Genomic DNA, 144,179 nt, shown 5'->3' on the forward strand with positions numbered 1-144,179 from the left:
ATGCAATTGTAAATGAGATTGTTTTCTTAATTTCTCTGCTACTTCACTATTAGTATATAGAAATGCAACATTTCTGTATGTTGATTTTGTATCCTACAATTTTATTGAATTCATTTATCAGTTCTAGTAGTTTTTCAAAAGAGTCTTTAGGTTTTTCTGTATATAGTATTGTGCCATCGACAAAAAGTGGAAGTTTTACATCTTTCCAATTTGGATGTCTTTTGTTTTTCTTATTGCTGTGGCTAGGGTTCCAGTACTGTGCTGGACACTAAAAAGACTTGATGTCCTTGTCTTGTTCTTGATCTTAAAGGAAAAGCTCTTGAGTTCTTCATCATTAAGTATGTTAGCTGTAGGTTCTTTCATAAATTGCTTTTATTATGTTGAGGTATGTTCCCTCTAAACCTTCATTGAGATTTTGTTGTGAATGGATGTCGTACTTTGTCATATGCTTCTTCTACATCTATTAAGATGATTGTATCTTTTTTATCTTTTCTCTTATTGTGATATAGTATATTGATTTGCAAATTTTGGACCACCTTTGCCTCCGTGGAATAAATCCTACCTGATTGGGGTGATTTTTTTTTTTAATGCATTATATGATTTGGTGTGCTAATATTTTGTTGAGGAATTTTGCATCTATATTCATCAGGAAGATTGGTCTGTCAACTTTTGCCTCATATCTGAAAAGCAGCCTTTTGGTCTGGTGAGTATACCATGATCACATATATTTTACATCACAACTGCCCCAGTTCTTGATTTAACCTCCACACTGTGGCCTAGGTGTACATTCGTTGCCTAAACCACCTTTAGTCAAAATTTAAGAGCAGGGGAAGACATGCTGTACTTTGAGATATTCAAAAGAATTCCTTTAAACTGTAAGTTACCTTGTGCACAATAGCCAAAGGAGTGTGTGTTAGTTTCCTATCACTCCTGTAACAAAACTGCTACAGATTTAGTGACTTAAAACAACAGATTCTTATTGTCTTAGAGTACTGGAGATCAGAAGTCCGAAATCAGTTTCACTGGGCTGAAATCACTGTTGGCAGGGCCAAACTCCGCTCTAAGGCAGAATCTCTTTATTGCTTTCCGTTTCTGGTGGCTGCCAGAATTCCTTGGCTTGTGGCCACATCACTCCAATCTCTCCCGCTGATCACATTCTCTTCTATGATTTCTCTCTTACAAGCACACTTGGGATTACATTTGGGGCTTACTCAGATAATTCAGCATAATCTTCCTATGTCAAAATCATTAATTGAATCAAATCTGCAGAGTTCACTTTTGCCATGTAAATTAACATTCACAGGTTCCAGGGGTCAAGATGTGGATATCTTTCAGGGCACCATTATTATTCTATCACAGTGTGTTAAGGCTTGAAAATAGATCAAGTTCCATCACTTTATTCACAATTTTACAGAGGACTGAGGTTAGGATTAATTACTCCCCCCTTCTGTGTTATTTCCTCATAAAAACAGCAAAGAACTCAGTGCACCCAGGACAGTCGTAATTAACTATTAGTTTTAAACTCAAAAGTTTCCTGGTTTGGTTAAATTATATGCCCTCTTGTACGTACACAGCCTTAAGATGATGACAGTTAGCTGATATGTACTGGGACAGTTTAAACTACAATTTGATCTTCCAGAGGCCTGAAAGTCTATCTGAACTGTTTTAAAACCAAAGCTGCTGCTTGTTTTGGGATGTATTCCCTATTTATACCTCAATTAATAAAGGGTAGATAACTTCAGGCATCCCTTCTGAAAGACTACAGAGTGGTTGCAAACTGATTAAAACTCACTGGTGAAACCAGTTTGAAGATCACATCAGTCACAAAGCTCAGGTCTGGTTGGCAAAATTCTAGGCTGCCATGCAAGCACAGGTAAGGCAGTATAGGTAGGAATAAAGGAAACTGGCTCCGCTAGCTCCTCTTAGAGCTTTGTTTCACCAGTAAAAAGGACAAGTGTTCTCAGGGAACTCCACCATTCACACCAAAAACTTAGTTTGAAAAGTCCATAAGAGAATGATTATGCTTTTACTCTATACTATGATAAATGAATAAACTACCTATCTTTTTATTTAAAGAACAGATAGAAAAGCTTCAATGTAATATTTATTTGGTGAATTTACATGTGAGGTCATTTACAAAAGAAAAGATACAGACAGATGCAGCTTTCAGTGCAGTTTCAAATATTTTTCAGAACAAGCAATAGTCCATGAGGATTTGGAATGATAGTACTGAATGGCACATGCTTCAGTTTCCTTCGTGTGGTTTTTCTACCCAGCCCCAAAGGGTAGGAAGGGAGAACAGTAGAAGAAAATACCAGTGTTAATGTAAATACAGCCATGCAAATAAAAACTTTAAGTCAGAGGTTATTCAAAGATGTAGAACATTTCTGTATTCAGGGGTTATGATAGTTGGTACATAATTTAAGAACTAAAATGCAGAGTTCTCAAACTTTCCATTATCCAGACCATCTTAAATTATGTTAAACTGTCCCCACTAGAGACCTCCTCAATATTTTCTAAACTCTGACTTTGGAAGGGGTCATTTCTTACAGTTTCTAGGAAGACAGCATTTGTAGACAAAACCTTTTTGACTTCACTAGGATAAAGCACCCTCTTACAGAGGGGTACAATGCACCTTTACTCTCAAAAATGTAAACTCTAATTAGATTTCATTTCCTGAAGTGTAACTGAAGGCCTGCTTGCTCTTTTATTATACCCAGACTTAAATAAACCTCTCCCAAACCCAAGTATCTCAAAACAAGAGATACCTTAAGAACACAACCTCTCTCCCACCAGAAAAATCCAGCATATAAACAAAAGGATGGTCTATAAAAGTGACAATTGGAAAAATAAAACCCAAAGTGATTTTTAAGTAAAAAGGTAAAGTAAGGAAAAAAAATCTGTTAGTATTCCTAAGTAAAGACCTGGACATGCACAGTCAGGCCCTAGAGACCAAGGTTAGTTAGCTCAAAACTAAAAAGCCTTCCACATTTCCTCAGCACCTTTGAAAATACTGGTTTAATATTCTTTAAGCATATGTAGCCATAGTTAAAGCACTAAACTTACCACCTCAGGAAATACTATGCTTCTGGCTCCAAGATTTACATTCTTTTGGAACCTTTAATCAACATTTTCTTCACTACAAATTTTAAGCTAATTAAACACTCCCACACATCACACTTCATCTTTATACACACAACCAACCTGAATTTTCTTTCAAAAATACACTATTAAATAGTGTACCTTATATAGAAAATAGCCACGGGGAATTTACAAACCCATTCCTATTTCATCTTACCTCTTGCCTGGTTCACTCTCCTATTAATTTTCAGTCTTCCAGCATATATACCGGAGTATTTTGCTTCTGTGTGATTTACTGTATGAAAGCCAGCTGCTGTGGACTCTTAACAACAATGTACATTATCCACTGGAGTTGAATGGGGTCAAAAGGCTTAAGTTGCCACTGAATCTAACCTTCTGCAGAATCGGAGGCATTGTGCATGCTGACAGTGGTTTAAAGGGTCTGTTTTGCTGCCTTCAAAACAAAATCCCCATTTGTTTTGTTACAAAACAAAACTAAAAGGGATTAATTGAATCCAAAAGAAACCTATTTTACAGCACTTACTATGTTCATTTAAAAACCAACATGCTGTAAAATACTTATATTGCACGCATACACACACACACACACACACAAAATCATCCAGAACATAACCCCCCAACATCCAAAAAAAAAAAGTCAAATCAACAAATCAAAGTTTTTATTTGCATGGCCGATTATCATCTGTACTCTCTGCAACTTTAATATCCCTTTAACAGGTTCTAAGCTTTTGTTGCACAAGGAATAAAAGCTGCAACACTGCAAACTTCCTTCAGCAGCCACTCCCACAACACCTAAACATGAAACATGTAACGAATGACAACAGCACAAACAGAAATACTAAGTTCCACCATTCAGCACAGTTCATGACAGTGTCTTTAGGGTTCAGTTGAAAAGGGAGTAAACTTCTAAAAAGAGGGTCGTTCTCCTTTCCCCCTATTTTATAACGTTGGTGGTTTTAATCCGTATTTCTTTGCAACTTCTGTCTGGGCATGGGCAGCATCACAGAGCGAGTACAGATGAGCCATCTCCATTTCCGATTTGGCCAGGTTAATAGCTTTGTTGAACATGTCAATGGCTTTCTCCATGTTTCCTCTAAAAGAACAATTTTAAATGTTTCACATACAACAAGCATTTCACAGAATACAATGAAGTTTCTGACCACCCAGTTTTAGGATTCTAAAAAAATGCTTCTGTATAAGAAACAAAATAGTGCCTAGCACATAGAAAGCACTCAATGAATATTAGCTACTATTATAAATACTGTGTACTTACATTATACCTTTCATAGTCTTTGTTTTCAGATAAGAACAGTGAGACTAGAGAAATTAAATGACTTATTTAAAATTAGAATCCGGTCTGGTTCCTAAATTCTGTGTTTCTGTACTACACCGTAAGACTCCTTTAGAAAGCAGTCACATAACCTCAGAGAACATTAATGGTATTCAGGGGCTTTACCTTCACATCCATGTGAACTCTTCTTTCCCCTCATCTCTTACCACCATACTCCGCCCCATGCACCTCCACTCCAGTTACACAGGTTCCCTGGAGGCCCCTGGCTCTCCTACCTATACATAATGCTCAAATGATTTATGGCATCTCTGCCTGACTCTAATCAAATCCTCACTGTTCTAAGGCCCAGTTCAAATACAATATCCTCATGAAAAACATACTGTCATTCTGTGCAAGTCAGATGAATGTATATTCATATTCTTACTACATCCTTAATAAACACTTCTCCGTTCCCAAAACCTAGTACAATGCCTGGTAATTAGTATCTGTTTTTTCAGTAAATGGATGAATATGCTTGGTCAAAAAAAATGTAATTTGCCTCTTACTAAAGTCTAGATGTGGTTAGGCTTTACATACTTGCCAAGAACCGAGAGCTGTTTTAAGTTGTCTTACCCACGTATATATGCATACATGCTTGAAATCTTAGAACATTTATAAAGTCCCTACTAAACTGCATATAAAGGACCTCTGGGGTAACTACTTAACTTCCTACCACAATATATGGCTACATGAAAGGCTTGTTTTTTAAAAAATAACTTTAAGAGTTCATGTTTGGTTATTAGGTAGATTGGCTAAATCCTAGGATAATGAGCAATTTCATACATTCATTTACTTTTATTTCTTTCTTTATTTGTAAGGTAGGATTTAGAATGGATTCCTAAAACTATAACACACCACGAAAACCCATCAAGTGCGTATCAGGGGTTCTTAACCCAGGCTCTACAAATAACCTTATAGCTTTCCTCAAAAAAGATTACGAACCAGTATCCCATCCTATCTTAGTGCAAGAATATCCACATTAACAAACTGGCAACTAAGAAATAATATTTACATGAACCGTCACAAATTTCATCAGCCTATATATATTCCGCTCACTGTGGAGCAAAGAGAGGACGTAGGAGGGGCCGAATGACAGGGAGTTAAAACAATCCCTAGTGATTCCTAACAAGATCAGTTAATTTGGCATCAGTGAAATACAGAGGCTAATATCCTATTCCTACTACTGGATCATCATGTAACCTTGTTAACCAGTTTGGACATCAGTTTCTACCCTCTTCGGTTAAACTGAAGATCACATAATCCCTACCTTTATAAGGACTGGGGTAAAGATCATTTGAAATAAAATTTGGAAAACCACCCAAGGTTCAGTACCTGGCCTAGAGTAGACACTCAAATGGACAGCAATGCCAGTACTAAGACGGTATACGACACTAAATTCTATGGTATAAACAGTTGTCACCTGTTAATGGTGACTCCCAAGTGCAACTCTGGATAAATATTTTCACAAAACAAGAAGTTATGAGCAGTTAAGAGTTACAAAAAGTCTCTAGCTCCGTGATTTTTAAGAAAACTCATGGGCTCAGGGATGATGTTTCAACGTGTCCAGTTGCTTGGCTGGTTGCTTATTTGTAGCAGGATCTGGATCTTCCTGCATTCTGGCAGGAATCCTTACGCTGCACTACCCTACCTAAGCACACTACAGGCATTTTTCCCCTCCAATAGAAATAATATAGGTGAACAGAGCAAAGAACACACAAGAGGTATTAGAGAAAGATCAAATTTTCCTAATACATATGCTTTTAAACAAAACATTTTAAGTGTAACTTTTAAAGGAAGAAAATGAAACAAGGCAAATCAAAGTTGTATAGTTTTGAGAGAAGCTTCCTTCCAAAGGCATGACATATTAAGAATTTAATGGATATTGACAATAACATATTTGTAATGAGAAGAATGAGAAGATAAATATCTATGGAACTGCCTTAAATTTTCTTAGACTATAGAAGTTACCTTTGCACTTCAATAGTTCCCATGGTTTCATATGCAAAATCACATTTATTGTCAATTTCAATAGCCTTGCTGATCAGTTCCAAACCTCTATCCAGATCTTGCTTCCACTGAAGCTGAAGTAAACTGCAAATGCAACAAGGCAGTCAGATGTAGCTATGGCGTAGTATCAATAGCAATATAAGCACACGACTCAATTTCTACCCTCAATGAATTTACAGGGAAAAACAATCTAAAATAGTATATAATCATTAATTTTTTCCCTCAATTTTATATTGGTTTTATAGTCCAAATTCCTTATTATGAAAAAAGTGTCCAAAGGTCTAGGCTCTGTTACTAACTTACCTTGCAAAGCTGACTTTTTTACTTTGTATAAAGTTTTTTAAATGATAAGTACATAAGGACTGGAAAAACTTATTTTCATACAGGTAACATCTGACAGGACTTTCAGTACTGAAATCTTTATAGAGTGTAAATAGTATATTTACCAACTGCTGTATAAGAATGAAACATACAAATTTAAAAATTAACAGTGGAGCATCTACAGCATTAAGAAATTTGTCAGTTAACTTACCGATACTCTTTACCACAGTCCCCCCGCCTTCCTTTCTTAATGACCAGAGAAATCCATCTTATTACACGCAAGATATAGTTTCTTACAGAAACAAAGAGAACGACAAATATACATACCCTTTATGAACATATGTTGTGGCATTATCTGGTTCCAAATCAATACATTTATCATACATATCATCAGCTTTCCCGAACTGTTGTTGATCTGTTAATGCCTATGTGAGGAGAAACTTCAGTTATATTAAGGTAACTGTCAACCTAAGCAATTAAAAGTATATTGTTTACTAATTAAAATTTACTTATCCATTCATTACTAAGTTAAATGTTATACCTTAATTTTTTATTGTTGTAAATATGAAATCTTAATTGTTCTTTCTTTTTGTCAGATGGTTACATGAAATAGCAGATGATCTGGTACAGTGTAGACCAGAGAAAGTCCTGCTCTTGGTGCTAGTTCTAATATCAGTTTTGCACAGGTGTACTCATGTCACTCATAATTTATCATAATATATCATAAGGGACTTATTTTAAAGACAATACTCTTTGGAAGAATAAATTCAGTTATGTGTTATCAGTCATTCCTTAAAAATGTTGATTAAAAAAAAAAAAGCAGCTACAGTCAACTATTTTAGGGCAAATCCCATGGCAGAAATGGAACGCTTGGTTATATGGATACCAAATCATGCTGAACCTAACTTTGAGACTTAGCCAGCATCTAAGCTCAAGCTTGAGAGTTAAAAAATATTACACTGTATCTACGTGTGTATATAAAGTAATATATATTATTTCATGAAGTAAAAATCAAAAGACGGGTCAAAGGATAGAAATTTTAGACTAGTAATGTTAGCTGATAAGAAGACAGTGCAAGTAAGCCACAGCTATTCTGAAGGGAGCACAGTGACAGGAAAAAATGCAATCAGAAAAGCTCTCAAGAGGTTGTACCTAGTATTAAAAACCCCTCTGAATTTCATTTCAGTGATGAGGTTAGTGCTGTCACTTTCTGGTTTGTTTCTAATCAAACATAAGGCATAAACCCAAGTGTACTTACTCAATAAAAATGTCCTACAATTATAATGTGTTTGTCCTATTTTAATTTTGATACATTCTATAAAATTTTATATCATACATTTTAAATCGTGTGTAGTCAGCAGTGTTTCATTTTTTTATTATCACCATCCTGTCTAGAAATTTTAAAACAAATAGATAATTTCAAACGCAATTTTAAGAATTTCTGGGTTGTACGTCATACCCTAGAATCTCAATTCTTAACAATGCAGTGATATTAGGACTTTTTTTTTTTTTTTTTTTTTAGAGATTTTACTTTTTATTTTAGAGAGAGAAAGCATGAGCAGGGAGAGGGGCAGAGAGAATCTCTAGACTCCACGCTGAGTGTACAGCCCAACACAGGCCCAAGTCTCATGACTGGAGCCAAAATCAAGAGTCAGATGCTCAACTGACTGAGCCACCCAGGTGCCCTGATATTATGACTTCTAAAGAACAGATCCAACATAAGTCAATCTTATCATAATCCCTCTCAAAAAAAAGTTATAACCTGTGGTACTTATATAACTTGACTAAAGAATGCATGGAAGAAATTAAAAACAAAACAACCTTCAGAAAAGGTTTGGAGGTAGGAGTCTACCACAGATGGTCATTTTTAAATGTTTCTATTTCTGTGATGTTTGGGGTAGGAAGAAAATATTTCTTTGGAATAAAAAAGAATAAGAGAAGATATTATATAGCATACTGAGATATCTGGTTTATGAATATACCAAAAGCAACTTTCAACTTAAAGACTAAGAGAGAAAACAGTCATTCTGAGATCATTTACTTACAGAAAAAAGTCTTAACTGTGGCTGTAAGAAGCTAACCATTTTCATTTATTGGAGGACTTAAAATTAATAAATTTTCAAAGACTTCAGACTACAATTAAAAAGTGAAAATAATTCAAGTGTACATTCTACTTTCCATACCTTCAATCCTAAAGCAAGGAAAGGTTCAGGATTTGGCAAACCACAGAGAAATTAAAATGAACTGTTACAGCCTACCTAACCACTTAAAAGGACAGTGATCTAAATAGGAAGAAAAACCTTTCCATGACATTCTTCCCACCAATTGCACAGAGTAAATTTTCCTAAGGTAATTAACTAACTTTTTTGCAAATCCAATCCAAATGAACAATTAAGGGAAATGCTTGACTTAAGCTTCCCCACGTTGAGTTTAGGGCCAGGGCTTTCAAACTATCAACACAGGAGTCACTCCTAAGGTGACTGAAGACCATTCTGGAAGCCAGGAGAATCATAACAGAACAAAGCCATTCGTGTTCACAGAAGCTGCAACCAGGGAAGCACTGTTTCTAATTTCCATACTGAAATTCAGCATACGAATGCAGTTCTTCAAAAGGACTGGAAACTGGGGGCCCTGGCTGGCTGATTCAGTGGAACATGCAACTCTTGATCTTGGGGTTTTGAGTCTGAGCCCCATGTTGGGTGTAGAGATGATTACTTCAAAATGGAATCTTTAAGGGGCGCCTGGATGGCTCAGATGGCTAAGCGTCCACTCTTGACTTTGGCTCAGGTCATGATCTCAGGGTTGTGAGATCAAGCCCTGCATGGGCTCTTCTGAGCATAGAGCCTGCTTGAGATTCTCTCTCTCCCCCTCTCCCTCTGTTCTTCTCCCACCTCTAAAAAATAAAATTAAAAAAAAAAAAATGCCGACTGAAAAAATATGAAAAATCACATTTACCTGAGCATATAGTGCATAGCCTTCAGCACACCTTGGAAATTTCTTTATGACCTCTTCAAAACCTTTCATAGCTGCTTGGATTTGTGAAGAATTGTTTCCCGTATATGCCTGGCGATACTGTTTTAAAAAAATCAAAACAGGCCTGTCAAATCAAGAACTCAAAAACTCATGGAATTTAACATATTACAAAAGTCACACAAAATCACATGAATATTTCCAGAAAAGCAGGTGATTTGCTAACCTAATCTGCTGCATCTAAAAGGGTTCCAAGGAAATATCTCCGGAGCAGGGATCCATAGGCTATGTACCACTATGACTTCATTGCCATTATACAATTGCAAGATGTTCAATAATCTAGAAGAAGGCATACTAACTTGTAAGAAGTTAACTTTACATATAAATGGGGGAGTTTTAAATCTAATTTATTACCACTTTACCAAAGTTACTATTAAAGCTTCACCTACCAACATTTTTCATCCATAATATAAATGTGCTTATGACCAATTTCTTTAAAAAGTCTTTTAGGACTCAGGCTATAGGGTTAATTGGAAGTACCTCATTTCACTAAAAATGAACTTTTGTCTGATTTTCAGCTTTGTGTTTCTGAATATTAATAAGGTGAGATGAGAGAGCAGTTATGTGATACGACGGAAGAGTATTTCCTCAAAATGCTTTTGTTTTTTTGTGTAGCTTATGGCAGAAAGGCAGGAAGAACAGTGCTGTTTAGGGGAGCATGAAATCAGGGACAAACATCGAGATGAACTCAAATAAAACATCCAGAGGTACACAGGAACAATACCTCAATTAGCAAGTACACTCTATTTCCCTAAACACATTTCTCCCTTGTAGTCATCCTTTGGGGGAAAAAGAGATGATGGTTTTGTAGACAATGAGATACTTATTTTTGTTAACAATGGGAAATAAAAATGATGTTTAGGAAAACACAAAATAAAGTAGAACCTACCAATGCAAAACATTTCTGAGCTTGTGCCAGAGCTGACTCAGGTCTTAATCTAATACATTCATCAAAATCTGCCACTGCTTCTTCAACTTGATCAAGCAGTATTTTCAGCTAAGAAAACAAACACACACATATATACACAATTCAAAATAACAGGTGCACCAGTTGAGTACAAATGTCTCTTATCACAATTTAGCATCATGCTATGCATGTAGTAGTTATTCAATATAGAAATCCTTTCTAAGTGAACTAGAAAATCCTATCATTTAAAGGAATGATTCTAAAAACTATTAACCGATTTTTTCTAAAGCACCATTACAAGACAAACTTCTCGGGTCCCCTCCCTCCTCGGGAGCTTTATACAATCACTTTGCTATCGTTTAATAAACTCTGCTTTGCTGCCCACAAAAACAAAAACAAAAAAAAACCCAACCAACCAACCAAAAAAAAGCACCATTAGAAACCCACCATTTTTGTACTGCAGTTTTGGTCACTCTTACGAAATCTGTTCTAGAAAACTGAATATCTCTGTACTTTAAAATTTCAAAGCGGATCAGACACCAGTAATTATTTTTTTTTTTTAAGATTTATTTATTTATTTGAGAGAGAGAGGGAGCATGAGTAGGGGGAGGGGCAGAGGGAGAAGCAAACTCCCTGCTCAGCAGGGAGCCCCATATGGGACTCGATCCGAGGACCCTGGGATCATGACCTACGCCAAAGGCAGCTGCTTAACTGGCTGAGCCACCCAGGCGTCCCAGTAATTACCTAAATGTCAAGAATTTTAAGAGGTTATCTCACACTTCTTAATAGCCTCCAGATAGAAATATTAGGTAAAATTCTCCATTAGAAAGAACTTCTGCTTTTCTGTTATTATATCAATAGCCTGTACATTCCACCCTAATGCATATCACGAAGCTATCCATGTTAAACAGGTAATAAAGCCGTGTGTTCCCCAGAAGAGGCTGAAACTGGGAATGGTTTTCATCACTACATATCTTTACCAAAAATCAAGTATGCATATTATAAAACTCCATTCAGAAGAGTTTTTTTGGTACTATCTGGATAGTCTAGGACAAAATTTCCTTACAGCAAGAAGCCCACAGAAATCACCCTGTTGATTCTAGCATTAACTCAAAATGTTCAATAAATGTTTCAATGTCATTGAAAACCTAGGAGCCAGAAACACCTGAAAACCAAACTTGAACCGGCAGGCCAACATTTGTAGCCTTCTTTCTTTCTTTCTTTTTTTATAAGCAAATACCAAAATTCAAAGGACAAATATTTAAGATGGGACTAATAAATGCCAACCCAAACTATAAAACTATACCTTGTTCACAGCTATCAGAAGTGGCACAAGGAAACTTGTGACAACATTCTCAAAAATGGTGTAAAATTCCTCAATCCAAAGGTCAGAACTCTGGATAAGAAAATAAATTTACCTGTCCTCGGTGGTGATAAACATCTGCATTCTGAGGATCAATGTCAGCAGCCATGTTAAAATCCTGAGTGGACAGCAAAGGCTGCTGCTGTTGCATGTGCATGCTGCCTCTCTTGATGAGAGCATTTGCTCGGAGCTACATAACCAAAATAAGAAAAGGGTTGTCATTACCAGAATTTAGTTTTTTAACAATAACAGCTTTACTGAAGTCTAATTTACACACCAAAGCTCATCCTTTAAAAGTGTACAAGTCATTTTTAATATATTCACAGAGCTGTGCAACCATCACGAGTAATTCCAAACATTTCCATCACCTTCAAAAGAAACCTCATACACATTAGCAGTCATTCCCCATTTCCTTCCTAATCCTCAGTCCCTGGAAACCATCAATCTACTTTCTATTTCTACAGATTTGTATGTTCTGAACATTTCACATAAATGGAACTGTACATTATGTGGCCTTTTTGTATCTAGCTTCCTTCACGTAACGTCAGGTGTTCAAGGTTCATCTACGTTATAGCATGTGTCAATACTTATTCTTCTCTATGGCTGAATAATATTCTATTGTACAGATATACCACAATTTATCTGTTCATCAGCTGATGAACATCTAAGCTGCTTCCACTTTTTGGCTATTATGAATAATACTGCTATGAACATTCGTATAAGTTTTTGTGTTGATATATATATATATTCAGTTCTCTTGGGTATCTACTTTAGAGGGGAACTGCTGTGTCATATGGTAACTCAATAATTACTTAACTTTTTGAGGAACTCCCAAACTAATTTCCAAAGGGACTTTAACATTTTACATTTCTACCAGCAATATGTGAGAGTTCCAATTTCTCCATATCCTCACCAATACTTTTAATTGTCCATTTTTATGATTATAGCCATCTTGGTGGGCATAAAGTGGTCACTGTGGTTTTGGTTTTCACTTCCCTATAGCTAATGATGCAGAACATCTTTTCATATTCTTATTGGCCATTTGTATATATTCTCTGGAGAAAGTCTATTCAGATCTTTGACCTATTTTTAAATTGGGTTCTATTGTTGAGTTCTGTATATATTCTAGATAAAAGCACCTTATCGGATACATGATTATGAATATCTTCTCCCATTCTGTGGAGTGTGTTTTCTCTTTCTTGATGGTCCTTTTAATTACAAACGTTTTTAGTTTTGATGATTTTCGTATTGTTGCCATATCTAAGGAATCATTGCCTAATCCAAGGTAAGATTTCCTCCTATGTTTTCTTCCAAGAGTTTTATAGTTTGAAATCTTACATTTAGGCTTCTCATCCATTTTGAGCTAATTTTTGTACAGGGCACATGACAGTCATCATTATTACTTGCCATTAAAACAAAAAGTCATGGTCATGAAAGCAAGAAATAGGTTTCTTCTGCAAAAAAATTTTTTGAGGCATTAAGTACATGTAAATTTTCTTTCAATGAAACAAATAAGAATGCCCCCACAATTATAACAAAAACAGGAACATATTTGTAATCAGTAGGAAATAAAATTAAAAATCATATTAGTAGGGTATCCTCAATTTGAACACCTCATTTTGAAAGGAACTTTTAACAAATACTTAGTTGTAATGCCTTTTGTTTACAAGAGGTGAAGACAGTTTATTAACAAATACTTAGGCCTTGAAAACAACTTTTATATTCCACAAAATACATGAATAATTCATTTGGAGGTGAAAAAAGCCAGAATTCACTTAAATCAGTCAGGAAACAAGCCACAGAGATGTTAACAAACTAGTAAGGAATTTAGTTAATTGGTAGATAAGCTCTGTCTTGTTAAAACACTGGGAAGGCTCATATAATTCAACAGATCCCCCTAAATATTAATTATGAAAATAGTTATGAACACATAAAAAGCTGTTCCAACCACACAACTATAGAACTTTTGGTGTATTTTAGTATATCTCTGTATCGTATTTTCAGAACCTGTTTTTTAATTCATGTTTACAAAATGTTTCAGATTATTAAATGTGTTTATTTTATTAAATGCATTTTATAATCTTGTACTACCTATTGCATGTTATTTACAGTACTATCTACAGCACTGCTGTATCACCCTTACCCCTATCTAAATATAGTCTAATACAGCAGGCAGTAGCTATAAAAGGAAGCTGAAGTTACCAGATGCCATAGAAAAAAGAAAAAAATTCCTTTTCTGGCTAAAGATAAATATCACTGATATTTACGTTTCAGTTTCACTGCACCAAATCATCATTAGGTGTAATTGCTTCCAAAATAAAAACAGCCTTTTGGAGAATGGCAACCACAATGTGAAAAATTTGGCAAAACCCGTAAAAGCCCCATTTTAAAATTCTTTTCTCTCTCTCCCTCACACACACACACACACACACACACACACACACACACACTTTAAAAGGTACCTTCACATTAGCTTCTTTCAAACTGATGACCTTATCTAAATCTGGTTTGGCCGCATTGGCATTGCCAATGAGCAGGTAGAAGGTGGCTCGTAGTAATAATGCTTCTGCCATGTATTTGCCTTGGGCATCTATTTCTTTTGAGCATTCACTTATTATTTTATCATAGTTTTCTTCTTCCATATACTGTTTGGCCCTTAAATATCCAGAACTGAAAATAAAAATGAACATTCAGAGATTATTAAGAAAGGATCAAATGCTGAAACTTGCCACACTTAGTATTACTAGAGTTACTAGAGTTAAGCAACTGTCCATTTCTTAACATTCCAGTGTAGGACTGAATGGGGCAGTGGTGAGAGGGGTAAGAGATTAGGATTTCTGATGTGGACTGCGACTCTTCTCGATGTCTTGGAAAGTTTAAAAAAAGGTTAACAGCAGAGTCAACAGCAGAAACAGGGTTACCGCCCAGGCTTCAGCATTTATGTACGTTAAAGGATGAGCTAATGACTGATGGATCTGCAACGTGGACAAAGATCTGGTCTTATTCACCTTCAGACATATGCATACTGATGTCACTCAACAGTTATTTTATGACCAACAGAAAGAAAAGAGAAGTAAGATATCATTAAGTAGGGTCACAGAAACCAAGGGAAGACACATGACCCAATCTGTGCTTGGTAAAGAACACTCTATGTTGTGGAAAATTCACTGTAAAAGAGCAGGACTGGAGGCAGAAAATTATCTGAAGGGCTCTCATCCAGAAGTTGTGTTGTTTCACCTAAATAAATAGACCTAGAATGAATAGGTGGAAATATCGAAGAAGCAAATTTAAAGGAAGATTCTTCTATTAAGTAGGATGTTAAAAAAAAAACACATACACACACCCTTTCCTATGTTTAAAATACAGTGGCCACAACATCATTATTCTTCTAAGATGGTAACTTTTATTGAGGATGCTTGTAAAAGGGATTTTTTTTTACCTGAAAAGGAAATTTATACTAGCTAACCTCTAAGGGGTCTTACAAATACGAGGCTCCAATAGTTAGAGTACATTTTCTCATTTCATTTGTTACATAACCTGAGTAGAGAAAACTGGCCAGTAACTTAAGCTACATCAGTCAAATTCTTACAAACTCTTTTATATTTATCCTATAATTACATCCTAATATTCCCTGCATTTTAACTTCATTGTAGTTTTTCTAACAAGGATTATTCCCTAACATGAAGAGGAAATTATTGGCATTATCTTAAACATTTACTTCTCAACTACAATTTTCTGAAAAGACTGTGTATTAACTAACTAAAATTTGAATATCTTGGTACAAGTATGCATAGTATCTTCCCTTAAAAGGTAGCCAACAATGGTTGAAAATTAGGAGATACAAATCAAAAGCAATGTCTCCTCAAACTTTCCAGTATGCTACAGATGCAAAACTATGCTTTGTTACAGAAACAATACTCCCTTTTTTCCAAAACTCATTAAAAAATGTCATGTTGGTAGTAATATTGTACCTTCTCCTAGAAAGGAGAGCTGCCTTTAACACCAAAACACAATACTGATAAATACAAATGGATCAGCAGACTAGGTGACTTATACACTCCATCACATTGCTTGACCTCCAGTTGTAAACACAGCGTCTTGTACTTTGGTTTCAATTCTCTACAGGAGCAAACACAAGAAGCCCAAAACACAGAAAAAACTCTAAAGAAAGTCACTCTTCAGGGCACTCCTAAGCACCTCATAGTTTATAAACTTCCCTGCGCGAAAACACTTGGATGTTGAGCTACATGGTTAATTTTCAAGTTAGTGCCCCTTTTCCAAGACAGTCAACCACTTGACTCACTGGGAATCCTCTTGAGAATATCGTGTAGGACTATGTAGATAGACTATGCTTGCTATACTTACTTTTCTTTTACTTCTGAAGCCTCCCCTTCTTTGTCTTTGTCTTCATCAGACTTCTCTCCTTTAAGCATGGGCTGAGAAATTATATCATCCGTGAAAGAACTGAAGTAAGATTTGATGAACTGTGGAGATGGCATCAGAGGTTCACGATTCTGAAATTTAATCATGTTTAAATATATCAAAATGAGAAAACATTGACCAAAGAAGCAGGTACATTTGTGTAACACTGAGAATGACTCCTGTAAAAACTGGAATCTCGTTCTCAAATAACTGAAGAATATTAGGCTCCAAACCACAGGACAAGAGACAGTGGAAAAGGTAAAGTTACTCACCCCAGCTGTTCAAAGCAGGTTTTAAATGATGCCTCCCTGGGTCATGAGATCGAGCCCCACGTCGGGCTCTGAGCTGAGCATGGAGCCCGCTTAAGACTCTTCTCACTCCGCCCCTCCCCTGAGACACACACACACACACACACACACACACACACACACACGTGCACTTGAGTTCTCTCAAACAAACAAATAAATATTAAATGACACTTCCCTTCTCCAAAGATGTAAAACATCAAGAACTCCTAGGACTACACACTTAAAGTTAAAAAGGTGAAATGTGGAACACAGGAGGCAAATAACTGCTGAGTTAAAAATTACCTCCTACTGCACCTGGCTGGCTCAGTCAGTAGAGTGTGCAACTCTTGGTCTTGGGGTTTTAAGTTCAAGTCCCACACTGGGTAGACAGACTGCTTAAAAATCAAATCTTAAAAATAAAAATGTAATAAAAAAATAAAAATTATCTCCCTCTGGTCTCTGTCCTAGAAGATCAGCATCTTAACTAATCATTCAAGACCACATCTTACACAGGTGCTGTAATGTTAAGTCCATTTACTGTGGGCTTTCATCTGTCCTCTAGTTGTATCGCATCTGAAGATCCCCATTACAGTAAGTGCCATTGAAAGTCTGAAGGAAATCACATTTCTTATTTAAATTACCACTTTTTGGCATGGCAACCTGATTCATAATTATAGAAGTATTTTAGTTCTCCTTTTAGTCTGATTAGGGTAAAGTTTTAGAGACGGTAAAGGGAATAACATGGCCATAAGGCTCTTAACATATATTTTGGATCCTTTAGCTTAAAAATTCAACCCAAAGATTTTTAAATTGAAATATGATATTTTAGATTGTATGCACAACAAATACCATTTCTGTTATTTTGGTGGATTTAATGTCTTTGTATTTGAAGAAGGAAAAAAAAGGGAATTTGGCTTTATAAGTAAATGACCTAATCTAGGATAGATGAGATTGGGAAAGAAAAACAACAGGAAATCTAAGGGAAAAATCCCTATTTTTGTGGAAGAGATACAATGTCTTAATTTGGGATTATACAAGTTAATATTTTAAATCAAATGGTCACCCATCAAGTGAAAAGTATGCTTAACTTCGGTATTTCACTAAAGACTCATGTGCATAGGAATGTACATTGGTAATTATTTGCCACTTTAAATAGCAGTTACTGACGGCTGAGTAAACCATTAATGTCTTTTAGTTTACTATTTCAGCTTGGAAAAGGGACCTCCCAGGCTTCCACAGAGAATTACAAATTTAAAATGAAAACAATGTAAGTAATGCACTTAAGTATCAAGGGAACAAGACACAAGTTCTAGCTCTGCCACTTACTAGCCATGTGAACCTTGTACATGTCATTTTCAGTTTTCTTATCTCTGAAATGGCAGTAAAAATATTTGCTTTATTTATCTTACAGGGTTGTTGTAAAAATAAAAACAATAATGTGAAACGTATTTTGTTATTCTGTGCCACAAAGGTGGCATACAAACAGATTAGAAAATGTAAGTGAAGGGGGACCTGGCTGGCTCAGTTGGCAGTGTGCGCGACTCTTGATCTTGGGGTTGTGAGTTCGAGCCCCATGCTGGGTGTAGAGATTACTTAAATAAATAAAAACTTAAGAAAAGAAAGAAAATATAAGTGGGAACTGATTTGGAACCTATGTAAATGTAGGTTATCTTATATTTTCTTACTACCCTGAAGTCCACCCAGCATAAATACTCAGCAATAACATTATATACACAAGGAAACTAGGCTCCTTCGAGGTTGTGAGACTTTTACATGGTACTTACAGTGTTTTGAGGAACCCCTGTTCTAGGAAATGATCAAGGGAAAAAAGCGTTCCAGAGTTTAAAGAGACTGAGAACAACTACAGCTACATTCCTCTCGGAGATTCACAATATATCCTAGCACATGAAAGTCCTGCAGTGAAGAAACCCATTTTAACTGTTTAACTCAGTGAATATTCATAAGTGCAAAATTAAAAAAACACACAGCTTATTAAAATCAATTTAAGAGAAAAGTTATTCTTAAAGATAAAGGAACAATTGCCTCAATATTACTGAAGTTTAGCAGAAAATCTCCAGTGATATTTAGTAATGCCTGTGGTAGTCTCATGGTACTCTACTGATATCCCTCCATGATGCTTCACCATATCATGCCTTTTACACTTATTAATGGTCTCTCTCACTAATAATTCTGTAAGGGCAAGGACCATATCTAACCACCCTTCTAAAATTGCTTTGTTCAATAATGTCTCTTGAATTAAGATCAAGAGACTGCCTAAAACCAGTGCCAATTTATATATTAAATACACCTTTAAAAACTTTAATGATATAGACAGGAGTTGGCAAATTTTTCCTGTAAAAGACCAAATAATGTTTAGGCTTTGCAGTGCCACAACCACTCCACTCTGCTGTTTTAGCTTAAAAGCAGCCACAAACGATGTGTGAGTGCTGTGTTCCAGTAAAAGATTATTTATACAATCAGGTGGCCGACTGGCTGTGGCCCACAGGCCTTGTTCGGTGACCCCTAATATAGATGAAGTCTTTCAGTGTCCATCCTCCAGATACAATATTGGATATAGCCTACATTCTTATTTTGAAAAGATAAGCTACAAAAGCCCAAGATTACAGAAAAAGAAATACAATGCAGATCTAATTTCAGCTGTTGCCATTACTATCACATCCAAGTTTAAGCAGTGTAAATTAAAAATGACCCTTCGTAATGTATATTCCCTCTACTGACCAACTCAGACTTACCTTGTATTTTTCTTTGGCTTTCTCTTTTCCAAGAAGTTTAAGAACTTTATCAGCTAACAGCATGCTTTGTTGATTTTGGAACCCTTCTAGTATACACACAGCAGTGACATCTAGAAATGATGGAAAAAATAGAAGTATAAAATTATTGCATAGATCATCAGCAGCATCAGATGGGCACAATGTTACCACACAAAGCCATACCAAATCGACAGCCTGGTGTAGCTATCAATTTCATTTCCAGTAAATTGATTCTGTTCAACAATTTAGCTTTATATACTCTATAACCAAACTCAAAGCTCAGAAATTCATTCCACTTCTCTGGTTATTCACTTTCCTCACCTGTGAAATCCAAGGGACTATACTGCATGGTTTGTGATGTTCCTCACCACTCTCACATTCTACATAGTAAATAAACAAGGAATCCAGGAAGATTCTCTTCTGTCCAGTACCTAAAGGCCAAATCAGTGAAATGTGGCTCTCTCATGGCTGATTCTTTTTATAGGCCTCAGAATTATTCCTTGTGTCCAAAGCCATCTGGCCACAGAGTTCTCAATTAAATCTGCTGCAAAATACCATTTTCATCTGGTTATGCCACAGCTCAAGATAAAGTGGTTTCAAATTTAAAAGATCAGTGGTTCCTTAAACTCTCAACCTTTCAGAACACTCAAACACTGGCTGTTCCCACTCTTTCTGAATTCAGTTTCTCAAAATTTCAAATCCTCAAACAAGTCAATCTGCTGTTATGTTCCCCTGACAACCTGGCTAAAACCAGTGTTAATGTCTTTTTCCCATCCCATTCCTCCTATCTAAAATCCACTTATCCTCCTTTCTACCAATTATTAACTATTAGTAACTTGGACGGCTGGCTGAAAACTCAGAATTCTCTTTTCCAAACCAACTGTCCTTCTACCCACCAGCAAAGTATACGACACCACAAACCCTCAAATTTTTCTAAAACGTTCTCTAAACCACCCTCACTTGGAAATCCAGACCTTAAAAATAAAATGGCTTTTTCCTTTTAAATAATGTTATTTAAAAAAATTATGGCAAAATCTGGTTATTGATGCTTTTAAAGCAGATTTAGCCTGTAGAAATCACATTTTGGTTTAGCTCCATGTCACCTACAAAAATGTACTTTAAAAGCCAGTGGCCTATATATTCTAATTGAAGTTCTGGAAGCAAATATGGCCAATTAGAGGCCGCAGAATATTTATAGTATTTACGGAGAATGGCAAATTCACTTGATGCTTTGTACCAACTACATAATTTCCAATCGGGTATAAAATCACGTTTGAAAATACCAGAGCAAAAACCAAATGTTAATGATTCATCTCAAAATTATTTCATATTTATATAGGATAATCACTGAAAATATGCAGAATCTTAGCAGCACTATCACTGACTAAAACCTATTTTCTGATTTCTTATTTATGGAATTACACTGAGGCTCATTAATTGCCAAGTTAAAAATGTATGGGATGTAAACTTCAAATGTTAATACTAATGTAATTCCATAACTGAGAATAGAGACAACACTCCAGTGTCAACAATCTCAATTTAAACTAGAAAACAAACTCTCAGTTGGGGAAGAAACTAACTTTTAAATACAAATGATTTCTCTACTCACAAGCTGAGTTTCATATAAATTTACCAATGACTACAAAGCCTTTAGTAATTTTCATATGTAAACACAAAAATACCCTCACCTTCTAAACATTCCTTCTTATTGTCTAGCTTCTCGTGGGCTTTTGCACGTCTAAAGAGAGCTTTCACATATTTGGGATTAAGTTCAACAGCCTTTGTACAATCTTGTGCCACCTCTTTCCATTTTTGCTGTAATTAAAAGTATTAAAAAAAGTCACACTAAAGGAAGCACTGTTCAAGAGAAATCAGTTTTGGAAACTTAACAGGCTGAGTATTAAGAGTCCCACAACACACAAAAATATTCCCAATACATAAAAAGTGTTAATATCCACAATATATTGTAACAGCTCATATAAATACCTGTAATAAGAAAAGCAACCTGATTTTCAAGAACAGGCAAAAGACCTACTTAGGCCATCTTTCTACCACCAAATCTACAAACCTACCTGCATCTCTGTGCTCATATCATCTCCTTCCCTGCTGTTAAAAGTGAGGAAGTGCCCCTCTTCATCAGAGGCCACCCCTCCACTTGTGATCTGGATCCACACTGTCCCCACTTCAAGGACTTCACTCTGTTAACTATTTCTCCTCTGCATCAAACTACATCTCTACTGAAGCATTCCCATGAGCATAAAAACACTCACTCTAGTATTTTCTATCTTTCAAAAATCCCCATTCCCTGCAGCTACTACCCCATTTCTTAGCTCTTTATTGCCAAACCTCCAAAGAACAGCCACTCTACTTGACTTCTGCCTACCTCAACGTGTGCTCCTTCTCAATTTCCTTTGCTAAATTCTCCCCCCTCCACCTGAGTTCTACAAGTGGAACCCTCACGGCCTCATCTCTTCTCTCTCTAGGTGATTACATCCATTGTCCTGGCATTACATAAAATCTAAAATTAGGCGGCTCTCGGATTTGAATCTTTAGCCCAAACCACTTCCTTAAAATAAAGACATTTCTTAATTCAACTTCTACTTAGCTGTCTCACTCCTTCCCCATTCTANNNCGTTATTAACATTCCTGCTTTTCTTTACTGGTCACATCCAATACAACAGCAAGGTGTTGTTCTCAGCTTTCTTTCATGTTTCACCTAGACTACTACAACAGCACCCTTATGTGGTCTCCTTGTCTCCACGCCTTCCTCCCTATATTCTTGACAGAACACTGAAAGCAAGTTTAGAGGATGTTCCTGCTCTACTTAATATCCTTAAATATTTTCCACTAGACCCAGAATCAAATCCAATCTCCCTACCTATGCAATATGCAAGGCTTTGTCTCATCTGCCCTCTACTACTTCTCCAGTTGCATATCTCTATACTCTAGGATCCTTTATAATTCTTTAATCACACCAAACTCTTTCCTGCCTCAGAGCAATTACACATATGGTTTCCTCTATTTGTAACACTGTCTTCTCTGTTTTATGTACCAACCCCACCCCCAGTCATTCCTCTATTACAGATCAGGTTAATTCTTTAAAACATTTATGAAAATGTCATTTACTAGTTTGTTGTTTAGCTATCCTTGAGCTCTATGCATAACTGTTTGCTTTTATAAACCCAACTCGTACCACAGTAACCTTCCATATAGGAGACAGTCCATAAAATTTGGTTGAACAATAAATGGCGAGAATAAAATTGCCCAATAACAACAGAAAAGGATGGTCAACTTTAGTAACATCTTAAAAAGTGCAAATTAAAACAATGAGAGACAGCATTTTTCTCCTACCAGAATGGCAAATATTATTAAGACTGATGATATAAGTCAGTGACAATGATAGCAAACAAGCATGTTCATATTATTATTGTTGAGCATAGGTATTGATGCTGTTTCTTTATATTTTCATTTCTAGAATTTTATTCTTGAATTTTATCCTCCCAAAAGTATACAAAAAAATACTTACGAAAATATTTACTCAAACACTGAATGCAATAGGTAAAATAGGAAACAATCCAAATGTTCATCAATAAGAAGATGTTCCCAGTATGCAACTATACAACAGCTACTATATACAGCATTTCAGGAAGAATGACAAATCTTCATGTGCTAAGAAAAACTGCACAAGATATAGTGGCAACTGAAAGAATATGTTACAACAATAAATAAAATAAAATAAAATAAAATAAAATAAAATAAAATAAAATAAAATAGGTCTCCCCCCAACCCCACATATGGAGAAAAAAAGTTGAAATAATAGCCTCAAACTGTTGAGAAGGATGGGGTCACCAGAAACTGTAGCTTCCTGTATTATCTAATTTTATAAAATCTGATATAAATATAACTTTGGGTTATATTTGTAACCAGCAAAACTAAAATCTGTTCTTAAAAAAGTTATGTAATTAAAGGATATGAAAACAAAAACCCTGTAATTTCAAAACAATTGTAAATGTTCAGAAAATTTATTAGATTTGGGTAGTATTAACTGAAACACTATACAAATAAAGAAAACAAAAAGAAGAAAAAAACCACCTAAGATACATACCAACTGTTCAAAGGCAGCAGCTCTGTTTTGATAAAACGTGGAAAGGTCAGCGTTCTTCTCTATAGGGCACAAACTGATCGCCTCAGTATAGCACTGAATAGCTTGTTCATATTTTCCTGCTTTAAAATATTTGTTGCCTTTGTTCTTGGCTGCTTGGGCTCTATCAAGAGAGTTCTAAAATGAAAGGAAATAACACTTACCAATACTCAGGAATAGATTCAGATCAGTGATTAAACAGTGATAAACTACATGAACAGACACTTCTCCAAAGAAGACACAGAAATGGCTAACAGGGGGCGCCTGGGTGGCACAGCGGTTAAGCGTCTGCCTCCGGCTCAGGGCGTGATCCCGGCGTTACGGGATCGAGCCCCACGTCAGGCTCCTCCGCTATGAGCCTGCTTCTTCCTCTCCCACTCCCCCTTCTTGTGTTCCCTCTCTCGCTGGCTGTCTCTATCTCTGTCAAATAAATAAATAAAATCTTTAAAAAAAAAAAAAAGAAAAGAAATGGCTAACAGACACATGAAAAAATGTTCATCATTAGCCATCAGGGAAATTCAAATCAAAACCACACTGAGATACCACCTTACACCAGTTAGAATGGCTAAAATTAACAAGGCAGGAAACAACAAATGTTGGAGAGGATGTGGAGAAAGGGGAACCCTCTTACACTGGTGGTGGGAATGCAAGCTGGTGCAGCCACTTGGGAAAACAGTGTGGAGGTTCCTCAAGAAGTTAAAAATAGAGCTACCCTATGACCCAGCAACTGCACTACTGGGTATTTACCCCAAAGATACAGATGTTGTGAAAAGAAGGGGCACATGCACCCCAATGTTCATAGCAGCAATGTCCACAATAGTAAACTGTGGAAGGAGCCGAGATGCCCTTCAACAGATGAATGGATAGAGAAGATGTGGTCCATATATACAATGGAATATTTCTCAGCCATCAGAAAGGATGAATACCCACCATTTGCATCGACATGGATGGAACAGGAGGGGATTATGCTAAGTGAAATAAATCAAGCAGAGAAAGACAATTATCACATGGTTTCACTCATATGTGGAACATAAGGACTAGCACGGAGGACATTAGGGGAAGGAAGGGAAAACTGAAGGGGGGCGGGAATTGAGGGGGAGATGAACCATGAGAGACTATGGACTCTGGGAAATAATCTGAGCGTTTCAGAGGGGAGGACGTTGAGGGATGGGTTAGCCCAGTGATGGGTATTAAGGAGGGCACGTACCGCAATGAACATTAGGTGTTACACACAAGCAATGAATCATGGAACACTACATCAAAACCTAATGAAGTACTGTATGGTGGCTAACATAATAAAAATAAATAAATAAATAAATGAAAATAAACGGTGAAAAACTGACAGAAGAAAAATGGGGAGGCAGAGTGGCTGTTTACAGTGTAAGTCACTTCATATAAATATCTTCATGGGATAAAGAGTCAGTAGTAGGATTGTTAAGCCAAAGGTTACTTATTTTTTTCATATTACAAGTTTTTATTTTATTTAAAATTTTAGGTAGTTAACATACAGTGCAATTACTTTTTGGAGTAGAATTCAGTGATTCACCAATTACAAGTGCCTTTCTTAATACTCATGACCCATTTAGCCCATCATCCCCCCAACATCCCTCCATCAACCCTCAGTTTGTTCTCTATTGTTAAGAGTCTCTTATGGCTTGTTTCCCTCTCCTTTTTTTCTTTTTCCTCTTCCCATTTGTTCATCTGTATTCTTAAATTCCACAAGGTTTATGTATTTTTAATTTCAAAAAAATTGCTGTAGTACTTTAAATGTAAAGATCCACTTTCCTGTCATTCCTGCCAGCAAGAGTTGTGACAGCTAATTTTTGCCAGTCTAATGGGTTCTCCATCAGGAGTGATTTTACTGGTTAGGACACATTTCACAATGTCTGGAGACATTTCTGATTGTCACAACCAAAGCCGCAGGAGGTAGGGGTGATTAGCTGCTATTGTTACCTGGTGGGTACCAGGGATGCTGGTAAACATTCTGCAATGCACAGCACAGCCCCCCAGCACAAAGAATTATCAGATCCAAAATGTCAACAGTGCCAAGTTCATTGAAAAATCATGATATAAAGTAATATTCCAATATTATTTTGATTTTCATTTTACTCATTATTAATAAATCTGAAAATCTTTTCATGTTTATTGACCATGTGGCTTTCTTATTCTGAAAACCATTTTATTCATGTGTGCTGCTATTTTTCTTTTAGGCTGTTTGACAACAGTGTAGAACAGATACTAGAAACACTTTGCCATCTTCATTATAATTGTTACTCCAAATCTGTTGTTTGTTCATCAATAAATTTTTTGTACTCCCATCTTTGTCTCAGAATTTTTCTGGGGGACCCAACTTACATTCTTCATGTGTACAATACAGAAGAGTTGGTAGTTACCACCCACTGAGGATAGCTGTGAATACTTCAGTCAACATTTGGGAAGCATTCTGGAGACAATTCCAGTTATCCAGGTTCTAACTACTAAATCGAAGAGCTTTGTGGCACGTCTTTACCCAAAACTTTGTTTGTCAGCACCATCCAACTTTAACAAATATGTGACTATGAAAGAATGAATCTATAGATCTTCAACAAGTAAGCACTGTTGAAAAAAGCAAAAGCAGCTGCCCTTATAAATAACTTAACTGTGAAAGCCAAGTTGCTTAGGGCCCAGGGCATCTCACTCACAAAGAGAAAATGAAACAGCAACCCTTTTTTGTATCTGCTCTTTCTTCCCTTACTCTTGCTTCATTTTTCTTTGAGGCTTCCCCCGCATTTACCTTTCACTCCCCTTCTCCTTTAGCCTGAGTACAACTATAGTTATTTTTTAAAAGTATAGTGTGCAAAGATATTAGAAACTGCATTTATCTAAGTTCAGATATATTAATACATTTTTTTAAGTAGGCTCCACACCCAACATGGGGCTTGAACTCATGACTCCTGAGATCAAGAGCCACATGCTCTACTGACTGAGCCAGCCAGGCACCCCCTAAGTTCAGAATATTAAACACTTAGTTTAAGCCAGCTGGTGTCAATAAGGAATATAGTTTAAAACCAGGATGTAGGAGGATGAAAAGAACCAAATAAACCATAAATAAAAGATGAATATAAAATCTTCCATTTGTCAAAAGCCTTATCATCTTCCAAAAACTCTGACAGTGAAAATCCTTGGCACAAAACATCCATAATAGACAACCTGGAATCTCTTATGTGGCCATGGACTACAGGAGGGCAACTATCAAGTTGATTGCTGGAAAACTGCATTTGAAGCAACTTCAACAGTCCTCCCACTCCACTGAGAGAAACAGAAGTCAGACTGGAGTAGGGCTCTGTCATCCACAAGGAGCGAGGATCCTCTACACCCAAAAGACAAGTGACAGGCATACCTGGGCAGTCTTCTAAGGGACCACATTGCCGAGTACTGCTAACATTAGAGAGATAGTATTTGAGAAAAGCAGGATAAACCAAGCAAACAGAAACTTGAACATCAGAGGAGTAAGAGGCTATCATAGTCATTTAAAAAAACAGGCTGCTTTTGGGGTGCATGGGTGGCTCAGTCAGTTAAGTGTCGGACTCTTGATTTCAGCTCAGGTCATGATCTCAGGGTAGTGAGACCGAGCCCTGTGTCAGGCTCTGTGCTGGGTGTGGAGCCTGCTTAAGATTCTCTTTCTCCCTCTCCCTCTAAAAATTAAAAAAAGAGGCTGCTTTTACAGAGCACCAATTAGACATCGTGAAAATCAAAAAGGATTATTACAGTCAACTCAATAGATGGTCTGGGACTGCATATTAGAATGGGCATAACTGAGAAACAAATTAACAAGTAGAAGGTAGAGCCAAGGATATCTGCCAGAATGCAGTGAAAACAGAGGATCGGGAGGTGAAAAGTTTGGAGGAAAAGTTAAACGACATGGAGTATAAATCCAGATGTTCCAACATCTATCTATCTGGAGTTTAGAAAGAGAGGCACAGAAAGGTGTGTTTAAGGAATTATTAGAAAAATTTCTGGAGCTGAAATGACACATTTTCAGACACATCACAGTGAAATCTCCCAACAAAAATCCTGAAAGTTTTTAGGTTGAAAAAATAGGATGTCCACAAAGGAAAAAGAACCAAACTGGTGTTAGAATGTCACAAACATGAGGTACTAAAAAAAAACAATGAAGTAACAACTTAAAGTTCCGAACAATCTTATACCTCGCCAAACTAGCTTTTAAGGTTGAACACAAGAACAGAAATAGAAGTGGTACAACTTCCTTACCACTAAAAATAAACCCCAAAGAGGGGCAAATGATCAATACAAGCAGGAAGGAGAGGATAAGGAAACAAAAAAGCAGCTTACATATAGCAGGATTAAACATGTTAAGAATCACAATAAATGTGAAAAGGTTAAATCTCCATATTAAAAAAACTATGCTGCCTATTAGGCATGACCTAAAACAAAGTGACAGGTCAAAAAGAATGTAAAAAAAAGTTACAGAAGGCATATACTAAGAAAAAGGCAGTATCAGACAAATAACCATTAAAAAGCCTCAGATGGAACACAGAAGGACAGTTATATTGATAAAAGGCACAATCTGCCAAGAACACATCATAATCACAAATCTTTATGTGCCTAATAAAACTTCAAAATAATGAAACTCAGTTACTTCCGACATTATATATCAAGAAAAACATTCTTCCAATTTCTGGCAAAAAGTTTACAATGTTTCTAAGTCATTTAGAACATGGCTAATACACACCCTTAAACACTGGGGACTGTTTATGTAGAAAATAATGTGGCATATTAAAAGCATGTGAGAAGTATATCTGACTACAGACCTACTGAAGATTTATTTAGTATTTTTAAGAAAGATTAGCAGATTAGATAAAATACATTTTCTGGACAGAGTAATGACCTTGTTTCATTAGCAGAAATAGCAGTGAACTCTTTCTTGTCTACTAGAAGTTTAAGACTAAATAATATCATACAGAATACCAGAAAAAGCAGTCATAGCAAGGGCTGATAAAAGAACAGAGAAATGAGTACACAAGGCTTCCTTCTTCTACTTAGGATAGACAGTTCCTACTTTTATTCAGCAAAGTCTAAATCAACTTAAAACCAATCAAGTGAATCTTTCAATTAGCTATTTTCCCCCACTTTTAGTAAAGTTTTATAACAGCTCCTTTTAAAATTATTAAAAATTCTTTTACTCCAAGATTCTTGGCTGGCTCAGTCAGTACAGCATGTGACTCTTCATGTCGGGGTTCTGAGTTCGAGCCCCATAGTAGGTGTAGAGATTACTTAAAAATAAAAATAAAAAAAAATCTGTAACTCCTAAGGCCAAAATCAGAGTCTGGTTAATTTCCTTTCCTTATTATACTGTTAAAAAAAATAAAACACACACACAACACCCCCCCAAACAACAAAAACCCACAAAAACAGAAACACAACCCAACACCCACAATGGTCAGAATGATACTATGGAAAAGGATCAAATTTCATAGGCAAATCACCAAGTTGCAAATTTTCCTCCACTGCTACTCCAGAAAGCAACCAAACTACATTTTCATAGAGCATAATCTTGGTTAATAAACCTACCACCCTAAGCTCACTGCCTGCCCAATTACTTTCTGTCCAACTATTTCCATTCATTAATAAAAATGCAGAGAAATAATGGAATTACAACAGGGACAGTACAGAAAAACTAATTATTTTGGCCTACTGATCAAATTTAGGGCAAAAAGCTGGTTAACACAATCCCAGCCTTCTCCTGTGTCAGGAACTAAACCCTATTTTCATAAGCTTTGAGGCAAAAGCCAGGCAGAAATGAAAATATATGCACTGGACAAAAAAGTTTATATAGAAAACACACAACTAACAATTCTTTATGAGGGATTTTCATTCCATCCTACAGGAACCCTTTGTACTACTATTCAGTCACTCCCCACCTGCTGCCGGCAGTCTACATTCCCAAGTTATAGTAACTTTCAGAATTAAAGATTAAAGTTAGAAAATAAGCCCAGAGACAATTTTGAAAGCATATTTTATAAATGAGAAATGAAGATATACAGATCTAAAACATAATGGGAACATCTCGAAATGCTAGTATCTTTCATATGGTCTATTTGCATATCTAAAAGCTACTAGGGAGACTTAAAAGACTATAAAGCCATTTATCTTATTGGAAATCACTTTTGGTTTGGACAGTCTTTTTAAGGTTCTGAACATTCCATAATATTTTACACTAAAATTCTGTGAAAATGCAATTTCTGCATTAATTACAACAAATTATTTTCTAATTGACCTGAAAATTTTTTTTAACAAGTGAATTGTATCATGCCATTCCCTGTTCAAAACCCTCCAATAACTTCCCACTACTATTACCTACACACAAGACTATAAACTTCCATTACTTTACTTCAGCCATATACTAAATTTCCAAACATGGGCATAAATTCAAACTCTGTGAATACGGTCACAATACAGATGAATTGTGAAAAAGATATTTACATCTGCCTAGTATGTCACATAAAGTATGATTTAAAATGGTCTACTAGAAAACTTAGTTTTTTTCCATCCACACTTTAAGTTTCATCTCTTCATAATAACTGTCCAGCAGAGTCAACTCCATGACTTGATGTGATTCTGCTAAATGAATTCAACAAATATTTGGCGCCAAATCTTACAGGGAATCCTGAAGTTAATGCATTAAGAAAAAATCAACTGTCAAAATTACTTCTGAAGAATCTCAAAGAGAGTACTCCAGGTACTCCAGTGGGGATGCACGGTAGGTGCTATTACTATCCTCAGTTTACATATAAAGCAACTGAAGGCCAGGGAGACTAATTTGCCTAAGGCAGGATTCAAATTCAAGCAATCTGACTCCAGGTTGCCTAAACTACTGTACTGCATGGATCGTCATCCACGTTCTATGAAGAATATCGTTAGAATCACACCCAGATTCACATTCTGGAACTAAAACAAAGAGATTCAGATATCCTATCTTGCTCAGTACTGACTCTAGGGCAAAAGGTCTTTATATGAAAAGACAAAGAATCATCAGCACAATTAGATCTTTTTCTTTATGCCAAGCAATTATAACTGAATTCATTTTAGTTAAAAGCACGTCTGACGTAACTCCACTGTACAACAACCAACAGGATAGTCTTTATCCTGAAGGAATACTAGGGGCAGTGTAAGAAACAAACAAGTAGACTGGCAGCTTCTCTGCAGAACTACTACTGATTAAAAAAAATTGAAACCGCAATTCACATCAGGAAAATGTACATTAGGTGATTAGTATATTGTGTAATAACCAGAAAATTATTAGGCCCAAAGTAGCAACTGCATATATATATATATACACACATACATCCAAAACTATCTGAGTAAGACACAAGAATTAAAAACAAATAACTCAGGTAATAAATCTAAAACGAAACAATGAGAAAAGTAAGTATGTATGTCTCTTCAACAACACTGTGCTAGAACTTGTCAAACAAGATGCAAACCTAGGAATCTGCCCCACACCTTTTGGAGAGACGTATCTACTCTGGAGAACAATTAACATTTAAAGACCAAAGTGACAGATACTAAAGTATAATAACAGTAAATTGAGTGGAATACAAAGTTTAAAAAAAAAAAAAGCAAGGTTTGACAATCAATGAAGTTTACTCACAGGAATTGCTCTGGAACCAAAAATGACTGACAAAGGAGAGTTGGGAAAATACTCCAAGAAGGAAAAACAACCCCAACAGAGTTATTTGCGCACATATACACACGAGAAATTCGGGAAACCAAAAAGAGTCCTTCAAAATAAGTCCTGCAATGGTAACACTGACTACATTACAGAAAGCTTTCAATGATATACATTTGGCAATAAGAACTCACTGTAAATTTTTAGCAAGTATTTATAAAATATTATTCTGATGATCACATATAGTCACTGTGAAAGGAAATGAACTGGAATCTATGTATAAGAAAATAAAATGGTTATCACCATAATTACACATTTATATCAAGTTAAAATATACACGAGGTGGTTTGATAGTATTTCTTTTCAATGGTTTCATTCCCTTATATTTACCAAATTCCAAAAGCATATTTTAAAATTTGAATTCCAGCTTAAAAGAAGTAGCAATCAACTGGGGAAAACTGACAGCATGTGAAACAATCTTTTAAAATACTTTATCGACCAACTGTTACTTTTATATGAATAAAAGCTAGGATAACAAGAAAATACTGAGATAATAATAAAGTCCTTTCCCATATTATATTTTAAAAATCTACATGTATGTGTATACATACACACACACACACACACACACGTTTACACACAAACACACATACCTACAAAAAATGAAGCTTCATTGGTACATTTACTTAACCTCTGCTTTGTACCAAGCATTGTATTGGGTTCTGAGAATACAAGAGTAAGACAGAGCCAGTCCTAGCCTTCACATATTCCAGAGTTATAGCAGGAAAGACACGAATAAGCAACTCTACTAGTAACATGTGGTAAGTGGAAGGGAAAAGTTCAGTGTTACATAATCACATAGTGGTATGCCCAGGTAAAGAAAGGGTTTCAGAAAAGGTTAAAATACTTACATGTTGTGATTTGAAGGATGAGAAGGTAGGGGTACTGGGCACAGAATATTCAAAGACGGAAAACATGAGGAAGTGTCAAGATATAAAGTTGAAGAAGCAAGCAGGATCAAGATCATGGAGGGTCTTACATGACAGTGAGTTTGAACTTTATGTTGTGGGGAATGAACAGAACACGACTTAATGATTTTAAGCGTGGGGCTGTCAAGATTTATTCTGGCAGTGACAAAATGGATTAGAGGAAGACAAGTGAGAGAAGCAGGTATTTAGTTGAGAAATAATGGCAATGCGAATGTAGTAGTCAGACTTGAGAATTTTCTAGGTGTTTTCCTGGATTGGATGTGGAAAACACGCAAGGAGCAGAAAGTTAAGATGATATCCAAGTCTCTGGCTTGGGAAACTAGTTAGATGAGGCACATTGATAAGGGGTACTCTCAGGAAAAACAGGAGTCTGGATGTGAAATATCTGTGAAGTAGTGAAGTGAAAATTCCCCTTAAATTTGGGCCTCTTGAGAGGTCTAGGCTAGAGGCAAGAAATTAGGGAGCTATCAGTACATGAGATAAATAAAGCTCCTGTAGAGCAAACAAGCATCGAGTGAAGGTGTGAAAGGTAAGAATGCTTATGACAGAACCATGAAGATCACCAAAAAGAGGAGGCAGAGGAAAGAGCCTGGAAAGGAGACCGAGAACAATCAGCAAGGGAGGTATCAAGAAATTTTTAAAAAGCAAAGAAAATCAGAATATAGTATGTCAGAAGCCACAGGAAAAGTTATGAAATTAAGAGCAGACAATGTGAGTGAGCTAAAGATCGAGTGAGATAAAGACTGAAAGGTGTTCACTAGACTTAGTTATACAGGAATGTCATTGGTGGCCCTGATTTTTAAAATGACAAGAAGCTCATTTAAGGGGAGAGAATTACTTTACTTCAAAAATGACTGAAAACAGCAGGTTACTCAGTCTGTGACCCCCTAATTAAAATATTTAAGTACATTTCTCCCTTCCCATTCTAGAGTGCTTAGATTAGTGGTTCCTAACCATTTCATGTGGGATAACTCCTGTGTAACACTAAAAAAACTTGAATACCAGAATAACTATATTTTGTCATCAGATTAAAAAACTACCAGATAAAAAGCTACTATACTCAATGAAGTTTTAAATAGATGCACATTTCAAAAAAAAAATCCCAAGTTTGAAAAAAGAAATGCCTAAGACATCTATCTATGTAGCCAGAATACCATTACTTGGTGTCTATGTGGGTGTGGTAGTCCCTTGCTGTAACTCAGGCCCAGAGAATGAGAAGCCCTATGGATAAGATGCTCTTCAAAGAATCTTTCCAACTTTGGAAACCTGTAATTCTTCAAGTTTAAAAAAAAATTACTGAAGCAAAATGGCACATCATGGTAGGTTTTTCAATGGCCCAAAATGGAACATGATTTAATACTTTAAGTACCTCAATCTTAGATGCTATCAACTGCAATTTGATGCCTTTCTTTAGTGAAATCCTAAAATCCCATTAAAGAGAAATATGAATTTCTGTTTTTGCTTTCAAGTGTTTATCCCAGAAAAAAAGATAAATGGCTGCACATGAAAATTTCAAGCTGGATAATTTTATTGGTTCATTTTACATAAGGCAAACGTAGACCAACAAACAAAATTACCACTGATTTTTATTCACTGAACACTGAACAGACAATATTTGTCCATTCCTTCATTCCCTTAAAAATTACAGCTGTTGCTCAGGTGGGCAAAGAACAGTTGGGGCATCAGGATTCTGCCAGTTTTTCCTCAGATAAAACAAAATTATTTCCTTATTTATCAAACCCACTAAGGTTGCCAACTGAAAGGTGCTATTCAAATATAAAGCAATTTCTCCAACCACAGATAATAAATAAATTATAACTGGCGGTCAGTTATATATAGATAGTCTAATAATAACTTTAAGGACTATAAAAGACAGAAAAACAGTCTTTCGGTATTTACTAGTCACCATCAGTTAAAACACAAACTTCCTTTAGAAGAATGGCAAAGACACTGTTGCTTTACTGAAGAATCATTTAGTAATTCAAACCAAGAATATAAGCCCACAAATTCCACAAGGTGAACAACCCTAAGTGTGTTTTGCTCAGTTTTATTTTGGGTCAAAAATAATAAATCATTAAAGCAGTTCAAGTTACACAAGTCATTCTTAAAATCTAATTTTTAACAGCAGCGACTTAAAAAAAATTGTTCTGATAAAACTACAAAACACCCCCAAATTTAAAAATCATCACACTGCTGACCCAGACAATGCTGAAAAACTAAAAATGGGATTTAAGAAAATTTAAAATCTGAAAGGCAGTTTGCTAAATTCCACACCAATGGTATGCTAAATTCAAATACCAAACGGGTAAGGTGGGGCAGTATTTGAAACTGAAAAAAAAAAAAAAAAGTCGAAAAGTTTCATGTATAAAAATTATTTTTATTTTTAGTGGTTATAGAACTAAAAGCTGTTATGTGTTTCTCATTCATTCACTATTCTTCTGTTAAAATGAAACTAACAAAAGAAATAGGAATTGACCAGAGAATTTCAGACATATGAAAACGACATAACGCAAGTGCGAATTCAAAGAATCTCCCGATTACCACTCTCATTAGCAGCGCTCAGAGGCAAAAATTTTTAGGGCTGGAAAAGATATTAGAGATCTAAAATATTGTAATCCTCTCATAGTATATGGGGATGACACTAACACCAGAGAGATAAAATGACCTTCCGGAGGTAACTATGCTGGAGAGTCCACTACAAAGTGCACATCTCCTAATTCTCACAGTCCATGGTCTCTTCCAGGGTATCATACTGCATCTTTTCTACATTAAAAAAAAAAAAAAGGCAATGTTTTACTCTCCCATTACAAAGACTCTCTCACAGCCTACCACAATACCTGACATATAGTGGGCATTAAATTATGGTAGTTCACTCCGACATCAAAACTTCCTTTAATGCTAATTTGACTACTTAGTAAAATCATGTCTTTAACCTGAATAATACAATGTGGAAATGACTTGCAAATGTATTTGACTGGGAGTTATTTAACCAAAGGTTTCTACGAACTGTGGTTTACTCCGAACTACCACTGTACAATCCAAGAGGCAAATAAAATCTTCCACCTCACCCCATCCCAGTATTGTTAAATGCAGCCAGGCTTATTCCCCACAGCTGTCAGATACCAAAAGGATTTAACAGTCGGTTCAACAAAACCATGTAAAGCGGTTCACCAGATACTCTGACGCTTGGCCGAACATCAAAGAATCTTTATCACGCATGTCAGGCTTGATCATGTAAATTTTCAGGTAAAATTAAAAAATGAATTTAAGATGCTTCTACCAAAAAAGTTTAAGAATTCATTCCCACAGATTAAAAAAAAAAAAAAAAACAAATGCTACTCAACACCATTTTACTCTGTCAACAGTCACTGTATTTACCTAGCCCCTACCCTAAGAGACTTCAAAAAACGGTGGTGGCTCGTTATTAGAAGATTATTACCGATCAAATTCAGGCCTCGGGAATCAGCACAGCAATTCCTATCAACGACAATGTACTAATCGTTAATGGAATTTGGCTTCCTTCACTAGGTAAATACAATTTTCACATTTGCAGATGTCCCCCGTACCCAAAACGCCAGAGATAAATGCTGTGTCACTGAGAAAAAAGACAAGTATTTGTCTGAAACCAAAGGAAACTATCAAAGAAGGACGCTACCTTGTGCCCCCCCCCCCCCCCGGCTATTCCAATCCCTACAAAGGCAGCCAGAAACGTGCTTCCCTAATAAACCCATGTGCTGCCAGGCAGCTTCCGTCTAATGGTAAGCCCCCTGACCCGCACTAGAGCTAGTCAAGGAAAGGCTGCACCCGCTGGGTTCCACCTCTATTGCCCAAGACTGCTTCTCACCATTTCCAGGTGAGCACCGGGGCCCTCCGGATGTCCGCTGCCCGGGGCCGGACTGGCCCTGCCCTCTGGGGTCTTCCGTTCGCTGTTGCGCTTTAAACCGCCGGCGTCGCCTCGGCCCCCAGCCTCCCGTCGCCGCCTCTGCCGGCTCCACAGGTACATGGCACCTGCGCCCAGCAGCAGGGGCGCCCCGACTGCCAGCGCCAGCTGCCATCGCGGTAGGCCCCCAGTGCCGGGGCCCGCAGTCGCGCCGCCGCCGCCCACCCCGCTCCCGGAGCTGGGCGCAGCCGCCGCGACCACCGCCGCCTCCACAGGCTTAGAGGCGGCCATGACGAGTGTCCTCCGCCACCGCCTCCCTGCTGGTCGCGGGCGCCTCAGTCACCAGGTAGCGGAGGAAGACCGGAGGGAGGGAAGGAAGGCAGTGGGCGAGCGAGCACGCTAGGCAGCGAGAGCGGACGACAGAAAAGGGCCAGAGGTCACCGGAAGCCTAGGGCATGCCGGGCCAAACCCGGCCGTCCTTTTCCTCCCTTCTCAACCGTGGGGAGGGGGGTTGGGAGAAGAGGGGGGAAATTACTTCCGGGTCAGGGGGAACAGGGCGGGAGGGGGCGACCTGAGTGGCCCTATCTCTTTCCTTTCGCCCCGCTGCTGTTTGTGAGACTAGCTTCTAGGGTCTTGGGCCTCCGGTGCTAGCCAACGTCGTTCCCTCCGCCTTCAGAGGGCCCTCTTATCTGGGGAAGCGGAGGAGGGACGCATATACAGCGGATTTACGGTGCGCAAGCGAACGGTGAAAGTTCTGCGACGGCCCTGAGAACGGGCGGGAGTGGCGCAGGAGCTGTGAATGTTATTGGTTGGCAAGAGTGGTGGGCGGGGCGTAGCCCGAGTAGCCCAGTTTATTGGTGGAATTTGGGCTTCGTTTTCCCGTTACCGCCACGTAGGCGCATCTTAGACCTTTGGGGCTGGTAGTTTGGTTGTCCGTCTGCCAGTCTGGAAAACCAACGGCTTAACAGTGTTAAAGGTGTGTGAAGGGAGAACTCAAAGCTAGAGCTAGCCTGTTTTATCACCGATCCTCTTATTTCTACCGTGGCCAGATTTTAGTTTGGAGGAATTTGAGATTACTGGGAGCAACAGCAGATAGCAGAAATCAGACTGGGTGGATACGGGCAAATCTAAATTGCCTTCCGCCAAAACGGCTTGAACGGAATCCCTGCGGTTCACTGTACCAGTCGCGAAAGCGATGACGTCTGTATGTTGTTAATGAAGTTCTTGAACCGAGTGGGTAGACATGCGAAGACCCAGAGTTCCCTCCTGCTTGCAGCTTTCCTATACGTATTTGTGCGTCGTGCTGGATTTCTCCTGACATCCCAACCCACGTCGCGATCCCTGGAACACCCGCGCCCTCCGCAGTGCTCTGATCCGCCCACTGCCTTGCGACTTTTGCACCAGCTGTCTCAGCCTTCTTGCTTCATTCCCAAACCGAAATTTCAATTCATAGCTTTCATATAGCTTTGTCAAGTCCTTTCTCCATGCTCTGAACCAGACATCTTAAAATACAAGAATTTCCCTAGCAAGGAATTCTTCGGAATTCATAGTATTTTCAATAAGAAAAGACAAGTATTAATAGAGAATCCAGAGCAATGGCTCCCCATTTTAAGTATACTGGTCTGCAGCCCCTTATATTAAAAATTTTAAAGGATCATTCAGCTTTGGGGCACAACAGGATTTTCAGCATCACAGTAGAGCTACATAAAGATTGAAAGATAATTTATAAAGTGGCACCAAAATAGACGGATTAAATTAGAATGGCCTAATTTGAAGGTTTCAGGATCATTGCTTTTCTCCTGCTTCATGTAGGTTCCTATTAGTAAATTGCTTTCAGGTAATAGGGTTCTTCAGCAACAGACTAAAAAGATGAGCTAAAATTCGTAGCAATAGAATTGAGTTGATCAAATAGCGATTGTTGCAGGTAATCGTCTTTTGTTCCTTCCTGATTCCCAACCCCCGAAGGAAAGTCTTCTGGCCTTAATGTAATTTCTCCCTTGCCATTTCAGAGTAGAGTTAGGATTTTTCTTTACTGAAATTTCCATTTTTCTGCAGCCTCAGGGGATTGTAGAATGCTAGTAATTACTGTTGGTAGGAACTAAGTCATTTGAAGTTTTTAAAACTCATTTGTTGGAATAGGTAACATTGTTATGGTTTCAATCCAAAAGTTACAAAGGGTTTACTGTGAAAAGTCACCCTGTCCCTAGCCACCCAATTCCCCTCTCCAAAGGTGATCAGTGTTAGAATTTCTTCACTTTATTTAATTTTTATCTAAAAGTCTGTTTTTATTGGTTTTATTTTTAAGATCGGCATCAGTAAATGAATTTGTTCTTGTTACTTTTGTGATTTATTGAATATATCATTTCATTCCCTAGCCTATTCATCTCTTTTCTCCCATTTTCTCCATTTCCTTATTGATTATAGTGTAGAACTGGGTAAGAATGTCATTAGTTCTATGACCTCACTGACCTGATGCATACATTTCTGAGCTGTGAAATAGTGAAAACATACCTCTCACACCTACATGTGAAATATTTAATTTTTTAGTACATTGTTTGTTACAAAATAGCAGACATTCACTGCTTTGTTTTCTGTTTTTCTAAATTTTAAAGGAGAGAAGTAAAATTGTCTCTATGAAGTTTTATGTATGTGAACATAGACATTTTCTTGCTAGATTAATGCAACTCAATAGATTTCTTCACCTCTTCTCTGCTCTATCTTGGGAGTCAGTTGAAATGAGGTAGAACATCTAATGGACTGGGATGTAAGAGACCTGAGTTCTCATTCTAGATTTTAATACTAATGAGCTATGTGTGTGACTGTGGGCACCAATGTCCTCAGTGGATTAGATGATTTCTAAGTCTCCTCCTAGCTTTAAAATTGTATGATTCTATCCCCTTCATTGTCATCGCTACATGAAAGGCTTTCTTATTGGTAGAGTTGGTAGATAGCTGCTTGATTGGTGTTTAAGCCTTCCAGTGAGTCCACAGACATATAAAGCACATACATACACAGTTGGATTCTCTTTCAACTTTTCCTTAGTTTCCATTCTCTATTTTTCTTCACTGAAAAATTACTGGAAGGAATTGTTTATGCCTGTTTTCTCTACTTATTTATTATCTATTTCATCCAAAATCTATCAAAATATGGTTTCTAACTTTATTACTAGTCTGAAACTACCTTAAAGATCACTTAATTCATTGTTTGTTTTTGGCTTTATTCTGCTTTTATTGAAGCACTTGATACCATTGGTCATTCCCTTCTTGAAACATTGTTTTCCCTGGCTTTCAGGAGACTAAATTCTCCTGGTTCTTCTACTCATGTCCAATTTCTAGATAAATGCTGTCCAATAGAACTTTCTGTGATGTTGGAAGTGTTTTATATCCATGACATCCAGCATGATTTGTATCTGTTGATGTCCAATAGCCACATGTAGCTATTGGGCACTTGGAGATATAGCTAGTGTGACTAAATTTTTCATTTTCATTTAAATAGACTTAAATGGGTTCATGTGACTAATGATTACCATATTGGGTAGCACAGCTCCAGATCTTCCTCAAGTATAGGAATCCACAGGAATTTGTCTTCTTCTTTGTCTGTGGTCTCTCCGTTAGTAACCAAAATGTGTCTCATTGCTTCAGGTACCATTTCTCTGAAGATCATAAATATCTAAATATTTATTGGTATGACTGTTCTGTTCACCTCTAGCCCTATAATTTTCTACTATTTTCTGAGCAGCTTTGCCTGGATGCCTTATTTTAAAGAATATAACTCATCATCTTCCCTCTTCACTCCTTCCGTTTGTAAAATCCCCTTTTTCTCACAATACCACTGTTACCTTACTGGTTATCCATATTTGAAAGTTTAGGCTTTTTGGACCCTCTTTTCCAACTCTACCTACCTAGCACAAGTGAATATACCAATATAAATATATGTAAACAAAATCTGCTGTGAAGTCTTATTCTCTTGTAATACCTTATAAATATTTTTTTCTTCCTTCTATGCCCCCTGCTACCTCCTGGTTCAAATACATGAAAACACTTAAAAGTGTGTCTGACAAATAACAGATGCTGAATAAATAGTTGTTTCTTCCCTTCTTTTTTCTTTTCTCTATTTTCTTTTCCTTTCTGAATGCTGTTACCAGCTTCCCAGCTTCCAGCACCTGTCTTCTGTGTGTCACTCTGCACTTAAGATACTAGATTAGTCTTCCCAAAGCACAATCCCAATTTCATTCTTGAGCTCAAAAACTTTTAGACCCTCTCCACTTCCTATGAGGTTAAATGTGTGTCCATCCCCTCCTCCCTTATACTTCTTCGATTTTCTTGGTCCACATTCATAGCACTTACCAGTGTTTAAAATTATGTGACCCGTGACCAGACATAAACTCTGTGAAGACAGAAACTTTGTTTGTCTTGTACTCCCAGAGCCCAGAAGATAGTCCATGTAATGGTTAATTTTATGTGTTGACTAGGCCATGAGGTGTCCAGATAATTGGTCACACATTATTCTGGGTGGCTGTTTTTTGGATGAGATTAACATTTGAATCAATAGACTGAGTTAAACAGATGGCGCTTCCTATTGTGAGTGGCCCTAATCAGTTGGAGGCTTGAAAAGAATAAAAAGGCTGACTTTCCCTCAGTAAGAGGGAGGTTCCACTGCTTGACTACCTTGAGATGGGACATTGGTTTTTTCGTGCCTTTGGAAGTGAACTGAAGCATTGGCTCTTGGGTCTTGCTTGAGCTTGCCAGCTTTCAGACTGGAATTTGTAGCATCAGCTCTCGAGTCTCTCTCAACCACAGATCTTGGGACTTCTCAGCCTCCATAGTTGTATGAGTCCATTCCTTATAGTAAATCTTACAAATATGTATATCCAGTAGTTTCTGGTTCTGTTTCTCTGGAGCATGCCATGTAATACAGATTTTGGTACTAGGAGGGGAGTAGCTGCTACAAGAGATACCTAAAAATGTGGAAGTGGTTTTGGAATTGCGATAGGTAGAGGCTGAAAGTTTTGAGTTGTGTGCTACAAAAAGCTGAGATTTCTGTGAAGGAGCTGTTGGTAGACATAAGGACGTTAAAGGCAATTCTGTTGAGGGCTTAGAAAGAAAAAAATGAGAGATCGAGATGAAGTTTTCATTTTTACAGATATACATAATCATGAACAGAATGTTGGTAAAAATATGGATGTTAAAGGCTATTTCAGTGAGGCCTCAGAGGAAATGAGGAACAGACTATTGGAAACTGGAGGAAAGTGATTTTTCTTATAAAGTGCTAAAGAACTTGGCTGAATTGTGTCCTAGTGTCTTGTAGAAGGTAGAACTTACGAGTGATGAAATTGGGTATTTAGCAGAAGAGATTTCTAAGCAAAGCATTGAAGGTGTGGTTTAGGTTCTCCCTATTGCTTATAGTGAAATGGAAGAGGAGGCAGATGAGTTGAAGAAGGAACTGTTAAGTAAAAAGGAACGAAAACTTGGAGATTGGAAAATTCTTAGCCTATCCATGTTGCAAAAAACAAGAAAGCTTGTTCTCAAGAGAACACTAATGGTATACCTGAACAACGATTTGAAAGATCTTGAATGGAATTCATGGGCTCCATCAGCCATCTCAGCAGAGGCCAGGTACAGAGATAGGGTGATACCAGAAGAAACACCGCCAGCTGGGAGTAAAGAGGACCAGAAAAAAAAAAAAAAAAAAAAAGGAGGTGGGAGGGCAGAATAAAGGAAGGCTGTTGGACTTTTGGGATTGCATAGGACCATGTGGGACCATAGACCTATTCTGCTATAAGCATGCTTTATCTTTCAAAAGGAAAGAATGACCCCAAAGGCTCTCCGGAAATCAGAACTGCCACTCCCACCACAGACTCAGGGGGCAGAACTGGTTCTTCCTGTTTCAAAGGGTGGGCCCACCAGGATGCCCCCACGGTGCCTCAGGGGCAGGGTTATAGTTGTAGAGAACTGCATGGACAGTTCTGCTTCCTTTCCCCACTGAGGTGACACTGCCACCCTGTTGGGTATGGAGGGCAGAGTATAAAAACCAAGAAGATTATTCTTGAGCCTTCAGATCTAATGGAATTTGCTGTGCTAAATTTTGAACTTGTTTGGGACCCCATACCCCTTCTTTCATATTTTTCCCTTTTGGAATGGAAATGTCTATAATATGTCTGTCACATCATTGTATTTATGTGCAAATAATGTGTCTGATATCACAGGTTCACAGACGGACAGGAATTTTGCCTCAGGATAAATCATATCTCAAGTCTCACCCATACTTGATTTGGATGATATTGAAATGAGACGTTGGACCTTAGATTTTAGAGTAGATGCTGGAATGAGTTAAGACTTTGGGGGCTGTTGGGATGAGATGAATATGTTTTACAGGTAAGGACATGAATTTTGGGGGACTGGGGCATCAGTCACTGTACCAAAATCTGTATTAGCCTCCTAGGGCTGCTATAACCAAATGCCACAGACTGGGTGGCTTGAACAACAGAAATTTATTTCTCACAGTTCTGGAAGCTGGGAAGTCCCAAATCAAGGTTCTGGTCAATGTGGTTTCTAATGAAAGCTCTACTCCTGGTTTGTAGATGGCTGCGTTCTCCCTGTGTCTTCACATGATTTCTTTCTCTCTCTCTCCTCTCTCTCTCTCTCTCTCTCTTTTCGTGGTAACTAGGGGAGAGAGAGAGAGCTCGAGCATGCAAGCTCTTTAGTGCCTCTTCTTAGAAAAGCACTAATCCCATGGGACCAGGGTCCCACCCTCTTGATCTCATTTAACCCTAATGACCTCCCTAAGGCTCTAAACACCATCACATTAGGAACTAGGAATTCAACCTAAGAATTTGGTTTGTTGGAGGGAGACACAAATATTCAATCCAAAGCATATAGTAAACATTCAATAGATACTGTTTTAAGTAAATGATATTGAAGGGTATCAAAGAAGGAAAAAATGACATTTAGGATGAAATAGATAGAATCCTCATTTACTTAAAGCAATATTGAGTGTCCACTATATTATGAGCCTTCCTTTAAACTCCCAAAATACTTTTCTGGAACTTTCTTAAAACATAGCCCTTTTTACCTTGTTTTATAGAATTATACTTGTCCTGCCTCATCTATTAAACTATAAGCATCGCAAATCAGAAGCTATGTCTGATACTTATCTTTTTATCTTTTATGGTGCCTAACATAGTGTCTCCAACAAAGCTATACGTCAGAGCAAAGGACTATGTTTTTTCTTTCTGCATTGGACTTATACAACAGTATAATTTTTCCTCACAACTCCCAAATTGCCATAATTATTTGTTCTCCTGTGCCACCCATACTCAGTTCTGAGTCCTTGAGGGGTGAGAATCATGTTCTAGTTGTCTTTGTGCTTCTGCATCTATTACTGGGCATCTATTACTATGGCTGGGCACACAATAATTGTCAGCTTACTTATTTATCCATGCAACATAATACCTGAAATGTGGTCAGTGCTGAATAAAGAGTTGATGAAGTGTTTGTTGAGCAATTCCCTGACTGCTGCTTCATTTCCATTACTGTCACCAACATTAATGATCTGGTGCCACCATTGCTGTCCAACCACTGATATCAGCTAAGAAACCAACTCAGTTGCTGCCACTGCTGCCATCACCAGGAATAGTCTGCTTCCATTAGCAACATCATCCCACCTATTGTCTCCAGCCCCAAGCATGCTGTAGTCAGTTACCACCTGCACCACTGCAGCTGCTTCCACTGGGACTGATTGGTTTGTCCTTCATACCCCACTTACGATACATAGAAGTCTGTGTTTCCTCTGAGCCCTCATGCTGTTAATTTTTCCCCAGTTTTTCTCCTGATGGTTTCTGCCTTATTCAACTTCCATCAAAGCATCAGTTGAGTGGGTGATACTTCTTTGTTTCTTAGAGGGAATGTCACTTGATGATTCAGTCAAGTGGCTGTTCTTTTTGCTGTCAGAAGGAGCCTCTGCATTTATCTTCAGGGAACAATTTACAGTCACCCTAGCTCCCTCTCCTTAGCTGTGACTGATGGCGCACACGTATACTTTATGCAGTCATTAGCCACCTTTCTGCCCACTCACAGATTTGTAAGATCTATCATCAATCCTCATCAACTTAGTTCATCGCCACCCACAAGAATTTGTGTCATTTGCAAATGTAGAAATGTTGCCTTGCTTCTACTTACAAAGATATTACATATAGACTATGTGAATTGTGCCCTGCACAAGGATGCTGGAGCAAGTGGAGGCTGAGGTCCAGCCTGCACTCTATTCCTCACAGTCTGGTATCAGGCTGTGTCTGCCTGGAGAAAAGTGCTCCATTATCTAAATTGCATGAAGATACTGGTCCATCACTAAGTGATGGGCCTGCAGTGGGGTATCCACCAATAAAGGGTACCATTGTCTAATTCATTCCTATTAGACTAGTAGTCTTGGTTATGCAGACTTGATCTTAGCATTGATCTAGCACTGAACCTGAAGTCCTCTAGGCTATTCTTCCCTATCTTTACCTTTTGTTGTTTTTTTCCAAATCAGTGAAAACTAGCCTCAAATCCAACAATGAGGAGAAGACTTAATTTTGTTAAATTATGAAAAAATGGAAAACCATAAAAAATAGTTTCTGTGCCTAGGTTCCGGTTATCTATTGCTGCTTAACAAACTATCCCAAGTGGCAGTGGCTTAAAGCAACTTAGTGACTTCAAACAACTATTTTATTACATCTTAAAGTTTTAGTGCTCAGGAATTTGGGCAAGGCTTGACTGAATTTTCTGTTGGTGTCAATGGTTTATTCTTCTGGCAGATGGACTGGTCTAGAGGGCTCAAGACAGCTTCACTCCAGTGTCTCACACCTTGGTGCAAATGGCTTGAAGACTGGACTGATTTGAGACTATATAGGAGGGCACCTTTTTGTGGCCTTTCCAGCATGGCAGGGCAGTCACACTCATGTGGCAGCTAAGGATTCCTAGAGAGAATGTCCCAGGAGCCCTAGGCAGAAGTTGCATAACTTTCTAAAACATCACTCTGCCACCTTCTATGGACCAGGCATGTTACTAAAGCCAGCACAGATTCTTGGGGAGGTGAATTAGACTCCAATTCTCAATGGGAGAAGTAGCAAAAAAGTTGCAATTCCTTTTAATCTACCACCATCTTTCACTAAGATTTAACCAACGTTACAATCTTGTCATATTTGCTTGTGACACAGTTAGAAGAAATATTTTTGTTATAGAACCTTGATAAAGATCATCTGAAAGTCTAAATAAATGATCATACCTAATAGTGAAATGTTAGTACTTTTCTCTTTGAAGTCAAGAACAGTCGGGGATTTCAGGTTCTAGTACATAGTACTGAAGGTGTTAGTCAAAATAATAAGACAAAAAAGGAAATAAAAAGAGATTGGAAAGAAAGAAGCAACTTTTCATTATTTATAAGACAATATGGTTGTTTTCATAGAAAATCCCAAAAAAAGTATAATCTACTAGAACTAATAGTTTAGCAATAAAAGATTAACGCTATTCTCAAATTGGTCCCTGATGTTTTCCAAACTATTGGCTATTTTGTGCAGGTGCACACGCCCTGCTGGATGGCCCCTGGAAGGGTCATTTTTTAAACTGTGAAATGTCCAGTGGTTCCAGCACCACTTGTTGAATAGGTTTTTCCTTACTCCATCGAATTGTTTTTGCTCTTTTTCAACATTTAGTTTAAATACCTATATCTATATTTGTTCCTGGATTCTCTATTCTGTTCCATTGGTCTATGTGTATCTCTATCAATACCACACTGTCTCTATTATTGTAGCTATACTGTAAGCCTTAACATTGTATAGCATAGCTCTCCCATTCTACTCCTCATTTTCAGAATTGTTTTTAACTATTTCACGTCCTTCGAATGTCTATAAATTTTAGAATAAGCTTTTCTATGTCTATAAACACCTGGATAGGAATTTGTATTAAACCTGTATGGGGAGAACTGACATCTTTATTCTATGGAGTCTTCTAATTCATGAGTAAGTCTTTCCGTTTCTTTAGTCTTCTTTGATTTCTTTCATCAGCTTTCTGTCATTTTCAGAATATAGATTCTAAACATGTTTTCTTAGATTTGTATCTAAGTATTTCACTTTCTTTGAGGGGCAATTATAAATGGTATTGTGATTTTAATTTTGATTTCCATATGTTCATTTTTAGTATGTAGAAATGCAATTAATTTTTCTTTGTATTGAGCCGGTATCTTGGGACATTGCTGAAACTCACTTATAGGTTCTAGGAGCTCTTGTTTTTGTTTTTATAAATCCCTTAGGGTTTTGTATAGAGACAATCATTATCTGCAAATAGAATTTTATGTCTTTCTTTAAAATCTGTATGCCTTCCCTCATCCCCCTCCCATTTTCTTCCCTCATTGCTCCAGCTAGAACTTCTACCACTGTATTGAATGAAAGTGGTGAGAGTGGGCATTCTTGCCTTTTTCCTGATCTCGGACGGAAAGATTTCAGCCTTTCACCATTAAGTATGACATGCAGGAATCATTTTAAAATAACATCTTTTCATGATTACAAAAGTGATACATGATCACTTACAGAATATAGAAAAAAGTATAAAGAAAAAAAATTATTTGAAATCCCATGATTCATAGTTGATATTTGGGATCATACTAATAAACTGTATCTTCTAGGGTTCTCCAGAAAAACAAAACCAATAGGGTATATGTGTGTGTGTGTAGGTGTGTGTCATGTAGAAAGAGAGAGAGAGGGAGGGAGATTTATTTTAAGGAATCGGCTCACGTGATGATGGAGGCTGGCAAACCCAAAGTCTGCAGGGTGGGCCAGCAGGCTGGAGATCCAGGGCAAGCAATGTTGCACTCGAAGTCCGAAAGCAGCCTGTTGGTAGAATTCCTTCTTGCTTGGGGTAGGTCAATCTTATTTTCTGCTTAGGCTATTTGATTAAATGAGGCCCACCCACGTTATGGAGGACAATCTGCTTTACTCAAAATCCACCAATTGAAATATAAATCTCATCCAGAGATCTTGCCATTTGTTTTTTGGGTTTTTTTAAAGATTTTATTTATTTATTTGACAGACAGAGAGAACACAAGCAGGGGAAGTGGGAGAGGGAGAAGCAGGCTGCCCGCCGAGCAGGGAGCCTGACATGGGGCTCGATCCCAGCACCCTGGGATCATGACCTGAGCTGAAGGCAGACGCTTAACTGACTGAGCCACCCAGGCGCCCCAGATCTTGCCATTTGTGACAACATGGATGGACCTAGAGGGTATTAGGCTAAGTGAAATAAGTCAGACTGAGAAAGATAAATACCACATGATTTCACTTATATGTGGAATCTACCAAATAAATGAATAAACAAACAAAAAGCAGAATCAGACCTATAAAAAAAGAGACCAGTCTGATGGTTGCCAAAGGGATGGGCAAAACTGATGAAGGGGAATGGGAGATACAGGCTTCCAGTTATGGAAAGAACAAATCATGGGAATAAGAGGTATAACATAGGGAATATAGTCAATGATATTGTAATAGCATTGTATGGTGATAACATATAGAGATGTTAAATCACTAAGTTATACACCTGAAACTAATGTACCATTGTGGGTCACCTATACTCAAATTTAAAAAAAATTTTTTAATTTTATTTGCCATAAATAAATAAATAAATAAATAACAATTTATACTGTTAAAAAATGTAATTCTCATCCAAAAACACTCTCAAGAAACATCCAGAATAAAGTTTGACCAAACATCTAGGCACCATGGGCCAGTCAGGTTGACAAATAAAATTAACTATCACAATGTATTATATTTTGATTTTGTCACCAAATATTTTATTTTGAGAAGTTCCCTGTGTCATTAAATCCCTTGACTTTTTTATGATTGCATAAGATTCTGTTGTATGAATGTGCCATAATTTATTAGCATGATCTCCAATTCTGCTTTTTTTTTTTTAAAGATTTTATTTATTTATTTGACAGAGAGAGAGACAGCCAGCGAGAGAGGGAACACAAACAGGGGGAGTGGGAGAGGAAGAAGCAGGCTCCCAGCAGAGCAGGGAGCCCGATGTGGGGCTCTATCCCAGCACCCTGGGATCACGCCCTGAGCCGAAGACAGATGCTTAACTACTGAGCCACCCAGGTGCCCCTCCAGTTGTGCTTTTAAGATATTTCCACAGTTTTGCTATTTTATTTTTTTAAAAGATTTTATTTATTTACTTACTTATTTGGGAGAGCGAGTGTGCACGTGGGGGGAGGGGCAGATGGAGAAAGAGGGACAAGCAGACTCCAGACAAAGTGTTGAGTGTAGAGCCTGATGGGGGGCTTGATCCCACAACCCCGAAATCACGAACTGAGCCAAAATCAAGAGCGGGATCCCTAACCAAGCTACCCAGGTGCCCGACATTTTTGCTATTTTAAATAATGTTATGATGAACAAATATCCTCTGCATACCTCTGATTATATACTTATAATACTAAGGAGAGAAATTTCTGGGTCAAAGAACATGAATATTTAAACAAATCTTCTTAATACAGCTTGCTATACCTCTTTCCAGAAAGACCATATTCATACTAAGAGTATATGGCATTTGATCCTCAGAAAAGATTGTTCTGGAGCTTTGTTGGAATTTTTATTTATAACAGTCGAAAGATTACCTGTTGTTAATTTTTATTTTTTAAAAGATGTATTTATTTATTTATTTGGGAGGTAGTTGGGGGAGGGGCAGAGGGAGAGTGAGAGAAAGAATTTCAAGCACACTCATTCTGAGGGCAGAGCTAGACCTGGAGGGTGCACACAAGGGGCGGAGGTGGTTAATCTCATGACCCTGAGATCAGGAGCTGAGCCGAAATCAAGAGTCTGATGCTCAACCAACTGAGCCACCCAGGCGCCCCACCCATTGTTCATTGGCTCAGACTTTAATATTTCCAATTTCTTTTTCTAAATGTCACGAGTATTTTGTCACACTTTCCTTTAAATGTTTGGTGACCCACTCTGTTATTGTACATTGCAAAAGTTTGCTCCTCTTAGAAGTGAGACTCACAGGATTCTTTAATTCCCTCGATTCTTTTCTGGGGCACTTCTTATGGAGGCTTGTAGACTCAGACTAAAAAAAAAGTGCTGAGAAATTACCTTTAAAGTCTGTGAAACTGTAGTTAAGAGCTGGAAGGAGAAAGCCTTTTCTGAAGTATAACACACTGATGAGCTAAAGTGGTAAGGTTTTTTTTACAGTGGTAAATTTTAACAAATAGCGCATTCAATTCTGTTTTAGAATAATAGCTGCCCAGGGATCAAAAAGACCTTGAGAGGCCATACAATTAATAACAACTACTGGAGGCAAAACCGCATGGATTCCATCTCTGGCAGATGAGAATCGATACCATGCTTCAAGATCTCTTCTGGAAGAGATGATATATTGTCTTATAAAGACCTATTCCAACATCTAACAACTTAGACTGTTATGAAGCCTCCCATTAGCCCAAATCCTGCAGAACTTAATGATGCTTATTGCCAAAGTAACTAGATATTAATATAACCAACACTCTTGTAGGCAGACTCTGAAAACACACCTTTCCCCCCCTCAGATATATTTTACATCAGCAGTAGTATATTTAAAAAATAGTTTTCATCGTACGAGCTGCATAGCTTTTTAGAATAAGAAATGATGATGATGTACCCTCAAGTAATACATACTTACAGACACTCGGTTAATCACCAAGCAACAGGGTGGCAAACTTCACAGTGTAGCTTGATAACAATCATGGGAATGGATGACTATGCTTTAACATGTTACCTGTAAAAGAACATTCTGACAATCAGGGCATTCAACATAACTGCACACAGTGTCAAGTATTCAAGCACTGCTTTCTGGAAAGTAAAAACTGTGTGAAAACCACTGATGTATTGTGACTACATATAAATATATAAAGATGGAGCAGCTTAGTTCTTCTGTACATAGCATTTCTTTTCTAGAATGAGAGTGGCTCAGGCAAGCTTGAAAATAGTGTGGGGAATAATTCTTCCCTTTAACTGGCAAGAAAAAAAATGAACTAAAAAATAAATTACTGTAACCACAGGGGTTATGGAGAATGAACTAAGTAAAAGGAATGCATTGAAATAAATAACGGGAGTTAAATAAATGAAAGAGAGAATGAGATAAAGAGAAAATCTCCCCCGCCCCCCCAAGATCACAGTCTCCTGAAGCAGGAATGTGAAAGAGTGGCATTGAAAAGCACTTCATTTGTACACAGCCCAAGGATTACTTTCACTGATTACCTGGGTGCCCATGATGCCTGACTGCTTTATGAGAACACGCACGCCACAAGCTTCCCACCCTCTAAGAGAAGGTAATTCCTTTCACATTGAGCATGATAAGAAAATACACACGCAAGCTCTCTAGAAAACTACAGCTGTCTCAGCCACTCGACACTTTTGAGTACACACCATGGGCTTGGCAAGGTAGAACATTAGAGCAGGGTCAAAAGGGCACCTCTCTCTGGTCCCGCGCCCCTGGCCACATCTCCTCAGGGCAGGTGTCCCAGTGCCTTCCAAAGAAAGCTGATGGCCCGGCTCCCAGGGTGGGGCATGGCCTCCTCTTGGGCAAGGGCTCCTGAGACAGTCTGGGAGAGCAGTTCTCCTCCAGCTGCCGAGCCCTGGCAACTGCTGCTGCGGCCTGGCTGCTCCAGGTTTGCTCTAAGAACCTTAGCCCAGGCAAAGCAGGGAGCCATCTTTCTCATACATTTAAGGAAATGGGCTTAACTAGGAGAAAAATGGAGGCAGATTGATTTTATATATACTATAGACCAAATTCTTTTTTGGGGGGAGTGACTTCCTATATTGTTGCTTTGGGAGAATTTTTGGCCAAAGATTTGAAGAAGCTATACATGCCCTAGATAGCAGTCTGCAGAGTCACAAGCACAGGTAAGTTCTGCTTTCACTTCCCCAACAGCCCTTGGGATCAACCATCTCCCCTGCCCCCACCGCCTTCTCCTGATGCGGCTCCTTAGGTAAGACTCATGTGTGGCTTACCAAACCCTGCCCTTTTGGTTTCAATTGATAAATCTACCCTTAGCCCTAGGAACCCCAAAGCACCCCACCTGCAGACTCTGATAAAAACGTGCCTGTGTCTGCCTCTCTCTATCTGCACTCTACCTTGACCTCCCCACGTGTCCCCTCAAGGTGTGCCAGGCACTTCCTCCAGGACTTGTAAGTAATAAACTACTCTACTTTAATTCCTCTTGTGTCTGTTGTTGAGCCACAGTTCACCATCTGACATCCTGTGCTCCACTTAATAAGTGATGATTTAAGAAATGTGTAACAGAGGAACAGAAGAATTTATGTAGAAAAACACTGGTAATATTACTTAACCAGAAAGACGCAGCATGACCAGGAGCTGGTTAGGACAAAATCCTGAATTTTCAAAAGTTTTCAGAACATGTTTACATAACCCCCATCTTTTTCATCATGATCATTTATTCAGTAGGCAGCCTGAAAAAGAATAATCTCTCTTTGGGAATAGCTTTATTTAATAATCAAACTGCCTAACTTAGGAGATAGGTGAGTAAAGTAGAACCAGGCTATCAGTCTATTGTTGCAAATTTCAAATAATCTTGAAAGTCAGACATAAGTCAACAGCAGTGAGACATTCCTGAACAGGGGTTGAGAGTCCCCTCTGGCAGGAGTGGGTGGAGAGGCCCTACTCTCCATGCTGTGCTCTTCCAACTTGCAGCTTAACAGGAATCACAGGTTAGATTCCTTGTGATCATCTCAAATGGAATTAGTCCCTACCTTAGAAATATACAGCCACCAGCAGCTTGGTTTCAGGTGGTCCCATCAGAGAGTGAACCCCTTCTTATGGGCATCTGCAGGTGACCCATGTGGTCCAGCCAGCATCCATGATGCTCTTGTAACTGATGGCCGCATGGAGGGGTCTTAAGTCTGCAGTAGTCCCAGCGTCTCAGTTCTGTTCATTGAGCCTATGTCTGTTTTCCAAGATTGAAATAGTCTGTTACAGATGTTATTAAGTTTCAGCCTACCATCAGATCCAGGCAATTAGAATCTCTGAATTCAGGATTCCAAAAAAGCCAGCGACTTTTCTTCTTTGGCAGCAGCAAAGATGAGAGACTACAGCGTTTGACAGTGGAGTTCCAAGTTCTTCTAAGCCCCCTTTATCTTGTCAGTCTTTGAGTCCAAATTGACCTTCTGAAAAATATGCACAATTAGTCTAGAAGATCATTGGCCTCTGAGTCAGACATCTGATTTTACAGAAACTTATTACCAAGCTAAAAACTGCTTTTAAAAACTCAAAAAGTGTATTTTCCTGCAGAGATTACTTCTCCTTTTATGTTGTCTGCCTTTTCTCATAGGCTTCAACAGGCAAAAATCATGGGAACAATAATCAGTTATGAATATTCAAAGCTCAGATGTTCAGAGATTTTAAATTTTAATCCATCCAAGCAAAAAGTCCTGTTCTACTAGCACCTTTTGTTGGGCAGCTTTCCCAGATTGGAATAATCCCTTTAGCATTTATGAAATTACAAGCATATAATATTTTATACTGTTTTTTTAAAAGCACATACCCAGAAGCAATAGCTACAAAATAAAAAGCCATTTTAGAAAGTGTCTCTCTCTCACATTTTTTTTTTGTAAGTTTACTCTAACCTTAGCAGTAAATTCAACACTTTCAGGATTAACATTACAGCTACCGAGAGATCCTGGCTGGAATGCAACAGGCTGCTGCCCCAGTGGGTAGAGTGTTATTTTCCCCTCTTCTTTTTTTCTGATTTCTCCAAGCACTGTTTTAGCTATATTTCAATGAGTTAGGGTTGTTTTTAATAAATCACACTTCTGACACCATCACCCCCATTTAAGGATTTGCTAGAAGAATCCACAGAGTATAGTTATACTTATGGATGAGATTTATTACACTGAAAGGATACAGAACGGAATCCAAAAAGGGGAAAGGCATATTGGGTGAAGTCTGAAGAAAGCCAGGCACAAGCTTCCAAAAGGTTTGTTGTTGTTGTTTGTTTTTGTTTTTTCCCCATTTTCCCCCATTGAAGTCTTATAGGATGGCAGCACATGCGAAGCGTCTACATGCTCATTAGAGACTTAGTGCCCCTGGTTTTTACTGGGTGCTGTTTACGTGGTACTCTGCTATGGACTAAATGTTGTGATTCTACAAAATTCGTATGTTGAAGCCTAATCTCCAATATGATGGTTTGGAGGTAGTGCCTTTGGGTGGTGAATAGATGAGAAGGTGGAGCCTTCATGAATGGAATTAGTGCCTGTGACAGTTAATTTTATATGTCAATTTTATGGAGTGCCCAGATTAAACACTATCTGGATGTGTCTTTGAAGGTGCTTCTGGACATTTTTTTTTTTAAGATTTTATTTTGTTTATTCGACAGAGATAGAGACAGCCAGCGAGAGAGGGAACACAAGCAGGGGGAGTGGGAGAGGAAGAAGCAAGCTCATAGTGGAAGAGCCTGATGTGGGGCTCGATCCCATAACGCCGGGATCACGCCCTGAGCCGAAGGCAGAAGCTTAACCACTGTGCCACCCAGGCGCCCCGCTTCTGGACATTTGAAATGATGCACTTGCATTTGAAATGACGGACTCAGTAAAGTAGATTGTCCTCCCCGGTGTGGTGGGCCTCATCCAATCCAGTTGAGGGTCTGAATAGAACAAAAGACAGAAGGAGGAATTTGCTCTTTTTTCCTGCTTCACTGCATACGCTGGGATATCTCATCTCAACTTCTGCCCTTGGACTGGGATTTACATCATTGGCTCCCTTGGTTATCAGGCCTTTAGACTTGGATTGAATTATACGACTAGCTTTTCTGGGTCTCTAGCTTGCAGATGGCAGATTGTGAAGTTTATCAGTCTCTATAATTGCATAAGCTAATTCCTCATAATAAATCTCCATATTTATATGTGCACATTTTCCAATATTTAAATTGCTTCTGTCTATAAGGCCTTAAAAGAAGGATTCAGAACTCCAAGAGATAGATGTCACTCAAAGAGGTTTTAGAATAAAGTCATATTTCTTTTCTTCAAAATACATTTAAGCAATAATTAGGTATGACCTGTTCTGGCTTTTCCATCCCCTGATCATAGATTTATTTATTATTGTTTCTGAAATTGGAAGAACAGCCATTTCTGTCTTAAGAGGAATAGAAAAGAAGAGGTTTATCTATAGGTAAGTTTTGTGGACATACCTGCTCCTGCTTCCCCAACAGAAGTTACCTTTCTTTCTTTATTAACAATCAACAGTGGTGGCATACGGTTATATAGTTATAACTTTTCCTTTCTCATCTGGGTCATTGGAAAACAGGCTCTCTGCATTCTGTAATAAAAATATTACAAAGTAACAAGCCTGTATCTCTCACTATTTAAAACAAGAAATAAAAATGTTGCAAGCTCTTTTATGCTTTGGTTACTTTCCCTTAGTAACTTAGAAATTGTGGTACCATGCTCTAGGAACACTGATCACAATTATTAAGCCCCTCTTTTTGTAGCTCTAGGAAGAGTTTACATATAGAAAACAATCAGGAATACCTCCATCTAAGAATGCAAGCTTTATCAAAGGTTTCTTGGAATACTGGTGGAATGGTGGAAAGAGTCTGGACTTCATTATTCTACTCCGTGCTTCAGACTTGGCTGTGCTGCTTAGTAGTAAGTTCACTTCAGGCAAGTGGTGATCTATTTGAATCTCAATGTCCTTATCTATAAAATGAGGTACAAATCTCCCAGTCACAGTGTTGTCATAATGAAAATACCATATGTAAGATATTCCACTTCATACCTGGCACAAAGGAGGGGCTTAATTTATTAGTCCTGTTATTTCAAAAAAAAAAAGCCCACTAAAATATATATATAATATTTATTTCCCACCTGGAAACAACCCAAATGACAACCCCAAATGACTATCATTAGTAGACTGAATTTTTTTAAATGTGGGATATTCATACAGTGTAGTACTGTAAAGTATCAACTACCATTAGCACAAAAATATGGCTAAATCTCACCAACATAATGTTGAATGACACAAAATAATACATTCTGTATAATTCCATTGAAAGAAAGTTCAATAACAGGTAAAATTAATCTATAGCAACAGCGGTCAGAAGTCATAACGTTTTGGAGGGAGGATAGATTGGAAGAAGGAAAAAGGGAGCCAGCTGGGGTGCTGAAAATGTGTTATGTCTTCTTCACCTGCATGGTGGTGGTTAGGTATAGGCATATGTATGTAAAAATTCATCAGACTGTATGCTTAAGGTTTGTACATTATCCATGCACTATTTATACAGATATAAATAATACATCAATTAAAAAACTGTTCCTTTAAAACCAAGAGCTGGATTTTTGTATCAATATCAATTTTATTTATTAGGAGTATATCTAGCAGTAGATATAACATGCCAATAGCTGGCCATCTTGCAGGCAGTGGTCAGTCTGTCCCTTGTAAGTGGCCCCATTTCAGAGCTAGCCTGGAGCTGACAAGCATATTGTAAGGGTCATGCTCCATCATTATTGACAGCTGGAGATGCCATCACATGCCACCGGCAGCAAAGCACAGGGAAAACCAGGCTGTGGACTGTGCTTCCCACCCTTAGGCTTGGAGGCACAAGCCCCAGCAATGGAAGGATTAAAAAGCCTCAATTTAAAAAGACAGGGGGAGGGGAGGGAATGTGGGCTGCACAATTTATAAATAGACATTCCCCGAGGCTGCCTGATGGTGAAGTGGTTGTTTAGTAAATCTTTCTCCCTTAAGAATCCCATTATCGGAGAACATTCAAAAATACCAGTTTCATTTTGTCTTTTGGGGGAGATCCTGGGTTTCATCAAGTCAGCCCTGTTGGATGATATTTCTTTCTCTCAAATTTAGGGACAGGCCTTCGATAATTTGAATCCGCTACCCATGGAGCACAAAGATGATGATGATGATGATGTGTCTTTTGCCAAATGGATGAGCAGCTTCTGGGGTCACAGCTGGATAGAAGAAAATGAGAGAGGACTCCGGGACCGTCACGGATCACAAGATGCCACTTACAGGAAAACCTCCCTGCCCTGCCCAGTGAGTTATGATCAGAGAACCAGGGGAGAGCTGGACTAGGGGAGGGGATTTCTATTAGATCATTTTTGAAGAAGCCTTTGGTATAAAATCTTCTTTGTTTAAAAATCAGTGCTTCTAAACCTTTTTATACCCACAAAAGTCCCTTTTATTATTTTATCTTGTCCTTCAGGGGACCTGAATTTCATTTATTAGGTAAAGATTTCTTCATTTTTAGTATCCTAAGATATCTTTAACTACTATTCAGAGCTCGTGATAAACCCGAGACAATCTTCCTGAGGGTTAATATGACTCGAGCCAAAGGAAAGAAACTTAATGTTATAAATTAGTCTGTGCAGCATCAGGCGTGGGTCAATGTGTGATTTCCGAGTCTTTTTTGAAATACTGAAAATAGCTCTGAGATTTGATGACCTCTGAAGAACTGAGGATTCCACATAATAAATCACTACCTTTGATAAATTTGATATCCTTTTAATTCTGGTTCCCCTTGGGTTTCCCGAGGGGAGAGGGAACCCAAATTTTTCTGCTCTCAGCCCTACTGTTCCATAGGGAAGCAGAGCACCCAGTGTCTAGGGGGCAGGATGCAAGCAGGAGAAAGCTCCTGAGAACAGAACGGGTTGGGGCGGGGGGGCTGACCAGTGAGGTCTCAGCAGCAGGCTCAGGCGGAGGTTCTCTCTGCTCAACGGCAGGGCTAGAAGACCCTGCAGCAGAGACCTGCGTCCCCTGCTTCACATTACACAGCAAGGATATAGGTTTTCTTTTTCACAAGTCACTTAGGACTCCAGCTATAGAGAATACCTCCCCAAACTTCTGCTTCTGTCGACCCCAGAACCGCGTATGTTTTGGGGCAATGTTATTTTATTTCAGTTTTAGCCTCAGAGTTCCCAGATGCAAAATGCCCGTGAGGGATATTACAGTGGGCATGGCAATGTCTTCTACTCCCAGTGACCAGCAAATTTGAGGAATAAGACCTCTTTAAGACACAAATATTTGAGGATAGATTTCTTACCAAATGCGCACTGAGGCACAAAGGGCAAGTTTCAACAGCTCTTTGAGCTTCAGGTTCCTTATGTAAAAAAGAAGAGAGCTGGACTGGGTGATCTCCGGGAGCTCTTCTTGCTCTAAGAGTCCGTGATTTTGTTGTAGATAAACGCCTGCTTATCATACTCTCATTTTAGTCTCTTACGTTCCGCTCCAAGTGAGGTATTCACAATGTGTGAACCAGACGTACAATTAGTTTCCAGTTTCCAGATAGTGAGAACCAGGGAGAAACAAAGAGAAAAACTGTGATTAGCTATTTATCTCAACAGCCCTTTAGAACTGTTGAAAATACAAAAACAAAGGAAGAAACATGACTAATAAAATACAGTTTTGTTGAATACATTTTAGCATCTCTTAGACTTTTAAACCAGAGATAATCCACCCTTTTTAGGGAATCCAGTTTTAGGTTGCAATGTTGTTTGCCTTAAACTATGGGGACTAGCAAGATTTGTTATGTATGGCATTTCTAACAGGGTCTGTATATCTCTTCCTGCTCATATTCGCTTCGAGCATTTGCCTGAATTAACCTGCTTAGATTCTCTAAGTCAACAGTGAATTCCACAATTATCAGACTACATGCAGAAAGTATGTGTTTATTTAAGGAGACAAAGCATGGAATAAAAATGAGCACCTGGCCGAGTAGAGTAGAGAGAGTGTGAGTGTAGAACACAGAGCAGGGGACCCAGGGCAACGTGGGCAGAGTCCTGGAAATAGTCAGGGCTCTGAATGCCCAGATCCAGTCACAAAACACCATATATTTATGACGAAAGCCTATAGTTAGATACTTAGCTTTTCTAACTCTAAAATGTGCTCAGCTTTTTCTTACTTTAGAGATAAGAGATAGGTTTTCATTTGTGTGCGTGTGTTTTGCTTTGAGCTCAATCAATAACTTGAAAAGCTTACTTTTAGCCTTGTCTCTTTTCTTCTCTCCCCACTGCTCCCATCTAAGGTCTTCCCCCCACAACCTATTAATAACCTATTTCCATCTATATATTACATGCATAGGAAGAGAAGAGCTTCCCCTTCCTTTCCCATTTGAATGTGGTTTCTAAAATGGCTTTTAGCCTCATGATTCCTGCAAAACCATAGCAATGGAGGCTTGGTTCATTGAACATATTTATTGAACACCTACTATGTGCCAGGCGTCACTTACGCTAGGCACTATAGGCTTAGAGGGTACAAGAAGACATACATGATCTCTGTGCTTGTGGAACTTCTGGTCTAGTGGAAAATACAAATCTGGCAGAAAGAACAAGGCAGACAAGGGGTAAAGCTTGGTTCTTCTCAGAGAACACTACTTTTTGACAAGACTCAGTATAATAATCGTGATCGCTGATTTAAAGTAAATTAAAAAAATCTAACTTTACTGTCCTGTTCTCGGGAAAAAAGGACAGTAATATGAAGTCTCTTTCATGAAGTGAATGGATATGCCTTCTACCTCCAGCACCACATGAATACAAACTTGAAGTAAAACGGTTCCCATATTCCTTATTTACTCTGCTCATTGAAAGTGGATTTTTAATACTTTAGTCTATGCAGCTCTCTAGTCATCTTCTTCAGCTTAGCATGGTTCTCTTAACATTGTTGGGCCTGGTGGAAGGGAGGATTATGCTAAATGAAAGGACTCCCAGGAGGAACTGAGTCACCTGGCCTAGGGCTTTGCTAACTCCCGACGGACTTTTCCAGTGCTTCCTCTGTGTTCCGGGGTAGGCACAGTACGTGCTTGCCCACATGATATCATTTGAGGGGATATAATATGAGTCTCTACCTGTGTGTACCCAAAGGATTTTTTTTCTTTTAAAAAATAATCACCTTTAACCATTTTTTGTATTCTCTCTTCATATTCTCAACTTAAAGCAGTAGAAGATATTTTTAATTTTTAGTTTTATCCCTGAATGACCTGCATAGGTCATGCTCATGGCTACACACTCTCATCATTACAGTATCTCACTGCAGGAGTGGTTCTCCTGCAGTTGCTCACTCCATGGACAGGGTGGGGCATGGTCCCCTTAGAGGATTTCTCACAAACCTGAAGAGAGGGAATACCCTAAAGTTTCATGACTAATGTAGTTTCTTGTTTTTGAGGTTAAATTTTTATTTCATTTCAATAGGAGACAATGCCTTAATCCCCAACATGAAACTTGTGATAGTTTTTTTTTTTTTTTAAGATTTTATATATTTATTTGAGAGAGAGAAAGAGCACAAGCTGGGGGGAGGGGCAGGGGGAGAGGGAGAAACAGACTCCCCGCTGAGCAGGGAGCCGGATATGGGACTTGATCCCAGGACCCTGAGATCATGACCTGAGCCCAAGGCAGACACTTAACCAAGGGAGACACCCAGGTGCCCCGAAACTAGTGATAGATTCACGCAAGAGTAACGACTCTGCAGAAGGACTTCTGGCGTAATGTTCTATGGATTTGTTTTCTCTCTTCTACTAGATGTAGAGGAGTCGCTGGGAAGGCAGCAGAGTCAAGCGGCTAAGGGTGGGGGAGGGAGGCAGCCTTGCAGGGTCTACCACTAGCAGCATAACTGACTGAGTCACTTACCTCTCTCTGCTTCAGATTCCCCATACGTAAAGGGGAGCGATGGTAGTAGTGGATACCGCATAAGGGTATAGTGAAGATTCAAAGAGGATTTATCTAGTGGAATTAGGACATTGCCTGGTACCTAGTAAGCACCTGTGTTTCTTATTAGTATGTGTTGGAAGTGTTGAAAGTTGGATTTTTTCCCCAGATGTTGCTTCAGTTAATTATTGCAAAAAGTCTTTCATTTTGCCTTTCCCTCATTGTCTTTAATGTTTCTTTCTTGTTTATACTACAGTGAGAAGACAGTAGGTAATTTTATATTCAAGTTTGGCATATGGCATATGTTCTATTATGGACTGAATGTCTCCCCCACCCCCACCAAATTCATATGCTTTACTGTCCTGATGTTAGGATTGGCCCTAACCCCCACAGTGGATGGTATTTGGAGATGACGCCTGTGGGAGGTAATGAGATATAGATGAGCTCATGAGGGGCCTATCAGATGGGATTCCTAGAGACACCAGAGAGCTTGTCTTTCTCTCTCTCTCTCTCCTCACTGCCATGCACTGAGGAAAGACCAGACAAGCAGAGAGAGAGAAGGTAGCCATCTGCAAGGCAGGAAGAAGGCTCTCACTGGGAACAAAATCTGCCATCTCCTTCATCTTGAACTTCCCAGCATCCAGAACTGTGAGAAGTACATTTCTATTGGTTAAACCAGCCAGCCAGTCTATGGTATTTTGTTCTGACAGCTTGAGCTAAGCGGTGTCCATACCAAGAATGATGATCACTGGGCAGTGGAAGACTAGTGATGAAAATACTACTGTGCAAGACCGCATTTAATGTCATTTGGAATGATCTCAGTGGCATGTGGTTTAGATGGACTTAGTTTGGTTACTCCAGTTCCTGGGTGAGCGAGACAAGTCCTTGAATTGTTCCCTAGGAGAAGATTCCAGGTGCATGAGGCATAGTGCCATAAGCTCCAAGGAGCTCTACCTACCACTCTCCTTTGTTTAGCGAGTTGTGGGTTATGTTAGGGTCTTGATGACAGTGTCCCAAGGGTTTACTGAGTAACAGTCTGACAGAGCAGGGTCTATTTATTTCCTCAATTAAAAAAATATTTTACTCAGTAGTTTAGAATATCCTCTGTGGATAGTATTGAGCTGACCTTTGTTATTTCTAAAAGAGCTCTACTGTTTACCAGTTGAACATTTGAGGTTTTTTTTCCTCCCAATGCTGTTTCCATAGATAGCAATTTACAACCCTCTTGGCTCTTATGATAGCATTAGACTCCATTATAAAATATTCCTCACATAAAATTCTTTTACATTAATTCCTAAAGACCTACAAATTATTATTAGTTTGGTAATAGAATTCTGTTATAACTGGTCATTGTCAGCAGTCACATTTACAGGAAATTTCACATAGAAATAGAATGAAGTTGTTGCTGCTGTTGAAGATAAAGGTTTAAGATTATTACTTCAAAAAATAGATGTGACTTTTAGGCATGCCACTTTATCTCTTGAGTTAAGTCATATAAGTTTTAGGCAAGTCACTTAGCTGACCTAAGATTCATTTTCCTCATTTGTAATAGGGGAAGAATGATTCCCTTCCAGGATTTGTTCTGAGGTTAGAGATCAAGGACGTGGTCCCCAGAGAGCCTGGTACACTATGACTCAACATGGGTCTTATTCTCCCAGCACCTGGAACTTTCTCCTCATTGTTCCTTAACTTGCTGTTAATGGATGGCTCGGGTACTTCCATTTACACAGAGGGCAGGACGGGTACAATTGAAGGTGATTGCAGTTAAAGCCAGGATAAAGAATATCAAGTAGTTAAACTCTTCAGGAGACAATATTACGTGACCAATTTTTTAAAAATGTTTTAAAGGTTTGTTTTTAAGTACTCTTCAACCAACATGGGGCTCGAACTCACAACTCCGAGGTCAAGAGTCACACACTCCACTGACTGAGCCAGCCAGTCACCCCATTAATTTTTTTTTAAAGATTTTATTTATTTATTTGACAGAGAGAGAGAGCGCGTGCGCGCAATCAGGAGGAGCAGCAGAGAGAGAGGGAGAAGGGGCTTGATCCCAGGACTCTGAGGTCATGACCTGAGCCAAAGGCAGATGCTTAACCTACTGAGCCACCCAGGAGCTGCCTGCCTCCCACTAATTTCTTCTTAAGTGAGAACCTATGCCTTGGGTCGGAAAGTGCAGAGGGTTTTTTCTTTGACAGGAATTGTTTTCTGGGGTCGCAGTGGAAACAGCTGTGGTGCTGAACACACTCTTCTGTAAGGCATGTCAGGGTGGTCACTGCTCTGAAGGTGGCCCCTGCAGCGCCCTTTGTGTTTGTGGCTTTGTCGTCTGGGACCCCAGCTGGTGAGCTCAGAGTGAAGGGATCCCATTCCACAGGGCAGAACCTGCCTCACAGTGTGGGAGGGAGAGCTATAGGCCTGGTCCGTGGCTGGCGGGTGACAAGTGCATACTTGGCCAAAGCAAGCTATGTATGAAGGGCACTATTTCGTGTCTTTGTCAGGAAAATTCCATTGGAAGGGCATATAAAATCCCAAAAGTAGAGCTTGCATGGTACGTAAACATATTTAAAAATGGGAGTTCTCCCTGTAATCAATGAGAGAGCTCTTTTGAGCCTGTTTCCCACAAAGTCACACACCACAACAAACGAACCAAAAGACCTATCTGATAGGAGATTATTAAGTGTATACTCTCTATATATTGTGATAAAACACTTACCATTCTTTTTAGGCCCCTCAATGGAAGAGAACATTTGCATAACATCCTCATTTCATTCCCAGCCTCAAATTTTTAAGTTTTATTTTTCAAGTTTTATTGTGGTAAGAGCACTTAACGTGAGATCTACCCTCTCGGCAGATTTTTAAGTTCTCATTTAAGTTAACGAGAAGCACAGTGCTGTACAGTACAACTCCAGAACTCACTTGTCTTGCCTAACTGGAATTTCATACCCAATGATTAGTGACTTCCATTTCTCCCTTCTCTCAGGCCTCGGAGACCATTCTATTTCTTGCTTCTTTGGGTTTGACGATTTTAGATACCTCATGTAAGTGCAGTCATTCAGTATTTGTCCTTCTGTGTCTCATTCTCAATTTTTGAAAGTATCATTTTTTTCCTGATTATATAATACGCCATCACTGCAGAAAACTTGGAAAATACTAAAACAAAAATAAAAAATCCCACAGCACAAAGAAAAACTTTCAAGGCATTTGGGTATATATTACCCATCTTATGATACTACCCTACTTCAAGCCCTGCCCCTCCCTCCCTCCTCCAAGACGGTCATGCTCAACAGGCTTCTTTTCCTTCCACTCTAGCAAGCTCTTCTGTGGCAGGGCGTCTGAACATATGGGGCTCATCCTGAGGCAGAAACGTGTTCCCTGTTCCCTAATTAACCCTGCTCATCCTTCAGATTGTATCTTAATCATCAAAGCTTCACAAAAGTCTCCCCTGACCCTCCTAGCCACTCCAACACCCACCCGAACATACATAAGTTTACCTTGTTATATCCTCTCTAGGCACCTTGAACTTTTCCTTTATAGCGTTTGGCCAAGGCTGTAGGCATGTGCCCTATTTGTTTAATGTCCATCTCCCAACATAATCTCCAAGAGGGGGACAATGTGCCTGTTTGGCTTCCCAATTCATCCAAAGCACCAAGTACCATGTCTTACCTATAACAAATGGAAAAACATGCACAAATTTACCTCCTATCTTTTAGTAGCTTTACATGTCTTTAACCATATTTTTGATTATTGTTTGATAGAAAGTTTCTAGATATGTGTGTTAGTTTGCCATAACAAAATACCACAGACTGGGTGACTTAAAGCAGAAATTTGTTTTCTCACAGTTCTGGCAGTTAGAAGTCTGAGATAAAGGTGTCAGCAGGTTTGGTTTCTTCCAAGGCCTCTCTCCTTGGCTTACAGATGACCACCTTGCTGTGTCCTCACGTGGTCTTTCCTCTGTGTGAGCATATTCCTGGTGTCCCTCTGTGTATCCAAATTTCTTTCACTTATAAGAGCATCAGCCAAACCAGTAGGACCCACTATAATGGTCTCAACTTAATCATTAGAGGCCCTACCTCCAAATAGAGTTATAGATGTATAGTATAGATGTACTCACATAAGACTTCAACATATGAATTTGGGGCAGAGGAATACAATTCAGCAAATAACAACATGCAATGGATAGATCCAAAGGCGGGAGTATTTTAAGGCCTCTGACACGTATTTCCAACAGTTTTCTAGGAAGGATGTACGTATTTGTAGTCCTACCAGCAAAGAAGACAAGTGCCTATCCCCCTGCACTCTGGCCAGTGTTGGTACCATTAAATAACATTCTTTTTTTTTGCTAACCTGAAAGACGAAATTGTATATTATTTCATTTTCCATAATTTTTGACTACTAGTAGGCACAATTTTTTACCAGTTGGTATTTCTTTTTCTTTCATTCTTTATACATTTATTCATCTTATATATATACATTTTTTTAATTAAGATTTTATTTTTAAGTAATCTTTACACCTGATGTGGGGCTCAAACTCACAACTCCAAGATCAAGAGTCACATGCTCTTCTGACTGAGCCAGCCAGGTGCTATATATTTAATGAACTCATGTTATGAATAGGGCAAAGTGCTGCATACTGGGATTCTAGCAGAGAATGACACGTAGCCCTTGATGTGATGGGGCATATAGTCTAATGGATGAGAGACATGTAACAAAATTACCCAAAATATTGATTATGGTCATGATAAGTATCATAAAGGAGAAGTAGGAGACCCCAGCAGGGCATCTAACTGGCACCCGAACCCCCCAGGGTGGTAGGAAAGTGTTTCTATGGAAGTGCAGAGTGACTGAAGTTGAGATTAGCCGTTCCCTGGGGTAATGGGGTGGGGTGGTGAGTGGTCATGAGCTGAGAGGACCCCCTGTGAAAGTGCCTGTGTTGGGTAGGAGCAAGTGAGCTAGAGGAAGTGACTAACCAGTGAGGCCATCACTGAAAGTGTGCATGGTGCAAGATGAGGTACAAAATAAAAAGCAATCAGATGTGACTTGGTCAGTGCTCTAACTACTCTGGCTGTTGTGGGAACGACGAAATAAATGGGTAAGAGTGGATATAGGATATTCACAATGGGGAGGCTGCTTCTATAATCTGGGTGAAAAATAATCTGGGTGGCTTGGATTACGGTAGTAAGAGTGACGCTGGAAAAGAGTAGATAGTTTTTGAGAGACATTTGAGAGATGGAATCTACTGGCTTGGCAAGAGAATGGCTTGAATTACGGATCTGAGTGAGTGAATGGTGATGCCATCTTCTAAGTTAGGGCACACGTGAGGAGCAGGTTTGGGGAGCAGAAGTGATGAGTTCAGATTTGCACAAGTCAGGCTGAGTGCCAGTGGGATACTACGAGGGAACTTGAGGGGGCAGAAACTCAGAGGAGATGTCTGGGCTAACAATATAAATTAGGAAATCAGATGATAGCTAGAAATTGAAGCCTGAGGATGAGATATTTAGGGAGACAGTATAAGAAGGGAAGGAAGACTAATTTAGAACCTGGAGGAACCCCAACAGTTATGAACAGTTAGGAGGAGAAGTGAGCAAAAAGGTCTAATCTGAAACACGGTGGCAGAAAGATCACCCTCGGGGATGCAGTGGTAGAAGACAAGGAAAGATTGTTTCCGGGGGGCCACACGGGCTACTGGATTGAATGCTACCGAATGATTAAAGACCAAAAGTGCACAGAATTTGGTGACATTGAGTCAATATCCTGACCAAAATCAGTCCTGGGTGCAAAAGCTAGATTGGAGTGGGTTGGGAAGCGAGAGAAATTGAGAGAACATTTCTTTCAAGATTGCCTTTCTGAGCTGTCTGTCCTTTAATTATTTTCTAATTATGACTTTAACATTGGTGTTATTGTATTATATGGCCTCTATGTTTGCCTGTATGCGTGTGAGATATACTTATTTATTTTCAGGATATCTATTAAAGATTACTGACATGTAGCAAATATTTTTAAAATTTAAAAATCTACCATTAATTTTGTTTATATTGCTTGTGATGCACATTGGCTTTATTTTTATGTAGTAAATTTTTTTCCTTATGACTTTTCCCATTGTTCTTTTGCTTAGAAGTTCTTTCTCCATATAGAAATCACATAAATATTCACCTTTGCATTATTTCTTAAACATTTATGGCTTCATTACAGTTTTTTCTTTATAATTTCAGAATTTATTTTTACATATCAATTTAAAGCTTGGAATGCTTCATTATTCTACCCTAATGCTGAAGGATGCACAAAGCTAGTCTTGGGAAGTTCTACTTAATGTTTTAACTAATGACCCTACTTCATTGTAGGAGGAAGGCCCTACTGATCAAAACAATAAAATTTCAGTTCAACATGAGATTTGTTTAGTTGGTAATTTATGGATATTCTGTCCCTGTGCTAATATTGTACAGTCTCTTTATATTGCAAAAAATTTTTATTCTGTATTCCCAGTTTCCTGCGCTTCCCAGAATCACATCGTCTGATAGCCATCGCAGAAGGCATTCTCATGAGGACCAGGGATTTCGATGCCATACCCGCACGCTGGATTACAGAAAATGCTCAGCAGATGAGTCATTCAAGGAGCCACTGGAATCAAAAGGAAGAGCCCACTCCAAAATTCAAGCATTTTCAGAGTCCTTTGAACAGCAACTGTGCTTTAGAACCAAACGCTCTGTCTCTTTGGTACGTAACAGAATTATTGAATATTTAACCACTTTAGAAAAGGAAACCCAAACGGTTCATCCTCCCCAAGTTTGAGGAGAACAAATCTAACTTCTTCATTTACAGCCTAGTGATGAGGTGTTTGAAAAATGACAGTTTTAGATAGCCCAGATGTATATAAATTTTATTATTATTTTTATTGGAAATACCTGGTGTAGGAAGAATTCCTGGAGAACCATAGGTGAAATGTTTTTGTCACTGAGGTCCTCTGGTTCTTTGAGACAATTTTTGTCACTCTTATAAGTAATTGTGACTTGTTCTTTCACTATTTGAAGAAGGAAAAACTACCCCAACTGTTCCTGTCCTTTCATATTTAATCCAGTAGCAAATAGTGTATGATGGTGGTGTGTTCCCCTGTACTTCTATTTTTTTTAAAGATTTTATTTATTTATTTGACAGAGAGAGTGAATGACAAAGAGAGCACAAGCTGGGGGAATGAAAGAGGGAGAGGGAGGAGCGGGTTTCCCACTGAGCAGGGAGCCTTCTGTGGGACTTGATCCCAGGACCCAGAGATCATGACCTGAGCTGAAGGTAGATGCTTAACTGACTGAGCCACCCAGGCACCGTCCCCTGTACTTCTAAAAAGTACGTGGAAGGAATTCTCTAAACATTAGTAAGTATCCAGGAGTATGAGCTGTCCAGGCATTCACAGTGGGCTATGGGAGTCTAAGTAAAACACAAAGGAGAGACAGGTATGAAGTGGGGGAAGAGTGGAAACTCCATTGATGATACATAAAGTGATAGACTAGAGATCAGTTAATTTGGGGATAGTTTTTGAACTCTGCAACATGTTCACTGAGTGGCCTTGAGCAAAATAACTTCTTTTTTCTTTTTTTTGTTTTTTTGTTTTATTTTGGAATAATAATGTGTCTCTGCCATGTACTAGGCAGAATAAATAAGTGACCAGGTGTATTGCCACCTGGTTCTTGAGCTGTGTTCTGTGGATGTACAGAGGAAGACGTGTGGCTGCCTCCTAGCTCATTGCGCATCTGAACACAGTGCTTTCTGCTTAGCAGTGATGGCTGTTGGGACTGTCTCCGTGCATTTTGCCTCATAGGTGGCACCTCACTTTTATCAGAGAGTGACCCTGTGTATGATTCCCCATTCAGTAGGCTGCTCTCTCCACCTGATCAAAAGAGGAATAGGGCACTGGTTGTTATGTGCAACTAATGAATCGTTGAACACTATAGCAAAAACTAATGATGTTACCATACCTAAATCTAATTAAGAGTTCCTGTTTTGTCTTTTCTTTATATTGTTTCTTTAAAAAAATGGTTTCAGACTTAGAACAGTATCTCAAGAGTAGTACAAAAAAATCCATTCTTCATTTAGATTTCCTCCAAATGTTAATGTGTTATATTTACTTATATCCTCTCTCCTCTTCCAACCCCCCAAACAAGGGCAGGAGAACATTCTGTTACAGAAACACAGTACAATAATTAAACTCAGGAAATCAACACCAATATAATACTTTTATATCTAATTTATTGATCTCGTTCACATTTTACCAGTTGTCTTAATAATATTCTCTATAGTGAAATTCTAGATCATGTGTGGCAACCAATTTTCATTGGTTTTATTCTGGAACAGTCCCTCAGTCTTTCCTTGTCTTTCACGACACTGACATCTGAAGAGTACAGGCCAGTTATCTTTTAGAATGATGCCTAATTTGGGTTTATCTGATAGTTCCTCATGATTAGATTTAGATTATGAACTTTCAGCAGGAATATAACAGGAGTGCACAAATTCCTGTTTTAAAATTACATGTTCAAGTCATTAATTATATTAATTCAGGAGACATATCAGTTTTTTCTGGAGCAAGTTACGGTATAAGTGTATTTTGAAAAAAATTTTAATCTGAACTGTTCTTTGTTGATTCTGATGTCCTCAGAAAAAATTTCATATAACAACACATCTTACGTAACTGCTTGCATGATACCATTTGCTAATAATATAAGCCCTAACAGTGTGTGAACATGAAATCAGTTCTCTAATTTAAAGAGATACTCATCACATTATCCCTAAAATATCAAATGTTAGCGAATATTTCATTTCCCATGCTCTTCCTTTTGAGTGCCAAGGCAATCAATTTAGAATTTTCAACTTCTTGACTCAAGAACTCTTCTCACAGTTCCATATAATAGCTAGAAACCTGCTAGGAATTTACAAAATCATTTAATTTTTTTCATATTACATATATAAACATAGAGGATAGATAATTTTATTAAATATTTTATATCAATTTTAAAGAGTATTTTATAGTTTATCCTTTTGTAAAATTAAAAGTTTAGAACATACATATAGTTTAAAACTTGTTCTTATTTAACAATTGACATACGTTTCTAAAGCTAACTACACTAAAAAGTGTAGTTCATCAGCAAATCTAAAACTGATTTATATTTTGATTGGGGGCCAAATGTAGAGTAATGTGTAGATTAAAATTTTATATCCTTTAGCATCAAAAAGATCTGAAGGTAATTTTGTGACCTGATCATGACCAACAACATTAAATTCTTTCATTTTGGTATTGAAAACCTCAGTTGTCTTATTTTGATAATTTTTTACATTTTGTTTCTAAACAATGAGATAAGAAAAAAGATTTCAGTTCATTACTTACAAGCATTTCTCAGATAGTCTTTATTCTCAATGAGGGAAAAGCCATCACTATTTTGAAAATACTATCCCTATATTTCCTCTTTTTTATACTGTTCTTATAGGTTTTGGAGATATTCATGACTGCTACATAGGCACTTTGATCAGGCTGATGATCTAATACGACGGTAGGGCTAATGAAAATAATCCGAGGGCACACTTAACCGAACTAACACAATTTTTAAGTTTCTCTTAACTTGTATCTTAGCTTCATTTGTTTCTCTTTGTGACTCTGGCCACTGGACCAGTACAGATAGAAATCAAACAATCTAGGTATAAAAACGATTTAGCACTGAAGAGTAGCTGACACTGCGGCAGTAACCAGACACCCTCATGACTCAGCCTGCAGGGTGGGGTCAAGACGGGCACTCATCGCAGCGCATACTCACTTGACAGCCACTCAGGTGTTTCCCCAGCGTTTCCCGTTCAAATGGAGGAGGGGGAGAGTCATGATGTTATTTGTTTATTTTTAAAAATAGAAGTGTAAGTAGATGCCATCACCACCTTAATTAATGCCATTCTTTTGTCAGTAATTCCTTCGAAAGACACTCCTTGACCATGGAAACGAGAGAAGCCTTCCCCCTTCCCACCTCATACTTCCCTATCATATCACCACCCTGTTTGGTCATTATCATTGCACTTATCACTGTCTGTGATCTTCTTGTTTCCTCTTAGGCTTATGGGTTGTCTGTCACTCTCCACCTAGGGGTAATATTGAAGAAGGAGGGTTTCTTTGGTTAGTACTGTATCTCCTGATCTTAGAACAGTCGTGTGTGCTCAATAAACCAGTGAATGTGGACCCCTGGGCAACCAGCTGGGGAATGGTAATGTGCTTGGATGTCATTTCCTCAACACTTCATTCTTCACATAGTCCTCACATTAGAACTGCAGGCAAACCCTCCTGTTAATGTAATTAAAGAAGTAGACACTGGGAGGTTAGAATCATCCCATATATCATTCACTTGCCATATTCCTTTTCAGAAAGCACCAGGAGACTATTAATCATATCCTGTGGAATCACATCCCTCTATACCTCAGGGCTGTGTACGGGTTGAGTTTCCTCCCTAGACCTTCTGCCGACACCCAAGGCCCCATTCCTTTTATTTATGACTAAAACCTTTAGCAACTCCCCTGTTAATTTATTATGAGAAGCTAAGATGTGGAAGTCTACTAAATGGCCAGGGCTTTCTTCATTTCTGAGTTAGGAGAAATGTGGCTTGTTGTCAGCTGTCAGCACATTTCTCCACCTTTTTTCTGACCTTTCTCTTGCAGGGACCTGAGAGCAGAAAGGAGAGAAGCGAAAGGGAATGCCTGAGGATGGAGATAAAATCTCGAAAGAAAGTGGAGGAAAGAAGGAACTCTAGGAAGGAAGAACACGGAGAAGCATACATGTCCCCCTTGCTTGAAAAAGAGCCCAAATAGTATTTTGTTTCCACATCATGTCTCCAGATACCACTGTGGGTTTTGGGTCCCAGTACGCCAGGCCAGGTGGTGGTAGCTGTGACGAGGGTCCACAGCTGCTGAGTGACTGCGGTGGGCGGTGGGTGCAGCTGCTCCCCAAGATGACTCGCCCTCGACTCCAACTGCTTCTGATGTCTTAGTCAAGAGTGTGATGTGCTATGTTGTCCTTTTATGGGAATAAGGAGAATGAAAGGTATTTTAATAGAATGAGTGATTCTTAAAAATGTAAAGAAAGATATTTAAAGAGCCACCCACCCGTCTTCACTAACTCTTCTTCCACATCAACCGTGCAAATCATTTTAAATAAAAGTCATTGGTGTGACTCTAAGTTTACTTCTTTATCAGAAGTAATTATATAAGTATGTCTAATGGCCGTCGTTGAATGAGAACTGGTAATTAACATGCCACATACCTTGCCGAGTTCTTCAATGCCTTACCTAGAATAATCCTCACTACTCCGAGGTGGGACCTATTCTTTTCACTTGCTGGTTGAGGAAATGGAAATTTAGACATGTCTGGGAACTCATCGGTGAGGTGGCAGAGTTAGGGCCAGAGCCCAGTTCATTTTGACTCATGCTCCTAACCTGAGGCAGGACCTTCATTTCCCTTTAGCCCTGGCTCCTAACTTGGTGTGTGTGTGTGCGATGTGCATGGGATGAGTGGATGTGAATGAGAAAAGCAGGAGCTGGAAATAACTTATGATTTTGATTACATGGGTGGAGACTGATTTTTTTGAGGTCAGCTTTATGCTCTGGGTTTTAACTTTATGAGACCGTATTCTTATTTTTTTAGATTTTATATTGAGACATAACTGACATGTAACATTATGTTAGTTTCAGGTGTACAACATAATGATTTGATATTTTTAATATATTATGAAATTATCACCACAGTAAGTCTAGTTAACATCCATTATCACACATAGTTACCAGTTTTTTTTCTTGTGATAAGAACTTTGAAGATCTACTCTCTCAGTAACCTGCAAATATACATTATTACTATTGTCACCATGCTTACCTTATATCCCATGACTTATTTAAAAAATATTGAATGCTCCATGAATTTACATGTCATCCTTGCTCAGAGGCCATGCTAATCTCCATATCATTCCAATTCTAGTATATGTGTTGCTGAACTGAGTACTTCTTTTTTTTTTAATTTTCAGCTTTATTGCGGTACAATTGACAAATAAAATTATACATTTTAAATTGTACAAACATGATGATTTGACATATGCATGCTTTGTGGAATGATTACCACAGTCGGGTTAATTAACACATTGAGGCCATATGCTATCACTATTTTTCTTCCCTAGAAGAAAAGATACTAGAACGCTCCCTATTTATTCTTTTTTTTATATTGAAGTATAACTGACATTTAACATTCTATTAGTTTCAGGTGTACAACATAATGATTTGATTTTTGTATATTTTGTGCACTGCAATAAGTCTCATTAACATCCATCATCACATGTAGTTACATGTTTTTTTTCTTATGATGAGAACATTTTTTTTTCCATTAAAAAAAACTAGCTTTAGGGGCGCCTGGGTGGCTCAGTCAGTTAAGCGTCTGCCTTCGCCACAGGTTATGATCCCAGGGTCCTGGGATTGAGCCCCATGTCAGGTTCCCTGCTGATCAGGGAGCCTGCTTCTCTCTTTCCCTCTGCCCCTCCCTCAGCTCGTGCTCTCTCTCTCTCTCTCGCTCACTCTCTCTCAAATAAATAAATAAAATAAAAAAACACCCCCCCACACACCCCAGCATTATTGTGGTATCATTGATATCCCCAAACTGCACAGATTTAATGTACACAATTTGATGAGTTTGGACATATATATATTCCCATGGAATCATCACCACCAAACATCAATTCTTCTTCTTTCCTGTTCAGCAGTGCTCTGAAGCATGGCATTTCTCGACTACTTCCACAATTCATACAAGTCCTCTCTTCTTACTATGGATCCTATTTAAATTTTTTTTTGAAGCAGGCTCTACACCCAGCATGGAGCCCAATGTGGGGCTTGAACTCATTACCCTGAGATCAAGACCTGAGCTCAAGACCTGAGCTGAGATCAAGAGTCAGACACTTAACCGACTGAGCTACCCATGCACCCCAGTATGGATCCTTGTTTGAAATTACTTAAGGCAAAATTAGTATGTTTGAGAAAGTTTTCCTCGTAGACATATATGATGAGAACTTTTAAGGTCTATTCTTTTAGCAACTTTCAAATATGAAACACAATATTATTGACTATAGTCACCATGCTATACATGACATTCCTATGACTTATTTATTTACGACTGGAAGTTTGTACCTTTTGATTCCCTTCACTCATTTCACTCACTCTTTTATCTCCCCTCCTCTCCTACGAGTTTTGTTTTATTTGTTCATTTGTTCCTTTTTTTAGATTTCATATATAAGTGAAATCATACAGTATTTGTCTTTCTGTTTCACTTATTATTCACTTAGCATAATACCCTCAAGGTCCATTCATATTGTTGCAAATGGCAAGATTTCATTTTTTTGTGGCTAATAACGTTCCATTGTATATATACACCACATCTTTACACATTTATCCATTGGCGAACACTTAAAGTTTGTTCTATATCTCGGCTATTGTAAATAATGCTGTGATGAACACAGGGGTGCATATTTGTTTTTGAATTAGTGTTTCTGTTTTCCTCAGATAGATGCCCAGCTGAATCATATGGTAGTTCTGTTCTTAATTCTTTGCGGAACCTCCATACTGTTTTCTGTAGTGGCTGCACCAATTTACATTCCCACCAACAGTGCACAATAGTTCTCTTTTCTCTACATCCTCACCAACACTTGTCATTTTTTGTCTTTTTGTTAATAGCCATTCTGACAGGTATGAGGTGATATCTCATTATGGTTTGATTTCTATTTCCCTGATGATTAGTGATGTTGAGTATATTTTCATGTGTCTGTTGGGTGTCTGTATGTCTTCTTTGGGAAAATGTCTATTCATGTCCCCTGCCCATTTTCCCTATTTATTCTTTGTTTCTGTCATGGCTCTTCAAATGCCAAGGGCAGCCAGAGTCTCCATTTGTAAAGAATATCTCCCAAAACTCTAGTCATAATACTACAATTGGTTGCTTATGTAAGGCACAAGGTAACTTTGTCACAGGCAGTAAAAAGAAGGAAAAGGAGAAGGGAAAAAAAAAAAGGGAAGAGGAAAACTGAGAAAAAAATAAAGTAGCAATTATCTTTAGTTTGTATTTTTTCAATTTTCTTTTTAAAAATTTTATCTTAATTACAGTATAGTTAATATGCAGTGTTATATTAGTTTCAGATGTACAATACAGTGATTCAACAATTCTGTACATTACTCAGTGCTCATCAAGATAAATGTACATTTTAATCCCCTTCACCTATTTCACCCATCTCTGTCCATCCCCCTCCCCTCTGGTAACCATCTGTTCTCTTCAGTTAAGAGTCTATTTTTTAGTTTTTCTCTTTTTTCCCTTTGTTTGTTTTGTTTCTTAAATTCCACATATGAGTGAAATCATATGGTATTTGTCTTTTTCTGACTGGCTTATTTCCCTTAGCATTACAACCATGTTGTTGCAAACAGCAAGATTTCATTCTTTTCTATGGCTGTATAGAAATTGAGTGTACATACATATACTAGATCTTCTTTATCCATTCATCTATCAATGGACACTTGGTCTGTTTCCATACTTTGGCTATTGTAAGTAATGTTGCAATAAACATAGGGGTGCATATATCCTTTTGAATTAGCATTTTCATATTCTTTGGTAAATACCCAGTAGTGTGACTACTGGATCACATGGTAGTTCTATCTTCAATTTTTGAGAAAGAGCCATACTGTTTTCCACAGTGGCTGCACCAGTTTGCATCCCCACCAATAGTGCATGAGGGTTCCTTTTTCTCCACATCCTTGCCAACACTTGCTTCTTGTGTTTTTGATTTTAGCCATGCTGACAGGTGTGAGGTGATATCTCATTGTGGTTTTTTTTTTTTATTTGAAGTTTTTATTTAAATTCCAGTTAACATATGGTATGATATTAGTTTCAGGAGTAGAATTTAGTGATTTGAGTTCACCTCCTCATTGGGCCACAGGTGCTGCCTTCTGGGGCACAAGTTTGGGCCAAAGACCTTCTGGGCTTTCTTGCTGGGATTCTGGGGTGAGGAGCTGCTGCATTAAGAAAGTTGGGCAGGAGGAGGGGCAAGATGGTGGAAGAGTAGGGTGTTCCATTTCAACAGGTCCCCTGAATTTAGCTTGTATCTACCAAGCCATTCCGAACACCCACAAAATCAGCATGAGATGTAAGAATATATATCTGGATCTCTACAAGCGGAAAATCTCCGGTGGTCACGAGGGTGCATCTTGCCTGGATTGTGGTTGATATTTTGGACTCTGTACCTCAACCCTCAACCACCCCTCAAACACCGCTCAACAGAATGAATAGGAGGAGGAACTCCCAACAAAGAAAAGAACCAGAGACAATGGCCTCTCCTGCAGACCTAATGGATATGAATATAAGCAAGATGTCAGAGATAGACTTCAGAGTAGAAATTATGAAGTCAATACCTAGGCTTGAGGAAACCATCAGCAGCAATACAGAATCTCAAAGGGCAGAAATGAGAGCTAATCAGGCCAAACTTAGAAATGCTATGAATGAGATGCCGTCTAAACTGGATACTCTAACAGCTAGGGTATATGAGGCAGAAGAACGAATTAGTGACTAGAAGATAAGCTGATAGGAAGGAACAGGAGGAGGCCTGGGACAAACAGCTTAAAATCCAGGAGAACAGACTTAGAGAGATTAACGATGCCATGAAACGTGCCAATGTCAGAATTATTGGGATCCCTGAGGGGGTGTAGAGAGAGAGGACTAGAAGGTATATTTGAGCAAATCGTACTTGAGAACTTCCCTAATCTGGGGAAGAAAACAAGCATTTATGTCCAAGAGGAAGACAGGACCCCTCCCAAGATCAAGGAGAATAGACCAAAGCCTTGGCATATAATAGTAAAACCTGCAAATCATAGATCCAAGGATGCCATCCTGAGAGCAGCTGGGGGAAGAGATTTCTTATGTACAGAGGGAGGAACATCAGAATAACATCAGACCTGTCCACAGAGACCTGGCAATCCAGAAAGGGCTGGCAAGATATATTCAGGGTACTAAAGGAGAAGAACATGCAGCCAAGGATACTTTATCCAGCAAGGCTGTCATTCAGAATGGATGGAGAGACAAGGAGCTTCTAAGACTGGCAGAAACTGAAAGAATATGTGACCACCAAGCTGGCCCTACAAAAAATATTAAGGGGGGGGATTCTATAAAAGGAGAAAGACCCCAAGAATGGTACAGACCAGAAATTTACAGATGCAATCCATAGAAACAGGGACTCTACAGACAATAGGATGACAATAAATACATATCTTTCAGTAGTTACTCTCAACATGAACAGCCTAAATGCTCCCATGAAATGGCACAGGGTTGCAGATTGGATACAAAGACAGGACCCATCCATATGCTGTCTACAAGAGACTCACTTTGAACCTAAAGATACATCCAGACTGAAAGTGAGGGGATGGAGAACCATTTATCATGCTAATGGACCTCAAAAGAAAGCTGGGGTGGCAATTCTTATATCAGACAAATTAGAACTTAAACCAAAGACTGTATTAAGAGATCCAGAGGGGCATGATATCATTCTTAAAGGGTCTATCCAACAAGAAATCTAACAATTGTAAATATCTATGCCCCCAACATGGGAGCAGCCAACTACATAAGCCAGCTGTTAAACAAAATAAAGAATCAGATTGACAATAATACATTAAGACTAGAGGATTTTAACACTCCACTCTCAACATTGGACAGATCATCTAAGCAGAAGATCGACAAAGAAACAAGAGCATTGAATGACGCATTGGACCAGATGGACTTCGCAGATATATACAGAACGTTCCACCCTAAAACAATAGAATACTCATTCTTCTCAAATGCACACAGAACTTTCTCCGAAATAGACCACATACTGGGTCACAAATCAGGTCTTAGCTAATACCAAAAGATTGAGATTATTCCCTGCATGTTATCAGACCACAATGCCTTGAAACTGGAGCCCAATCACAAGAAAAATTCGGAAGGAATTCGAACACTTGGAAGTTAAAGAGCATTCTGCTAAAGAATGATTGGGTCAACCAGGAAATCAAAGAAGAACTTAAACAATTCATGGAAACTGATGAGAACAAAAACACTTCAGTCCAAAACCTATGGGATACTGCAAAGGCGGTCCTAAGAGGGAAATACATAGTCATCCAAGCACCTCTTAGAAAATTAGGAAAATCCCAAATGTACAAGCTAAACTTACACCTAAACAAGCTGAAGAAAGAACAGCAAATAAAACCTACACCAAGCAGGAGAAGAGAAATAATAAATATTAGAGCAGAGATCAATAAAATAGAAACCAGAAAAACAGTAGAACAGATCAATGAAACTAGAAGCTGATTCTTTGAAAGAATTAATAAGATCAATAAACCACTGGCTAAATTTATCCAAAAGAAAAAGAGAAAGGACCCAAATTAATAAAATCATGAATGAAAGGAGAGAGATCACAACTAACACCAAGGATATAGAAACAATTATTAGATATTATTATCAGCAACTATATACCAACAAATTAAGCAATGCTGGAAGAAATGGATGCCTTCCTGGAAACTTATAAACTACCAAGACTGAAATAGAAAGAAATTGACAATCTGAATAGACCACTAACCAGTAACGAAATTGAAGCAGTAATCAAGAACATCCCAAAAAACAAGAGTCCAGGGCCAGATGGATTCCCAGGGGAATTCTACCAAACATTTAAAGAAGAAATAATACCTATTCTCCTGAAGTTGTTTCAAAAAATAGAAACAGAAGGAAAACTTCCAAACTTGTTCTATGAGGCCAGCATTACCCTGATCCCACAACCAGGCAAAGACCCCATCAAAAAGGAGAATTACAGACAAATATCCCTGATGAATATGGATGCCAAAATTCTCAACAAGATCCTAGCCAACAGAATCCAACAGTACATTAAAAGGATTATCCATCGTGAACAGGTGGCATTTATTCCTGGGATGCAGTGGTTCAACATTCACAAATCAATCAACATGATAGAGCACATTAATAAAAGAAAAGACAAGAACCATCTGATTCTCTCATTTGATGAAGAAAAGGAATTTAACAAAATACAACATCCTTTCCTGATTAAAACTCTTCAGAGTATAGGGATAGAGGGAACATTCCTCAATTTCATAAAAACCCATCTATGAAAAGCCCACAATGAATATCATTATCAATGGGGAAAAGCTGAGAGCTTTTCCCTTAAGGTCAGGAACATGACAGGGATGCCCACTTTCCCCACTATTGTTCAACATAGTGCTAGAAGTCCTAGCCTCAGCAATCAGACAATAAAAAGAAATAAAAGGCATCCAAATTGGCAAAGAAGAAGTCAAACTCTCTCTCTTTGCAGATGACATGATCCTTTATGTCGAAAACCCAAAAGCTTCACCCCCAAATTACTAGAACTCATACAGAAATTCAGCAATGCGGCAGGATACAAAATCAATGCACAGAAATCAGTTGCTTTTTTATACACTAACAACGTAACTGTAGAAAGAGAAATTAAGGAATTGATTCCATTTACAATAGCAACTAAAACCATAAGATACCTAGGAATAAACCTAACCAAAGAGGTAAAGGATCTATAGTCTAGAAACTACACAACACATATGAAAGAAATTGGGGAAGATACAAAAAGATAGAAAAACATTCCATGCTCATGTATCAGAAGAATAAACATTGTTAAAATGTCTATCCTGCTCAGAGCAATTTACACTTTCAGTGCCATCCCGATGGAAATACCATTGGCATTTTTTAAGGAGCTGGAACAAACAACCCTAAAATTTGTATGGAACCAGAAAAGACCAAGAATCGCCAAGGGAATGATGAAAAAGAAAAACAAAGCTCAGGGCATCATGTTGCCTGACTTCATGCTATATTGCAAAGCTGTGATCATCAAGACAGCATGGTATTGGCACAAAAACAGACACATAGACCAATGGAACAGAATAGAGACTCCAGAAATAGACCCTCAACTCTATGGTCAACTAACCTTGAACAAATCAGGAAAAAATATCCAATGGAAAAAAAGACAGTCTCTTCAATAAGTGATGCTGGGAAAAAATTGAACAGCTACATATAGAAGAATGAAACTGGACCATTCCCTTAATCATACACAAAGATAAACTCAAAATGGATGAAAGGCCTCAATGTGAGACAGGAATCCATCAAAATCCTAGAGGAGAATACAGGCAACAACCTCCTCGACATGGACCACAGCAACTTCTTTCAAGACACATCTCCAAAGACAAGGGAAACAAAAGCAAAAATGATCTTTTGGGACTTTGTCAAGATAAAAAGCTTCTGCACAGCAAAGGAAACAGTCAACAAAACTAAGAGGCAGCCCACAGATTGGGAGAAGATATTTGCAAATGACATTATAGAAAGGGCTGATATCCAAGATCTATAAAGAACTTCTCAAACTCAACACCCAAAAAACAAATAATCAAGTCAAAAAATGGGCAGAAGACATGAACAGACACTTCTCCAAAGAAGACATACAAAAGGCCAACAGACACATGAAAAAATGCTCCACATCACTTGCCATCAGGGAAATACAAATCAAAACCACAATGAGATACCACCTTACACCAGTTTGAATGGCAAAAATTAACAAAACAGGAAACAAGTGTTGGTGAGGATGTAACCCTCCTATATTGTTGGTTGGAATGCAAACTGGTACAGCCACTCTGGAAAATCGTATGGAGATTCCTCAAGACATTAAAAATAGAGCTACCCTATGACCCAGCAATTGCAGTACTAGGTAATTACCCCAAAGATACAGACAGTGAAAAGAAGGGGCACATGCACCCCAATGTTCATAGCAGCAATGTCCACAATAGCCAAACTGTGGAAGGAGCCAAGATGCCCTTCAACAGATGAATGGATAAAGAAGATGTGATTCATATATACAATGGAATATTTCTCAGCCATCAGAAAGGATGAATACCCACCATTTGCATCGACATGGATAGAACTGGAGGGGATTATGCTAAGTGAAGTAAGTCAAGCAGAGAAAGACAATTTTCATATGGTTTCACTCATATGTGGAACATAAGCAACAGCACAGAGGACCATAGGGGAAGGGAGGGAAATCTGAAGGAGGAGAAATCAGAGAGGGAGGTGAAAAATGAAAGACTGTGGACTTTGGGAAACAAACTGAGGGTTTCAGAGGGAGGGTGGTGGAGGGAGTGGGTAACAGGGTGATGGGTATTAAGGAGGGCACGTGTGGTGATGAGCACTGAGTGTTATATGTAACTAATGAATCATTGAACACTACATCAAAAACTAATGATGTACTATGCAGTGGCTAACTGAACATTAAAAATTTTTTTTAAAGAATTTAGTGATTCATCATTTACATACAACACCAAGTGCTCATCACAAGTGCCCTCCTTAATACCCATCAACTATTTAACCCACCAACCTGTCCACCTTTATGCCAGCAGCCCTCCGTTTGTTCTCTACAGTTAAGAATCTTCTGTATCCATTATCACATCACATCTTCTGTATCCATTCATCAGTCGATGTGCATGGGCTCTTCTCATAATTTGGCTATTGTCGATAATGCTGCTATAAACATTGGGGTGCATGTGTCCCTTCGAATCAGTATTTTTCTATCTTTTGGGTAAATACCTCATAGTGCAATTGCTGGATCACAGGGTAGTTCTATTTTTAACTTTATAAGGAGGTTCCATACTGTTTTCCAGAGTGGCTGTACCAGTTTGCATTCCCACCAACAATGTAAGAGGGTTCCCCTTTCTCTACATCCTCGGCAACACCTGTTGTTTCCTGTGTTGTTAATTCTAGCCGTTCTGACAGGTGTGAAGTAATATCTCATTGTAGTTTTAATTTGTATTTCCCTGTTGATGAGTGATGTTGAGCATTTTTCATGAGTCTGTTGGCCATCTGTATGTCTTCTTTAGAAAAATGTCTATTCATGTCTTCTGCCCATTTTTTGATTTGATTATTTGTTTTTTGGGTGTTAAGTTTGATAAGTTCTTTACAGATTTTGGATACTAATCCCTTATCAGATATGTCATTTCCAAATATCTTCTCCCATTCCAAAGGTTGCATTTTAGTTTTATTGATTATTTCCTTTGCTGTGCAGAAGATTTTTATCTTGATGAAGTCCCAATAGTTCTTTTTGCTTTTGTTTCCCTGCCTCCAGAGACGTATCTAGTAAGCTGCTACAGCTGATGACATAGAGGCTGCTGCCACTTTCACTGTGGCTTTGATTTGCATTTCCCTCATAGTAAGTGATGTTGAGTGAAATTTTTCAATTTTCATACAACTTGTACCTTCATCCATTTTGGATTGGCACATTCATGTGGTCTTTTAATGCAGTATGATGCTTTTTCACACGTTTAAAAGATGACGTCAAGCTGTTACTTGGTGCTGTTTGACTGTTATTTGCCACCACAGAGGGGGAGGATGGAGCCTAACCTGCCTTCAACGTCTGCATTCTGCTGTAGTTATGCAGAAAACAGTTCTTTCCCTGTCCTTGTTTCATATACTTTTCAGTCTTGACAACCAAGTTTCAGATTTGGGGATGGTCTACTCATAGAATATGGAAAGGGCTGGGGAGAAATGGCCCATCCATGGGAAAAGGAGACACCTGGATGGAGTGGCTGGCTGGCTGATATAGGTTACCTGGGAAGATTCTTCCCCTCCCTAGATTCAAGGATAGTGACACCTGTAAAAATCATGGCTAGGAATTTTATAATATATTTCATCAACTGAAAGGAAGTCTATTTTCAACACACTTTCAGGCCCATATCATGTAGAGGAGGGGGTAGTCTGAAAAGGAAGTTGTCAGCTTATTGCCTTTTTTAAAAATATCATAAAATGACCTTCCTATAATAAAAAAAAAACACAGATAAAGGAAAAGAATAAAAATTAAAACCTTTTATTCTACCTTCTCAGGGATAAACACGGTTAATACTTTGGCATTTGTGTCGAGTATTATCTGTGTGTATACAAACACACACACATAAAACACTTTTTGTCAGACCTGAGCTCATTCCAGTTACCAATAAAACATTAACATCCTTTCAAATCAATAAGTCTAGTGCATAATTTTAATGGTTCCTTTCCTATAGCTTTTAAACATGCTCAAGATCCTTCTATCTTAAAAACCTTCTCTCAAATTATACCAAAGGTGTCATTCTTGATATCCAATAGTTACCATTTTAGCTATCTTCCCTTTCCTAGAAAACTTGAAGAGTTATCTACATTTCCTTCTCAGTTTTCAGTCTGTGGCATAGGGTAGATAGAGGCAGTCTACACTCTATAGAAAAGGTTTTCATGAGAGTCACACATGAGCTCCTTACTGTCAAATTCTATGAAAATATCCCTCTGCTTATTTACTTACTTTCTGGCAGCATCCGACACCACTCTCCACTCTGTCCCTTTTGAAACTTTTTCTTTGGTTCTTGTGACCTATATTCTTTTGGGTTTCCTGGGGCCTCTGATCACTCCTGGTTGGTTTTTGGTGAGGGAGCCTTATCCTTTGAATGCTGGTGTTCCTCTTGCTCTTCCTGGGCACTTCTCTCAACCCTTATTCCCTCTGGGGAATTTCAAACATTCCCAAAGCATCAGCTACATACAAGTGGAAGATCCCCAAATCTATCCTGTGGTGCAGACTTCTCTCCAGACCACCACACTCACATACACAATTGGCTCTTGAACATAGAAGTAGCTGCAGGTTTCACGGGCATCTCAAACACATCTTTCAAAAGTTTCCTATCGGCCCTCTCACTCAGTAGATGTATAATGGTAATCCCTCTAAGCCTGGGTTTCCACGTCTCTACAAGGAGGGATATAGCCTTTGGGTTCCTTGGAAAGCTGACTCTGAGAAGGAAATCAGCACGTGTCTTGTTTATTATGGAGTGTGCTTGGAGAAACACTTATGGAAGGGAGGGGAAGGAAGCAGGATTCGAGAGCCGAAGCTGAACTATGAAATAGCCTTAATGGAATACAAAGTTATCCTAATAAAATACACTTTATTTCCTTAACAAAAAAGTAAACTATGATTTCTTGCACTGTCTGCCCCCAATCTGCCCCTCCTCCTGTGTTCCTTATCTTAGTGAATGGTAGCATCATTTACCAGTTGTCACGTGAGAACCTCGTTGGGTTTGAAGCCATCTTGCTCTCTTCTCCTTCTCCATCCAAATTATCCTCAACTTCTCCCTATTTTGCCTCTAAATATCACTTAGATTTATCCAATTCTCTTCATTCTCGTTGCCACTACCCTATTTCAGGCCCTTCCTAACTCATCTTCATTCCAACAAAAATGATAGCATTTTGGATATATTTGGTCAAATCAAATATATTATTAAAATTAATTTTATCTGGTTTTTCCTTTTTTAATGTGGCTACTAGGATATTTAAACTTACATATACTATATGTCTCATACTATATTTGTACTGACCTATACTAGGACTAACTCTCAAGTTTCTTTTTGTATTACTTTAACTTTACTTTTAAGTTCTACTCAATTGAGGAAGTATCAACATTCAATTAATTCACAGTGTGATTTTGGGTTAACTGGCCTAAACGAGTTACAACATTTCGAAATTTATTATATCTCTCTCTGTGATTTTGGGTTAACTGGCCTAAACGAGTTACAACATTTCGAAATTTATTATATCTCTCTCTCCCCTTCCTTCTTTCCTTCCTTCCTTCCTTCCTTCCTTCCTTCCTTCCTTCCTTCCTTCCTTCCATCCTTCTGCCCTTTCCAAATAAAAATGCCTCTGTCCATTCATATTCTCCTCTGTGTATAGTATAATTCAGGTAGGTTTTATCATACGATGTAATGATTTCATTACATGTTTGTCTTGCCATTATACTGTAAACTCTTAGTCTCTTAGTGGCAGGAACCATGTCTTCATCTTCTTTGAGTTCCCAGAATCCAGTAGGTGTCTATAACATAATAGCAGCTATACATGTATATAGTTTGAAGGTATGATTCTAAACAACTAGGGCCCGAAAACTTGAATGATTTCTGCTTATTTTAGGCAAGACACTGTCATATATTATACTCTCTTATAGCTAACATTTCCTCCCTAGAATGGAAACTTTTTTTTACTTATAAAGGTAATATCTGACACACTTTCAAATAATTCAAAAGCATATAAAATAGAAAATGGCAGTCCCCTGGGAAAGCCCAGGGTCAGAACTATGAACTTAAAACAGTTCAGCATCACTGTCAGGGCACTCTGGTCTACTCTGCTCTAGGGGGCAGACTTGAGCTGACATTTGGACAAGTGATGCGGGACACACAGAAGCCTGTGTCTGACTGAAGACAAAACCACTACCCTTACTTTCAAATAGAGAACTGTAGCATTTCTTACCAAAACTCTTGGAGGTTGGATTAAACAAAATGAATAGTGGGGGGCACCTAGGTGGCTCAGTTGTTAAGTGTCTGCCTTCGGCTAGGAGCCTGCTTCTTCCTTTCCCACTCCCCCTGCTTGTGTTCCCTCTCTTGCTGGCTGTCTCTCTCTCTGTCAAATAAATGGATAAAATCTTTAAAAAAAAATAAATAGTGGGTAATTTTTATGATTTAGAACATATCTAAAGGTACATATATATGAAGGAAGGTGAGACATTGGTTGTATCTATGGGGTGCAAACGGTAAGAGAGGGCTTAAAATACTGTGCAGATGATTTGCACTTGGTACAATGGGAACTTTTAAACTGGTGAAGGGGGGCGATTGTAAATTCTAATTTTCTCTGTCTTTGGCGTTTTAAACACCCTACTTCAACCTTGGATTATATACTTCTGTTTGAGCTGAATTTCCGCTATAGCTTTGCAGCCAGTTACCACATTAATTGGTTGAGCACAGTTCTGCCCCATCTGCACATATGGGGTGTGAGGCAAAAAACAATAGTGAACAGGAACCCTTGTGCATTGTTGATGGGAATGCAAATTGGTGCAGCCACTATGGAAAACAGTATGGAGATGACTCAAAAAATGAAAAATAGAACTACCATATGATGCGGCAGTTCCACTCCTGGGTATTTATGAGAAGGAAATGAAAACACTAACTTGAAAAGATGTATATTGAAACATTATTTTGCAATAGCCAAGACATAGAAACAACTCATGTCCACCAATGGATGAATGAATGGATAAAACAGATGTGATATCTGTCTATCTATCTATCTATCTATCTATCTATCTATCTATCTATTTATCATCTATCTATCTATCTATCTAATCTATCATTATCTATCCACGATGGAGCATTATTTAGCCATAAAAAGAAGGAAATCTTGCCATTTGCGACAACATGAGTGGGTCTTGAGGGGTTATGCTAAGTGAGATAAGTCAGACAGAGGAAGACAAAAACCATATGATCTTATTTATATATGGAGTCTTAAAAAACACCCCCCCCCAAGTCCCTAAACTCACACATACAAAGACCAGATTGGTAGTTGCTAGACGTGGGGGGGGGGGGGAGGGGCAAAGTGGGTGAGGGTAGTCAAAAGATACAAACTTCCAATTATAAAATAAATAAGTCATGGGCATATAATGTATAGCATGGTGACTATAGTCAGCAATGTTGTATTTCATATTTGAAAGTTGCTAAAGAATAGATCTTAAGAGTTTTCATCACAAGAAAAAAATTGTAACTACGTATGATGATGGATGTTAATGAGACTTATTATGGTGATCATTTCCCAATATATACAGATACTGAATCATTATGTTGCACACTTGAAACTAACACATTATAAGTCAACTGTATCTCAATAAATGCCCAACCAAACCAAAAGCTGTAGCGAACTGTGAAACCTATTCTACCCAGCCTCTGTCCCCCAGCTTATGCATGCATGTATGCCCAGCAGCTCTTGAGTGGCTTAAACCCCAAAGTGTAGTCACACCTTGCCTTGGCTCACAATCTCTGAGTCTCTCCCTTGCCTACTAATTGCTAGGACTCATTTGTTCATTCAACAAAAAAATTTTGACTGCCGGTGCTCTGCTGGGGGTACACCAGTGAGCAAAACATGGAACTACTTGTTTTCCAGGAGCTCACGTTCCAGTGAGGAAGACAGATAGTAAACAAAAATCATCACTTCCTCAGAAATAACTCTTAAAAACAGATGATCGTGTCAGTTTCTAGCTTGAAGACCTTGGCAGCTCCTCATTGTTTACAGAATTAAATCAAAACCTTTTAGCATGGCATCGATCGCCCGATCCAGCTGCTTTTAGACTTTAATGAAGACATTGTCTGAAACTCTTCTTACCTCCTTCCCTTCCACTTCCTCCTTCCTCAGTGCATGATACATCTTTCTTCACAGCACATATTTTCATTGCTATTATGTAAATTGCCTTCAAGTGTTTTGGTGGAGGGATAAGTGCAAACTAATGAAGTTTTCATAATGACTATTGTGTCTGTTTGGATTTTCTGTTTGGGATGGGCACTGGTTAGTCATTCATTAAGAGGTAATAATAATGTTGTGCTGGTCCTGAGCCATTTTAATATGATTATGGAACCAGCCAAATACTTTCTCAGGAATCTCTCTTCTCATCTCTGAAATACATCCATCACCTGTGATTAGTTAATATGTATTTAAAGTCTTCTCACAATGTTCTTATAAACAAGTGGCTTTATTTCTCACCCCTCAATTTGCAAACATAGATAATGACAAGTCACTATTTCCAAGGAAGTGCAAAAGCAAATAGGAAAAAAAAAAAAACCCAACAACAAAAACAAAAAGCAGAGGAGGAGGAATGAGAGAAAGAAAATAAGAGGACTTTTAAAGATGATAAATAAGTACTAGGGATGGAACGCACACCATGATGATTATAGTTACCACTGCTGTATGATATACATGAAAGCTGCTAAAGGAATAAATCCTAAAAGTATTCCTTACAAGGAGAAAGAAAATTTTTTCCATTTCTTTTTAATTGTATCGATATGAGATGGTGGATATTAGCTAAACTTTTTGTGGTAATCATTTTGCAATATATGCAAGTCAAACATTTATGCTGTACATCTGAAACTTACCCAGTGACGTATGCTGTTTACATGTCAATAAAAGTGGAGAAAAAATAAAGATCGTCTGATCTGACTATCTCATCCAAGTTCCTACTTGAGTCAAGAACCCCCTTTGTAATGAGTCTGCCAGGTATGTTCCAGGCTTTTCTTGATGATTGCCAGGGCTGGGAAGGCAGCCTGTTTCCTTGTGTTAAAGCTCATGTGGTTGGCATTGTTCACCGTCTTACCCCGCCCCTGCCGCCCCCCCTCCCACCAAAAAAAAAAAAAAAAAAAAAAAAAAGGAAAGAAAAAGTCTTTCCTCATCCCAACCTACAATCTCCCTTTGGGATGAGCTCCGGCCATACAGGACTTGATCTTTTTCTTTTCCTCTAGTAGGAAATGGGTCTAGTTCTCTTCCTGAAAGCTACCACTACAGTTCTGAGAGGGGAGAGCTCATGCCTTTCTTTGCCTCTTTGGTCCCTTGGGGTTTCCTCAGGCAAACATTCCTGTGCCATTCCTCATCCCACACGGAAAACCTGAGTTCCACAACCCCCTCACGCTAAATGCCTTCCCTTGAACCTCTCTAGTTTGTCAATTTTCTGTTTAAAATGTGGCATCCATAGTAATAAAAATGTAAATGAAAATAAGAGGTCATTTAAAACGATCAAATTTGCAAATGTTTTGAAAAATTAATTCTCAGAGCTTGGGGAGGGTGAGATGTGGTGTTAAAAGTAATGATTTGTTTAATCTTTCTTGCAAGTAATTTGTGTCTCAAGAACATTAAAAATATCATTGCTATTTGACCTATTAAATTTCCTTATAGGAATCTATTCTTAAAAAATAATAATTGTGGGATAAAGTACTTTTGCAGAATGTTATTTTGTATAGCATTATTTTATTTAAAAATACCATTTTAAAACAGCCTTATAAAGGTGTAATTGGCATACGATTATGCCAGTTTAAACTGTACAACTTAATGTTTTTTCTTTTTTTATTGTTAAATATACATAAAATGTACCATTTGATAAATATTGACACATGTACACACTTGTGCCCTTTTGTAAGCTCTCCCTTTCTTTTCCCCATAACCCTCACACCCGGCCCCATATCTATTTACTTTCTGTCACTAAACATTAACTTGCATTTTCTAGAAACTTATATAAGTGAAATTACACAGAATGAATTTTTTTTTGGTCTGACTTCTTTCACTCTGCCCAATTGTTTTGAGATTCATCCAAGTTGATTATTGCTGAGTAGTATTCCGTTATATAGAGGTACCACAATGTTAATCCATTTACTTTTTTAAAAAGATTGATTTATTTTATTTTAGAGACAGAGAGAGAGAGAGAGGAGGGGCAGGGGGAGAGGGAGAGAAAGAATCCCAAGCAGACTCCACGCTGAACATAAGCCCGATGCAGGGCTCAATCTCACAACCCTGAGATCATGACCTGAGCCGATACCAAGAGTTGGACACTTCACTCTCTTCTCCCCTGCTCCTGCTTCCTGAGATCACATAGCAAGTAAACTACCTGCATCCAAATTCTTTTCCTAGGTTCTGATTTTTTTGGGGGTCTGGGGGAGACCCAAACTAAGACATATTACTGGAAATAGTACTGGAACCCTGATAATTAGGATGGGCCTCTAGAATTGGATCACTTACTGGTGAGATGACAGCAAGGGTCCCATCACTGTGGAGAAGGGGCAGGAATAATCTCTGGCATGGTCTACCATCACAGTTAGATTCTTACTTTTCATGCATTGGGATGAAGTATAAGTGGAACAGGAAATACTAGATTATACCATAGGGTCAGCACTTGAACAATATTAGATTAGATTAGATGAATTATAGAGTTGACAGCCTCTTGTTAGTTTCCTCGAAAGCCTCAAAGAAGAGAATGACAGTCTCAGTTCAACAGACTATGAACTTAATCTAGGCTGAAAAGCAGGGAGCCCTCAAAGGTGGTGTTTAAAGAGACCTTCATCACTTGCAGGGATCAATATGTGGTGATGAAAATCAAGCCCAAGATTTAGTAGAAAACTCAGCAGACCTGCAAAGGAAACTGAGTCGGTAGCCTTGATATGTCTCCTGTGCTAAAACCAGAGCCCTGACCGAGAAGTGAGACTCCGAGGATATAGTTATGAAGACAGTCTATCATCCTCAATCATCTTGATCTGAGTGCCTTTGAGGAACAAGATCACTTCAGCTAGAATAAGGTAAATTTTGGACTTTTTTTTCTAATTGGATGACTCCCATTGTAGAAGAAGATTCCAGCAAGTTCCACATAAGTAATGAGTCATTTATCCCTTTGGGAAGCGTCTTCAAGTAACTAAGGATAGTCTCAGTTTTGAGAGATCTTCTCCTTGGTCCGAGAGTTACATGATCTGCTGGTGGTGTTTGTTTAAACACTTACAAGTCTCTTGTGACAATCACTAAGGTGCAACTCACTGTGTTTTGAGAAGGGAGGTAAGTTAGTGCCTGGCCTTCACTTCAAGAAATACACTCTTGGGGATGCACATGGTGTCCTTGGAAAGACCAGGGTTGTTGATAATTCCTGGAAAGTATCAATTCAGGGGAGTCTGCGTCAGTGTGGGATGGGGACATAGATTGACAGTGCCTCCAACGTGGCCTCCTGGCTAGCTGGTAACCTTAGGGAGAGTTGAAGCTAGTCCCTGTTTTTGGAAAGACTACCCGAGGGTAGTCAGTACAACCTGTCTTGTTTGTCTATGTCACTAGCTCATGGGATGACTGAGAATGGGGATGAAGATAGTATTCAGAAGTGTTGACAGGTGTTATCAGGGAATGTGTAGGAGCTGGAGTCATCCTTTGTTTCCAACAGACTTTATGGTAAGGTTAAGGGGAACAGCCATTAAATAGTGGTCAGAGCTGTCTGACAGGGAATGACATACCCACTGTGTCATCTAAGATGCTTGCAACAGTTCAGAAGCATTGCATCATGGCATTTTCCTTGGGGAGAAAGCCCTCCGGGGCAGTTCTGAAAGACCATGTATGATTAATGTTCCCATCCACTCCTCCCTATGTCCCAGGGTTTCTGGTGTCCTTCCAAGGGTTGGTGTCCTTCCTTGCTCTCCCTTTAGCTCTACAAAATCAGTGTGTTCCTTCCAGCAGCTATAACCTCACCTCTTTCCTAATCATACCCTCTTCATTTTCACATCTTTTGTCTAGAGGGTCAGGGGCAAGAAGGACAAACACATCTTAATAAACTTACAGAGAGCCCTTATGTCCTCCAGTTGGGCCTGCATGGGAGGCTCGGTGAGCAATGTACTCAACCAAGTGTTCATTAGCCTTATGATCTAGGACCATGTCAATACAACAAGAGAAGGCAGGCAGCTGAACCAGAATGAAATTTCAATGCTCTAGACCCTCTTTTGGTCAGCCTGCACCTGGAAGGTGTACCAACCTAGATGACCTAGTGTTGCTATGGAGACAAGAATGAAACACTGTGCCCAAGAATGGCCGGGGCAGCCTTCTGAATTTTCAAAATACTTCTGAGTCACCCTCCACTCCTTCCAACCAGAACATGACTCAGGAAGTAGCTGAGAGAGTATTATCCCTTTCTGGAGAGAGTTGCATTTTTGCTCAGTGACCAAACTGCTTTACTAGTTTGACCAGGAGGAGGTGAGGGAGATAAAGACAAAAATATTTTTTTCATTAAGCTTTTTACTTTGTGATAATTGTAGATGTACATACAATTGTAAGAAATAACACAGAGAAAGCTCATGTACCACTTGCAGTTTTCCTCAATGGTAACATTTTGCAAAATTATAGCACAATATGCCATGGATACAGTCAAGCTACAGAACATACCCATCACCACAGGATCCCTGACTGTTGCCTTTAATAGCCATACTCATTTCCCTCCCCACCCCCACCTCCAATTTCCTTAACCTCTGACAATCATGAAGCTGTTCTCCCTTTTTATAATTTTGTCATTGAAAAGGATGTTATAGAAATAAAGTTACAACATATATATGAAAAACATCTAGTCTTTTGCGGTAAGTGTAATATTAGCTATAGTTTTTTTTGTGGGACAAACTGTGGACATTCCCCCTCTCTTTTTCTGAGCATTTTTATGGTACTGAATTTTGTGACATGTTTGTTCTGTATTGACTGAAATGTGTGTGATTTTTCTTCTTTAGGCTGTTAATATCATGGATTACCCTGATTGAATATTAAAGGAACCTTCCATCCTTGAGGAAAAAAACCCACTTGGTCATGGTGTACTATTAGTTATTTTTGTATATTGCTGCATTCTATTTGCTAATATTTTGTTAAGGATTTTTGTATCTATGTTCACGAGGCAAATTTGTCTGTAGTTTTCCAAGTCTGGGCCAGTGAGACAGAAAGAAAACCCAGGGAACTCATCATCATGTCGTTCCTTGTGTTGGAGATATTGCTGGTTCGGTTCCAGACCACTGCAATAAAGTGAAAATTGCAGTAAAATTAGTCAAATGAAATTTTTGGTTTCCCAGTGCATATAAAAGTTATAGTTACACTATACTATAGTCTATTTTTTTTTTTTAAGATTTTATTTATTTATTTGACAGAGATAGAAACAGCCAGTGAGAGAGGGAACACAAGCAGGGGGAGTGGGAGAGGAAGAAGCAGGCTCATAGTAGAAGAGCCTGATGTGGGGCTCGATCCCATAACGCCGGGACCACGCCCTGAGCCGAAGGCAGACGCTTAACCGCTGTGCCACCCAGGCGCCCCTATACTATAGTCTATTAAGTGTGCAATAACATTATGTCTAAAAAAATGACATACATACCTTAATTAAAATGTCCTTTGTTGTTAAAAAATGCTATCATCTGAGCTTTTGGCAAGTCATAATCACTGATCACAGATCATCATAACAAATATAATAATAATGAAAAAGTTTGAAATATTGTGAGAATTACCAAAATGTGACATGAAGACACAGAATGAGCAAATGCTGTTTGAAAACAAATGGCACCACTAGACTTATTCAACACAGGATCGCCACAACTTCAATTTGAAAAAAAAAATACAATATCTGAGAAGCACAACAAAGCAAAGGATGATAAAACAGGGTGTTCCTCATATTAAGTCAGGATTTTTAGTTGTATCAGCAGGGGAAATAGCGAAAACTTTGTCTACTCCATTTTCTTACAAGTAGAATTTCCCAGGAATCTTTTTTTTAAATCAATTTTTGAGGAAACTGTTCCAATGGTTAATAATATCAGATGTTTGTCAGTGGTAATGAGTGTGGAAGGTCGATCATATATACCTTGACCATCAGCCCATTGTTGAGTAGCTTTTTAGATAAAAGGTGCACCATCATCAGATTACAAATGCTCATGATTAATTTCATTGGCCAGATCTCGTCTGTGGGCTTCCATGACTCCCAGAGGGATTGAATATTGTTAATCCACTCATGTATTTTTTTACTTGGTGAGCAGGGCCCTAAATTTTTGGAGGGTTTGTGGAGGTGTGATTATATTGTAATCAGAGCTACCTAGACTAAGGCGTGGGATTAGCCTACTGTGTCAGACAGATTCTAAGGTGGTCCCCCATGATCGTCACCTCCTGGATTTTAAGAACTGCAGAGCTAGACTCTAGGAAGTAAGAGCAGCTGCTAGCAGACATCCAGAAAGAAACTGGGAACTCAGTCCTATAGCGTAAAGAAATGAATGCTGCTGACAGCCTAAGGGAGCTCAGAAGCAGATTCTTTTCTAGTTGAACCTTCAGATGAGAATGCAGCCCGTCAGACATCTTGATTGCAACCTTGTGAGACTCTAAGCAGAAGATCCAATTAAGCCATGCCTGGCTTCTGACCCTTAGGAACTGTGCAATAATAAATGTGTGGTATTTCAGGCTCCTAAATTTGTGGTAATCTGTTACATAGCAATAGGTAACAAATATAACAACCATGAGGACATCATCTGTGTAGTGAAACTTTGGACATCAGAAGGTAGAGGCATTGCATTCAATACATTCTGACCCATCCGTTTCTGGCAAATGACAGGTAAGATCATTTGGTAAGTACCCGTGATACAGTACCACAAACATAATCTGGAGACCTTGGTAGCGTGCTAGAATACGCTTCTCTGCATCTTGGTGGCCTCATCTGAAAATGGAGATAGTTATAGTATCGACTTCATAAGACGGTTGTAAGAATTATATATGATAATGTGGGTAAAGCAGTTTAGTACAAGGCCTGGAACATTTCATGGTGTGTGGCCCAAATGAGTGTTGCTCTTGGCATCTTAGTATTTCAGTGAGGTCACATTTCTATCATATCCTTACATTGTAATTGCAATTGCACCCCAACTAATCAACCAACCAGTCAACCCCTCAATGATTTCCCCAGGATCAAAGTATCGTTTGGTGCAGTTCTGTCTAAATTCTCACAGAATAAAGCAACATTTCCCATTTTTCTACAACTACCAACACCCGTCAAAAAACTCCAAGCCAACCAAGTCTTCCAAAGCATTCCTGTAACCAACAGTGGGCTTCTCGGCAGAAACAGCCACCTTCCCGGTTAATAATGACTTCAATGAAGGATTCATTAAATTTTTTTCCCCAACAAAAGAATACTGTCCCCAAGAAACAGGCTCTTGAATTTTATTATTTGCTCCCCAGAGAAAGCGGCAAGAGTGAAGTCCTCAGGCGTGGCCTGAACGCCTTTGGGGGCGTGGGCATCTCGGGGCCCCAGTCTCTTCCACTCGGAAATGCAGGGGATTTAAGCCAACTCTGGCGTGCCTTAATTTCATCCCAAGAACAGACTCCAGTCATTGTGTTTAAACAAACCAGCCTAACGGCCTAAAAGCATGGGTATAACGGGGACCAGGGCATTGGTAAATCCTGGGTGTGCAGGACCCCCTCTCGATCCCGGGCCCCTCCCGGGCCTGTTCCCGCTTCTAAGTGCCACATCAGCGCCCGCGCTGCACTTCCAGGTTCCTTTCGAGGATGGAGCGAGCTAGCCCGGCGGGCGGGGGCGGGCCGAAACCCGCGAGAGTGGCGGACTGGCTGACCAATAGGAGGCAAGCGAGGAGTTGCGGCAGCCAATGAGCTAGAGCTTCGGGTAGTCCGCCCGCTGAGGTTCGTGCCCCGCGGGGGAACCAGATGGAAGCACATCTGGACAGCTGCGCTGAGGAACTGTGCGGCCCCTTCGCGGGCCCGACGTCAGCTGGGCACGTCCCCCACGTTCTCTCCGGCTAGCCACTTATTATTATTCATATTCCCAAAGAAGCAACCGAGGATCCAAGCTTAAAACTTTTCCTCCCGCTAATTGAGACGGGGCCAGATCCCACCCAACACACAGTTTAATTTTCATGGGGCTCTGGGATCAAAAGAACAGAAACAGCAACAACAAAAGCCCAGCCGCTGTCTGATTTAAAACTGGCAAAGTGAGAAAAATAGTGTTGAGTAAACAGACCAAGTTGGGTAAGTTTTGGAGACGTGCTGGGTATCTTATTTCTCCCGCTGTGATCTCTCTCCTGTGTCTTTTTGCTGTTCTCATTATCTGCTTTTCATCAGAGAGTTGAAAATATCGCTCGCTGCCACAAACTGCACAGACCCCCGGCTTCCTTCCCTTCTGCTTTGCTAACGTTTTAATTTAATTTTTTGGTTACGTGTGTGTTATTTAAAAATTTCCTGGGAACAGAAATTTAACTGGTATCCTGTCAAGCCTCTCCAAACCTCAAAGTTGAATCTACTGAAAACTTTATTTTCCTGTTTTCTTTCTGTGGGAACAAAATATACATTTGTAAAGCTGAAATCTTTATCCACCTCCCCTTCCCTGACTGTTTGGATAGAAGATTGAGAAAGTTACCAGACTTATTCTGAATTAACAAAACTTTTGCTTGTGTTAATAGGATGTTTAATATTAACTTACAGTTTGAATTCTATAGGTAACTCTGTTTCACTTACATGTGAATGTGGTTGTAACCCAAATATATCTTCTCCTGTCCATAGTGGGAGGTCACATTCCTTTATGACTGTTAAAAAGCACATTAAATATGTGACAGACAATTGTGTGCATTGATAACGTTAAAATTGTATGTTAATCGCATAATTCTATCAAAGTAATATTTAGAGTGATAGATGTGTATACTTGCAGATAATTGTGGCACATACTTCAGGATTTAGAAAGGGAAATGATGGCAAATATTGAGCTAGGTGTATGGCCTGAGGCCCATTCCATTCAAAACGTCTATAATTTTGTTTAAGCAATGTTTTGGATTTTGAGACTTTGTCATATATTATTTACTGTCATGGCAGATCTGGACAGAATTGGTGTGTAATTTCTGGCTCAGAAAGCAATAAGTGGAGATTTGGTGCCATAATTGCAAGTTGCAGAGTGTTGTTGAATCAGAGCAGTAGTGCAAACGGTGGATGGAACAGTTGAAGTAGTTTTCACGGATGCAAGGTTAGAAGAACTGTGTCGCAGAAAAACAATAGAAAGAGCCCATTGGCCTGGTTCAATTTACAATCCCGCTGTTTGAACCTTGGGTCAGTTACTTAGACCATCTGTGCCTCAGTTTCCTCCTCTGTAATGTGGAGATATTAACAGCACCTACCTCATGGGTTGTCTTGCGGACTAAGTGAGATAACATGGGTTAAACAATGGTTTTGGCACATAGTAAGCCTTACTGTTGTACTCACTTTTCATTTCCTTCCTTCTTGGCTTCCTCTTCTATATGTCAGTTTCCTAGCCACCATTCTGACCTCCAAATTATCAACTAGCATTTACTGAGTACTGACCTCTTGCTAATGTTGCACTGTATAAGGCTGTAAAGGAGAGCTTCTAGAGAGGAGAGTAGAATTTATCAGGTTCCAGAGAAAGAGCTAGAAGTTTCTAGGAGTGCAGAGAATGGAAAAAGATCTTCTTATTGTAGGATGGATTCATAGAAGGGTTGGTTTTCTGGGAAAGGATTTTGCCAAACAGGTTTGGTTGAGAGGAAGGGGATCATGGAACAGCAGGTGGCAGGCATTCTAGGAAAAACGGAAAACGTGGGCAAAGCACAGAGGCTGGAAACTGTAGATCTATCTTGGGGACAATGGGTTGTGATGCAGAATAATCTGTGAGAGGTGCATCGGTGGAAGGGTTGGAAGGGTGGGAGAGGTGGGAGAGGATGGTATGGAAAGCCTGGTGGCGATGGGGAGGCTTGGGATGTAGATGGGTGGGGGATGGTGAGCTGAAATGGCAACAGTTATATGGTGGAGGTGTTTCTGGAACAATCTCTTTCTAGGGTCCAGTCTCCACCTCTTGCCCAGCATATACTCCCATTCACTCCACTACTTCTATGACCTCCCTTCAGGGCCTGCAGGTTGTGTGGGTAGGACTGAGCAGTAAGCCTGGGCCATATTTTTTAGACTCTGTAGTGTCTGTCTGGGAGCTCTGCTGAAGTGGTCTGATATTCTGGGCTATTATCTCTGATACTTTTTAGAAATAGGCCTTGCCCTAAAGTCTTTGACATGGATGTGATTGTTCCAACTCTGCCCTCCTCCCATACACACACTGCGTCTGCAGAGTAGCTCGTTCTCGCCCTGCGGAGAGAATGATCTATTCACGTATTAGTACTTGTAACTTTGTAGTTTACACTTATGAAAGTAGATAAGACCTGTAATGTATACCTAAGTGGAGAGTCAGGTCGGAGCTCTCCTGTTTTCTCTTCCTTGAGGGCATTGTGCTGGGGCAGAGAGAACCTGAGTTCTGGCCCTGGCACTATTGCTGACCACCTGTGTGACCTCAGGCAAGACATGGAGCCCTTATGCCCTTCTTTGTGCTGTCATCTGTAAAATTATCTCTAAGGTTCCAGCTCCCTTGGATGATCTTGTTTTTCTTCTCTCCTCCTCTCTGGGACAGTCTGTTGCTTGCAGATGGCTCTTTGATACATCTATGGCTAACATTTCCTGACCACTTAATACGTGGCAAACATTATTATGAGTGCTTAACATATTTTAGCTCATGAGCTAAACCCTGGGAGGGTTGGTATGTATTGACTGAGGAGAGAGAGGCACAGGCAAATTAAGAGACTTGCCCAAGGTCACACAGTGAACAAATGGCAGACGCACACCCAGAGCCCAAGCCTTAACCATTAGGTACACTCTACTCTTGCTTGTCATGATGATAGTCAAGAACTCCACAGAAGTAGGCTCATTGGAGGGGGAGGGAAGAATTAAGAATTGAGTTGGTAAAATTTCCCTAGAGCGTTCAGAATATAACCATGAGTCATGTCTATGGGATGTGCTGTGTGTGGCGACAGAAGACATTTTATTTGTTTATTAGATGGGGCTCGTTGCAGGCAAGCACTTTGTCTCTTCATCTTGTTTGAACAAAACCCACCATAATACCTGAACGTATAGTAGACATTTGGTAAATATCAGCTGAATGATTATCCTTTTCTTTTTTTTTTTTTAAAGATTTTATTTATTTGACAGAGAGAGACACAGCAAGAGAAGGAATACAAGCAGGGGGAGTGGGAGAGGGAGAAGCAGGCTTCCCGCTGAGCAGGAAGCCCGATGGGGGGCTCAATCCCAGGACCCTGGGATCATGACCTGATCCAAAGGCAGACGCTTAAAAACTAAACCAACCAGGCGCCCCACTGATTATCCTTTTTGAACAACTGAAAGTGTTTAAGAGTCAGAAGCAATGGTTTCACCTTTATTTACCTGCTTTCTTCTCATTCTCCTACTCTCCCCCAAAGAGCCTTTGTTACTTGTTTGGTCTGTGTCCTTTCAGTCCTTCTGTAAGGATCTACTCACAGGTATAGATCTAAATATAATCTGAAAATATAAATGGGACCACAATTTTTTTTAATTGAAATATAATTCACATACAGTATTATATTAGTTTCAGTTGTAAAATAATACAACAATTCTATACATCACTCAGTGCTAATTACAGTAAGTGTACTCTTAGTTCTGTTAATCTATTTCATCCCTCCCTCATTCATGTCCCTTCAGGCAACCACCAATTTGTTTTCCATATTTAAGAGTCTACTCTTTTGTTTGACTCTTTTTATTTTGTTTATTTGTTTTGTTTCTTAAATTCCACATATGAGTGAAATTATATAGTATTTGTCTTTCTTAGTTTGACTTATTTCACTTGGCATTATACCCTCTGGGTCCATCCATGTTGGTGCAAATGGCAAGATTTCGTTCTTCTCTTTATGGCTGAGTAATTTTCCATTGTGTATATATACCACATCTTTATTTATTCATCTATCAAAGAACACTTGAGTTGCTTCCATAATTTGGCTATTGTAAATAATGCTGCAATAACATAGGGATATATATTTGAGTTAGTATTTTCACTTGTTTTGTGTAAATACCCAATAGCAAAATTACTGGATCATGTGGTAATTTTATTTTTAATTTTTTGAGGAACCTCTATACTGTTTTCCACAGTGGCTGGAAATACTGTGGAGGTTTCCTTTTTCTCCACATCCTTGCCAACACTTGCTGTTTCTTGGCTTTTTGATTCTAGCCTTTCTGACAGGTGGAGGTGATATCTTATTGTGGTTTCAATTTTCGTTTCCCTGATGATTAGTGATGTTCAGCATCTGTCTTCTTCAGAAAAAAATGTCTATTTAGGTCCTCTGCCCATTTTTTAATTGGATTATTTTTTGGGGGGGGGTTGAGTTGTATAAACTCTTCATTTATTTTGGATATTAACTCCTCATTAGATATATTATTTGCAAATATCTTCTCCCATTCAGTAGGTTGCTTTGTCGTTTTGTTCATAGTTTCCTTCATTGTGTAAAATCTTTTTATTTTGGTGTAGTCCCAATAGTTTAATTTTGCTTTTGTTTCCCTTGCGTTAGGAGGCAGATCCAGAAAAATGTTTCTATGGCCGATGTCAAAGAAATTACTGCCTATGTTTTCTTCTGAGAGCTTTATGGTTTCAGGTCCCACATTTAGGTCTTTAATATGTTTTTAGTTTAATTTTGTGTATGGTGTATGAAAGTCATCCTGTTTCATTCTTTACATGTAGCTCTCCAGTTTTCCCAACATCATTTATTGAAGACCATCTTTCCCCATTTTATATTCTTGCCTCCTTTGTCATAGATTAACTGACCATAAGAGCGTGGATTTATTTTTGGGCTTTCTATTCTGTTCTGTTGATCTCTGTATCTGTTTTTACATCAGTACCATACTGTTTTGAATACTACAGCTTTGTCATATGATTTGAAATCTGGGGTTATCATAACTCCACCTTTGTTCCTCTTTTTCAAGATTTCTTTGGCTATTCAAAGTCCTATACAAATTTTAGCATTATTTGTTCTAGTTCTGTGAAAAATGCTGTTGGTATATATTTTTTAAAGATTTTATTTATTTATTTATTCATTCATTTATTTATTAGAGAGAGAGAGAGAGAGCACAAGCAGGGGGGAGCGGCAGAGGGGAAGCAGCCTTCCCACTGAGCAAGGAGCCTGATGTGGGGCTCTATCTCAGGACCCTGGGATCATGACCTGAGCTGAAGGCAGATGCTTAACTGACTGAGCCACCCAGGTGCCCCTGCTGTTGGTATTTTGATAGAAATTGCATTAAATATGTTTGTGTCTTCTTCAGTTTCTTTCAGCCGTGTTTGATATTTTGGAGTACAGATCATTCACCTCTTTGGTTAAGTTTATTCCTAGTTATTTTATTCTTTTTAGTGCAATTATAAATGGAATCATTTTCTTAATTTTTATTTCTGCTGCTTCATTCAGTATATAGAAATGCAGCAGGTTTCTGTATATTAATTTTGTATTATGCAACGTTACTGAATTCCTTTATAAATTCTAGTGATTTACTTGGTGGTGTCTTTAGGGTTTTCTCTATATAGTATCATGTCATCTATACATAGGGAAAGTTTTACTTATTTACCAATTTGGATGCCTTTTATTTCTTTTTCTTGTCTGATTGCTGTGACTAGGACTTTCTGGTACTATGTTGAATAAAAGTAGTAAGAGTGGACAACCTTATCTTATTCATTAAAATGGTGGAAAAGCTCTGTTTTTCATCATTGAAAATATTGTGATTTGGAACCACAACATATTTATTTAAAAAAAAATAGAGAAACTGAAATGTTCCAAGGCTTGTGGGAAAATGGGGCAGGTGTCAGGTAAATATTCTACTTCTATTTCTTGGACATCAAAGTTTATTGTCTTATTCCTGGAGATGCTATGGTTTTGGGATAAGAACTTCTCATGATGAAGGTTGATGCAGGGTTATTTCAGGTGTTCCATTATTACTTATACCTAGTCTGGATTTGACATCTTTTTGGTACTTCATTCTTTAATTCTTTTATATTCTTTAAGTCTTTTTTTTTTTAAGATTTTATTTATTTATTTGACAGAGAGAGAGAGCCAGCCAGCGAGAGAGGGAACACAAGCAGGGGGAGTGGGAGAAGAAGAAGCAGGCTCCCTGCCAGGGGAGCAGGGAGCCCGATGAGGGGCTCGATCCCAGAACCCCTGGATCACGCCTTGAGACGAAGGCAGACGCCTAATGACTGAGCCACCTAGGAGCCCCTCTTTAAGTCTTGTATCAACTCTAAAATAGTATTTGAAAAATATTTTAATTTCCTTTCTACTTCATTATGTTAATGTAGTCAGTCTTTTCAGTATAGCACTGTGACTGAGCACATAGACTTTGGAGTCAGACTGTGAGGGTTCAATCCCAGATCTGCTTCTCTCTAGTGTACCGTGAATAAGTCACTTTCTCTAAGAGGCTTTATTATATTGTATTTATTATTATAAAGAGGAGAATAGCAATGGTCCTTAAATGAGAAAAATCCATATAAAGAGTTTAGCATAGTATCTGGCTCATAGTAAAATCTATACATACAAGCAATTTATTGTTTATTGTGGTAAAAAGTATAACATAAGATTTGCCATTTTAACCATTTATAAGTGTGTAGTTCAATGGCATTAAATACATTCACATTGTTGTGCAGCAATCACAATTATCCATCTCCAGAACTTTTTCACCAAAATGAAACTCCATAGTCATTCAACAGTAACTGTTACCCTCCCTGACTGGCAACCACCATCGTACTGGCTCTAGGAATTTGATTACTCTATGTACCTCATATAAGTGGAATTATACAATATTTTTCCTTTGATGACTGGCTTATTTCACTTAGCATAATGTCTTCAAGGTTCATCCACATTACAGCATGTATTTTTAAGGTTGAATAATATTCCATTGTATGTGTATATCACATTTTGTTTATCCATTCATTTATTGAAGGACATTTGGGTTGTTTCCATCTGTGATGGCTAATTTTTTGTGTCAACTTGGCTAGGCCACTCTAACCAAATAAGGCGAGGCTCATTCTAGATGTTTCTGAGAAGGTATTTTTTAGATGATATTAACATTTAAATCAGAAGACTTGAGTAAAGCAGATAGGTCTCCATTATGTGGATGGGCCTCATCTAATCAGTTGAAGGCCTTTATGGAAAAAGACTGACCTCCCTTTGACAAGAGAGAAATTTGCTGGCAGACTGCCTCTGGACTTAAACTGCAGCATCATCTCTTCCCTGAGTTTCTAGCCTGCTGGCTTATCCTGAAGATTTTGAACTTGCCAGCCTCCATAATCACATTAGCTAATTTCTAAAATAAGTCTCTCTCTATATATATTATATATCTATAGTTTTAGCTATAGATAGATAGTAGATATAGACATATAGATGTGTAAATATAGGTAGATATCCTATTGGTTCTATTTCTATGGAGAACCTTAACTAATACACCATCTTTTAATTATTGTGAATAGTGCTGCTGTGAACATCGGTGTACAATCATCTGTTGGGGTTTCTGCTTTCATTTCTTTTGGATATAAACCTAGAAGTGGAATTGTAGGATAAAAAGTAATTCTTATGGGAATAAAAATATACCCAGTGCCCAGCAAGGTAAAATTCACAATGTCTGGCACCCTAAAATAGTGAAGCAGTTATGTTTAAAATGGAAATAAACACACTATGCCGGACTGTCCTGGAGGTGTACCTACATGCACGTATTTGTACTATTAAGAAGTCAAACAGTTGAGGTCTTCACTATGGTAACATTTTGTACATAATAAGCCAGAGTTTGCCAAACCATGGTCTGTGTTGATTTTACCTTGACTTCTGAGTTCTGTGTTTTTTCTGTGTTTGAGAACTCCAACCTCCCCATTGGATTATGGTGAGGTAAACTCAGCTAAGAGTAATACTGGCCAAATGCATCATGCATCCTAAGTGTTGGAGCTAGGAGTAGGGGGGCAATGGGTGGGGGGGTGAGGTGAGGATAATTTGTTGAGGCTAATGGATGACTCAGAATCAAAGGCCCTATGGAGAGCAACAAGGGTCAAAGCAGGGCTGCCAAGATCCGCGACAGGTCTAAGGGGCTTGACTAAGCCTGAGTCTAGAACCAGAAGCCTTTGAAACCCAACATGGGGAGGGAATTCAGCAAAGTCCAGTTGGGACTGTGACTGAAGTTGAAGAGGCAGGGCTTGATTTCATTACTAGAGGTATGAGGCTGGGTCAGAGAAGGGTGCCCTGGAGTCAGCCTTGGGTTTAAAGCTCTGGAGGTTCATACCTTAGTCCCAGCTTTGAGCCTGGGCTGTCTCTTCTCCCTCTGAGAACTGGACATTTTCTCTGTTTCTCTGCTCCAGTGCTTCCTTGAAGTCCAGTCTGACAGCCCAACCTCTGGATATCTCTGCATAGGTGCTTTGCAGAGATAAGTATAACTTTTTAAAATAAGTTTTCCTTTTTTAAAAAAAATTTGAGTATAGTTGATGCACAATGTTACATTAGTTTCAGGTGTACAGCTTAGTGACTTGACCAGTTTATAGAATAAATGAGTTTTCTTAGTTTGGCTGGTGCTGAGCACCTTGTCATTCCTTCCCATTTTGTCTGTGCAGCTATACTGCTGTTCTTCAAACAACCTATAACCATTTCTCAGATGCTGGGAAACTGTTTTTTAACATGTTGTAGCCCAGATCAATTATTGGGAAACTCCTACTCAAGATGACAACAAGATATTATGACTATCATTTGATAGAGATTTTACTTTCTTTGGAGGATAGGGACTAAATGCTCAGTCTTTGGGAAAACCAGAAGTCAGTTTGTCTTTTAAAGGAGAAGTACTAAAGTCACTTTTTCACGTTGAAAGGAAGCTTTCAGTCAGAAGTCTTAAAAAACTTTATTGGGATGTAGGGATAGATGCTGGTCAGTATTCCCATGTCACTGTGATGGTTCTCATAGCAGAAATGATTCATTTGCAGTATTTAATAATAATAATAACAGCAGTAAGAACAGCCACACTAGATGATAGATGGAGTCTATTTATCACTTTAATTTCCTCCAAATCAGCATTGTTTGAAGGGGGTTCTGTTTCTCTTGTGTTTTCCACTGAGAGAGAGAGAGAGAGAGAGAGAGAGAGAGATGCAGGCAAGATTAAGAGAGCATGGATGAGAGCCTTCCGCCTCTATCAGGACTGATGATGAGCTCAGGACTGCCTTCTGTACTCCTGGGCATATTAGGGGCTATTAGTCTACCAGGAAGATGCAATTCAGGACAAAGATTATGGTTTCTGGAGAGAAATGTGTAAAAAACTTGATAATATCTAATTGTTGTCTTATTAATTGTGATAAGTGTTGTTGGTTTTGCTTTTGACATTATTTTTAATTATTTATGTTTCATGGTGGTAATGAGTAAGAGAGGGTGGGGTGAGTGGATTGAAACTGGTTCTGCACCCTGATAGGTGGTGACATTCTGATCGTTTCTATGATGGGAGTTGAGTTTTCCAGAAGAGAATAAACAAACAAAAAGCATAGTCAGACCTGTAAATAGAGAGAACAACCTGATGGTTGCCTAAGGGGTGAGGTGGGGGAGGGGGCAAAATGGGTGAAGGGGAGTGGAAGATACAGGCTTGCAGTTAAGGAATGAGTAAGTCATGGGAATAAAAGGCACAGCATCGGGAATCTAGTCAATGATATTGTAATAGTGCTGTATGGTGACAGATGGTAGCTACACTTGCGGTGAGCACAGCATAATGTCTAAACTTGTCAAGTAACTGGCTGTACACCAGAAGCTAATGTAACATTGTGTGTTGACTACACTCAATTAAAAAAAATAATTAAAAAAAAAGATTGGGGCTATCACTGAAAAAGCACCCACTCCTACTTTCAAAGAGCACAGTCCTACATTTTATGGAAAACAGCTTGGACTTACTGAGCCCACTTAAGCTTCTGAATTTTCCTTTTGGTACATTATCAGTCATTGCTTGTGCTGAATCATAAAGCATCTTGCTAGATTTGGAAATGGACTGTTGTTAATGAGGAACTGGGTAAGTCCTGAAAAAGTAAATTTTCAGGAAAGCCTGGACTCGAAGGGCATCTTCTTTCCTTCCTTGTTCGGCACATCGTCACTTTGCTTTTCCATGTTTCAGTTAACAACTGATGTTTAGAAATATCCTCTCCTCCACCATCCCCAAACCAAAGTTTGTCTTTTTGTCTTTTTCCTGTGGGTATGATTTGAGAAGGAATTCATCAAGGGCAGTTCTGAGTCCATATTGACTAAAAACGCAAGAATAAAGGTGAACTTAAGACTAGTTAAGAAGCAGACAGAGAAAAAAAAATGACTGAACCAGTCTTCTCAAAAATTTTGTTGGAAGTTTGCTTGAAGACTAATTTACTCCCTTAGCCATAGAGTTGAGTCTTATATTTTTTGTAATTAGTTCTTATAAAATTCAACCATTACTAAGCGGATGACCAAAGAGGACTCTTCCAACTTGACAGAATAATCTCTTCTTTAACCAAAATTATAGGAAATTTTCTGTCAGCAAGCACTCAGATTTCTTACTGGGTCCACTCCTGTAAGATTTATCTTTCCAGATCAATCCAGTTGGTTAGGTTAATTGAGCTCAGTCAATCTTAAATTAAAAAAAACAAAAACAAAAAAACGGTTACAGGGGTAGAAAGCTTACGAATCTCCCAAGGAAACAGACATATTTGCACAAGTCCAGTTAAGAATTACATCTTACAGGAGAAATTGCTCTTTTCCTCTCCAAGCAATACCAGAATGGAATAACCCTTCTTGGGATCTTTGAGCTTCCTAGGACACTTCATCCAGGAGGAATGATGCCTGAAAGCATGTAATTCAGCCACAGTTTCTCTCAGGTCTCTTTCCATCACTCGGAGGACAGGTTCTCTGGAGGGCCCGCTTTGTGGGTGTGCAACCTGTGTAGTTGTACTGTGTTCCCGTTTTAGAAGGGCCCCATGCTTGTGCTAATGCTCTGTTGCCACTATTTTGAAATTTTCAGCAATTTATAAACAAGGAACTCTGCATTTTCCTTTTGCTCTGGGCCCTACAAATCATATAGTTGGTTCTCCCTCTCAGCTTTCAGGGTCACTCAGGTGTAACAAGGGTGAGAAAGTAAAATCAAGGGCCTGTTTCATCACTTTCCTCCAAATTTATGTATCCAGATGAGCGCCTAGTGAAACTGCTACTCATTTCTCTTGTCTTTATTGATTTAATGTTTAATCTCCTTTAATAGGAGATTTTCAGAGGATCTTTTCCCTTTCTAGAATAATTTCTGTACTAATTTAGAGCCTGGAGTTAAAAAGTGAGTCAAGTCTTGGCAACATATGGTACTTCCATCCTTTGAAAACAAGTGTTTTCTTTTTTTTTTTTCTAAATCTCCTTTTTTTACTTTGTTTTGTGGGCTCTTGATAGCACAATTTCAATTTCACAGGTGCATTCTACACACACTCCAGTGGGTCTTATTTTTAAAGCAAGAACCAAGAAATATTCTTATTAGTCGTGGGTCCAAATGCTGAAACCAGCAGCATGAATGTGAATATTCATTCCTGAGTTTTCTGAGTCTTCATAGATGCCCTTGGGTAGGACTGGGTGTGAGCTAGTTGGCTTGGTACGTTGGCCCAAGTAAGGGAAACAGAGTCATGGGTGGGCCTAATCCCTGTGGGAAACTTCTACTTTTGCTGTGCTTTCACAGTGAACACCTAAGCTGGCTGGTTGAACAATTTCATGGAAATGATTAATCTGGAGGCAGACTTGGTGAGAGTGGGGATAAATGAAGGTAAATACCTCACAGGTTTTGGAGAAATACTGACAGTGAGTCAGTAGTGCCTCCCCGACTGCAAAGGACAAGTGTCTTCTGGTAAACGAGAACATGACCAGTAGGTCGACAATCAGACTTGCATGTCTGAGATATTAATTGCAGGGTGTAATGGGCCAGGTTTCTGGAAGTTGGGTGGAGGTGGAAGCCACTGGCAGTGTATACAATGCTTAGGGAGAAATGTGAGTGGGAGGAAGAAAAGAGATTTCTCTGGGGCTGTTGCAAGGCAGATGCTGGTGAAATATGCTTGTCTTTCTTGAGTATTAAGCAGCATCTGCCAGGATTGTTAGCTACTAAGCAGCACATCTTTGGTACTTACGACCCATGAGAGATTTGGGTGAAGGTAGTGTGGTAAGTTTAAATCTTGTTTTCCTGTTTGTTGTCTTTGGTGCCATGTGGGTATGTGAATGTGTGTAAAGCTGACTGAAAGGTGTCCAGTTTCAGCCTACTGATTTTTTTATTCTGCTGGAAAATTTTCAGCATTAATTAAGAAACAAAGACTCAGTTTTAACTTTATCTTTCTTATGCTTTCTGCTCCAATTCTAAGATGTTTGCTATACTGAGACTCAGTATGATGAAGAACTAGGAAGGGAGAATTGATCTGAAACAGTCAAAGGTTAGTTCACCATTTCTAGAGTAATCTTTAGTATGTAAAGAATAAGAAATTTGATTCATATAGATCTAGCTTGAATCCTGACTTTTACAGTGTATTTGGGATATTGTGAAAATAACCTCTCTGAACTTCAGTTTCTTGACTTGTAAAATAGGGGTAATAATACCTTCTTCCCAGTGTCAAGGAGTTAATGAGGTAATGCTGACCAACAATCTTGTGTTGTATCTGTCACATGGTAGAAACTCAATAGAAACTGGTACCTTTAGTGTATCAACTCCTCCTCTAGCCACCTTCCCTTGCATTGGAGTTACGGCTTGCCATTCTCAACTCCTGTACTCCTGAGTGTTTTCCCAGCCAGCTTATTGTGGGCTATGGCTGATTGAGACAAAGCTAAGCCTGGCCTAATTCTAATGATTCCATGGACATTTCATTTCATTCTATGTTAGGATCTAGCACTGCAGTTACACAGGCAGAGTAGATGTGGGGAGATCTGTGTCTTAAATGCTGAATTCTACTTGATTTATTACATTTCTCCCCTCTTGGATATTCAGGAATCTGGCAGCTGAAGCACAAGTCCTGCCATCCACTCTTTCCATCCATCCATCCATCCATCCATCCATCCATCCATTTACACCTCCGTTCATCCATCCAACACTTACATACTGAACCACTTACTATATGCCAGGAACAGTTCTAAGCAGCAAAGAAAAATAAAAAAGAATACTACATTCATGGAGTTTTCATTCTAATTGCAGTAAACAAAATAAATCAGTAAATTATGTAGTACGTGAGAAGGGGATGCATTATGGGGAAAATAAAGCAGAAAAAGGGGATGGGGAAGTTGTAAATAGAGTGATCAAGGAAGGCCTTCTTGAGAGGGTATTTGAGCAAAGGCTTAGATGAGATGAGGGGGAAGGGTATTTCAACCAGGAGAAACAACAAATACAAAGGTAAAGGAGAGCCTGGTGTGTTCAAGGAGAAGCAGGGAGGCCAGGGTGGCTGGTAGGGAGTAGTTGAAAGGAGAGGAGCCTGGAGAAGTGTTGGGAGCTAAATCATATGGAGCCATGTAGGCCATTGTGAGGACTTGGGCATAACTTAGATCTCAACAGGGTAACACTGACTTCTGTGCTAAGAATAGTCTGAAAGGGGCAAAGGTGGAAGCAGAATCCAGTTAGGAGACCATTTTAATAAACCAGGCCTATACCAGGGTGGTTTCAGGGGAGGTGGTGAAAAGTGGTCAGATCTTGGGCATATTTTGGAGATAGAGCCAATAGGATTTTCTAACAGATTAGATGTGGGAAATGAGAGAAAGAGAGGAGTCAAGGATGACCGTAGAATACTTGGTGACACTGGGAGAATGGTGTTGTCATTGAGTGGGGAAAACTGTGGGTAGGCAGATCTTGTTGGGGTGTCAGGAGATCTGCTTTGGACAGTTTTGAGTTTGAGATGTATGTTGGACAGCTGAGTGGGTAGGTGGATATAAGGGGTCTAGGGTTCTGGGGGAGAAGTCTGGGCTATGAATAAAAATCTGGGGGTCGTGGGCATGTGGCATACTGTTGAATGTTGTGAAAAGGGATGAGGTTCCCCAGTACTGAGGAGATAAAACAGAATTCTAAACACTGAGCCCTAGGACATTCTAATTTTAAGAAGCTAGGGATTAGGAGAAACCAGAAAAGAAGGAGGGGCTAGTGAAGAGGAAAAATATGGGAAGAATATTTCCCAAGGAGCAGGCAGTGATCAGCTCTGTGAAATTCCGCTAGTGGCTCAATTAAGCCGAGACAGAATTGGCCATTGAATTTAGGACTGTGGGGGTCTTTGGTGACCTTGACAAGAAAGCTAGAATCATGCAGGACCGGTAAAGAAGGGACAGAATGAGGTGGGGAACTGTGAAGTTAAAGATCATTCAATTGTAGCCAGTCTTTTTCCACTCCCAATCCAGAGATTCCAAGCCCCTCAACTTCCCTTTTTCTCATTCCTCTTTATTTTATGTTGCCAATCTTTGTAAGCAACCTTAAGTTCTTTCGGAATGGGCTGGCAAACAAGCATGATGGGATACTCCCCCAGGTAGGTTCTCTTTGGTTTCGGTTGGGGTACCATTATATCAACAGGGCCCATTATTACTACCCTTCACATCTGGTGCTAGAGATGTGGCTGCATCCTGAGCTGGGGTGCTCTCAGCACAGCTGTGCACATTGCAATCACATGGAAACACAAGCCCTTCTAGAGGATGCATTTGGGTATGATCACGGGTAGCTGGTTGATGCTTGTTCTTGTCTCCTCTTGGTGAGGCCCAAGCAGTAACTGTGTTTTAGCACTTGTCTTGTTATAGGTATAGAGCAGGAAAAATAGAGCTTTTGAAATTGAGATAAACTAGAGGGATTTCAGAAGAAGGTAACATGGTGCTAAAAGGGGAAAAAACTGAGGACACATGAAGAAGCTTCTCCAGCTGTGACTATGGTCCTTTAGGGCTCTGATCATACCAATAGGCCTGCAGAAGCTGAAAGGGACTGTGGAATTTGGCAGTTATTTCAGGGAGACTCTTTCCTGGGTCAAGGCCAGAGGATGACTTGGCTAGCTGGGACATAGCTGGCTTCTGTTGAGGTACCCAGAGAGCTCCCCTGCAGCATACTAGACACAATTTCCAGTCAGTAGGAATGCTTGCTGACTCCTCCACTCTCTCCTGTTGTTTCAAGGAGACCTCACCAACTTTGGGTCATGAAAACAAAAATTGTTGGGAAGCACAGAATATGAATTTTGGCCTTTCCTTTGGGGCTGTGTTAAGATGCTGGTTAGATGCCAGATACAGAATAAATTTGTGGTTCTCCCTTTTCGCTATCCCTGCTGGGTTCTGGAAAGTGATACTGTTTGTTTCATTGTTTATGTGATTTTATACATTGGGCATCTACCTGCAGTGCCTTTTTTTTTTTTTAAATAAGCTTTGTATTTTAGAAGAGTTTTGCATTCACAGCAAGATTCAGCAGAAGTATAGAGTTCCCATATATCCCCTACCTCCACAAGTACACAGCCTTCCCCACAATCTGCATCTCTCAGTGGAGAGATACATTTTGATGAACCTTTACTGACACAAAATTATCACTCAAAGTTAGCTTACATTATGGTTTACTTTTAGTGTTTCACAATCTATGGGTTGACAAATGTATAATGACATGTATCCACCATGACAGTGACATATAGAATAGTTTCACGGCCTTAAAAATCCTTGGTGCTTTGCCCATGCATCTCTCCCTCCTTCCTAACCGCTGGCAACCACTGATCTTTTTACTGTCTTCATGGTGATTGCCTTTTCTAGAATGTCATGTAATTGGAATCATATAGTGCCTTTTCATATTGGCTTCTTTCATGTAGTCATATGAATTTAAGTTTTTTCCATGTCTTATTGTAGCTTGATAGCTCGTTTCCTTTTAGCACTGAATAATATTCCATTTTATGGATGTATTACATTTTATTTATCCATTCATCTACTCAAAGACATCTCTTGCTTCCAAGTTTTGGCAATTATAAATAAAGCTAGTATGAACAGCCACATGCAGGTCTTTGTGTACATAGACACTTTCAACTTTGGCTAAATATCAAAGTTTGATTGCTGGATCATACTGTAATATGAATAGTTTTGTGAGAAGCTGCCAAACTGTCTTCCAAAGTTGCTGTACAATATTGCATTCCCATCAGCAATGAATGAGAGTTCCTGTTGCTCCACATTGTCACCAACATTTGGTACTGCTAGTTTCTGGATTTTGGCCATTTTAATTTGTGTGTAGTAGTATCTCACTGTTGTTTTAATTTATAATTCCCTAATGGCATATTTACTGTGCATCTTTTCACATGCTTATTTGCAATCTGTATATCTTCTTCGGTGAGCTGTCTGTTCAGGTCTTTGGCCCACTTTTTAATTGGGCCAATTGGTTGTCTTCTTTTCTTTTCTACTGAGATATAATTGACAGATAACATTGTATTAATTTTAGATATGCCACATAATGATTTGGCATGTGTATATGTTGCATAGTGATTACCACCGTAAGTCTAGTTAACATCCACCACCACACATCGTTACAATTTTGTGTGTGTGTGATGAGAAATTTTAAGATCTACTTTCTTAACAACTTTCAAATATACAATACAGTATTACTAATTGTAGTTACCATGTTGAAGATTTTATCCCCAGGTCTTATTTATCTTATAACTGGAAATTTGTACCTTTTGACCACTTGTACCCATTTTATCATGCCTTCCTCTCTCACTTCTGGCAACCACTAGTCTGTTCTCTAGATCTACAAGTTTGGTTGTTGTTTTTTATTTTGTTTTTCCTTTTTTTTTTTTTTTTTTAGATTCCATATATAAGTGAGATCATACACTACTTGTCTTTCTCTGTCTGGCTTAATTTGTTTAGCATAATGCTCTCAAGTTCCATCCATGTTGTCCCAAATGGCAGGATTTCTTTATAAATATATATATATATTTATGTATAAATGTATACATAAATATATACATATACATATATATATGTGTGTGTGTATACACACACACACACACACACACACACTACATTTTCTTTATCCATTCATCTGTTGATGGACACTTAGGTTGTTACCATGTCTTGGCTTGTAAATAATGCTACAATAAACATGGGGATGCAGATATCTTTTTGAAATAGTGATTTTGTTTTCTTTAGATATATGCCAAGTACTGTAATTGTTGGATCATATGGTATTTCTATTTTCAATTTCTTGAGGAAACTTCATACTGTTTTTCATAGTGGCTGCACCAATTTTCATTCCCACCAGCAGTGTTCCTTGTTCTCTACATCTTTCACATTACTTGTTATTTCTTGTCTTTTTGACAATAGCCATTCTAACAGATGTGAGGTGATATCTCATTGTGGTTTTGATTTGCACTTCACTAATCATTCGTGGTGTTGAGCATCTTTTTACATACCCATTGACCATTTACGTCTTTCTTGGAAAAATGTTTTTTCAATTTCTTTGCCCATTTTTAAATTGGATTAATTTTTTTGTTATTGAGTTGTATGAGTTCTTTATATATTTTGGATATTAACTCCTTATGGCATATATGATTTGCCAATATTTTTCTCCCATTCTATAGGTTGCCTTTTCATTCTGCTGATGGTTTTCTTTGTCTTAGGGAAGCAGTCCCACTTACTTTTGCATATTAACCTTGCATCTCAAAATTTTGCTACAGTTGCTTATTCCAGTTTCTTGTCAATTCTTTTGGATTTTCTATATACATTATAAGGTCATGTGTGAACAAAGACAGTTTTATTTCTTCCTTCCCAATGTATACCTCTTATTTCCCTTTCTTCTCTTATTGCATTAGCTAAGACTTCTAGTACGATGGCATCTATTCCTGATTTTAGCAAGAAAATTTCTAGTTTCTCACCATCAAGTATGATGTTAGCTGTAGATTTTTGTAGATATTCTTTATTAAGTTAAAGAAGTTCCCCTTTACTTCAGATTGCTGAGAGGCCTTTTAAATAAATAAATTAATTAATTAATTAATCATGAATGGGTATTGGATTTTGTGAAATGTTTTTTCTGCATCTATTGGTATGATTATGTGATTTTTCTTTTTTAGCTTGTTGTTGTGATATATTAATTTAGTTAATTTTTGAATGTTGAACCAACATTCAAAATGTTGACAATATTCAAAAACCACACTGACAACGAAAATCTCACTTGGTTGTAATGTACAATGATTTTTATACATTGCTGTGATCTTTGATTTGCTAATGTTTTGCTGAGAAGTTTTGCATCTTTATTCATGAGATATATTGGTCTGTAGTTTTGTTTTCCTGTAATGTCTTTGTCTGGTTTTAGTATTAGACTAATGCTGGCCTCATAGAGTAAGTTAAGAAGTATTCATTCCCTTTATTTCTATCTTCTGGAAGAGATTATACGGAATCGATGCATTTTTTTCCTTAAATTTTCAGTAGAATTCACCAGTGAACCCATCTGGGCCTGATTCTTTCTGTTTTGGAAGGTCATTAATTACTTATTTAATTTCTTTAATAGATATAGGCCTATTCAGATTGTCTATATCATTTCTTACATGAGTTTGGTAAATTGTATCTTTCAAGGAATTGGTCCATTTTATCTAGGGTATCCAATTTGTGGGTGTAGAGTTGTTTATAGTGTTCCTATAGTGTTGTTTAATCTCCATGTATTTTGGGAGTTTCTAGCTACCCTTCTGTTATTGATTTGTAATTGAATTGCATTGTGATCTAAGAGAATATATTGTATGATTTCTATTCTTTTAAATATGTTAAGGTGTGTTTTATGGCCCAGATGGTGATCTACCTTAGTGACTGTTTCATGTGAGCTTGAGAATAATGTGTGTTCTGCTGTTGTTGGATGAAGTAGTCTGTTGATATCAGTTATATCCATTTGATTAATGGTGCTTTTGAGTTCAGTCATATACTTACTGATTTTCTGCCTGTTGTATCTGTCCATTTCTTTTTTTTTTTTAAGACTTTATTTATTTAAGAGAGAGAGAGAAAGAGGAAGAGCTCAGAGGGAGAGTGAGAGGGAGAAGCAGACTCCCCACTGAGCAGAGAGCCTGACATGGGCTTGATCCCAGGACCCTGAGATCGTGACCTGAGCTGAAGGAAGGCGTTTAATCAACTGAGCCACCCAGGTGCTCTGGATCTGTCCATTTCTTATAGGGAGTGTTAAAGCCTCCAACTAGACTAGTGTATTCATCTATTTCTTCTTGCAATTCTATTGGTTTTTGCAGTGGGTATTTTGATGCTCTGTTGGTAGGCCCATACACATTAACAGTTTTTATGTCTTCTTGGAGAATTGACCCCATTATCATTATGCAGTGCCCCTCCTTATTCCTGATATCTTTCCTGAAGTCTGCTCTGTCTGAAATTAATATATCTAACTCTTGCTGTCCTTTGATTAGTGTTAGCATAATATAACTTTCTCCATCCCTTTAGTCTATATGTGTCCTGATATTTAAAGTGAGTTTCTTGTAGACAACATACTGTTTGGTCTTTTTTTTTTTTTTTGATCCACTTTAACAATCTTGTTTTTTAATTGGTGCACTTAGACCACTGATGTTTAATTATTGGTATAGTTCAATATCTACCATATTTGTTACTATTTTCTATTCATTGTCCTTGTTCTTTGTTCCTATTTTTGTCTTCTGCTCTTTTCTCTCTCTCTGTGTGTGTGTGTGTGTGTGTGTGTGTGTGATTTTACCTGCAATGTCTCTTTATATAATCCTGTTCCTCCCGTACCCTGCCTCTAAGACACACTCACTCCATGGGAACCTCCAACTCTGTGCTGCTTGAAGTGAACCATGGTGGGGCTGGGCTTCTGGTTCTAGTGTTTCTTCTTACATCCCTTGAAGAAACAAGTAGACATGTGCTGTCAACCTGGCTTCAAGCCTTTGGACTATAGCAGCCTCTGCCTTCATCATTTCCTGTCCCTAAGACAATGGGAGCAAGAGTATTTCATCATTAAGAAAGTCCTGTCGCTTTTCCTGTCTTGCTCTAGGAAATGGAGGAGTAAGGGGAGGTAAAAAAGTTGAGATTACCATGATGTTACTGCCAGGCTGGGACCTGGATGCTACTTTGAAGTGACAAGGTAGGACTCATATCAAGGAGACTCCCTAATTCTTCTTTGGCCCATGGTAGATGATAAGTTAATGCACATTTTATTAGCCTTCAAGAAGGAAGATATTTGCTTTCTAGTCATTTCTAATTGTTGAAGAATCCCTTTAGAAGCTGGGAGCAAAATTTAGAGAGTAGAGCTCTGTAAATGCCTTGGTTGCCTTTTAATTTGGTATTTAGTAGAGCTTAAATTCCTCTGGCATGTGCTCAGCTCCCTACTGACAAAGTTAACAGATGGAGTATAGGTGACATTTGCGTCTCTGGTGGAGGTTGGGTGTGGTGGGGATTAACTTTAGTTTCCTCTTTTTGGTGTCTGCCCTACCTTGGCAGGGCTTATCTAGATCTCAGATGTTAGCTTCTCCTTGGCTAGGGCTGTTGAGGTGCCTCGGTAGCTTCAGCACGTACATACACACACACCCTTGGGGCCATTTGCTCCATACTACTTTGTGCCAGATGGGCCTGGCCTTCTCCTGCCCACTCAGATCCCCAAGCGTGTGATGCCATCCAGAGTCATGCTGAGAAGTGGGACTTGTCTGCCACCTGTTCAGAGTGAATAGGGCCTCCTTGCCACATTCAGCTCTTGCCTTTCTCCTGCACCCTGGTCCTGTTACAGCTTGAGGCCCATTGGCTGTGACTGTCAAGCATATTTCTGACAAGCTTAGTAGTGTGGGAAGAGGTGTTTGTTCTTCCTTATTTGTTGTTTCTGGTTAAGTAAGAGTTCAAAAGAAGCCATGCTTTCCTGATACTTTTAATTGTCTTTTAGGTATTTTGGTTCTCTGGTTTTGTGCCTTCCTAGCTCTATCCAACCCTAAGTTCAGATCTATGCTTGAAAAGACAACCAAACAAGGGCAGGCAAATAAATTTGGGGCATGGGAGTAATGAGCCCAGCTTCACTGACAATCATATCCTCTCCTCCTCATTTTCTGGCTTGTTTATGGGGCTTTAATGATGGTATGCATGAGAAATTCCTTGAGTGTTTCTAATTTCTAAGGACTAATTTTTCCCTGGGCTGTACCCTGCTAGGAGGAGAGGTGGGGAGTTGCCAGGCAGTGGTTGTAGGGCTGACTCTGGCCCCTGACCTGCCTTTCTCAATTAGGAAATATGGGCTATTGGGGGGATGAAGTGTCACTCACCTTGATATGTTTGTTTTTCAGGAGTGTGCTTTTGTTGAGGACCTGGGCCTTATTCTTGTGGGTTATTATTATTAATTTACTTTCAATGGTGCCATGTGCTAGTGTCCCATCTTCCACCTGAATTCTCAGAATTAAGCTCGTCTTGGTTTGTACTTACATTTGAGAGCTTATAATTCTGCTAGGCTATTGGGCCAGATCCTGGCTACTATCATATCTCCTATCTTCTACCCACTTGGCCCTGTCAAAATGAAATACTTTTTAAAAGTCCTAAGTCTCTGAAGCTTGCTCATTCACCTGATACAGTCTAACTCAATACTTTCCAACATTTTTCATGGCAGAGTTTACATAGAACATGATACCATGTAGAAGAGAGGGCTCATTTCTAGGCGATAGGCCAGAGTTGGGAGGTAGATTTTCGCTTCCATAAGCATTGGAGCTCCCTTATACTCACCTGGTTGTTCTAGGACTGAGGGAATTTGTATTTTCCTCTGACATAACTGTACCCACCAGGAGCACACCAGTGTGGTGCACAAAAGGTTAAAAGCTCTGACCTAACACTTAGTACAGAGCACAATCTCAGGTACAGCCAAGAGCTCCATCTGTAAACATCTTTCAAGATATTCCCAGAGGGTGAACATACTTGTCCAAGGTGTTGTGAGTTAGGGAGAACTAAGTTCCTGAGGTTTGGCCCTTTGCTCAGTGCAGTCGGCCACCACCTGTCCTTCTGATGGGTATATGGATACCAACACTGCATGTCTCCTGTCCCCTCCTGGTCAGCATGCCTAGGGTCTTTGGCTCTGTGGCCCACATTCTGATGCTTAGCATGCGTCTTCCTACCCACCATATTCCTATTTCATGACTTGCACATATCCCTAAACTCCCTGGAGCTCACAGTGGGACATGTCCCAATTTTGCTACATCTGCACAGCTTAAAACAATGCTTCTCACGGTATGGTTGGAGGCATCACGGTGCTCTGCCGATGCCATCTGCTCATGTCACTGTGATCCACACTTGACAAGAAGAGTACTTTAGTCCTCTTTTAACTCTTTGGACTGTGTGGTACCAAGTATTACTTCTTATACTTAAACAGGGTTATGAGCATTCTCATCGATCCTTCCATTCCTTTATCAACTTGTTTAACCACCCATTCAATAAATGCTGGCCAATGGGTATATAAAGATAAAAGATGTGGTTCTTGCTGTCCAGAAGCTCACAGTCTGGTGAGGGAGACGCTAGGTGTATAATGATGGTTTGCATGAAAAATTCCACATGAATATCTTATGAACACAGTAAAGGAGGCTCTCACACTTGGAGAGCAGGTCAGGGAGATTCCTTGGCTGAGATGAGATGACTGATGAGTTGAGTTTTTTTCCGTTTCTTTGTTCCTTCTTTTTTTCTTGAACTGAGTCATATAGGATGCATGTTAATCAGGTGAAGGAGGGAAGGGTTCTAGGTAGCAGGAAAACTATGTAGAGCTAGGAGGCATGCTAGCGAGCTTGGCGTATTTGGGGTACTTCAAATGCCTCCATTTTGTTTGGTCATAGTAGCTTCCTAATGGACAGCAGCAAACGCGATAAGGATCCCTTTAAAACATTTCTGGAGGAGGAAGTGGAGACTCCCATGTTAGCCTGCAATAATCAGATCATACTTCTGAAATGAGTGTCTGTGAAATTCAAAACAATATATTATAGGAGCCCTGGGATGTTTTATCTGAATGCGAGGTTTAGATAGCAGTCTGGGCCTGACTAGACTTGTTATGTATGACTTCTGTGTGTGCAGGCAGCACAATTGGGTAAGGAAGATTGCATTCTGAATCTTGGTTCCTTCGCTCATAAGACAGTGTCATCCTGGGCAAGTTATGTGACGTCTCCAAACCAGTGTCCCATTTATAAAGGTGGTTCTCATTATGCTTACCTCACCAGGGCTGATGTTAGAATTAAATCACATAATTTATTGAATTATGAAAGAACCTAACATAAAATACCCAACAAATGTTAGTTTCTCTTTCTTTTTTTCTCTCCACTTTTTTTTCTTGTTTCCCTTCCCACCTTCCCTTTCTCATGAATCAAATTTTTATTAAGTTAGTAATACACGTCAAGCATCCTGCAGGGATCTGTGTTGTCCATTATGGTAGCCACTAGCCACATGGGATTTGATGTGTAGCTAGTCCCAATTGAGATGTGCTATGAGTGTAAAATACAGAAGATAAAGACTTAGTATAAAAAAAGAAAGGAATGTGAACTATCTCATCAATTTTTCAATAGATCACATATTTAAATGATAACATTTTGGATCTATTTGGTTAAATAAGATCAAATATATTCTTAAAATTAATTTCACCTGTTTCTTTTTCTTCTTATTTTAAAAAAATGTGACTGCTGGAAATTTAAAATTACATTTGTGACTTGCATTTTATCTCTATGGAACACCACTGGCTGTTGGGGACTCAGTGGTGAAATGAAATACTGGTTTTGTGGAGCTTGTAATTTAATGTGGGAAGGTAGAAAACCACCACCAAGAACAAATGCAACAAAAGGAAATAAAAAATAAAATTTTAAGCAAGTATAAAATTCTGCATTGTAGTAAGAACTGTGAAGAAAGTTTTCTGTGGGGAGGAAAACTGGAGGACCTAATTGAGATCAGCTCATCATGGAGGCCCATCTGAGGAAGACATGTTTTTGCTGGGCCTTCAGGAAGGCCTTCCTACCTGAAGTTTCCAGACAGAGGTGGGAACAGAGTTCCAGGCAGAGGAAATAGACTGTCGGTCAATATTTATGCAGTCTACTCAACACCTGGCCTATGGTAGGCAACAGGGACAAGTTGTGGGGCTTCCAAGCACAGGAAGGGTCCCTGTATCCTCAGAGATTTTGGTCTGATGAGGAGACAGAAGAGGCAGGTTCCCTAGTGTGCAGAGGTGAAGCCACTCCAGCTCTGGTAGTGCCTTTCCTCCTCTCTTCTGGCTGCCTCAGACCATCACCGACCACAGCCTTGGCTCTGCAGCTCGCCTGCAGCCCTGCCTTCGCTGTGGGTAACTGTCACATTTGTACCTTTTCCCCTTGTTCTCACTTCCTTGTTCTGACTCAGACTCATCATCTCAGAAACGAGTGCCGGCAATCACCTCTTAACCAGTTTCCTTGCCTCCAGCCTCTTGCTCCTTTTAATATCTTCTGTGCATGGCTGGCAAATTAATCTTCCTGAAATACCATTTACACCATGTAACTGCTTTCCTTCAAAGCTTTTACTAGCTTCCTGATACTGGCAGAGGAGCAGTAGGCCAGGTGCTCTGTCCTTCTCTCACTTTGCACCTTTCACCTTTTCCTTCCATAGGTAACCACAGTTCCCAGAGACGCACAGCTTACAGCAGGGAGGGCCACCTCTTCAGCTGACGTTGAGCAGACTTTGAAGCCTCACCTCCGGCCACCTTCCTGTATTTCCACTTCTGCCCTACATTTCCCTCTGGGCCAGGCATGCTGGAGCCCTAATCATCCTTGAGGCACTCAGTTGCTCTGGGTCTCGGGGAGGAGCAAGAACATATTAGTAAGAGCATGGGTTCTAGAGTCACACCAGGTTCCAGTCCCAGCTTTGCCATTTAACCAGCTGTGTGAATCCTTTCTATAAGTTACTTATCTTTTTTTAAGCCTTAGTTTCCTCCTCTGTTAATACCAGGAGGCTAATAGTAATTTGTACCCCTTCGAGAGACATGGGTGGATAGGTAAGACACTGGTGCCTACTCAATATAAACCCCTTAATCCCCGCATTGTTTAAATGAATGATAAGCCATATATGTGCTGATCAACAGTGATGCCTCCAGAAATCTCTGGCCTTGCTTTCTTTTTGCATCTCTAATGCCAGTTAGCAGCCGCCTTGTATCTGGTGATGGGCTGTGGTCTGAATTCTGTGTAGCTGTGATGCTGGCTGGACGCTGAATAGTGATGTCAAGGACCTAGATGGGCCCTCAAGAGACCATCCAGTGTAGGACCCTGAGGCCCCTCACTGTGTCCAAGTAGATTCTAAGGACATACTCAAAAAATCCCATCAGCCCTTGCGGAGCTTATTATTTTTCTTGCACAGCAGTCTCTAGTTGGCTTTCCCTCCCCAAAGTCCTCTTATTGCTGGTTTATCACTTGCTTTTGGCCAAAGAAGTCTTTTTTGACATCTGTCAATGAGCAATAGTGAAAAAAAGGCTTGAAGCTGGGAATATAGGAGACTGGTGGTTTGGTTAGCCTCAGCCGTGAAACTTCAGGCCAGCCTCTCTTCTTCCTGTGTTCAGTCCTTCATTATTAATTAACCAGATCACAGACTTGGAAGTGTTAAAAGTTTCACACAAATTTAAAGTGCTATGTTTAGCCAGGCTTTCCTCACTTTTTTTGTTATTTCTGGACTTGGCATAAGACTCTGTACAATGAGGCAATGTGCAGTCTCATAGGAAACAGACAATACTGCAGATAGACTTAAGGGAAACTAGCCATTAAGAATTCTTCTCATTTTGTTTTATTTTTTCTATTTTTTAAAAAAGATTTTACTTATTTACTTATTTGAGAGAGAATGAGAAAGAGCACAGAGGGAGGGGGGAGGGACAAACAGACTCCCTGCTGAGCAGGGAGCCTGATGCGGGGCTCCATCCCAGAACCCCAGGATCATGACCTGAGCCTAAGGCAGACACTTAACCGACTGAGCCACCCAGGTTCCCCAGAATTCTTCTCATTTTAAATAAATAACAATAACAACAACAAAAAGAACATTGCCAAAACAATTCTGACTTTTTTTTCTCCATTAGTTTTGCATTACAGCAGGATAAGTCACAATTCAAACAAATTTGGTTACAAAGAACACATTGTGCTTGAGTCTCCTAAGTCATTAAGGAGTCTTTTTTAAAGTAGGAAGCTTTAAGTGGAAGGAAATCTTTGGTTCAATATTGACTTTTATGTTTGCAGTCAAAGGCAGGAATGAATAAGTATGGCTCCAGTAATGTTTCTCAATTTTTTTAGACCAAGATACAAAAATATCACATCATTTATTAGTAAGTATTTAAAATACATAAATATAATTTATGATATCTACGATTTTGGGAGTATCATCTACATCAAGAATCACTGAACAAGAGACTTCATCTTTCTTTGCATTTATCTCTTTGGAAGATGCAGTATGCAGTACTTTGTTGTCAAGAGCAGAATATAATAACTGGTCTAGAGTTAGTGCACTGTAAATACTTGTGAAGTGAGAATAAATGAAAGTTAATTAAAAAGTAAGTTTTTACCAATTCTTTTATGGACACCAAAACGTCTATAAATTACCCCATCTAAATCACCATGGTATGTGCCTATAGGAAAAGAAATAAAAAAACAACAGGAATTCAGAAGATGTCTTGTATTTGTTAAATCCATTGAAGGGAACAACAAGGTTAATATACTGCCCATGATACTTGACCACCTTTATGACCCATCCTTCCAACTCTGAGCGCCAAGACTCTTATTCTACTTGTTCAGAACTGATTTTCAGAAGAACCAGCAAAAAGCAATGAGTCGGTGGCTCTGATGCTAAGAATCATGAAGAGGTTGAAAGAAACTGAAAATCATCGTTGACCAATGCTTCCAACTTTATCATATATGAGATTGACCCATTTTTAACATCATAGGACTTTTAATATCCCTCCCTACCCCATTTAACAATTTGATTATGGCTATACTTTTACTATCTATTGATTGAGAAAAAAAAAAAAAAAGGTATATTCGTACCACTTCAGGTGGCCTCTTACAATGGAATCTTGGCCCAGAGGTCCTCAGCTTACCTGATGAGGCCACTGTTTCAGACCAAATTTCTCATTGTATAAATGAGGCATGGGAGCCATTTTGGTTAAGAAATAGCCAGGATATTATTCAGAAAAGCACAGGATGTTTATTTTAATTTTTAAGATTTTATTTATTTGTTTGTCAGAGAGAGAGAGAGCACAAGCAGGGGGAGCAGCAGGCAGAGGGAGAAGCAGTTTCCCTGCTGAGCAAGGAGCCCGATGTGGGACTTGATTCCAGGACCCTGGGATCATGATCTTAGCCAAAGGCAGATGCTTAACCAACTGAGCCACCCAGGTGTCCCGCCACAGAATGTTTAAATATTGATTTGGAAATATTCAAAAGTCATAGTCTGTGACCTTGGGGTGTGATGGTAGTGCATCTGACTCTAGAAGTCGCAGCCAAATCAACTTGAGATTTCTTACTCAGAGAAACATGCCAGTCTTCTAATGGATTTCATGCTTGGGGAAACAGAAATATTCTTGGGTTCTTTCCTCTTATTTTCATGGGGCACTTCGATGTCTCTTTCTTCCCCAGCTTCATGGGTATTGCCTGAGAAACCTCTACCCAGAGCTGTTGCAACGTTCTTTACCCAATGGAAATCCTTTCATGGGTTGCCAGATTAAACACAGGGTGTCCAGTGAAATTTGAATGTCAAATAACATGAAATATATGGGATATACTTATGCCAAAAAAATTATTTGTTGCTTATCTGGGATTCCAATGTTACTGGGTATCCTGTACTTTAGCTGTTGCTGCTGAATGTGGCACATCTCCCTCCACATGTCCAAAGGGGTACCAAGTGTTGAAGGGCGGGAATGGAAATGTGGGTGACATTCCTGCACAGGTGTCAACACTGTCAACAATTACTGACATGTTCTCTGAGGCCCTTTCAGATCTCTGTCAAAGGCTATGAGGCTTGTGCGTAGTTTTCTCTGGAAGCCTTGCTGTTCTTCATGGACATGTAATCCAGCTTGATGCTGGCAGCCCAGGCAGCATTTACTCATTCCTCTCTATTCTCTTTGTTCCTTCTCATTTACCTTGAGGTTTTTCATGAACTTGGGCCCTGCCCCTCTGTCCGGTGGAGGCAAAAGTCAAGGTGGATATTTCTTTGGATTAAAGGAATGAGTTTAAGCATCAAATCAAGGGACAGTGTAAGGGGCAAGAGGGAAGGAGACTTCAACCCACTCTGACCCCTCATGTTCCTGCACAAGAGTCGGAGGATTTCCATGGAGCCTAGTGAGCTGTAGAACTCTCCACTTTTTGTTGTCTGAATGTGAATTTAGAGGAGGCTGGAGTTTAGATGCCCATGTGGAATTTAAGAAACAAGGCAGAGGATCATAGGGGAAGAGAGGAAAAAAATGAAACAAGACCAAACCAGAGAGGGAGACAACCCATAAGAGATTCTAAATCTTAGGAAACAAACTGAGGGTTGCTGGAAGGGAGGGAGGTGGGAAGATGGGGAAATGGGGTGATGGACATTGGGGAGGGCATGTGATGTAATGAGCATTGGGTAGTATAAGGACTGATGGATGAATCACTGACCTCTGCCTCTGAAACCAATAATACATTATATGTTATTTAAAAAAAAGAGTATTAACTTTTTGATCATTCTATCCTATTACCAAATATGTTGGCAAATTGAATTTTTAGAAATGTTAAAAACATTCTAATCAAATTTTCAAATTAAAATATTCATTTTGCTAAAAAAGAGAGAAATGCCTATTTCTGTCTCTCTTTTTTCTTAGTTTCTCTTTCCTATACATTAGATTCAAAATAAAACCTGCCATTGGACCAATTGTTTTCACTTATTTAATTTGTAAAATGGGATATCCTGGGGTTTGTCTTCCCTCTAATTGTAGAATCAATTATTGTATTCCAAAACCATGCAGAATACAAAGCCAAAGAAACAGTCCATTTGAATGAATATTCATATTGAAATTCTGCCACCTCACCACAGACCTGTGTAAAAGAATGACTTTCATAGCAGGCCCTAAGAGAGGGTTTTTCCTTTAAAGAGGTTGGAAAGAGGGGCAACTGGTTGGCTCAGTTAAATGTCTGCCTTGGGCAGCTCAGGTCATAATCTCAAGGTCCTGGGATGGAGCCCCGCATCACCTCAAGCTCCCTGCTCAGTGGGGAGCCTGCTTCTCCCTCACCCACTCGCCCTGCTTGTGAGTGCTCTCTCTCTCTCTCTCTTTCTTTGTCTCTCTGTCAAATAAATAAATAAAAATCTTAAAAAGAAGTTAGAGAGAGGTTTGGAAGAAAGCACTGCAAATTAGGCTACTTGTTGCATGGGATTTTGATTCCTGCCCAGGAACTGGGATTTTGAAGGTTCATTTTACAAAATTCTCTGATGGTGAATGCCAAAGCCCACTCCCCCACCACCACCTCAAAGTGAGACTCAAATGTTTGGTTGTGAGGGAGGAATATTTAGAATCAGAGCATATGCAGAAATTAAAAATGGAGCACTTGGTGGTAGGCTCTACCAATTAGAAGAAAACACAAACTAGAAAGCAGTAGTATGAGTTGGCTTAAGAGTAGGCATTGCTTAGATTCATTCATCCAGCATTGTTGAGTGCAAGCTTGGTGTGTGGATGAGTAAGGAGCTCTTGGTTCGTGAGCAAAGACTGAGAGTAGAAGTGTGAGAAAGTGCTGTGGTAAAGGGATGTGCAGTTACAGAGAGGGTGCAGTGTAAATTAGACTGGAAGTTCAAGATCAAGAGAAGAGTCACCTCCAAGGCCAGGTCCTTCCAGCTTTAATTTCTCCCTTGTGAGTATTGGAGTCATAGTCTTGGATTTCTCAGGACAGCCTTGACTTCTAATACGCTGTTCTGTTGTCAGACCCAGTGATAAAAAAACTGGGTCTCTGTTTGACTCTTCCATTTATTATCATCCTTCCCAAATTTTTAAATGGAAAATTTCAAGAAGATCCATAAGTAGAGAGAAGAGTATAATGTACTTGTGAGCCAGTTTCAGCAATTACTAACTTATGGCCAATTTTCTTTTACCTATTTCCTCATCCACATTTTCTTCCCCCAGATCATTTTTTGTGTTAGAATTCTCCAGAGAAACAGAACCAGAAGGATGTGTGTGTACGTGTACATAAATATATGGGGAGGAGTCAGGGAGAGAGGGGAAGATATCGAGAGGAGGATATTTAAGGAATTGATTCTTGCAATTATGGGGGGCCCACTAGTCTGAAATCTGTAAGGCAAGCCAGCAGGCTGGAGCCCAGGGAAGAGTCGATGTTGCAGTTTCTATCGGGAAGACAATCTGGAGGCAGCATTACTTCCTTTCTCTTAAGGCCTTCAAATGATTAAATGAGCCACCTCTCACTCCACCAGTGTAGAGAGTAATCTACTTTTCTCAATGTCTGTGATTTAAATGCTGAACATTGATTGTATCTAAAAAATACCCTCACAGCAACATCTAGATGGTGTTTGACTGGATACTGGGTACCGTGGGCTTAGCCAGTTTGACATAAAAATCAACCATCACGATTTCGAAGCAAATCCAAGTCATATTATTTGGTCCATAATATTTCAGGATATATCTATAAAAAATAAAGATTCTTTAAAAAAACTTAGACACAATTCTATTATCACCCCTATAAAATTTAAAATCCTGAATTATTATTGTTTGAATTAGGAACTGGAAAAAGTCCATACATTGCAATTGTAGATACTATTCAGAAGTCTCTATTGGTATCCAGTTTCGCCCTTTATCTCTGTTTTCTTAAATTTATCTGTTGAGGAAACTAGCTTGTCCTGTAGAATTTTGCATCGTCTGGATTTTCCTTGTTGTATCCCCATGATGTCATTTAACAATGCTCTTCTGCCTCTAAATTTCCTATTGGTTGGTAGTTATATAGAGAAGTTGAGTCACACCCAAGTTGAATTTTTTTTTTTTTTTTTGCAGTAGTACTTCAGGCACATCTTGTCAGGTTATCTCCCTTGGGTGTGAACCATCTTTGTTTATTATTGGCTGAATTTATTAGTTCACTAGGGTTTGTGAAATTCTAAATTCTATCATTTCTTCTGCATTTACTAGCTGAAATATATATATAAAGAGGAATTTGCCCTCATTAGCTATTGAGGTATAGTTCTTCCTGATTCTTTATCCTAGCATTTCCCAAATTGAAGTTGATAATTCCTAGACATCTGCTGACATGTTCTTCTGAGCAGGGACAGAGGTCTTTAAACTTTGTATTATAGTAATCTAACTTTGCACTTTCATCTCAACAAGAGCTGAGAAATAGAAGCGTATTCTAGATCACCTGGAGGAGTATCTTGTATCAGGGTTCAACCTATGATGTCAGTGCTGGAGCTTACATTTGTACTCAGGATTGTGACAGGCAGGAAGCACTGCTTTAATTAGCAAGGATTGATGCATAAAAAATATGGACTTAACATGCCAAACAACCTTTTGGTGGAATTTAATTTGAATAGAAATTGAGTCAATTTAGGCACGAAATAATATACATATTCTGGACCAAAAGGAACATGCACTGTAGTTATCAGTGCAACAGTCTGTGAAAGGCCATTTATTTTAGCAAAGTAATCGTCTGTTATATTTGATTTGCATTAGTTTATTTGATTCGTTTGCTTATTTAATTTGTAAATTGGTTTTATTTTTATAGTTGTCCAAATATATATTTTTACCATTTAAGAAAGTTCATAATAAAAACAACTTAAGTCAGGGCACCTGGGTGGCTTGGTGGGTTCAGTATGGGACTCTTGATTTCAGCTCAGGTCATGACCTCAAGGTCATGAGATTGAGCTGCCCATCTTGGGCTCCGCACTCAGTGTGGTGTCTGCTTGAGATCCTCTCCCTTGGGCATCCCTCCCCTCCGCCCTCACTCCATGCACACATGCACACTTTCTCTCTCAAACAAAAAGAAACAATTTAGGTTAATATAATGGCTTTGAAATAATTTTTTTTTTCCTTTTAAAATGTCTGCATATTACTCAAGTTTGAGAAACACTGCTTTATCCCATTCTGGCTTTCACAGGCTATTAGCAAATCTCACTTTCAGGGTAATTTGTCCTGTTAAGGAGTGACTTTCCTGCTGATGGTATTTGGAGTCCGACGGTGTGTATGTCGAGAACAACACCCTGGGACACTCAGAGAAAAAGAGTTGTACCAGGGAGAGGGTGTCAGGGCCTTCCGCCCTCCCAGGCAGCATTTTAAACCACAAAGCAGCAGGCAGTGGCTTCCTGGTGTAGTTCACGGGAGCCTCACGAGCGCTGGTAAATGGATAACCTTGCGCTGAGCTTACACATTACCAAAACAACTCTTCGGAGAGATAAAGAGCAGAACCAAAAGCATCTGAAGCAGTGTTCTCTGACTTCACTGTGCTGATGAATTACCTGCGGATTTTCTTAAAATGCAGATTCTGTCTTTCTCTGCTTGACTTATTTCACTTAGCATTATCTCCTCCAGTGCCGTCCATGTTGCAGCAAATGTTGAGAACTCGTTCTTTCTGATAGCTGAGTAATATTCCATTGCATATATGGACCACAACTTCTTAATCCAGTCATCTTTGAAGGGCATCTTGGCTCCTTATCATATGGTTTCTCTCATCTATGGAACATAAGAACTAGGAAGATCGGTAGGGGAAGAAAGGGATAAAGAAAGGGGGGGGTAATCAGAAGGGGGAATGAAACATGAGAGACTATGACTCTGAGAAACAAACCGAGGGCTTCAGAGGGGAGGGGGGTGGGGGAATGGAATAGGCTGGTGATGGGTGGTAAGGAGGGCACGTATTGCATGGTGCACTGGGTGTTATACGCAACTAATGAATCATCGAACTTTATATCAAAAACCAGGGATGTACTGTATGGTGACTAACATAATATAATAAAAAAATATTTTAAAAAAATGCAGATTCTGACTCAGCAGGTCAGGGGTAGGGCCACACCAGCTCTGGTTCTCACCCTCACAGGTGTTGCTGCAAGCCCTTACCTGGTACATTAGCTATTTTGTTTCTACGTCATGGTCATTTTACTTGATTTTTCCATGGGGAATGCATATGAAGTTCTCAGTACAGTATTCGAGACAGTCAGCACTCAGTAAATGATTCTTGTTACGGTTGGTACAACTAGCTTCTGAGGCGTGGAGAGCAGAATGATGGGAAAGAGGATGGGGATCAGAAGTGGACAGGCTGGAGTCAAGATTCCAGTGCTTCCATTTACAAGCTTGGTGACTTGGGCAGGTTAGTTAGCTTTTCAAGTCTCTGTCCTGTTAAACGTGAAATGGGGAGCAAAATGCTTCCTCATGGAATTGAGAGGATTCTAAATGACTCTGAGAGTGGTGGATGCTCTAAATGGTCATTTTTCTTCCTTTGTCCCTTTTGGACATAGACATAGGGTTGAGTCTTGGGTCAGTCATGATACTGTTGTGAGTTGCATTACAATTCTTATGAAATGCACCACTTTATTATTGTCTGTAACATGGGGATAATAATTATGGGGGTTAAATTAATTGGTGTGTGTCGGGTGTGTTGGCACATAATAGCAACCCAGTCACTGTGAGCCTTTCTCCCCTCCCTTCATGCTGCAGGTGGTGAGGCTGACTAACCTAGGACAGTCGGCATAGGAGAAGGGCCTGGCGCTGTCAGCTCTGGCTAACTAGAATCATCCGGAGAGCTTACAAAAGGAAAAAAAAAAAAAAAGAAGAAGAAAGAAAGAAAGAAAGAAAGAAAGAAAGAAAGAAAGAAAGAAAAAAAGATTCTCAGGCCTCACTCCCAGAGATTCTGGTTTAATCGGTCTGGGTGGGAACCAGACGCTCTAAGTGTGTTTTGGCTCCCCAGATGTTTTGCAGTGGCAGCTCTAGCAGATAGTGAAACCTTGATCACTATCACACAGCCCTTAGCATTCCTCCTGTTTTTCCTGGTCTGCCACACCTTTTCCACCCCCCCCTCACTCCAGCCTTTCTGGTTGTTTCTTCTTATTCACTTGTCTAATTTNNNCGCATTCCTGCAACTCTGCTGCCACCCTCTGCCCCTCCCTCCGCACGTTGGGGTTAGCACTTCCGGAGCCCATTACAGTCCAGGGAGATGGTGCCTGCCGTGCCTCCCAACCCCACTCTTCACATCCTAGACACACACAGAAATCACACTGGTTCCAGCCTGCGGAGTCCCAGGTGGCCCTCTGGGAGCTTTGAGGTATTTACGCAGTGCCTACTAAGCTGCAGGAACTTTACCAGCGTAATGTCCGTTTAGCCTTGGCTTTAGAAGGTGGTTCTATTAATAGCATCGTTCCCATTTTATGGAAGAAACTGAGGCAAAGTTAAATAATATGCTTCCGGTGAAGCACACAGTGATGGATCTGGCCATTGGGTGCAAGCAGGCTGATTCCAGAATCTGGGTTCTTCGACTCTTCGGGGGAATTTTATTTATTTTTTAAAGATTTATTTATTTATTTTAGAAGTGGCAGGAGAGGCAGAGGCAGAGGCAGAGGGAGAGAGAAACCCAGGCAGACTCTTTGTGGAGCCTGATGCGGGGCTCAGTTTCATGACCCCAAGACCAGATCAGATGAAACCAAGAGTCCGATGCTGACCCCGCTGTGCCAGCCAGGTGCTCTGCCCTCTGGGGAATTTTGAGCTGCTGATGCCTGGGTTTGCTCAGACTAATTGAAGCAGAAGCTCTAGGAGTTGCCTCCCAGGCACTGGTTGTCTTTTCAAGCGATTGGATGGACAGCCAGGATCAGAAGTAGATGCACTATGCATTTGAGCCTCCCTCAATGACACCGAAGCCTCTTTCTACTCCTGTTCTCTTCTTCCCCACTGGCAGCGATTTTTTTTAAAAAAATTTGTTTTTATGATTATCAGAAGCCCTTCTTGCGACTGGCATTCCTAAGGGGGTGTGGTAAGCTTTGGCCTCCCAAAGATGCCCTCGCCCTAATCTCCAGAAACCTAGAAGATGTTACTTTACGTGTGTCAGGGTAGCAAAAGTTGACCTCTACCCATGTTAGGTTTTCAGCTGGGGCTCTTTAACAGAAAGATAGATAATAAGAGAAAAAAACAATTTTTTAACATGCGCAGTGCACATCACTCAGGAGAAATCTTAACAAAAAATAACTCCAGGCAGCAGCTTAGAATTCTGTCTTATAGAGCATTTTTAGCAAAGAACAAGAAATTTGTTGAGAAAGGACAGGACAAAGTCAAGCAGTTTTAAGCTTCCAAGGACAGCAAACCGTAGGAAGATAAATATATGGGAGGGAACTAATGGAGTAAGGTTTGTTTGCAGATTTCTCTATGCTACCTCTGGGCTGATAAGCATCTGCCTCCGGTGAAAGGGGAATTTATTTCCTGTGCTTAGTCAGTAAAGAGAGCTTCTCCTGCATTCCTAACTGCCTTCAGCTCAAAATAATTTTTATGTCAAAGAGACATATTTTGAGGTGACATATTCTGGTTTCCTTCACATGGGAAAAGACATTCGGAAGATTTGATTAAGTTAAAGATTGGGGATGAGGAGACACCGGTGTATTATCCAGCCCAGCCCAATGTAATCCCAAGGGTCCTTGTACCAGTGAGGCAGGGGAATCCAACTCAGAAGGATGAGTGGCAACAGAGGAATGGGGTCGGCGTCAGCAACGGAGAATGAGGTCTGAGCGAGACCCATTTCGGACTTCTGACCTCCAGAACTCTACAATGTTACATTTGATCGTAACTTGTGGTAATTTGTTAAAGCAACAACCGGACACGAAAACAGGGGAATTTGGTGTTGCAGAGAGAAAATTGCCAACCTGTATCCCGGAGATCGGGATTCCTTTTCTGCCTTCCGCCACTTACCGGCGATAGACGTTCAGTCAAGCTGCCAAATATCTAACGCCTCTTCTGTGAAATGCGACCAGTAAAAATGGATGTATTTGAGGGCAGGATGGGCCAATGGCCTCATTCATGTCACATGCGTTCCCTGCTGCAGCCTCGATCCTTCAGCTCAGCTCAGCCCAGCCTAGGTCAGAACTTCAGAAGTGGAACCCTTGTCCCCACCGTCCCAAGCTGAGCCTGGGCGCTCTCTCATTGCTCCGCATTATTTTATCAGTAGCTGAAATGATCTTGTTTCTTTCTTTACTTGTCAGAGGCACTTTTCAAAACCAGGAGTCATAATTTCCTAGATAGGGCCTATTTAAAAAAATAATAATAATAATTAAAATAAACAGTGAGACATAAATTTCCTGACACCAAGAGATGGAAAGACCAAAGAGTGATTCTGCTGACAGTTCCTCCCATACGCCAACTAAAACTGTACAATGTTCAGATATCGCCATACTGGTTTCAGCTTCTGCTTATTTTACTCATTTATTTTTCCATACACTGGATTTGAACATAACTTCTCCTCCCTTGCCACCACTTCCGTTATTTGAGGATGGACACAGAGCATTATAACCACAATAACCTTCTTTTTCAAGATGGGAAGGTGTTCTATAGAGCCCTTTGCTTGTATCTGATCCGCATGTAATTGACAGTGATGACATCCAGTGCTAAGTCCTTGACTCGTGTGTGTCATATTTAATGTCAGGCTCCTCTGTCTCCTTAACAGTAATATTAAACAGCAAACTTGAAAGATTTTTGTCTAAAAAGTCAGGGGAATCTTGCAAACATTTTTCCAAATGATGTTTTGTTTTTATTGGTTACAATGATGTGTACTTTATCTTTCTGAAAAAGCTGTACATAATCTCGGTTGGACTTATTTGATACAATAGTTAACAGTTAAATTTGTTATATTTCTCTTTATCCTAAGAGAAAAGAAAAAAAAATCCTTTTTATGTTTAGGGGGATTTGACCTAGGGTCTTCTAAACCAGTACTTCTTAATTGGGGAAGGGGATACTATTTTGCTCCTCAGGGGAGCTTTATCAATATCTGTAGGTATTTTTGGTTTTTTTTTGTTTTTAATGATTTTTTATTATATCCTGTTAGTCACCATACAGTACATCCCCGGTTTCCAATGTAAAGTTCGATGATTCATTAGTTGCGTATAACACCCAGTGCACCATGCAATACGTGCCCTCCTTACTACCCACCACCGGTCTATCCCATTCCCCCACCCCCCTCCCCTCTGAGGCCCTCAGTTTGTTTCTCAGCGTCCATAGTAGGTATTTTTGACTGTCACAACTGGGGGAAAAGTACTGCCAGGATCTAGTAGGCAGAGGCCAGGAATGTTGCTAAATAAGCACCCTACACAGTGCGAGGTGGCTCCCCACACAAAGAATGACCTGGCCTAGAATGTCAGCTAGTGCTGCTGTTGAGAAATACTGCCCTAGACCAGTGTTTCTCAAACTTTAATGTGCATGTGAATCATCTGGGCATCTGATTAACATGAGGGTTCTGACTCCATCACATGTCCCCCATGGATAGCACTGGACCTGGCACACTGTGGTTGTTCAATAAATATTTGTTGAAAGCACGCATGGAAAGATGGAGAAATAAGGGAATAAATGGATAAGCAGGCAGCCAAGAGCACTGGCGATCGTTCCCATACGTATGTCTGAGCACCCTTAGAGGCACTTATTCCAAAGAAAACGGAATTTCTTTTCCACAAAGCCAGCAATTTACCAAAAGCCCAGGGCATGACAGATTTCCTCAGATTAAAAACGACTTGTTTTCTCTAATGCCTCACGCTGTCCCTTCGGACACAGGGTGAAGGTTAGTTATTTGGGTGGTTGCCAAGGATGAATGTGTGTTGGAAACAGTGGGAAAAAACTAGAGGCCCCAGCCCTGGCCCCATACCTGAACCTGCCCCAAGGGAAAAGGATCCAGATCAAATCATATTTGTGTGTGTGTTGGCAGCAGGGAGAAAGGAGGGAGTGGATAACTAAAATAGGTTTTTAGAGGAAAGTCAGGTTAGAATGAATTTCATAGACTTGCCTGGAGAGGAACGGACATCCGCCAGTGGGCAACTCACGGATGAGGTGTAGAGAATGGGATGATTGTGCAGCTGTAAGCCTGTGAACTTCAAGAACTCAGAGATGCATTAGCCCTAGCTGGCAAATCATTTCCTTTTTACATATTCATGGCTATCTGGGCTCCTATGGATTACCTTCTGTCTGTTACCCCAACACGCGCAGAAATCCAAACCAAGCCAAAATTTGGAATCTGATCCTGAAGTGTCTCTCCTTCTCAAGGTGGTTGCTATGTCCTGGAAGGCAATTTGCTTAGAATCCAGACACATCTCTGCTGCCCTTCTGAGAATTGGTTGTGATAGGCAGAAGGGAGAAAAGGAGGGGAAGAGCAGGATGCAGGAAGCTGGGTTAAGAAGAAGTGAGGCAACCAAGGCAATGAGAATTAGGCTACAAGGTGTTCTCCGTAGATAGGCCAAGGATTCATCCACATGTCCTTAGCAATAGAGCCCTTGACAACAGCAACTCCCTTGGTAGAAAGTGTGATGCAAAGGAATGTGTCAACATTGTTGATTCAGGTGTGGTCATTGCATTTTGTCTGTACATACTTAATACCGAGTGTGGGCCACTGGGTGCCTATGCTTCTGCCCTGAACCACAGTGACGTAGCTTTCTTTTGTGGGTGGGTAAGTGGGTAGCCGAATGCTGGGTTGGGAGTCCTGTCTTTGCTGAAACAGTTCATCAAGATTGATGAAAGTTCTGCGTCCTCTTTGGGACTCCAAGAGGTTCAAGTTTGTTAGGAAGCAGGGTTAATGGAGACTGAGATTTGTATTTCACCAGAATTGATTACTGGAGGAGTTGGAGGAGTCACCTTTTCTGGACATCTTGAAATAAAACTAGAACATCTTTAAATAAAACTTTTAAACCATTGAAGAGTTTTAAGTTCTGATGCTCAAAACATTTTAAAGTTTAAAAGCTCTGATGCTCAAAACATTCAGTTGCTTCTTATTGCCCATAGAATGAAGTTTAAACTTTTTAACCTGGCATTTAAAGTCTTCTATTATCTGGCTCTAAACCACCTTCTTAGGTTTTTTTTGTTGTTATTGTTGTCATTGTTTTTTTAAGAAAAAAATTTAAATATGAAAAGCAACAAAGTAGGAATAGAGGGGAACATCCTCAATTTGATATAGAAAATCCACACAAAACCTACAGTTAACATCATGCTTAATGGGGAGATCTTGGGTAGGATGGTGAGTTGTTAAATGCAATATCAAGTACACAATTCATGAAAGAAAATACATGTAAGTTAGATCACATGAAAATTAAAAATTTCCACTCTACAAAAAGCACTTTAAAAAAAAGATTTATTTATTAATTTTAGAGAAAGAGAAAGAGAGAAAAGCACAAGCATGAGGGGCAGAGGTAGAAGGAGAGAGAATCTCAAGCAGACACTATACTGACTGCAGAGCCCAACGCGGGGCTCGATCTCATGACCTTGAGATCAAGACCTGAGCTGAGATCAAGACCTGAGCTGAGATCAAGAGTCTGACACTTAACTGACTAAGCAACCCAGGCACCCCTGAAAAATGCACTTTTAAGAGAAGGAGAAGACAAGTCACGGACTGGGAGAAAATATTTGCAAACCATACATCTGGTGATGAACTAATATCTGAAATATACAAAGAACCCTTAAAGGTCAACAATGAGAAAATAAACAACTCAAAAAGTGAGCAAAAAATCTGAACAGATTACTCACCAAATAAGATATCCAGATGCCAAATTATCATAGGAAAAGCTCCTCAGCATCATATAACATTAGGGAACTGCAAATTAAAACAGCAATAACACTACACACCTATTAGAATGGCCAAAATCCAGAACTCTGACAACTCTTTAGCAAATGCTAAAGACAATATGGAAAAATAAGAAGTCTGTCATTCATTGCTGGTAGAATGCAAAATGGTGCAGACACTTTAGAAGACAATTCAGAAGGGATGCCTGGGTGACTCAGTCGGTTAAGCATCTGACTCTTGATTTCAGCTCAGGTCATTATCTCACGGTCGTGGGATCAAGCCCCGCATAGGGCTCTGCACTGGGCGTGGAGCCTGCTTAAGATTCTTTCTCCCTCTTTAAAAAAAAAAAAAACAACAACAATTTGGCAGTGTCTTACAAAGCTAAACATACTCTTATCATATAATCCAGGATATGCTCCTAGGTATTTACTCAAATGAATTGTGACTACTCAACGTTCATCAGTTACATTTATTACAAATATGTCCTGTATCTGCCATGTGTCATTTAACTTTATTTATGGTACTGTTGTGGTAGAGGCACTATAGACCCAGGGCTGAATATCAATCCCTGTTCCATTGCTTATCATCTCCATGACTTCGGACATTTTAGTTCATCTAACTTTGTCTCAGTTTCTTCCTCTGTAAAATTTAGGGGTGAATCGTACTGCATGTAAGTTGTACTTCAATAAAACTCTTTGAAAAGCAGACACAGAGACTCCTTCTGCCCTTTCTTCTCTCCTGCAGCCTGGAACATGATTGTGATGGCTGGAGCTTTGGCAGCTATTTTAGATTATGAGGATAAGGCCCATATTGAAGGGGAGGAGCAGGGAAACTGAAAGAGGCCTTTACACATGATAGAATTTCATTTCCATATCACATAAAATAGTTATTAAAATAGAGTATTCAGGGATGGAATGGTAGATCCACAAAGTTGTCAGCAAAAAATATTTAAATCTATTTTGTGTAACAACAAAAAGTATTAAAACTTCCAGATGCCAAATAATAGCTAACACTTATTGATTGCTTTTTGTTTACCAGTTTCCATTCAAGTACTTTGCATTATACTTATTTAATCTTCACAAGAAACCCCTGAAATAGATACTTATATCACTCTGATTTTATAGATGAAGAAACTTATTTAGAGATGTATCAGTTTGTTCATGCATTCACTAGTTGATGGGCATTTGGGCTGTTTCTGTGTTTTTGGTTATTATGAATAAACCTTGTGAGCATCCAGGTACAAATCTTTGTGTGGACATAATTTTAGTTTCTCTTGGATAAATACCTAAGAGTGGGATTGCTGGGTCAAATGGTAAGTGCATGTTTAATTTTATAAGAAGTGACAAACTGCTTTTGAATGGGGCTGTACAATTTTGTGTTCCCACTTAGAGTGCGTAAGTTGGTCCATATCCTTGTCAGTATCATCAGTATTGTCAGTCTTTTAAAATTTAACCATTCTGGTGGATGAGTATTGGTATTTGTTATTTTAATTAACATTTTCCAAATGACTAATGATATTGAGCATCTTTTCCTATGCTTCTTTGCCATTCACATATAAAAGCTTTACTTTTAAAAAAAAAAGATTTTATTTGTTTATTTGTCAGAGAGAGAGAAGGAGAGAACGAGCACAAACAAGAGGAGTGGCAGGCAGAGGATGAAGCAGGCCCCCCACTGAGCAAGGAGCCTGATGTGGGACTCATTCTCAATCAGATCATGACCTGAGCTGAAGGCAGACGCTTAACCAACTGAGCCCCCCAAGGCATCCTAAAAACTTTACTTTTTGAAGAGGTCAAATTTATCAGTCCTCTCCTTCATTACTTTACTTTTTTGTGTTTTGTTTAAAAAAATCCTTTCCTATCCCAAGGTCATAGGGATATTTTCAAATATTTTCTACTAAAAATGTTAAAATTTTATTTTCACAGTTAGGTCTTTAATCCACCTGGAATTTATTTTTGAATCTGGTGAAAGGTAGGAATCTAGTTTGATTTTTATTCATTATGAGAGACTCAATTTTAAAAAGACTATTAAATTTTTTACCTATTGGTAATTTGTATTGTTACTTTTGCCATTTACCAACTTCCCATATATGTAGGGGTTCCAGGTGCATTTTCGGTTGTGTTCTACTCCTACGGTAGAAGTGGCTTCAATATCTCCTGTAAGTTTCTGCCACCATGAGTTTATTCATGCTGTTTCTTATGTCTAGAGTGCTCTTCTCTTTCAGCTCCACCTTTCAAAATTCTAATCATCTTCAAAGTCCAGCTCAAATGGTCCTTATAGTCTTACAGGATCCTGCCATATGCCTTTCTTATTCCTCTAAATCAAATGAAGGGGCTCAGCATACCTTTAGTAGTTTATTCCTTTATCATAAATCTTGACTCTTCTCCTTGGTATCGTAATCAAATGTTTTTGCCTTCTTCTGCCAAACTGTAAACATGTATGTGTTGCTGTTGTAGACAGAATAATGTCCTCACCCCACCACATTCGGATTCCTGGAACATGTGAATATATTTCTTTACATGGCAAAAAAGGATTTTGCAGAGGTGATAAAATTAATGACCTTGAGATGAAGAGATTATTCTGGCAGGCCCAGTCTAATCATCTGGGTCCTTAAAACTGGAGAACATTTGCCAGCTGAGCTATAACAGCAATGAAGAATAGATATATTTGCTCACGATGGAGTTCCCTATAATCTGGAGCAGATTGTTAGATGTGTATGTAGTACTCGGTTATTGTTCATTGACTTGAATTGTGAAGCAATATGAAGCTGGGAACCATAGAATAATTTCGTTAGGTTCTTACCACATCACTGATACTTATCTCTAGCACCTTCATTTTGTCAAGTGAAGTCATTGCAGACTACTCAGACCAGCTTTCCTTTTGGTTGGCATCCCTGTGCACTCTGACTCTGACTATAATAATGGTAAATAAATATTCAGGCTACGTGCAGAGCTTCAGTTACTTTACCTGCACAGACAACTCAATGGTAGAAAGTCCCAGGAGAGGCTCTTTCCTTATGGTGTTTAACCTAGTCAAAGGAACTTAATGAATACTGTTGGGTTCATTCCCAAACGTTTTCTGGTCTTTGCACTTACCTAGGGGAAGAGTCTGAGATTTGGAATCAGATATATAAGGACCTTGGAATCCTGGCTCTAGTCTTAACTAACTCTGACTTAGAGTAGGTCAGCAAATCTCTTGGAGTCTCAGTTTCCTCATACTTACGGTGGAAATAATAATACTTCTTTGAGTTGTCTCAAAATAATGAACAGATTCATGAGAATTTATTAGCCTGAAGTGGATGTTCCATGAATGCTAACTTTCTTCCCATCTCAGATACACCCCTACTAACAGAAACAGTCCAAGCTTCTATTTACTTTGAAGAGTTTGTTACAGACAGCTGATTCAACATGACATTTGTTCTTACTTTCTGTTTGTTGGTTTTATTTTTTAATACATATGTCTTTGGATTGGATCATCCTGTGTCATTGTTTTTTTTAAGTGTAGAGTTCTGTTTGTCATTCTGGATGTTTGGTTAAGAATAACCCATGTGATATGGGTGGTTTTAGTATTTAAAGATTGATAGCGGTATGGGTGTAAGAGGCTGGGGTATAAAAGAGATCAAAATAAAATAAAATATCTTAATAATGTATGATAAAATAAAATAGAACAGAACGGCAGTGCTGTAGAATGGTTATTGTCTTCTTCTGGAATCATTCTGGCCTCAGGAGCAGCTGTTGAGCCACCCACCTCTGCCCAATATGAAGCCTCATGTGAATAAGCCCATCAGGGTTTATGAGACTGATGGGAGACAAATGGCTTCTGGGGTATGGTGATAGGGAAGTCACATTTAAGTCTCAGTGTCTTGGTGTCATTCTGCTTGTCTCCAGATAGTCCAGACCTTTGGTTCTCAAAATTTAAGAATATAAAAAAACAACGGATGAGTGCACATTAAAAATGCAGGTTTATGGACCTCCCCCGATGCTTGATTCAGTAGATCTGAAGTGGGTCTCAAGAATCAGCATTTCATTAACCACGTCAGCTGTTTCTGATTCTGGTTGCCGCCCAGGTCAGTGTTTCAGGGTGATGGAGTTCCAGGCAGAAGCCCATCATTCATTGGCGATTTATTGAGTGCTAATTAGAGGGTATGGCCCTTGCTCACCATCTTTGAGAGGGGAAATAAGACTTATATATATATATAGACAAGAGAACAGCTGCTAGTTCTTCAGGTTAGAGTCAAACTGCTGCTGCTTCTTTGTTCCCATTTCACTCTGTGTAAACTTCATGTTGGTTTAGAATAATGTATGCACTTGTCTCTCTACCACTTTGTGTATTTCTTGAGGGCAAGTGAGCTTCATTGACGACTACAGCAAGTTTGTTCCATCACCTTTTCTCATTCTTATAACTTTGGTTTTTGGCTATGACTCCAACCCTAGCCCCTGTGACAGTCTTTTGCTTGAGGCACTGCATATTAGGAAATGGTTTGTCTTCATATTACTTATTGGACCTGCTCTGTTATGTTGCTGCTGCCACACCATTCTCCTTGTCTTCTGTCCATCTTGATGACCTGGAAGAGATAGCAATGATCACACATGCTCTATTGGGTTTTGGTTCTCACAGCAGGGAACACATGTCTGAGGCTAGTGGTCATGTGGGTGGGTGGCAAGGTGAGTCTTCTTGGGAACTACTCTATGGCACAATGTTTGGACATGAAGTAGGATTTCAAAAGGGTGTGGCCCCAAGATTTACATTTATGAAGGCATTGTGACATATTCTGAAGGTTTATCTGTTGCCTTCATGCTGGAAAAACATAAGCACATTGGTTTAGTCTCTAAGAAGGAGAGTAATTAGATTTAGACCAGTCAGTATCTGCTTTTCCTTCTTGAAGCTGGAACCATTATAAGTTCTTGGGAGAAGAGAATTGAGTTGGACTTGACATTGAGGAAAGTGTGAAGGTAAGGATAATTTAACTAAGAAAATTCTTTTGAAATAGTTGAAATTTGGTAGAAAATATACTGATATGGAGTGATGGAGAACTTTAAAGCTACAAATGCTTGTCTATACTTTGCTTTGAGTGTTCAAGCAAATGGTAAAGTGAAGTTCCAGAAATAGTTCAAATTTGTTTAGTGCACTGGGATTTATAAATGTGCCTTGAAATGAGTCACTAATATTTAGGAATACTTTATTTTGGTGGTGGCTCAAGATGAAATTTTAATTCAAGTTTTCCCCATGGCATTCATTTTATATTGAAGTTAGTATTTGGTTGAGATTCCATCAAGAACACTGTAGAATCTCTGTGAGCTATTCTGAGTTCTCTCCTCTTTCTGTGCCCAGGCCTGGTCTGTGATTTATGTGGCTGTAACACTGGGAATTAACACCTGACACCTAAGTTAGATCTTGGGATTTGTCCAATATTATCTCTAAGTACTAGAGTTCAAAAAGATTTCCCTTTAGGGGGTGGATGAGTATGTAAGTTTGGAGGACGGTGAGAAAAAAAAGAGGTCAAAAGGGTATCAGGAGTCATTGCTTGTCATTAGCCCAGAAGATGATGTTTGGTATCATTAGGAATAGAGGCGTTTTTGTTGTTGTTTTTGGCTGGGGGAGGAGTATGAGTTTTTAGGATAAATTGCAGCTGAAAGCTGGTGATTGAATCTTGCAGCCCACCATTTCCGGCCTGGGTGAACGACGTTCCCCATGAGATGATTTTAACTGGCAAGATCAGGCAAGGAAGATGTGGAGGAAAGACCTTTTTGTTTCCTCTTCTGGTGATTTTCCTGAGGTTTCTGCTGGTTGACTGGCAAGTATAATTTGCTCTGTGGGTGAGAAAAGTCCTGCATTCTCCTTCCAAGGGGAACGTGTCTGGTCTTTGGATTTAGACTGGCTCAAACTTGGACTACGTGGCTTTAATGAGCCCTAAATTGCAACCTCAGGCAATAGTAGAGCAGGGAATAAAATGTAGACTTATGGATAATGGTGTTCTCGGAGATCACACTGAAGTGATATTTGAGGATTTGAGCAGTTTCTCCTCTCCACAATGGAAGTGAAATAAACTGAATACCATTTTCATTGCCAGGAGCAACTGGGTCTGTTAGGTCCCTTAGCCAGGCAAATACAGCAAGCCTGCTTTGATTTCATTTTCTTTTTTTTTTTTTTTTAAGATTTTATTTATTTATTTGACAGAGAAATAACCAGAGAGGGAGGGATCACAAGCAGAGGGAGTGGGAGAGGAAGAAGCAGGATCCCAGCAGATGAGCCTGATGTGATCCCAGAACGTCGGGATCACGCCCTGAGCCGAAGGCAGCCAATAAACGACTGAGCCACCCACGCGCCCTTGATTTCATTTTCTTTGAGTTTTTTTAAACAGAAAACAATTGAGCCATCACACTGTTTCAGAATAAAAGGCTAAAGTCGGGAGTTCTATAACTGAGGTAGGAGCAATGCCTCATTTCTTCCCCTACCTGATCACCTCATATCCCTCTTCAACAACCTTTATTTACATTGCCTCCCTATCACATCCCAGTGGCTGTGCTGAGATATATTGGTTCACTTAGTTTTTGGGGCAGCAGGAACCTATTATAATGCTGGTCATGGAGGTGCATCAGGAAGATTATTTGGCCGGAGCCAAACATTTAAGAAGGGCCCCAAATTTAAGTTTTCATGGTAGCTCCAACATAGGCAGTATGTTTTACATGTGTGTTGAAGGTATTTATTAGGTAAATCTAAGCATTGAAAAGCAACCATGGTTTCTGTAACTCTGAGGAAAGAGTTTGGCATTTTTTTCCTTTTTTCAATTTATTGGGGCATAAAAAATGAAGGCTAGCCCAGGCTCCTAATCTCTGAGGTCCCAGTTGACTGCTACACAGGCTCTCAATAGTGATGGACATAGAGGCTAATGAAGAGGACAGACCTTCAAAACGAATCACACAAAGAACCCATTAAAATAAGAACTGGGTACCTTGAGAAGGTATAAGAGGGTCTTCTCTCTGGGCCATCACGGAGGATTTCCCTAAGCAGATGAAATTGAAACAGCAAGGGGAGTCAGCCAAATTTGGGGAGGGAGTGTTGATATAAGGCAGTGGAGGCAATAGGTCTTAATAATCCATTAATTTTCAGAGACATAAGTGGCCTCTATGATGATTTTCATATTTTGAGTTTGGGCAAGTTAAGTGAATGGTGGTGGTGTTAACAAAATCAGTGAGTAGGGAAAAATTATTTCCTGGTAGTGGGTGGATAGATAAGATGATTAGTTCTATTTGTGGGTATGTTGAGTATGAGTGAAGTTTGAGACATCAGAGTAGAGATGTTCTATAAATATGTGATCTTATAAGAAGGCCTTAGTTACTCTTGTTAATTTAGAACTTTATAGTGTATAAGATGCTATCCAGGCTCTATGGGGTGGGTGGGTAGAAAGAATAGATTTATGGTCCTTGCTTTCAAGAAGCTTATTCTTTAAATACAGCGAAGGAATTAAAAAACTACAGAAGACTGCAGTAACCTTAGTAACAATAGCAGGAGAAATGTTACAAGCACTACATGAATGATTGCCAAGAGAATTACATAGATGCTTGTTGCTTTTCAGCACTTATTATCCAAGCACAATTTCTCATTTAATTTTACTTTTGTTCTAGTTAGAGGTGGGTTGAGGATAACATAAGCTTATTTAATACTACTGTGGGTTATTTGCTTTGGAGAAATGCATTTTAATTTTAGGAGTAGGTATTGTTCTTTGTCCCATTTTACAGAAAAGGAAACAGAGGCACTGAGAAGTTAAATAACTTGCCCAAGTCACGTAGCTAGCAAATAGTAGGGTTGGGATTCAGATCTAGTCAGCCTGAATCCAAAGCCCCTTCTCAGGTTTGAAAAATGCTATTCTTTTCACTAAATATATCCCCTATTACTTAAGTTATTTGAAAACTTTAAGTGGCTGCAAAACTTTTTAAATCATTCTCTTGATTTTAGACAATGTATCTTTTTAATTTGGTGCCTGTATTTCCAGTTATAACTTTAGGATAATTCCTGGAAATGGGTTTCCTGTACCAAGGAATATAAATCCTTCCAAGCTTCTTAAAACATATCAGATTCTTCTCCAGAAAAATACAAATAATTTATAGTCTGGATGTATTTTTCAATCCCACATAAAAGCATTTTTCAATACTATGTGCCTTCATAAACCAAGACAAACAGGAGAACTTAGTGACACTGTTGAATGAAATCCTTACTGATAATATAAACAGTCAATTAACACGTATTTTGTATGCTATATAATTATATTCTGTATTATTACAATAAAGTAAGCTAGAGGAAAGAAAATGTTATGAAGCAAATCTTAAGGAAGAGAAAATACATTTCCAGTATGTACTGTAAAAAAATCTGCATGTAAGTGGACTGGAGCAGTTCAACCCTGTGTTGTTCAAGAGTCAACTATACTGAGTCAGAGTCTCCCAGAAGGTTTGGATGATTCAGGGGTGTTCCAAAATGTCCGCCTGGGGGCTTGACTGGAAATTTAACAGACCTTTACTGTTTGGGTTAACTTCATAGTTCCCCCTTGAAACTTCACAGTTGTGAAGGATGTGAAAGTAACCCAAAGGGGTCTTCCCTGACCTGAGATGCCCAGTAGCCACTGGGATATAAGGAGATAAAGCCCTCTGCTGAGCCAGGGGAAACATGAAATCTCCTTTCATCAGTTCTCCTACATCTGGCCTACTGTGTGAGATTCATAAAGATGATTCTGCATTCTGTCTTCATTATTCTGTTGATGGTACAGTACATTTGAACAAAGTGCTGCTCATATAATTCAAGACTGATTTTCTGTAACACTGACCAAAAATGGAGGGTATTTCTCTTTATTATTTGCCGTACCATGTAAACGTAACAATTGTGTAAACAATTTGATTTGGCTTGGTATCCATCTGGATAGGCTGGGTTAAACTCTGTAAGCCTTAAAGGTTCTATAACTTAGCACAATTAATCTGAAGCAGACTGGTTGGCCATCCACTATGTTGTGGATAAGCCATGCCAAGATTGCCAAGGCAGGAGAAAGGAGAGTTAAAGGGGTCATAAGTGAGTCTTAACTCACTCAGCCTGGAAATGACAAATGCCATAGTCCATTGACCAGAACTAGAAATATGGTTTTTGTTTGTTTGTTTAGGTATAATAAAATCTTTTATTCAGAAGTTTCTATTTAAATTGAAGTTAGTTAACATATGTGTTGGATTGGTTTCAGGAGTAGAATTTAGTGATTTATCACGTACATACAACACCCAGTGCTCATCACAAGTGCCCTTCTTAATGCCCATCACCCATGTAGCCTATCCCACCATCCCCTTCAGCAACCCTCAGTTTGTTTTCTATAGTTGAGTCTCTTATGGTTTGCCCCTCTCTCTGTTTTTATCACATTTTATTTTTCCTTCCCTTCCCTTATGTGTATCTGTTTTGTTTCTTTAATTTCACATATAAGTGAAATCATATGGTATTTGATTTCTCTGACTAAGTCGACTTGTTTCACTTAGCATAATACCCTCTAGTTCCATCCACATCATTGCAAATGGCAAGATTTCATTCTCTTTGAGGTCTGAGTAATATTCCATTGTAAAAAAAATACCACATCTTCTTTATCCATTCACCAGTCGATGGACACTTGGGCTCTTTCCATAGTTTGGCTAATGTTGATAATATTGCTATAAACATCGGGGTGCATGGACTTCTTTGAATCTGTATTTTTGCATCCTTTCGGGAAATACCTAGTAGTGCAATTTCTGGGTTGTAAGGTAGTTCTATTTTTAACTTTTTGAGGTACCTCCATACTGTTTAGGAACATGGTTTTGAGTCACCTGGAGAAGAGGCTGGGAAAAGTCTGTAGAGGAGCACTTGAATATTTGATGAGCACTAATGGTATCTTTTATATACTCTGATGCTTGATACTTTGAAATTACTTAAAAAATTATAGGCAATTTTATATCATTTCAAGTTTTAAACATACAGGTAAAACTTTCATATTACTTTCTTCCAAATATGCTTAAAGTGTAACTATATGGTGTTGCACAGGCTATCATTTTAAGAAATCCATGAGCTCCCTATTAAAAACAACAGAACACTTGCTTAATAGTTGTGAGATTTGGGCAAGTCACTTATCTCTCTAAATCTGTGTCCCAATTGAAAATGGGTATGTTGTAAAAATTAGGGTAGAGATTATGTGTAAAACACTTGACATAGTGCCTAACACAAGGTAAGCATTCAATGAATATGAATTTTTCTCTTGTTGGTATTGTTGGTATTGCAGTGATTGACAGTAATATTGACTCCTCTTAAATCAACGGTATATCCATAATCATCAAGAAATAGTGTATTTTATGAGAATGAGCGATGTTTTGGCTAAGTTCTGGAAACAAAATATCTTCA

At 39.0% G+C, this 144,179-nt stretch overlaps 3 protein-coding genes, 1 long non-coding RNA gene and 1 other non-coding gene across 9 annotated transcripts in view; 2 read left to right on the plus strand and 3 right to left on the minus strand.

Annotated features, from left to right (window-relative positions):
* Positions 1-2,091: 2,091 nt before the first annotated feature.
* On the minus strand, positions 2,092-36,510 carry TOMM70 (translocase of outer mitochondrial membrane 70). The gene is made up of 12 exons (XM_040621154.1): positions 36,184-36,510; positions 23,646-23,819; positions 21,229-21,355; positions 19,523-19,632; positions 16,426-16,574; positions 14,523-14,730; positions 12,116-12,250; positions 10,680-10,787; positions 9,716-9,832; positions 7,088-7,185; positions 6,401-6,523; positions 2,092-4,195 (listed from the first exon to the last, which is right to left on the minus strand). The coding sequence occupies exons 1-12, from the start codon at positions 36,508-36,510 to the stop codon at positions 4,042-4,044; spliced, it is 1,830 nt and encodes a 609-aa protein (XP_040477088.1). The 3' UTR covers positions 2,092-4,041.
* Positions 33,846-36,177, minus strand: LOC103673256. The gene is made up of 2 exons (XR_571353.2): positions 35,779-36,177; positions 33,846-35,102 (listed from the first exon to the last, which is right to left on the minus strand). It is a non-coding gene; the product is annotated as an uncharacterized LOC103673256 (long non-coding RNA).
* LNP1 (leukemia NUP98 fusion partner 1) lies at positions 36,434-71,060 on the plus strand. 5 transcript variants are annotated; one of them, XM_008702009.1, is made up of 6 exons: positions 36,807-36,949; positions 54,317-54,398; positions 54,718-54,889; positions 56,088-56,276; positions 66,356-66,586; positions 70,550-71,060. In XM_008702009.1, the coding sequence occupies exons 3-6, from the start codon at positions 54,770-54,772 to the stop codon at positions 70,697-70,699; spliced, it is 690 nt and encodes a 229-aa protein (XP_008700231.1). In that variant the 5' UTR covers positions 36,807-36,949; positions 54,317-54,398; positions 54,718-54,769; the 3' UTR covers positions 70,700-71,060. The 5 variants fall into 5 exon arrangements, with proteins under 5 accessions (XP_040477089.1, XP_008700231.1, XP_008700230.1 ...); XM_040621155.1 differs by lacking the exons at positions 36,807-36,949; positions 54,317-54,398 and adding an exon at positions 36,434-36,565; XM_008702008.1 differs by lacking the exon at positions 54,317-54,398.
* Positions 71,061-71,777: 717 nt separating this feature from the next.
* Positions 71,778-71,881, minus strand: LOC121100595. The gene has a single exon (XR_005832342.1). It is a non-coding gene; the product is annotated as a U6 spliceosomal RNA (small nuclear RNA).
* Positions 71,882-93,985: 22,104 nt separating this feature from the next.
* Positions 93,986-144,179, plus strand: part of TMEM45A (transmembrane protein 45A) — a 64,946-nt gene continuing 14,752 nt past the window's right edge. Inside the window, exon 1 of the mRNA XM_008702014.2 lies at positions 93,986-94,306. The gene's annotated coding sequence lies outside the window, so the exon portion shown is untranslated. The remainder of the gene's footprint in view (positions 94,307-144,179) is intronic.

Source organism: Ursus maritimus, unplaced genomic scaffold, assembly GCF_017311325.1.
Source record: "Ursus maritimus isolate PB19 unplaced genomic scaffold, ASM1731132v1 scaffold_4, whole genome shotgun sequence".
In the NCBI taxonomy this organism is placed as follows: domain Eukaryota; kingdom Metazoa; phylum Chordata; class Mammalia; order Carnivora; family Ursidae; genus Ursus; species Ursus maritimus.

Coding starts and splice junctions, on each gene's coding strand:
- TOMM70 (XM_040621154.1), bottom strand. CDS start 36,510: ATGGCCGCCTCTAAGCCTGTGGAGGCGGCGGTGGTCGCGGCGGCTGCG. Junction 10,788..12,115: donor TTTATCACCACCGAGGACAG/GTAAATTTATTT, acceptor TTGTTTTCTTAG/CTGAAAATACTGCTTGATCA. Junction 6,524..7,087: donor ACAACATATGTTCATAAAGG/GTATGTATATTT, acceptor TTGCATTTGCAG/TTTACTTCAGCTTCAGTGGA.
- LNP1 (XM_040621155.1), top strand. CDS start 54,770: ATGCAAGCTTTATCAAAGGTTTCTTGGAATACTGGTGGAATGGTGGAA. Junction 56,277..66,355: donor AAACCTCCCTGCCCTGCCCA/GTGAGTTATGAT, acceptor CTGTATTCCCAG/TTTCCTGCGCTTCCCAGAAT. Junction 66,587..70,549: donor CCAAACGCTCTGTCTCTTTG/GTACGTAACAGA, acceptor TTTCTCTTGCAG/GGACCTGAGAGCAGAAAGGA.